The sequence below is a fragment of the Pituophis catenifer genome, unplaced genomic scaffold (genome assembly GCF_029215685.1).
Source record: "Pituophis catenifer annectens isolate HBS135680 unplaced genomic scaffold, rPitCat1.0.hap2 SCAF_1, whole genome shotgun sequence".
Classification (NCBI taxonomy): domain Eukaryota; kingdom Metazoa; phylum Chordata; class Lepidosauria; order Squamata; family Colubridae; genus Pituophis; species Pituophis catenifer.
In genome coordinates this window covers 338,168,067-338,300,185 of record NW_027256881.1, presented here as the reverse complement: position 1 = coordinate 338,300,185, position 132,119 = coordinate 338,168,067, and the positions used below count along the sequence as shown (strand labels likewise).

The window sequence follows — 132,119 nt, the reverse complement described above, 5'->3', positions numbered from 1 at the left end:
AAACCAGGAGAAAGTCTGGTCACTGAAATTCCATGGCTGCGAGTAAACAATGTTCGTGTTTAAGCACAACTCAACTCAACGCCTTAATGCTCACAGTAGCATTAAAAGAGTGTGAAAAGGGAAATTCTAAATACATATGGATTAAATCACAGCAGATGGCAGCAATTTCGTTGGTTGCAAAAAAAAAAAAACCTATCCAGGTTAAAACGTAAGCTGCACGAGGAGGAAAAAAATCCCCCAGAAAAGCAGTGGTAAACCATTTCTGTTCTGCTGCCAAAAAACTAATGCCTATTTGGGCAAGCATGAACTATACTTGATTCATTTTAATTGTATATTCAGTGGAAGCAAAGTTAATTGTTGGCTTTGCTGTGCCCGTGACTTTTTATCTCAAACCACATTTTGGATTCTGTGTCCTCATTCCTACCTGGCTTTGCATTCAGATTAAACGTGGATCATAGCCCCTGGTAGTCCTCAACCTATGACTGTATTGGAGCCCGCCCATTACGGTTGAAAGTCGTGATGACTGTTAAGTGAAGCATCCATGTAATCACCTCACTTATGACCCCTCTCCCTGATGCAGTCATTAAATGAATGTGTGGGTCATTAAGTGGAGTATGGGGTACTTCAGAGAAGCCTAGCTCTGGCTTTCCTCTACCCCAAAGACCCCCATGCTCTGCTTCCTTTGATCCTTTCCTTTGGGGTCACCGCAGGCCTTTGGGCCTACTTCTCACTCCACTGGGCCCCACACCCAATTCAATGTGTCTGCCTCAAAAATGGCAGTCGCTTTCAGGATCACATCATGGAGCCCAGCAATGGTGTGGCCTCTTCATTCTTAACCCCAACTATGGAGCTCTTTGAAAGCTAAGCAAGGAAAAAGGTGTGGGGCCCAATAGGTTGGGAAGCAGGCACAAGGCCCGTGGGGACCTGGTGTGGAGGAAAGTAGGTGGGGGGGCCGTATAGCACCCCAATGGGCACTGTTGTAAGAGGAAACAACTGCGTGAGTGCTGCAGTGGTTGTAACTTTGTGACAAGTGTTTAAGCGTCATTACTGGAAGCTTTGAAGAGACTGGATTGCCATCTGTCAGAAATGGCATAGGGCACTGATGGCTAGCCTTTTTCCCCTCGCATGCCAAAAGCGGGGGTTGCGCGGGGGGGGTTTGCACGCGCATGTACCCACACCCATTATTTCAATGTGCCACGCCCCCTGCGCATGTGACCCCCTGCGCTCCCCTCGCTTTTGGCATGTGATGGCACAGTAGGACTGAAAGGCCCGTTTTTTGCCCTCCCCGGGCTCCAGAGACTTTCTAGGAGCCTGGGGAGAGTGAAAACGGCCTTCCCCACCCCTCCGGAGGCCCTCTGAAGGCAGGAAACAGCCCATTTCCCAACTTCTGGTGGACCCAGAAGGCCTGAAAATCACCTGGCTGGCCCACGCATGCATGCTGGAGCTGCGGTAGGGCAATGCTCACGTGCCCACAGATATGGCTCTGCTTGCCATAGTTTCGCCATCACAGGCGTAGGGTCTCCTGCTCAGGCGGGGGGTTGGATTAGATGACCTGCAAGGTCCCTTCCAACTGTTATTCTGTTACAAGCCACGTTTGGGTATGTGTGCGCGCGTCCATTGTAACTTTGATGGTTGCTATCCAACTGATCGTAAATTAAGGATTATCTGTACGCATGTATGTAAATTACATATGTCTATTATATATAAATGGTACATGTAAATTATGAAAAAGTAAAAAAAAAAAGGAATGCAAACTATCAGTCTCTGGCATATGCTTTATTTCCAAGAATTCCCTAAGAATCTTCTTGAAACATGGTAGGTGGTTGCAGTCCTGTCTGGAAATGTTCCCGGCAGGGGCACTCACAAGAGGGTGACAAGGGTCAGCGTCACTAGTTTGCCTTCAAGTAAATGGATGGGATGAGAAATGCAAACCTTGGCAGCTCTTTTATGAATCGGCAAAACCATTTTGTGAGAGCAGCCACAGCATGCTCTAAACCAGGGGTCTCCAACCTTGGCAACTTGTGGACTTCAACTCCCAGAATTCTGGGAGTTGAAGTCCACAAGTTTTAAAATTCCTCTAAACCAGGGGTATCAAACTGGCAGCCCGTTGGCCAGATGTAGGCCACACCCACCCCAGCTCCACGAATGGGAAAGTTGCAAAACCTCATGTGACCGCAACGTGACACAGCAAGTTTGACACCTGTGCTCTAAACAAGACTTCTTATCCTTGACAACTTTAAGATGTGTGGACTCCCAGAATTCCATATTGAATTGAAGTCCATACATCTTAAAAGTTGTCAAGGTTGAGAAAAACTGTTCTAAACTTTCTGGATATGGTAGCTCATTCTTTTTTTTTTTTTTTAAGTAGATTCTAAGACTGGGATGTCCGGGAGAAAAGTGCCAAAAATTACAAGAAAATGTCCACAATCATGCAATTGAAACCCTGTCATATTATGGTTTGGGTAAAAAAAATAAAGGGAGTAGAAATTAGAATAACAAGAGTTGGAAAGGACCTTGGAGGTCTTCTACTCGAACCCCCTGCTTAGGCAGGAAACCCTACACCTCTTCAGACAAATGGCTATCCAACATCTTCTTAAAAACTTCCAGTGTTGGAGCATTCACAACTTCTGGAGGCAAGTTGTTCCACTGATTAATTGTTCTAACTGTCAGGAAATTTCTCCTTAGTTCTAAGTTGCTTCTCTCCTTGATTAGTTTCCACCCATTGCTTCTTGTCCTGCCCTCAGGTGCTTTGGAGAATAGCTTGATTCCCTCTTCTTTGTGGCAGCCCCTGAGATATTGGAAGACTGCTATCATGTCTCCCCTAGTCCTTCTTTTCATTAAACTAGCCATGCCCAGTTCCTGCAACCGTTCTTCATATGTTTTAGCCTCCAGTCCCCTAATCATCTTTGTTGCTCTTCTCAAATTCAATCACATAATTGTAGCCACCCGGAGTTTTGTCACACATACCTCCATCATCCTCACACGTTTTCCCATTTCTTTATCTTGGTAAGTTTAAAATGTGTGGACTTCAACTCCCAGAATTCCTCAGCCAGCATGGTTAAAATACAACCCAATCCAACCGTTTAAATGGCACCAAGGAAGAAAAAGTCACCCAGCAGTGTGAGGTACCAGGTCTGCTTGCTTGCGGTTTCTTGTTCTCTCCTATTCCAAGTTATGTCTCAATGTTGAGAGATAGACTGCCTCTGACAGGGAGGTATCACTCTGCCTGGGGAAAAAAAACCCAGTGATCGACCGGAGTCTGGAAGTTGTGAAATGAAAACCGAATATGGATTGGTGCATCCCCCATCGTGTAACTATAAATATTGCTAGATAAACAAAGAAACAAAAAAAACCCTGTTTTCAAAGACAATTCAGAAAACATCATCTTGTGAATCCAAGCCTTATTTTATATACAACTTCTCCAATACACGCAGTTAAGACAAAAACACTCCCGCCACCTTTTTCCTCTCCCAACTAGAACAAAGGGCGGGGGGGGGGGGAACGAACATGGTTTAGAAACGGGAATAGGGGTAAAAAGTGCCACAGGGCTTTGTGAGATACTCCTTTCCAACCCCAACTTGCAAGGCTGAAAATTCATCGATTCGCACATGTGCTTTCCTTCTACCATTGCTTTTGCCAGCTGAAGATCCTGAAGGGATTTCCACCCTTATTTCCTCTTCAACCAATCAGGAGTCCTGAACCAAGGGGAAAACAGTTCTGCCTTCTTCGGGCCATCACAGAGAAGGCCCTGCCTGCACAATTCCTCATCCCTCCCACCCTGGTGGGAAACTTTTCCTACTAGGCGCCACTGATACACCAGGGGTTGGAAGCAGCTATTTGTGTGTGAATGCCCTGCTGTCCAACCTGACCCGGCTAAATGACGCGTCATGGGCCTCCTCCTACTTCTAGTTTCCATCACTTGCTAATGGAAATCCAGCTTGAAATCCAACTCCAGGGACTTTTTTTTTTAAAAAAAGAAAATTTGTAAATCACTCCTCAATTAGAACTTAGTTGTCAACCCTGGGCGGGATTGAGTGGCAGTTCTTATTTTCTTCAGTTCACCCCTGAACAGGCTGGAGTTTGAATGAAGGGTTCCTTGCGGGTTTCTCCAGAATTCGGCTCTGTGCACGTGTGGTCCTGCGAGCGCTTCTATAACCGCTTGTCTTTCATGATGCCGTTCTTCAGGTGATTTCTACAGAGGAGAAACAAAGAACAGAACAGAATAGAATTAGAATTAGAATAGAATAGAATAGAATAATAGAATAGAATTAGAATTAGAATAGAATAGAATAATAGAATTAGAATTAGAATTAGAATTAGAATTAGAATAGAATAGAATAGAATAGAATAGAATAGAATAGAATAGAATAGAATAGAATAGAATAGAATAGAATAGAATAGAATTTTTTATTGGCCAAGTGTGACTGGACACACAAGGAATTTGTCTTTGGTGCATATGCTCTCAGTGTACATAAAAGAAAAGATACGTTCATCAAGAATCATAAGGTACAACACTTAATGATCGTCATAGGGTACAAATAAGCACTCAGGAAACAATATCAATATAAATTGTAAGGATACAACCAACAAAGTTACAGTCATAGTCATAAGTGGAAGGAGATGGGTGGTGGGAATGATGAGAAGATTAATAGTAGTGCAGACTTAGTGAATAGTTTGACAGTGTTGAGGGAATTATTTGTTTAGCAGAGTGATGGCGTTCAGGAAAAAACTGTCCTTGTGTCTAGTTGTCTTGGTGTGCAGTGCTCTATAGCGTCGTTTTGAGGGTAGGAGTTGGAACAGTTTAGGTCCAGCATGTGAGGGGTCTGTAAATACTTTCACAGCCCTCTTTTTGACTCATGCAGTATACAGGTCCTCCATGGACAACTAGTGGGGGGGAAAAACCCAGTGTTTACTATTCGGTCGTGCCTTCTGACCATTGGCCTCAGGTGTGGCTATGCAGATGAGTGGGCGTGGCCCTGGAATCACCATTCGAGTAGTCCTTGACTTATGACAGTTGGAACCAAGATGTCTGTTGCCAAGCAACGCAGTTGTTCGGTGAGTCATGCCTGATTTTACAACCTTTTTCGCCATGGTTGTGAAGCGGTTTTGGCTTCCCCCGCTGAGCTGGTTTTAGGAAGTCTGGGAACGTTGTAAATGGTGATCACATGACCCCGGGGTGCTATAAATAGGGGGGGCAGCGGTCGACCCCGAGGCACCTTGCTTGTGGGGTGCCACAAGGGTCGGTCCTCTCGCCCCTTCTGTTCAACATTTATGTAAAGCCGCTGGGTGAGATCATCCGTGGCTTCGGGGTGGAGTTCCATCAGTACGCTGATGACACCCAGCTGTACATCTCCACCCCAGGCCACCCCAATGATGCCCTTGAAGTGATGTCCCAGTGCCTGGAGGCCATGCGGGCCTGGATGGGGAGAAACAGGCTCCGACTCAACCCCTCCAAGACCGAGTGGCTGTGGCTTCCGGCGTCCCGATATAGCCAGCTGATGCCATCGCTGGCTATTGGGGGTGAATCACTCGCCCCCACGGAGAGGGCTCGTAACTTGGGCGTCCTCCTGGACGCACGGCTGTCTTTAGAAGATCATTTGGCGGCCGTGGCCAGGGGGGCTTTCTATCAGGTTCGCCTGATACGCCAGTTGCGCCCCTTTCTAGATCGGGACTCCTTACGCACAGTCACTCAGGCACTCGTCACTTCCCGCCTGGACTACTGCAACGCTCTCTACATGGGGCTCCCCCTGGGGTGCACCCGGAGGCTCCAGCTGGTCCAGAACGCGGCCGCGCGGGGGATTATGGGAGCGACGAGGCGCTCCCATGTGACACCTCTCCTGCGCGAGCTGCACTGGCTCCCGGTGGTCTTCCGGGTGCGCTTCAAGGTGTTGGTGACCACCTTTAAAGCGCTCCATGGCTTAGGGCCGGGGGTACTTACGAGACCGCCTTCTGCCACCAATAGCCTCCCACCGGCCAGTACGCTCACACAGAGTAGGCCTCCTCAGGGTGCCGTCCGCCAGACAATGTCGGCTGGCGACCCCCAGGGGGAGAGCCTTCTCTGTGGTGGCGCCCACCCTCTGGAACAACCTCCCCCCAGAGTTACGTACAATAACAGACCTCCGGATTTTTCGTCGGGCCCTGAAAACCCATTTATTTCAACTAGCTGGGCTGGCTTGAGTCAAACTTTTAAAGTGATTTTAAATTGGAACAGTTTTAATTATGGCCAAGATATTTAATTATTTTAATCAGTTTTTTAGATTTTGTATGTTTTGTATGTATGTCTTGTTTTTACTTTGGCTGTTCACCGCCCTGAGTCCTATATTGGAGAAGGGCGGTATAGAAATTTAAACAAATAAATAAATAAATAAATATCATAAATACATGCCAGTTGTCAACACTGATAGTTGTAAGTGGAAGGACTGGTCATAAGTCACTTTTTTTCAGTGCCATCATAATTTGAAATGGTTGTTAAATGAATGGTCATAAGTCGAGGACTATTTGTTAATGTTGGCTACTGGGATCAGGAATTCTTATTGCTAAGTGATGCAGAGGTAAAGCATAGTATCGCATGTCTGTGCTGCTTAGGGATGGCAGTTCCAGCACTTCATGTTGCTGTCCTTAAGCAAATTCCATGCTGTCATTAAGCGAGACATCATGTGGTTGCCATTAGAAGCCTCCTTACCAGCTTTCAATTTGGTTTTCCTTGTTGGAGGCTGGCAGTAAAAGTCTCAAATGGCGATCGTGACCTTGGGGATCCTATGACTTAAATATGTTTAAGGACTAGTAGTAAATACCACTCATTCGGTGCCACTGTAAATTCAAACAATCACTGAGCAAATGATGGTTAAGCAAGGGCTATTTGTAGGCACTTTATTCCCCAAACATGGTTTAAGTCCAGAACAGAAAATTAAATAAGCTTTACTAAATTTCAGTTTTAATGAGTATTTTAATGAAATGCATCTATTATTAATACACTGCATATATTTAAATATGTCCTCCTACCACCTCAGGCTCAATATTTAGAAAGGTGTTTATTTAACAGAAACATTGCAATAGAATTGTTTTAAAAAAATACATTTCAAATTGTAGTGAAACCTTGAATACATGGTGTCACAAAACACTTTCTTCAGTGTCCCTGAAGGTTGCATTTAATGAACAATTATGAATAATGGACACCGACACCCCCTTCCCCACATCTGTACAAGTAGTCCTTGACTTATATCATACGTTTAGTGACTGTTGAAAGTTACAACAGCACTGGAAAAAGTGACTTCTGATTGTTTTTCACACTCACAACTGTTGCAGCATCTCCCATGGTCACATGATCAAAATTCGGACGCTTGTGAACTGGCACGTACGATAGTTGTAGTGGTCCCAGGATCGTGTGATCACTCTTCGCGACCTTCTGACAAGTCAATGTGGAAGCCACATTCACTTAACAACTGTGTTAAGTGAATCTTAAGTGTCATTAACGTAACAACTGCAGTGATTCACTTAACAACTGTGGCAGAAAAGGTCGTAATATGGGACAAAGCTCACTTAACAACTGTCTTGTTTAGCAATAGGAACTTTGGGCTCAATTGTAGTCATGAGTTGAGGACTACCGGTATTTCATATCTGTACGTATGTATCCATAAGTATATAATTCAGTATTTTTTAAATCAAGGTATATTTTCATTTCTTACAATTGGTTGGAATGGATGGATGAACTGTAGCTGATTTGTAACACGCTTAATAATGGAGGGCTTATTACAGGGGTGAAATCCAGCAGGTTCTGACAAGTTCGGGAGAACCGGTTGCGGAAATTTTGAGCAGTTCTGAGAACTGGCAAATACCACTTCTGGCTGGCCCCAGAGTGGGGTGGGAATGGAGATTTTGCAGTATGCTTCTCCTGCATTGGGGTGGGAATGGAGATTTTGCAGTATCCTTCCCCTGCCACGCCCACCAAGCCACACCCACAGAACCGGTAGTAAAAAAATTTGGATTTCACCATTGCTTTATTAATGTAGGAACTGGGGCTAATAGGAAGGGCAACTGAACTGTTAATGGTAACACTGTGTGGTCTAGCACAGTGGTCCCCAACCCCCGGTCCGCGGACCGGTGCCGGGCCATGGAGTACCTGGCACCGGGCCGCGCAGCGGCCGGGGGACATGAACGCTGCAGCGCAAAGGCTCCTGGGCCGTGCGCAAAAGCTCCTGGGCCGTGCGCAAAAGCTCCTGGGCCGTGCGCAAAGGCTCCAGGGAAGAGAGCCCCGCGCAGGTACGCACGTGTGGCCCAAAGCCCCCACCCCTGCGCGCGGTCAGCGGGCCACGGTAAAATTATCAAAGGCTGATTGGTCCGCGGCGATAAAAAGGTTGGGGACCACTGGTCTAGCAAATAAGTGACCGGGATATGGGGCTCCTTGGATGCATAACCTCTTAAAGGCAGCAGATGGAGAGATAAGGAAAGTCCCTACTAACATGAATGGAACAGAAGGCAGTGCTCATAATTCATAAATAAGTGTCCGAGGTCCATAAGGCCAAGGAATGTGCAGTATGTTTGGATCAATCCCGAGATAGCTGTCAATGAGTATCATTCTGGCATTCAGGAAACATATAAGAGGGCGGAGTCTTTGGTCCCGAGTTACAGGATTTCTCCACCGTTTGGCATTTCTCTTACATGAGCTTAATCCTCTCCGCTGCCCAATTCTCCACTCCATTCTGCAAGTCTGTCTTTTGCTAGCTAGGTCACTCCCAGAAATTTCTGGTCATATTGTTTTTAGGCTTTCCTGCATAACCTAAAAGACCCAATGACTGGTTTTCCCCATTTACTGCAGAGTGAAATTGAAACAGCTGTGTTTTTTGTTTGTTTTTTTAACTCTGTGAGGTTGTGTACGGTACTTTTGAATTTTATTTAATTTTTTTTTAAAAAAAATATACGGTACTTTCCGAATAAGAGCTGGGGACAGCATTTTCTTCCCCCTGAAACTGCTCCATAATTTGCAGCAGCTCTAAAAGAAATTTGCAGGCTGTTTCCTACAACATGCCTCCTTGAGAAAGTGAAAGATGAAGGGTACTTGAAATGGATACTATTCTTGGTCTTCACCCCAGGAGGGTAGGGTTAAAAGAGTCAGATAAGGTTGTTAAGTCCATTGCTCTCAAGTCAGTGTTTCTCGGCCTCAGCAACTTCAAAGCTATGTGGACTTCAATTCCCAGAATTCCCCAGTCAGCCTTAAAGCTGCCGAGGTTGAGAAACACTCCTCCCAAAAAACCGGATCTAAAATATTGGGGGAGGGTAACCAGATCTGGCCAGAGCTAGATTCCATAATTAGCAATGGAAGGGATGCTTTTTATGGACTCCGTCGGTCTATCGATTCACTATTCCTCTCTATTTCTTCTTTCCGTGCAGAACGAAGCGTATTTGCAATCTCCTTTGGAGAACTTTTAGTTGTATTAGACCTGGGGTGGCACTAAGGGAATTACCGTACTTTTCAGAGTATAAGATGCACTTTTACCCCCCACCCTAAAAGGGTGGAAATGTTGGTGCGTTTTATACACCGAATACAGCCATTTTTGGCCTCCCAAAATCCTACCCTGCGCGTCCCATTTTTGCAAAAAACAGGCCCACTTTTTGCAAAAACGGGACACGCAGAGGGTTTGGGAGGCCTGCAGAGTGCTCTTGGAGGCCGGGGAGAGCAAAAACTTTTTTTTTCTCGTTTACCTCTTTGAAATCTTGGTGTGTCTTATACTCCGGTGCGTTTTATAGTCCGAAAAATATGGTATTTGGAGGAATTAGAAAAGTATTTGGTATCCTTGGACTTCCGGTTTGGCGTCCCAGCGATGCAGTCAGGGAAATAGCGGGTTCTGATGAGCCCCGCGAAAATCCTGACTGACGAGCTGCCGCCAATGGGTCTTTGGACCGAACCTGTCTTGTAGGGACAGGGGAAGGTGAGGGGCTCCTCGGACGGTCGAGAGGAACAGGCAAGTTCCTCGGAGTAGGCAGTGGGGGGAGGCAGCCATTGCGGCTGTCACTAAGCTGGGACAAACCGGGAAAGAATTGTGCAGGAGGAAAGAAGAAAGAAAGAACTATGTGCTTTGAAGCCGGGTGAGTGACACCAACCCAGGCGAGAAACAACGTTAGACGATGGACTTTTACTAGTAAGACCCCCAGCCTTAAACAGAGGCTGTAGATTTGCGGGGCTTGAAGATTTTGTAAAGTAACAATATGGGATAATGACCCATTAAGGAATTTACTTTAGTACTGACTGTTTTGGACGAATTGGCTATTAACAAATTAGAAAACTGAGTTTTCCTTCAAATTGGAACAGATTCAATCTTTGGAAAAAGAGAAAAGCGATAAATAAGGACTTAACACCTTTAAAAGTTAGATGAAGCAAGGCAAACGGATGGTTACATAATTGCTACAAAATGGAGATTGCTGTGACTAAGTGAAAATGTAAATTGCGGAGACTCGCCTTCTGCTTGAAAAAGAACTATTTTGACTGGCTATTTATCCTGGATTACTTAGAAAATAATTATGGATTTTTGGATTTTGGAGATTCCTTTTCTGCCTATGGGTGGTTTTATAAAGAAAGAAGAAATGTAATGGAACTAATAAAATCGAAACTAACTGGCGCAGGGACAAAAGAAGTGGTGCAGGAACAAAATAAGGAAACTGATGGATTCTACATGGAACAGACTTTACAATAGAATTAAAATGATATGTAGAGTTTCAAACATGGATATACTGATTTTGAAGTAGAATACTTATGGACAGATAGGGAAATGAAGAAATAAAATAGATAAACTTAAAATGTAATGTTTAAATGTTTAAATGAGTTTTAAATATAAGCAGGAGGTGTCTATGGAGAAATAAAGATGGAAAATAAAAAAAAGTAACTAAAATAGAAATTTGATGTTAAGGTGGTTAAAAATGATATTTTTACAAAAGCATAAGAGTATATATTAACATGAGACAAATTTAAGAAAATTTATTAGACTGGGAGAATAAGTGGAGAATATGTCTGATGCAATATGCTGTAATTTTAAATTGTAAAATTTATTAGACTATGGGAGAACAAGTGGAGAATATGTTTGATGTAACATGTTTTAATTTTAAACGGTAAACAAAGTTGAGAATGGTAAATATGATTAAATGTGAATGATTAATGAACTATTGGATAATAAAGTAAGAAACACAGATTTAAGTAACAAATTGCGATCGAATTTAATGTATGTTGGAAATGATCAACATTAAGAAATAGGTTGGGAAACACCCTGGAAGAGTATATTTGGAAATAATTAAATAATAGATAAATATACTGAAAAGAAAACACTCAAAACAAAATATGCTGGGTATCAGCCAAACAAGAGGTGGATGTGGAGAATATGCTGGAAATCAGCCAAAATAAAATATGCTGGAAATCAGTCAAACGATAGTTGGAGGTATGGAGGAGAATATGCTGGAAATCAGCCAAAATAAAATATGCTGGAAATCAGCCAAACAATAGTTGGAGGTAGGGAGGAAAATATGCTAGAAATCAGCCAAAATAAAATATGCTGGAAATCAGTCAAACAACAGTTGGGGTTATGGAGGTGAATACGCTGAAATTCAGCTAAAATAAAATTTGCTGGAAATCAACTAAACAATAGTTGGAGATATAGAGGAGAATATACTGGAAAATAGTTAAATTAATATGGGGTGAAAAAGAATATGTTGGAAGACAATTAAAATGAAGTGAAACGATTTTGAGATTATTCTGTGTAAAATGAAATGTGTAATAGATGATAAGCTCAAGAAAATTAAGTGTAAATTGACAAAGTTTAAGATCTAAGGATTGGATGAAATGGGTCCAGACATTAAGAAATACAGATAGAATTTTGATTTATAAATTGAAATAAAAATAGAGTTGTATATATTGGAAATTAAGATTTGTGGTGATAAATTAGTAAGGTAAATACTTAGATCAAGAGGTTATAATATTTCTTAAATTTGTGTTTCGATATTGATGTTAAAAGAAGTAATGGAGAAAATTTAGGAAAGAGTTAGAATGAACTTATATTTGGATATAAAAATGAGTGGAGTTTATTTGGGAATTAAGATTTGTGGTGATATAATAGTATGGCCTAAATTAAGATGTTAGAATTTAAGTTAAACATTTTTGTTTTGATTTGTAATTTTAAAAGATGCAATGAGGAAATTTTGAATGGAGTTTGTTAAAAAATGTAATCGATTGTACTTATTTATGACCGGATTAAGACTTCGTTCGTAAAAGATATATTTTATGTTTATGTTGGAAAAAAAATAAAAAATATTTAGAAAAGTATTTGGTATCCTTGATATTAAGGACAGGATTCAAGTTGTAACTTAAGCTGTTTTTGCATGCCACTCAGAAGCAACCAACTGGCTGTTGTTAGGAGGAAAGTGAGGGAAAGAAAGAAGAGAAATCCATGGCTTTTAGACGTCCTTACCCTTCCTTCCAAGAGTTGTGGAGATGAAGCTCCTTGTCTGTCTTCTTAGAAGCAGCATCAATATCATATTCCCGTATATCCTTCATTTCCTGCATTTGTCCTAGCAAAACCTTGGCCACAAAAACAACGATGTACTGCCAAGAGGAGAAGAGGAGAACCAATCAGCTTTGCTGGATCACAGATTTTCCCATCGGGCTTGTTGGACTCTTACCTGCTTCATCAGCCTGCTGGGTCAATTTAGCATATGGGGATATATCCACTCTCAGTCTACATTCAATGGTACAGGAAGATTTAGGATTCTCTCTTAGCCTAGCTTACTTCACAAGGCTGATGTGAGGATAATGTGTGATCTGGGCATTTAGAATCAGTCTGCTGCGGGAGAAAATTGGATCGAAGGCAAGACACACATCTCAGATTACCGTACTTTTCAGAATATAAGACGCACTTCGCCCCCACCCCTAAAAAAGTGGGTGGAAATGTCTATTCTTCTTACACAGCGGATGTTGCTGAAGCTCCGCCCACCCACCGGCCCTCACCCTTCAGCCTCTGCCTCCCAGCAATTTACCTCCTTGCAGCAAGTAGCATGGTCAGCTTCAGCACAGCCTGATTCAGCACGAGTAGCTGATTGGCAGTTGGATCGGCTTCTCAGAATACCTCCTATCAGCTGTGGGGATCAGCAATGCCAATTGCCACTATCACCTATCGCTGCTTCCGCGTGCCCCATTTTTGGCCTTCTTGCATCCCATTTTCAACCTCCACGCCAGGGGTGAAATTCAGCCGGTTCTATCTGGATCGCACGATACAGTAGGCCTCGCCCATCCGTGCGGACGTCATGAAGTCCCTTTTTTGTGACAATTTTCAGTCTCTGCGTATGCGGCACGTGCACATTTGCAAAATGGTAGGGAAGGTAAGTGAATATCACCCCTACTCCGTGTGCCCCATTTTCGACCTCTGTCCGTCCCATTTTCAGCCCGTTCCAGCTGGCGGGGATAAGCGGCGGCGATGATAGGTGACAGCGCCGATGGGAGCTGCTGCTGATGGGTGGCGCTAATCCCCACAGCCTGGAACAGTTGATATGAGGTATTCCGAGAGGCAGATCCAACTGCCAGTCAGCTGTTTGTGCTAAATCAGGCTGTGATGAAGCTGACCATGCTGACTGCTGTTTGCTGCAAGGAGGCAAATTGCTGGGAGGCAGATTTTTTCCCCTTGTTTTCCTCCCCAAAAGCTAGATGCGTCTTATATTTCGAAGAGTCTTATAGTCTGAAAAATACGGTACTTCCTGTGGGAACAGGAGTTCTATGCAAAACCATGTGAATGTAAAACAATACAGTAACAATGGCTATGGCTAGTCCTCAACTCACAACCATTCATTTAGTGACTGTTTCAAAGTTACAAAGGCACTGAAAAAAAGGGGACTTGTGACCATTTTTCACACTGATGATCGTGGCAACATCCCCACGGTCCCCCCATGAATAAACCTCGGATGCTTGGCAACTGGTTCATATTTATGATGGTTGCAGTATCCTGGAATTGTGTGATCACCTTTTGCGACCCTCTTGACGACCAAAGTCAAAGGGGAAGCCAGATGCACTTAACAACCAGGTTATTAACTTACAGTAGTGGCTAAAATTTAGTCTGCTCCATAGATTTTCAATTGGGTGAAGGTCTGGGCTACTCTCAGGCCATTCTAGCAATGGAATATGATTATCTTGAAACTCCAAAAAAAAATAAAATAAAACTGGTGTTATTAGCCGTCAAACCTCAAAAATACACTTTTCCCAAAAGGTTTCCACAATTTTGGCTACTACTGTAACAAATGCAGCAATTCACTTAACAACTGTGGAAAGGAAGGTGGTACAATGAGGCAAAAATCACTTAACTACTACTGTCTCGCTTAGCAACAAAAACGTTGGGCTCAAGGACTACCGATAAAAGGCCCACAAAGAGCACAATTATATTTACTAGGACTATTCTACACACACATATGCACAAACACAGAGTCCTCTCTCAGGACTCTGCAAACATGGCTTCTCTGTGGCATTAATCTGGAAAGAGATTCCCGCCAAAATCTAACGGGCCCCATTGCTGTCATTTAGAAGAGCCAAAGAAGCCATTGATTCTTCACCCAGGCTGTAGACCTCGAAACCTGACAGAGGGAGGGAAATGGTTGTGTTGGCCAACATTTACCTATTTCTTGTTAATTTTATATTGTCATTTCTTCGTTCATTCCTGTGAGCCACCCTGAATCATTGAGAGTTGGGTAGCATACAAGTTAATAACATCATCATCATCATCATCATTATTAATATTATTATTGGAGTTCAGCAGATGTGTAGGATCGCAGCCCCAAGATAGTGGAAAATAATTGATGTTGGAATAAGAAATTAGGAACCAAGGAAAAAAAGAGGTGGAAGGTTAATTAAATTAAAAGGTTTTAATGCAAAAATGGAATAAGTTGAAATACATTGTTAATAATTAAAAAACGTGCTGGGGACTTTGAAAAATATTGTTAATAAATGGAGAAAAAATTGTGGTTGCCCGGATACCATTGTGGAAAATATTGAATTGAAAATAAATACAACAATGGAGAGAGAATGGAAGGAGGAGTAGAGGGAAGAAGGAGAAGAGAGGAAGGAGAGAGAGGAATAGAAGAAAGGGAAAAGGAAAGGAAGAAAGAGAGGGGAAATAAGAGTAGGAGAGAAGGTTAGAAAGGGAGGAAGGAAGGAAGGAGGAGGGGGAAAGGAAGGGGAAGTAGAGAAGGAGTAGGAAAGAAGAAAGTAGAAAAGGATAGAAGAAGGGAAGGGAAAGAGAGGAGAAGAATGAAATGATAGAAAGGCAACCCCAAGCATATTCATGTTCAAATTTATTAGGATGAAGAACGAATCAATAAGAAAGTTAAAAGTCCGTCGGGACTTAAAGACTTGGCTATTCCAACAAATGGGTTGACCCTGATCCTTGGGTTTTATTATTTTGATTGTTGTTGTTTTAATCTGGGTTTTAATCACTTTACTTTTTATTATTGTATGTTTTTAACTTGTGTTCGCCGCCGAGTCCTTAGGGAGAAGGGCGGCATATAAATTTTTGGTAAATAAATAAATAAATAAATAAATATATATATATATATATATATATATATATAGGTCTTTGGTTATTCGGGTCTTCTCCCACATAAAATTGGAAGTGTCTTGGCGACGTTTCGACGAAGTCTCATTCCTGGAAGCACGAAGCCGAGAACACCAGCCTGAAGATGACGAATGAGACTTCGTCGAAACGTCGCCAAGACACTTCCAATTTTACGTGGGAGAAGACCCGAATAACCAAAGACCTACATACAGACACCCACGAAAACCTGAGAAAACAAATATATATATATATATATATATATATATAATTAACAATGGATAAGATAACTAATTGAAATAATGTTAAGAAACTAGGATTTGAGGGCGGGTGGTGATGCTGTTTATATAATGAGTATAGAAGTATTAAGATAAGATTAAAAAAGTATGGAAAAAGAATATTTGGGCAAAAATTGTAACTATGTAAAATGAAATTGGATATGATAAGTTGTATAAGATATGAAACGGCCAATTCTCTGTTCATAAAAGATGTGCGTGTGTCTGTATGTGGAAAAAAAAATCAATAAAACTTGATTCCCCAAAAAAAAAAAAAAAAATGTTTCCTTTGCTATTAACTTTCCACACAATGAATAAAGTGATTTTGTTGGGCTGAATTTTTGAATGCTTTGCAGTGACGTTTGGGATTCTACTTTGCTGACCTGGATTTATCAATGCAGATGGCTTTGCAATCTAAGTTTCTAAGTGTTACTGCATTTTCTGCTTGTAAATCACTCAGAATCTTGAGAAAGGGGCCGGGGTGAAATGCTCCCGGTTCGGACCGGATCGCCCGATCTGGTAGCGATGGAGGTGGGTGGCTCGGAGAACCGGTAGCAAAAATCCCTGCCCGCCCCCCATGCCCAGCTGAGCCGCACAATCATCAGAGGCTTTGTTTTTACTTTTAAAAGCATTTTTTCTACAACCTCTTTGGCCGAAAAAATGCTTTTAAAAGTTAAAAAAAAAAAAAAAAAGCCACGCCCACTGTCATATTACCATCCCCCCACTAAGCCACGCCCACAGAACCGGTAGTAACAAATTTTAGATTTCACCCCTGCAAAGGGGCAATATATAGAACCACGCATGTTCTTTACTTGGGGGATCAAATTAGTATATACATCATTCCCTCTTATTTTTTCCTACAACCCCTCTTAAATTGGCACGAGAGGAGAGAACAAGCTCGAATTCCCTCAGGAGCTTCCCTGGTTGAAGGGAGCTCAAACCTGAGTCTTCCCCAATCCTAATCCGGCACCTTCACCACTACAGGTAGTCCTCGATTTACGACCACAATTGAGCCATAGTGAATCATTCCAGCACTGACTTTGCTTGTCAGAAGCTCCCTAGGAAAGGTTGCAAATGACAAACTCAGCATCCCGGTTTCCAAGAACCCAAAGTCTGATGACATAACTGTTGGGATGCTGCTGCAAAAGTCATTAAGTGTGAGAACTGGTCCTAAGTCACTTTTCTTAGTGCCGTTGTGACTTTGAATTGGTCATTAAACAAACGGCGATAAGTCAAGGACTACCTGTAGTTCACACTGGTAGGTACGGAGCCGGTAAAAGCTGGACTAGCCTCTGACAGGAGCCCTTTACTTACCAGGAACCAATAGATATTCATCAGCATGAGGATAAACAGCAGCGCGTTGAAGAAGAAATAAAATGGGATTTTGGGGACAGACTGGAGGCTGGTGTGGGAGGTCGCATAAAGCACCTTCAAGGGGAACCAGTACAAACGGAACCAGAACCTGGAAAAGGACAGCAAAGCAGCAGAAGCAAATTTAGACTAGGGTGGTGTTCCACCCCAGCTCCGGATTCCTGAGGTTATTGACACACACCAATGGTCCTTATCAAATTTAGAAGAATAAAGAATAAAGCAAAGTCCGGCAAAAGTTGGCAACCAGCCCAGAAAGCAAGATATGATAAAACTTCTCCAAAAATGCTCTGATGATAATTACAAGTTGTTTCTAGCAAGAAATTTACTAACAGCGCATGACTTAAACAGGCTAAGGGAGTGGCCAATTATCCTCAAGCTTTACTCTCGAGGAGACCTCCTCCTCCTGAGTAGCCACTCCTGCCTTTTGGCAGCCCTGCGTGCTCAAGCATTGAGAAGAGGCTCCTCCACTTCGCTCTCTTCACTTGAAGGAGCCTCTGGAGGTTCTGAAGGCCCTGGCTGAGTCTCTGCCTCTGGCACCACATGTCCGATGCGAGCACCGGCTGCTGGCGCGACACCACACCAGCCTCCTCGTCGTCGGGATCAGCCACGATCCGCGCAGGCCGCTGGCGGGCCACAACAGGTGGGGACCTTTCTGCACACATGCCTGGGAGGGTCAGTTGCTAGTTAAAATCAGCAATCTTGCAGATAAAGCCTGCCAAGGTGATAGGCGTCCAAGTTCTATTCTGATTCTGATCCTTGGGTTTTTATTATTTATTATTTTATTTATTATTTTATTTTATTTATTATTTTATTTTATTTATTATTTTATTTATTATTTTATTTATTATGTTATTATTTTATTATTTTATTTATTTATTTAAATTAATTAATTAATTAATTAATTAATTAAATTTGTATACCACCCTTCTCCTGCTGGACTCAGGGCGGTGCACAGCCAAAAATAAAAAACATTCCAATACAAAATTTAAATTTTTTTAAAAGAATTACACAACTTTGGCCCAAAATTTAAAACATCCCAACTAAAACCCATAGACAATTAAAAATCTAACATCTCAAAAGGGGGGGGGGGGAGTTTATGCCAGCCATGCTTGGTGGAAAAGAAAAGTTTTTAGGTTACGGCGAAAAGCCCGGAGATCTGGTATCCTTCGTATCTCCGAGGGCAAATTGTTCCAGAGGGCAGGTCCTGCCACAGAGAAGGCCCTCCCCCTGGAGGTCGCCAGCCGACACTGCCTGGCTGACGGCACCCTGAGGAGTCTCTCTCTGTGGGAGCGTACTGGCCGGTGGGAGGCTATCGGCGGCACAAGGCGGTCCCGCAAATACACAGGTCCTATGCCATGGAGCGCTTTAAAGGTGGTAACCAACACCTTGAAGCGCACCCGGAATCTGGTTTTAGTGGGTTTTTATTATTGTATGTTTTTAATCTGTGTTCGCCGCCCTGAGTCCTTCGGGAGAAGGGCGGCATATAAATTCTGTAAAATAAATAAATAAAATATTCAGTTGAAAGGAAAAAAGTGCACCAAACCTACCTGCCCACGGTGGTTTTCCTAATTTAAGAAGAAAGCTGTAAGGTTCAGGCAGAGATTTAAACCAGAATATCCAACCAAGACTTGTGGACTTCAACTCCCAATTCTTCAATTCCCCAGCCAGCCACAAATTGAAGTCCGCAAGTCTTCAAGCTGCCACGGTTGGACAACCCTGGTTTAAAACATTTTAATTTTGGAACAGGACATGTCTTTTTCTCTGATTGCTGTTTATTGAGAAGGCTTGTAGGTTGCTCCAAGCACCCAACAAGCTGAACTTGCAGTCAGGATTTCCTGGCCTGACCTTTCTGGAAGGGCTGACATCAATCAGAAAAGCCAAATTTCCTTTATTTCCTTATTGTAATGGTAAAGATAACAGTTTCCCTTGACCAGTCGTGTCCAATTCCAGGGGGCAGTGGTCATCATTTCTTAGCCGAGGGAGCCGGCATTGTTGGAAGATGCTTCTGTGGTCATGTGGCCAGCATGACTACGCCGAAGCGCATGGAATGCTATTATATTCCCACCGAAGTGGTACCTATTTATCTACTCACATCTTCCCACCGAAGTGGTACCTATTCAGGGGTGAAATCTACTTACCTTCCCTACTGGTTCGGAAGTGCGCACATGCATGTCACATGCAATTTTGGATCCTCTGTGCATGCGCAGAAGGTCAAAAACAGGTTACAACATCCAGGTGAGTGGGCAGAGCTTCGTGCCGCCACCACTACCGGTTTGCCAAACCACGCACCACTGCCGCTACCGGTTCACCTGAACTGGTAGCATTTCACTCCTGTACCTATTTATCTACTTGCAACTTCCCACTGAAGTGGTACCTATTTATCTACTCACATCTTCCCACCGAAGTGGTACCTATTTATCTACTCACATCTTCCCACCTAAGTGGTACCTACTTATCTACTCACATTTGCATGTTTTCAAATTGTTAGATGGCAGCAGCTGGGGCAAGGAACAGGAGCTCACCCTGTTACACAGCGCTTGGGTCTCGAACCTGAGCTGTCAACTTTCCAGCCAACAAAGCCCCTGTTTTAACCGTAAAGCCATCATGCCCCCTCCTTAACTGTATACCCCAGTATATTAGGGTGAGTCCATTCTGAGCTTCCTTCTCATGCTTTCTCCGTTTACTGGGTTTAATATTGTTATTTCATTAAGCATTTTTGCATTGTCATTTTTGTGGCTTTCTGCCATAGTCTTCCCCCCCAAACATTCACAAACAGGTTTGGGCTTTGACAGAATTAAAACTCGTGACAGTTACAGCTATCAGAAGGCTTTTTCCTTAAGAGCAGTCTATCTTAAAAGGAGTAGAAGACAAAGCTACAATGTTCTACAGAAGATTCAACTGGAGCAACAGCCAAATACAGGTAGTCCTCGACTTATAACCATTCATTTAGTGACCGTTCATAGTTACCACAGCACATTCGCTCTTACAGCCATTGCAGCATCCCCATGGTCATGTGATCAAAATTCAGACACTTGGCAACTAGCATATATTTATGATGGTGGCAGTGTCCCGGGGTCATGCGATCAGCTTTTGAAACCTTTTGACAGGCAAAGTCAACGGGGAAGCCAGATTCACTTTAACAACTGCAGTGATTCACTTAACAACTGTAGCAAGAAAGGAGGTAAAACGGGATAAAACTCACTTAATAACTCTCTTGCCTAGCAATAGAAAGTTTGGGCTGAATTGTGGTCGTAAATCAAGGACTACCTGCAATAATTCATAATATTCCTCTCCGGTTTCTTTTCTAGACTGGGTCCCGTGAGATCTGAGGACCAGACTCACCAAGTAACACTGAAGGAGACGCAGCCGGCATTAGAAATGGTGTCGTTTAAACGGTGGTAAATGCCACCCCGGTACTTGAAGTAAACGTTGAGTTTGGTAAACTCCAGCTGGACGTCACTAAAGTCATGAAGGAAGAGCACAAGAATCCCTATGTTGTGGTATCTGTGAGGAAGAGAAAAGCGCCATTATTAGCCATGGGAAAAGGTCCAAACTTTTCAATTCAGCAGGCCGCAGATGCGAGAGGCCTGTCATTTTTCCTTCCTCCAATGACCCAGACAAAATTCATGTCACTGCATCTTATTGGACAGCAGGTTTTAAACAGTACAATACAGAGGCTTGCTACAGTATTGGACATGCTAGACTTGGCATCGGCGAGTTGCATAAGAATACAGGCAGTCCTCAACTTACAACGGGTCATGCATACCCCGCCCATTGAATTCAGTAGGTTTGTTTAATGACCATGGTGTTTGCTTAATGACCAACGCAACAAGAGGTCGCAAAATTGGGGGTCATGTGGTAACCTGCTTAAAGACGAGCATGACCTACAACTGTAATTCCAGGCTCAATTAATGTCATCAACTGAGGATTATCACTCCTTGTTACAAAATGAGAGAATGCCCTATAGAAATGCTGCTGCTATCACACATGGGCCATTCTCCTGGTCTCCTCTGAACTACAAATTGTCAGGATTCCATGTAACACCCCCAATGAAAAAAAGACTCCGAGGTTTGAAGTTCCCCAAAGTTCTATTTTATTAGAGATGTCATTTATTTTATTTATTTATTTTATTTTATATTGGATTTCTATACCGCCCTTCTCCCTGAGGACTCAGGGCGGTGTACAGCCAGATTAAAAAACATGCAGAACAAATATTAAAAACAATTAAAAGATATATAAATTTGGCCCAATTAAAACTCATTACCAATTAAAAACGTTTAAAACATTTAAAAAACAGTTAAAAATTTCATCTTAAGCCAGCCCGGCTTGTTTAAATAAATGGGTTTTAAGGGCGCGACGGAAGGCACTGAGGTCTTGGATTCTCCGTATCTCTGGGGGGAGCTGATTCCAGAGGGTAGGTGCCCCCACAGAGAAGGCTCTCCCCCTGGGGGCCACCAGCCTACATTGTCTGGCTGATGGCACCCCGAGGAGGCCCTCTCTGTGGGAGCGCACGGGTCGATGGGAGGTCGTTGGTAGCAGCAGGCGGTCTCGAAGATAGCTAGGCCCTATGCCATGGAGCGCTTTAAAGGTGATAACCAACACCTTGAAGCGCACCCGGAAGACAACTGGGAGCCAGTGCAGCTCGCGCAGGAGCGGTGTTACATGGGAGCGCCATGCTGCTCCCGTCACTACCCGCGCTGCTGCGTTCTGGACCAGCTGGAGCCTCCGGGTGCTCCTCAAGGGGAGCCCCATGTAGAGAGCGTTGCAATAGTCAAGGCGAGAGGTGACGAGGGCGTGAGTGACTGTGCACAGGGAATCCCGATCAAGAAAGGGCCGCAACTGGCGGATCAGGCGAACCTGACAAAAGGTCCCCCTGGTTACAGCCGTCAGGTGTTCCTCCAAGGACAGCTGCATATCCAGGAGGACTCCCAGATTGCGAGCCCTCTCTGTGGGGGCCAATGACTCGCCCCCAATAGTCAGTGATGGAGTCAACTGACTATATCGGGATGCCGGGAGCCACAGCCACTCAGTCTTGGAAGGGTTGAGCCTGAGCCTGTTCCTCCCCATCCAGATCCGTACAGCCTCCAGGCACTGGGACATCACTTCAAGGGCATCATTGGGGTGGCCTGGGGTGGAGATGTACAGCTGGGTGTCATCAGCGTACTGGTGGTATCTCACCCCAAAGCCACGGATGATCTCACCCAGCGGCTTCACATAAATGTTGAACAGGAGAGGCGAGAGGACCGATCCCTGCGGCACTCCACAAATGAGAGGCCTTGAGGTCGACCTCTGCCCCCCTGCCAACACAAACTGCGACCGGTCGGAGAGAAAGGAGGAGAACCACCGCAACACGGTGCCTCCCACCCCCAACTCTTCCAGCCGGTGCAGCATGATACCATGGTCGATGGTATCAAAAGCCGCTGAGAGGTCTAACAGGACCAGAACAGAGGAACAACCCCTGTCCCGAGCCCTCCAGAGATCATCAACCAACGCGACCAATGCCGTTTCTGTGCTGTGCCCAGACCTGAAACCCGACTGGAACGGATCTAGATAAGATGTTTCCTCCAGGAATTGCGGAAACTGTCGTGCGACCACACTCTCAACAACCTTCGCCATAAAGCGAAGGTTGGAGACAGGACGATAGTTGGCCAATATTGCCGGATCCAGGGACGGCTTCTTGAGGAGAGGCCTCACCACCGCCTCTTTCAAGGCGGTGGGGAAGTAACCCTCCCTCAACGAAGCGTTGATAACACCCTGAAGCCAGCCTCGTGTAACCTCCCGGGAAGCCAGTACCAACCAGGAGGGACACGGGTCCAGTAAACATGTGGCCGCACTAAGTCTCCCCAAAATCCTGTCCACATCATCAGGAGTCACAGCATCAAACTCATATTGGCACATCTGGGAAAACCCGAATCTGAAAGTTTCCAGGTTTTCCCCACCCAAAGGAAAGTCCAGGTCCCTTCCCCCTGCACCCACAAGTTCATCACATGGTCCAATCAAAGCACCGTCCCAAGTGGAGAGGCCTCCCAGCCACACCCCTCCAGGTGCAGGGCAAGATGTCCTTGACTCTCTGAGAAAGGAATGTTATTATGACTACATATCACCCCTGCTCCATACAATCCCCCCTCCCAGTAAATGTGGCAGGCTTGAAGACCCAAGGCAAAAGATGGCTTCCAGGCCTGACACAAACTTATTTGAATAATGGGGGGCTGGAATATCTGCCCTATACACATACAGTCATGGCCATAAATGTTGGCACCCCTGAAATTTTTCCAGAAAATGAGTATTTCTCACAGAAAAGTATTGCAGTAATACATGTTTTTTTTTTTTTTTAATTTGATTTATATGCCGCCCTTCTCCGGAGACTCAGGGCGGCTTACAGTGCGTTAAGCAATAGCCTTCATACTTTTGTATATTTATACAAAGTCAGCTTATTGCCCCCACAAACTGGGTCCTCATTTAACCTACCTTAGAAAGGATGGAAGGCTGAGTCAACCTTGAGCCTTGGAGAGATTCGAACCAGCAGTAAATTGCAGGCAGCTGTGTTAATAACAGGGTGCTTTAAACCACTGTAGTACCAAGGCTCTTGCTTTGGTGTTTTGCTATACACATGTTTATTCCCTTTGTGTGTATTGGAACAAAACCAAAGAAGGGAGGAAAAAAAGCAAATTGGACATAATGTCACACAAAACTCCAAAAATGGGCTGGACAAAATCATTGGCACCCTTTCAAAATTGTGGATAAATAAGATTGTTTCAAGTATGTGATGCTCCTTTAAACTCACCTGGGGCAAGTAATAGGTGTGGGCAATATAAAACTCACACCTGAAAGCAGATAAAAAGGAGAGAAGTTCACTTAGTCTTTGCATTGTGTGTCTGTGTGTGCCACACTAAGCATGGACAACAGAAAGAGGAGAAGAGAACTGTCTGAGGACTTGAGAACCAAAATTGTGGAAAAATATCACCAATCTCAAGGTTACAAGTCCATCTCCAGAGATCTAGATTTGCCTTTGTCCACAGTGCGCAACATTATCAAGAAGTTTGCAACCCATGGCACTGTAGCTAATCTCCCTGGGCATGGACAGAAGAGAAAAATTGATGAAAGGTGCCAGCGCGGGATAGTCCAGATGGTGGATAAGCAGCCCCAAACAAATTCCAAAGCAATTCAAACTGTCCTGCAGGCTCAGGGAACATCAGTGTCAGCATGAACTATCCATCGACATTTAAATGAAATGAAACGCTATGGCAGGAGACCCAGGAGGACCCCACTGCTGACACAGAGACATAAAAAAGCCAGACTACAGTTTGCCAACATGTACTTGAGTAAGCCAAAATCCTTCTGGGCAAACGTCTTGTGGACAGATGAGACCAAGATAGAGCTTTTTGGTAAAGCACATCATTCTACTGTTTACCGCAAATGGAATGAGGCCTACAAAGAAAAGAACACAGTACCTACAGTGAAATATGGTGGAGGTTCACTGATGTTTTGGGGTTGTTTTGCTGCCTCTGGCACTGGGTGCCTTGAATGTGTGCAAGGCATCATGAAATCTACCAATGGATTTTGGGTCGCACTGTAGAGCCCAGTGTCAGAAAGCTGGGTTTGCGTCAGAGATCTTGGGTCTTCCAGCAGGACAATGACCTCAAACATACGTCAAAAAGCACCCAGAAATGGATGGCAACAAAGCGCTGGAGAGTTCTGAAGTGGCCAGCAATGAGTCCAGATCTCAATCCCATTGAACACCTGTGGAGAGATCTTAAAATTGCTGTTGGGAAGAGGCGCCCTTCCAATAAGAGAGACCTGGAGCAGTTTGCAAAGGAAGAGTGGTCCAAAATTCCGGGTGAGAGGTGTAAGAAGCTTATTGATGGTTATCGGAAGCGGCTGATTTCAGTTATTTATTCCAAAGGGTGTGCAACCAAATATTAAGTAAAGGGTGCCAATGATTTTGTCCAGCCCATTTTTGGAGTTTTGTGTGACATTATGTCCAATTTGCTTTTTTTCCTCCCTTCTTTGGTTTTGTTCCAATACACACAAAGGGAATAAACATGTGTATAGCAAAACATGTGTTACTGCAATACTTTTCTGTGAGAAATACATCATTTTCTGGAAAAATTTCAGGGGTGCCAACATTTACGGCCATGACTGTAGTCCTCAACTTACAACCATTCATTGAGTGATCATTCAATATTACAACACTACAGGTAGTCCTCGACTTACGCCCAAAATTGAGCCCAAGCTTTCCGTTGTTAAGTGAGACATTTGTTAAGTGAGTTTTGCCCCATTTTACGACTTTCCTTGCCACAGTTGTTAAGTGAACCACTGCAGTTGTTAAGTTAGCAACCTGGTTGTTAAGTGAACCTGGCATTCCCATTGACTTTGCTTGTCAGAAGGTCGCAAAAGGGGATCGCCTGACACTTTATGATTTATGACACTGCAATCATCGTAAATATGAACCAGTTGCCAAGCATCTGAATTCTGATCACGTGAGCATGAGGATCCTGCGAAGGTCGTAACTGTGAAAAACGGTTGTAAATCACGGTTTTTTAGTGCCGTTGTAACTTTGAGCGGTCACTAAACAAACCATTGTGAGTCAAGGACTACCTGTACCGGAAAAAGAGACTTACAACCATTTTTCACATTTAAGACCATTGCAGCATCCCCAAGGTCACGTGATTAAAAAAAATCTGGACGCTTGACAACTGGTTTATATTTTGGAAAAATCTGGGGCTCAATTGTGGTTGTAAATCGAGGACTACCAGTACTGTGAACATAACTGTGACGTCATAGAAGCTCAGCCAATGAGGACAGTCAGCTGGCAGCAGAGCAGCCAACGGTGCGACCGGACGAAGCCTTGAAGAATTACCTGAAAACATAGGAGAAGACGATGAGGGTCAGCGTGACCACGTGGTGAATGAGCATGACGACCGAGTCCTTGCGCCAGACATCCATGTAAAGGGTGGCATAGATAGAATGGGCATAAAAACTGCCTTGTATTAGGTAGGTGAGTGCAATATCCAGTGGCACCTGCATTCCCTTTTCCCAATCTGGAAAGCCAGGCAGAAAAAGAAGAGGTGGTGAGCTCAACACACTTGCAGCATCCAAAATGCTCAGAATGACACGACAACAGACCAAGGAACTGAGTTGGCCCATTTGCGCATGAGCAGCGCCTTATAGGCCTGTGATAGCAAACCTATGGCATGCGTGCCACAGGTGGCACACGGAGCCATATTGGTAGGCACACAAGCGTTGCCATAGCTCAGCCCCGGCACACATGCGCGTGCCGGCCAGCTGATTTTCGGGCCTTTGGGGCCCACCAGAAATTGGGAAACAGACCATTTCTGGCCTCCTGAGGGCCTCCTGGAGGGTGGGGAAGGCCATTTTCGCCCTACCCAGACTTCTAGAAAGCCTCTGGAACCTGGGGAGGGCAAAAAACAGGCCTACCCGGCCCACCATGCCATTGCGTGCCAAAAGCGGGGGGAACGCAGGGGGGGTCACGTGCACATGTGCGGGTGTGTGTGTGGCGCATTAAATTATGGGTGTGGGCACACAGATGCGTTACCCCCCCGCGCTACCCCGCTTTTGGCACGCAACGGCAAAAAGGTTAGCCATCACTGCTATAGGCTACTGTTACACAGCGAAGTTTCCTGTCAATACATTTTTTTTATTTTTTTTTAAATTTGATTTATATGCCGCCCTTCTCCGGAGACTCAGGGCGGCTTACAATGCGTTAAGCAATAGCCTTCATACTTTTGTATATTTTTTACAAAGTCAGCTTATTGCCCCCACAAACTGGGTCCTCAATTTACCTACCTTAGAAAGGATGGAAGGCTGAGTCAACCTTGAGCCTGGCAAGATTTGAACTTATTAATTGCAGACAGCTGGAGTTAAATTGCTTTGATCAGGACCAAACGCTCGTTTGCAAAAGTAGGTATGGGTAATCCTCAACTTACGACTGATCGCTTAGTCCATTAATACCTCCCTAAGCTTATTATTACAAGCTTCTTTGCGTAATGAATTAAAATAACTATTTTAATTCATTAATTTCAGCACAGTTTTGCCGAAAATCAAAAGCCAAGTTCTGGCTTTTAGCAAAACCATATCATAAAACACAGTCACATTGCATATGGGCATAAATGTAAATGCAGCCATGTAGCATCGCTTATATCCATTTTATTAATTTGTTTATCAAACGTCTACACTAAATAAATAGAGATTTCCTGAACAAAGGACTGTCGGTTTCATTCCTTTCAGACTAACAAGCCCCTTGCAACCTGCACTACAAATCCCATCCTCCTCAACTAAGCAACCTCATCTCAGTGGAAATCTAACACTTCTGGAAGATGTGTTCACATAAAAACCCTGACTATCTGTTATTAACCCTTGCTTGTCTACTCTTAAGTAAAAGAGCAGCATTGTCAACCGGAAAAAAAATGCCTTTGTAAAAGGGATCCGTATATTTATCTAATTGTTATCTCTGCAAACCTTTAGCAGTTTACAATTAATAGGAGATTTGGTTTTTTTTTAAACCTACCCTGATTTCCCCAAAATAAGGCATCCCCTGATAATAAGCCCAATCGGGCTTTTGAGTGCATGGCAATAAGGCCAAGCGCTTATTTCAGGGTTCAAAAAAATATAAGACGGGGTCTTATTTTTGGGGAACACAGTAGGCAAAACCTCACTTTAAAAATGTTTGACTCCCAAAGACTATATTGCAAACTTCTTAATAATTTTGTTTCTGCTACAAAAACTTGCTGTAAAGCCTCCAAATTGAAAGAGCTCCTCCTGAACGAGAGGAACTGGTTTCTAAGGATGCTCTCTCCCCCACCCACCCCCAATTAAGCCCGGAAGCATATCAGATGAAACAAACAAGGTTTTGAGGCTATAGGCCAGGTCTCCTTCCAGATTCCTGGATTATATTATATATGAAGACTCCTTTCAAACTGCAGAAGCAGGATTAGGCGCTAATTTACCAAATGTAAACGACCCAACATTAAACATTCCCCAAATCAGGGGCGTCCAACCTTGGAACTTTTAAGATTTGTGGACTTCAACTCCCAGAATTCCCCAGACCAAGCTATTTGTGGACTTCAACTCCCAGAATTCCTCAGCCAGGCTATTTGTAGACTTCAATTCCCAGAATTCCCCAGCCAGGCTATTTGTGGACTTCAACTCCCAGAATTCCCCAGCCATGCTATTTGTGGACTTCAACTCCCAGAATTCCCCAGCCAGGCTATTTGTGGACTTCAACTCCCAGAATTCCCCAGCCAGGCTATTTCTGGACTTCAACTCCCAGAATTCCTCAGCCGGGCTATTTCTGGACTTCAACTCCCAGAATTCCCCAGCCAGGCTATTTGTGGACTTCAACTCCCAGAATTCCCCAGCCAGGCTATTTGTAGACTTCAATTCCCAGAATTCCCCAGCCAGGCTATTTGTGGACTTCAACTCCCAGAATTCCCCAGCCAGGCTATTTGTGGACTTCAACTCCCAGAATTCCCCAGCCAGGCTATTTCTGGACTTCAACTCCCAGAATTCCTCAGCCGGGCTATTTCTGGACTTCAACTCCCAGAATTCCCCAGCCAGGCTATTTGTGGACTTCAACTCCCAGAATTCCCCAGCCAGGCTATTTGTAGACTTCAATTCCCAGAATTCCCCAGCCAGGCTATTTGTGGACTTCAACTCCCAGAATTCCCCAGCCAGGCTATTTGTGGACTTCAACTCCCAGAATTCCCCAGCCAGGCTATTTGTGGACTTCAACTCCCAGAATTCCTCAGCCGGGCTATTTGTGGACCAACTCCCAGAATTCCTCAGCCAGGCTATTTGTGGACTTCAACTCCCAGAATTCCCCAGCCAGGCTATTTGTGGACTTCAACTCCCAGAATTCCCCAGCCAGGCTATTTGTAGACTTCAACTCTCAGAATTCTGGGAGTTGAAGTCCACAAGTCTTAAAAGTTGCCAAGGTTGGACACCGCTACTCTAAATAAAAGCTTTCTTACCCCCCCCCCCAATATGACCACAATGCTTACCATACCATAAAAGACAGAAGGTGGATCATGGAAAAAGGAGTATCCAGCAAAGAAGAGCAAGTAAGCGCTGTACAACCAGGAGATGCTGTAGAAAGAGAGTTTCCAGGCACTTTCAGGCATCTTAGCAGCATCCTTGGGAGGTAACTGACACCAATCAGCGACGGGCTGAAAGAAAGAAAAAGATCAGTGGGACCGGTTGATCTCTGATCTTCAACTCTTCATTTACAACTGGGGGGCTTCTATTGGCTCTCACTTGAGTGTTATCTGTGGATACAGGTACTCCTCGATTTGCGACCACAATTGAGCCCAAATTTCTGTTGTTAAGCAAGACAGTTGCTAAGTGAGTTTTGTCCCATTTTACTTTTGTTTAAATGAATTCTGACAGTTAAGTGAATCTGGCTTTCCCATTGGTTTTGCTTGTCAGAAGATCCCAAAAGGTGATCACATGACCTCAGGATACCGCAACCAGGGTGGATAAAAATCAATGATTTTTTTTAAAAAAAATAAAAAAAATCAGATTTTTTTGATTTAAATTGGATTTTTTTGATTTAAATTGGATTTTTTTTAATTTTTATCTTATTTATTTTAATAAAAAACTTTTGGGGTAAAAATCTATCGTAAGATAGTTTTCTATTTAAGATACATAAATAATTTAGTTTATGCAGCATGAAATGGAGCTTAGTTATGTAGCATGAGGCTGTATATTCTGCAACACTGAGACTATCGGTGAGTCAACAGTGGGTCAAAGGAGTAGCAGAGATGACAGTTGCTCTTTAAAAATTATGATTTAAATCGAGTTGATTTAAATTAAGCCTTTTTACTAGTGATTTAAATTGTGATTTAAATTGTGATTTAAATCAACTCGATTTAAATCAAATCCACCCTGACCGCAACTATCAAAAATACATGCCAGTTGTCAATCATCTGAATTTTGATCACGTGACCATGGTCATGAGTGTGAAAAATGGCCACGTGCCACTTTTTTCAGTGCCACTGTAACTTCGAACTGTCACTAAATAAATGATTGTAAGTCAAAGTCTGCCCGTATCTCATACAGTAATAATAGCAATAATAACAAAAGGAATAAATTGTCCCAATAGAAAACAATCTCTGTAGCTCAGGTTGAACTGTAGAATCCCTGACGCTCTCAGAGCTGTTTGCCTGCAGATGTTTCATTATCTAACTACACGTACTCCTCGATTTATGACCACAATTGAGCCCAAAATTAATGCAACAATGGTCTCGCCATTGTTAAGTGAGTTTGGCCTCACTTTACGATTTTTCTTACCGCCGCTGTCAATTGAATCACTGCGGTTGTTTAGTTAGCAAAACGGTCATTAAGTGAATCTGGTTTCCTCCTTGACATGGCTTGTCAGGTCACAAAAGGGGACACACACACCCCGGGACATTGCAACCCAGTGGTGAAATGTAAAATTTGTTACTATCGGTTCTGTGGGCGTGGCTTGGAGGGGTAATGTGACTGGGTGGGCGTGGCCAACTTTTTGTTTGTTTGTTTTTAAAAGCATTTTTTTTCCTACATTCTCTTCGACTGAAGAGGTTGTAGAAAAAAATGCTTTTAAAAGCCTTTGACTATCAGGCAACTCAGTGGGATCATCAGAGGCTTTTAAAAGCATTTTTTTCTACAACCTCTTCGGCAGAAGACGTAGAAAAAATTCTTTTAAAAGCATCTGACGATCCCAGCTGAGCCACGTGATCATCAGAGCCTTTTTTTTTACTTTTAAAAGCATTTTTTCCGCTGAAGAGGTTGTAGAAAAAATGCTTTTAGAAGTAAAAAAAAAAAAAGACCTCTGAAGATCGTGCGGCTCAGCTGGGCATGGGGGGGCGGGGGGGGCAGGGATTTTTGCTACCGGTTCGCCGAACCATCTGCTGCCATTGCTACCGGATCGGGTGATCCGGTCCGAACTGGGAGCATTTCATCCCTGTTGCAACCGTCATCAATATGAGCCAGTTCCCAAACAGCTGAATTTTGATCAGGATGACTGTGGACGATGCTGCGAAGGTCATAAATATGAAAAAGGATCATAAATCGCTGTTTTCAGTGAAATTGTAGCTTCAAACAGTCACTAACTGAAACTGTTGTAAGTCGGGAACTATCTGTAGGTAGCATCATCAGCAACCAACCAAGCTCAGAGAAGACCAGGGATTCTACAGAAATACTTGTGCCGAATATAAGCAATACATTTGTGCAACATTAAGCACAGATATCTTTAACAGGAAAAACGCTCCCTTATAAAACATAGCTTGAACTCAGGAGGCAGCATTGAGCCAACTTTGATTTTAAAAGACTAAATAAGAGTTGAACCCCAGTTCATTCTTGGATGGAAGACACCTGTGGCTTTAGGCTAAACTGGGAAGCAGGGTGGATTTGATTTAATCGAGTTGATTTAAATCACAATTTAAAAAGGCTTGATTTAAATCAACTCCATTTAAATCATAATTTTTAAAGAGCAACTGTCATCTCTGCTACTCCTTTGACCCACTGTTGACTCACCGATAGTCCCAGTGTTGCAGAATATACTCATATATGTAGCCTCATGCTACATAACTAAGCTCCATTTCATGCTGAATAAACTAAATTATTTATGTATCTTAAATAGAAAACTATCTTACGATAGATTTTTACCCCAAAAGCTTTTTATTAAAATAAATTTGATAAAAATCAAAAAAATCCGATTTACCCTGCTGGGAAGGGTAGAAACTTAGCACCCACCCCTCTCCTAGAAGAATGAAATATTCTAGGAAATATTAAAAAGGCAGAATATTATATTTCCCTGGATGCCCCCAGCAGATATTTGGCGCCCATTGAGCAAGATGGGCCAGCCTATCTACAAGACAATTAGACCTTCAGCTCCAGGGTGATGGGATTAAGACACGACCCTCCAGGACATATATGAGCAGAGTTTATCACATGGCACAAACACCTGGGAACATTACATCACTCTCCAAGTTTCAACCAAACCTGGGAGCTCAGACAACCTATGATCCCTGCATAGCTCCAGGGGAGTCTGACAGCAACCAAAAGAAAACATGCCCTTGCCACAGGAACAGAAAGCTCAAGGGCAAGGCCCAAGAGAAGGTATATCAGGGGTGAAATGCTCCCAGTTCGGACAGGATCACCCGATCTGGTAGCGATGTTGTTGTAAGTTGCGGACTACCTGTAATCTTATACTTACAAGAAAGATATACTAATTAGTATTCCTAGTAGTCCTTGATTTACAACCATTCACTTAGTGACTATTGGAAATTACAGCAGCACAGAAAAAAGTGACTTACAATTGGTCCTCACACTTACAACCCCTGCAGCATCCCCATAAACAGGTCTTATAAAAATTCAGGCTCTTGGGGCAACTAGCATGAATTTACGATAGTTGCAGCCTCCTGGGTTCACTGTTTGTAATCTTGACAACCGAAGTCCACTGGTGGTGGTGGCGGGATGGATTTGCTTAACCACCACATTATTCGCTTAACAGCTGCAGTGAACTCCTTAACAATCCCAGCAAAACAAGATTGTAAAATCGGGCGCGACTCACTTAACAACCATCTTGCTTAGCAGCAGAAATTCTGATTCCATTTGTGTTGTAAGTGGAGAACTACCTATATACATAAGAGCTGCAGGCATTTAGGCAAAAAAAACTCAAATGCACAAGTACAGTATAGTAGTAACTGTGAGAGGGATCTTGGAGTCCTAGTGGACAATAACTTAAATATGAGCAAGCTGTGTGCAGCAGCTGCCAAAAAAGCCAACACAGTTCTGGGCTCCATAAACAGAGGGATAGAATCAAGATCTTGTGAAATGCTAATAGCACTTTATAATGCCCAGGTAAAGCCACACGTGGAATATCTTGCATCCAGTTTTGGTCACCACGATGTAAAAAAGATGTTGAGACTCTAGAAAGAGTGCAGAGAAGAGCAACAAAGAGGATTAGGGGACTGGAGGTTAAAACATATGAAGAACGGTTGCAGGAATTGGGTATGTCTAGTTTAATGAAAAGAAGGACTAGGGGAGACATGACAGCAGTCTTCCAATATCTCAGGGGCTGCCACAAAGAAGAGGGAGTCAAGCTATTCTCCAAAGCACCTGAGGGCAGGAGAAGAAGCAATGGGTGGAAACTAATCAAGGAGAGAAGCAAACTAGAACTAAGAAGAAAATTTCCTGACAGTTAGAACAATTAATCAGTGGAACAACTTGCTTCTAGAAGTTGTGGATGCTCCAACACTGGAAGGTTTTAAGAAGAGATTGGGCAAACATTTGCCTGAAACTGTTTAGGGTTTCCGAGTAGTGGGACAGCAGGTTTCCTAAGCAGCGGGTTGGACTAGAAAAACTCCACGGTCCCTTTCAACTCTATTATTCTGAAGCTTCGTACCAAAACTCTTGCTTTTTAGAGCAATATTCTCTTTCGTTTAATGACACCCATCTCTCTCATTTATTTAGTTTTCATGTTTTATTTAATCACTGGCCTGGCTTTCTGGCAGCCACCAGGTATAGTGTTCTTGACTTCATTGCTAATGGAAGCCCAACTCCTCTGCTTTATTTGTTATGCTGAGTCCACAGAATTAAATCGGAATGCCAGCTTGGAATATTAGATAAGAGAGAATATATAAAAAAAGACATTTGCTGCAGGAAGCCCCTGGTGCCTTAAAACATCTCTGAAATTGCTGGAGTCCAGAATGCTGAAATCGGACCAAGGGATTCTAAACATGTTTTGCCATAAAGCTCAACGCTTAACTAATCACCCGAAAGTATTTTTGGAGTGGGAGGGCTGCAATTGATGATTTATTTTGCCTGTTTTTATGGTACAGGTAGTCCTCAAGTTACAACCATTCATTTAGTGACCATGCTGGCTGCCAGGAAAAAAAAAGCCTAGAAACTAGTGGATTGTGATTTCACTGAACTAGGGCTGCATAAAAATCTTGGTTTACGTAGGAAGAACCTGGCTAAAGAGAAATACATACATACATACACACACACACACATATATACGCTCCCACAGAGGGGGACTCCTCAGGGTATCGTCAGCCAGGCAATGTCGGCTGGCGACCCCCAGGGTGAGGGCCTTCTCTGTGGCAGCTCCTGCCCTCTGGAACGATTTGCCCCCGGAAATCCGAAGGATATCGGATCTCCGGGTCTTTCGCCGTGCCCTAAAATCTTTTCTTTTCCATCAAGCAGGGCTGGCGTGAACCCCCCCCCTTTAGTCTTTTTTAGTTTTTTAGCTTTCAAATTGTTAATGGGTTTTAATTTGAATTGTTTTAAATTTGGGCCAAAGTTATGTAATTCTTTTAATAATTTTAAATTTTGTATTGGTATGTGTTTTAGTTCTGGCTGTGCACCGCCCTGAGTCCACTAGAAGGGCGGTATACAAATTGAATAAAAATAAAAATAAAAAAATAAATATATATATGTATGTGTTCATACACACACACACATACATATACACATATAACGTGTATATCAGGGGTGGGTTCTAATTTTTTTTACTACCAGTTCTGTGGGTGTGGCTTATTTTGTGGGTGTGGCTTGGAGGTCATGTGACTAGGTGGGCGTGGCTAGCTGGTCAGTCATTTCTAGAAGATCCTCGCACTTACGACCAGTCCTCACACTTACGACCGGACTCATTTGTTTGCTTTTAACACTGAACAGCTGTAGGACGGCCCTTTGAAGCCCCGCTGCAAGAGTTTAAACAGTTTTTTTCCCTCTAGTCATCAGCTGGGACTCAGGAGGCAGCAATAGATTGGGGGTGGGACCAAATAAAAGGTAAGAATAACGTGGGGGGGGAGGGTGGGGGGGGAGAACCAGTTCGGTGACGTCATATCGTCACCGCTACCGGCTCGGCCGAACCAGACTGAACCGGGAGGAACCCACCACTGGTGTATATGTGTGTTATGTATGTGTATGGGTAGATATATATTTTCTTTTGACAGCAGGCAACAGAATTTCATTTTTAATGTGTGCCAGTATGCTCACAGTAAAAAATGACAATGAAGGTTATCTTATCTATCTTATCTTATCATGTGATCACCATTTGCTACCTTCTGACAAACAAAGTCAATGGGGAAGCCAGATTCACTTAACAGCTGCTACTGACTTAACAACTGCAATGATTCACTAAACAATTGTGGCATGATAGGTCACAAAATAGGGAAAAGCTCACTTAACAACTGTCTCACATAGCAATAGGTATTTTGGGCTCAATTGTGATCGTAACTTGACATAGACTACCTGTACTATGCACTATTGTAGAAGAGAGGCCATGACAAACTGCTGAAATCACACAAAACCTGGCAATCTCAAAAGATTTGGGTCAATTTTGTTTGCCTCAGGTTGTAAAAACTGCCAACCTTACTAATAAAACACATTCACTCTCATCAAAATTAGAAAAGATACCCATAGCTTTAAAGAAAGCTCTTACTTCAGGAGTTGTTTGACATGAGAAAACCTTTAAAGGAATTGTGTTAGGTTGATTATTAGTGCAATACAACTGGTGTGTTTAGGGTTAGGGTGGGATATGCATATAGGCACGCCCGTCTTGTGTGTACCTCAGTGGTGGGTTTCATTTTTTTTTTTTACTACCGGTTCTGTGGGCGTGGCTTGGTGGGCGTGGCATGGCTTGGTGGGCGTGGCAGGGGAAGGATACTGTAAAATCTCCATTCCCCCCCCCCCAATCCAGGGGAAGTATACTGCAAAATCCCCAATCAGCTGGGACTTGGGAGGCAGAGAATAGATGGGAACGGGGCCAGTCAGAATTTTTACTACCTGTTCTCCGAACTACTCAAAATTTCCACTACCGGTTCTCCAGAACTGGTCAGAACCTGCTGAAACCCACCTCTGATGTACCTCCACCCCACTTCCTTCTTTTTCTTCGCTTTATTGTCCCTTTCAATACAAATAATAAATGGGATAGATTTAAAATCCAGGAGCAATGTTGACTTAATTAATCATATACAGGTAGTCCTCCAATTACTGCCACAGTTGAGCCCAAAGTTTCTGTCCCTAAGTGAAACATTTGCTAAATGAGTTTGTCCCATTTTACGACTTTTCTTGCCGCATGTGTTCAGTGAGTAAGTACAATTGTTAAATTAGTAACACTGTTGTTAAAAGAATCTGGTTTCCCCGTTGACTTTGCTTCAGGTCGCAAAAGGGTGATCACATGATCCCAAGACACTGCAACTGCCATAAATGTGAATCAGTTGTCAAGCATCCAAATGTTGATCACGTGACCATGGGGATGCTGCAACGGCCATTAGTGTGAAAAATGGTCCTAAATCATTTTTTTCAGTGCTTGTAACTTTGTAACTTCAAACGGTCACTAAGCGAACTGTTTTAAGTCGAGGACTACCTGTCGTTCCAATCCTGTTTACAGAATCCAGGGCTTAATAGGAGCTACTGGACTCTCTTTTGTATCATATGTCACCGCTCAGCCTACTGGATGAACAATCACGTTATTTAGAATAGAACAGAATAACAGAGTTGGAAGGGACCTTGGAGGTCTTCTAGTCCAACCCGCTGCTTAGGCAGGAAACCCTATACCACTTCAGACAAATGGTTATCCAACCTCTTCTTAAAAACTTCCAGTGTTGGAGCATTCACAACTTCTGGTGGCAAGTTGTTCCACTGACTGATTGTTCTGTCAGGAAATTTCTCCTTAGTTCTAAGTTGCTTCTCTCCTTGATTAGTTTCCACCCATTGCTTCTTGTCCTATTCTCAGATGCTCTGGAGAATAGCTTGACTCCAGTGGTGAAATCCAATTTTTTCTTACTACCGGTTCTGTGGGCGTGGCTTGGTGGGCGTGATGTGGCTTGGTGGGCATGGCAGGGGAAGGATACTGCAAAATCTCCATTCCCACCCCACTCCAGGGGAAGGATACTGCAAAATCCCCATTCCCTCCCCATTCCTGGGGGAAGGATACTGCAAAATCTCCATTCCCACCCCACTCTGGGGCCAGCCAGAGGTGGTATTTGCCAGTTCTCCGAACTACTCAAAATTTCCACTACCGGTTCTCCGAACTACTCAAAATTTCCGCTACTGGTTCTCCAGAACCTGTCAGAACCTGCAGGATTTCACCCCTGCTTGACTCCCTCTTCTTGACTACCTTTTTGCCAGTCTAAGGATGATAAGCACTTGGGGGTTTATTTTGATCCCAGCTTTGCCCTCCTTCCAGCTCACGCCGATATCAAGTCCTCCCTTCTTGTAAACTCATCTCCTGAAACAAAATGAAAATGTTTACAGGACTTGTAGCCGAGAGTGAAATCCGAGGAGCAGGAAATTTAAAAAAAGCAGCTCAGTGACTTCCCAGCCTGGCTCCCTCTTGCAAGGCTATATTAAGATCCCAGCTGCTAAGCGCAAGGATGACCACAACCTGGGCTGACTTCATGGCAATTCTCGGCTGAGTTCATTCAGGTTTTGCTGGTACGTCCATAGGCTGCCATGGATCTGAACCAGAATTGCTCCCCTGTTACAAGAACGTAGCTAAACAGTGCTTAAATTGAGTGCTTTGATTAAAGAAAATAACACCATTAATGTTGTGGCTACCTGGAAACCACTTTTGGATTTTATGCTTGAGGTGGGGGGGAAAATATATGAAACTTTGATTTTGGGATTTGCTGAGGTTTGTTGTTAACAGAAATGGCTAGTATATATTATCGTATGAAAGTAGAAAGTTGAAGCTTTATATTATACTATCTTATTCTACTGCACCAAAAGCAGTCTGAAGCCAATGCTTCTCTTTCTCTCTACCCCTATTTCCTAACTTCTCTGATTGGAGGAAAAAAATGATATTTATGGTTATGGTTGACTTACAGGCTTGCTGGATGAAATGGGGAAAAATGCATGACTCGTGAGTTTTTATGTTTAGGGGAAAAAATGGAAAATGCTGGATCTCTCCCCCCCTCCACTTAAAACCATTTGGCACTGAAAAAAGTGACTTGACTGTTTTTCACATGTGACTGTTAACAATGCAAGTTTGAACACCCCTGGCTTAGAGAGTGCTTTAGAACAGGGGTCTCCGACCTTGGCAACTTTTAAGACTTGTGAAGTCCACAAGTCTTAAAAGTTGCCAAAGTTGGAGACCCCTGCTCTAAAGCACTATGGAGTGATATATAACTCTATGTGCCACTGCTATTAGTTTGTGCTGTTAGTTGTAATATTTTTTGTAAAATGTTTAATAAAATGTATTAAAATAAAGGCATCAACTTTCATGAGCTGGAGCTCACTTCATCAGTTACATAAAGAGGCTAGCTAGCTAGACAGATATAACATTTAAAATAGGATCCTCTGAACGTCTCCTTCAAAATTCCCTCCCCATCAGAGGGCAGGAATTGGGGCAGGGAGGTGAACAGGATTCAGTTACAATCTCAATGGGTGGCATTTACAATAAAGAAATATATTTGCACATTGCCCAGATGTCTGGTTCTGCCTTCAATGACACACAAAAAATACTACCTGATTTTCATGTAATCGAGAGGTTCTCTTCTATTGTTTAAAAGTTCTATCAAAAAGTTTCTCCTAAGCAACAACCCACCCTCTATTAAGATAGAGATAGATAGATAGATAGATAGATAGATAGATAGATAGATAGATAGATAGATATCAAATTACACACACACACACACACACACACACACACACTCACTACTACTGTGTTCGCCTTTACGGTAAGTAACATTATGTAAATAGTAGAAAAGAGAACAAACAGTAAGTCAAAGGACTTGACAGACAAGAAAAAAGAGAGAAAGAAATGCAGTAAAACTAGTCTATACCAAAAACATTAATTAAACCTCTCGACATCTTTCTCTTCTGCCAAATTATCATTGTTTCCATTATGTAAATTCAGACCAGGGGGGTCAATATTGACCTCCAAGGGTTGATGGGTCTATCCAAAACCATGTTTCTCAACTTTTAAGAAGGGTGGATTTCAACTCCCCCAATTCCCCAGGCTGGCTGAAGAATTATGGGAGATGAAGTCCACCAAATGTAAAGTGGCCAAGGGTGAGAAACACCGATCCATGGGTTTGATAAATAGCTGGTGGTCAATAAGAACAGACTGAACCTGGAAAAGCATGGAGACTTACAACTAAAACTTACCAATCTCCAACTCTTGATGCTATTTAGATGTATCCTTTCATTAATGATATTCACATTCAATTAAAAAGTTGTGCTAAATTTACATTTTTCATATTTTAAATATTCCTTATTTCTATGGCCATTATTATTATTTGTAGTACTAGTCACTAAAGTAGTATTAATTACATTATTTTCTTATACATAAATGTGGAAGGGTCGATCAATAATCCGAAGTTCATCTGAAGAATAAGAATAATTTTATTTCTATACCGCCCTTCTCCCAAAGGACTCAGGGCAGTATACAGCCTATTAAAAGCACAAGACAAACATCAATTAAAATAATTTAAAATTATTAAATCATTTGGCTCAATTTAAAATCCCAGAAATTTAAAACACCCAATTTAAAATGATTATGTTGATAGCCCGGCCTGGCGGAACAACAGGGTCTTGAGTGCACAGCGAAATGCCCGGAGGTCGGAGTTCTTACGCACTTCCGGGGGCAGTTCATTCCACAGGGCTGGGGCTCCCACAGAGAAGCCCCCCCCCCCGGGTGTCGCCAGCCGGCATAACTTGGCCGATGGCACCCTGAGGAGACCCTCTCTGTGGGAGCAAACTGGCCGGTGGGAGGCTATTGGTGGCAGAAGTGGGTCTCTGAAGGTGAAATCATTGAGCTGAAAAGTTGGGGGACCCTTCTACGCACCAATGCACCAACCCCAGTTTTATAGTCTGTATATTGTTTTTAAATCCCCCCCCCCTTTTCCTGAGGTACTTTTTCCAACTCATCTCAATCCCAGCTTCCCAATCCTTTGGGAAGTCCTCAATTTACAACCATTCGTTTAGTAACCGTTGAAATTACAATGGCACTGAAAAAAGTGACCGATGATCATTTTTCAAGCTTACAACCATTGCAGCATTCCCATGGTCATGTGATCAAAATTCAGAGGCTTGGCAACTGGGATATATAGTTGATGACAGTTGTACTGTCCCAGGATTCTGTAGTCACCATCGGTAACCTTCCCAGCTGGCTTTTGAAAAGCAAAGTTGATGAGGGAAGCCACATTCGCTTAAGGACCGCACGATTCTCTTAACAACTGCAGCAATCTGCTTAACAGCTGTGATAAAAATGTCGTAAAAGGAGGCACAACTTACTTAGCAACTGCCTTACTTAGCAACAGAATTTTTTTTTTTTTAATTTGATTTATATGCCACCCTTCTCCGGAGATTCAGGGCGGCTTACAACGTGCTAAGCAATAGCCTTCATCCTTTTGTATATTTATACAAAGTCAGCTTATTGCCCCCACAACTGGGTCCTCAATTTACCTACCTTAGAAAGGATGGAAGGCTGAGTCAACCTGGCGAGATTCGAATCTGCAGTAATTGCAGGCAGCTGGTCTTAATAACAGGGTGCTTTAGACCACTGTACTACCAAGGCTCCTTTTGAGGTCAATTGTGGTCATAGGACAGGGGACCTCAAACCTGGCAACTTTAAGACTTGTGGAATTCAACTCCCAGAATTCTCCAGCCAGCTAGGCTGGCTGGAGAATTCTGGGAGTTGAAGTCCACAAGTCTTAAAGCTGCCAAGTTTGAAGACCTCTGTCATAGGACAAGGGCTACTGTACATGTATGTCTTTCACCTATCTGTTCCTTATTCATTCTCTTTATGAGGTAAACCACCTCTCCACTTCCTCTTGCATCATCCACATTCATTTAAAGTCAATTTATTCTTCATCCTCCCACTTCCTGTTTAATCACAAGCTTTCCACTGAGTTTTACTTCATGCGTTCTCGCTTAATGACCAGTCACTTAGTGTCCCTTGACAGTTGCAATGCATAAAGGGACTTAATGACCAGGGGTGAGTTTTACTTACCTTTGCTACCGGTTCGCTTGTGCACATGCCACTTCTGCGCATGCGCAGAGCGTATTTTATGACGTCTGGATGGGTGGGCAGAGTCTCCCACCACTGCCGCTGATTCGCCCGAACCGGGGCGAACTGATAGCAACCCATCATTGTTAATGACCCAAATTTGAAGTTCTGACGGCTGCCAATATCCCCATTGCCTGCAGTCACATGACTGCATTTTCAGTGCTTGGCAACCAGCTTGCATTTACTGCTGTTTGCAGCATCCCAGTGTCACGTCATGGTTGATTTTTTGCATTTTTTTCCAAAAAAAACCCTGCCCATTCTGGACAATGCATTTGCTTAATGATCCTGGCATTCACTTAACACAAAGAAGGTTGTAAAAACAGGGTGAGCTGCTTAACAACAACCTACAGCCTTAATTCCAGGCTCAATTATGTTCATAAATCAGGACTGCATGTATTAAATTCCTAACATCCAATTCTCACATCTATATAATGACACGAGCAAAAATGCACTCATGACATTTGCTCTTTTAACAAAACAGTAACTTTACTCAACAGCTCATTACTTTTCTACCAATATTTGCACTTCCCCCCCCCCCCCCAAAATTTCACCGTCCTTTTCTCCAACTTGAGAAAATTTTCTACTCGGATAAGCAAATTCATCTAGTGCTGGGTGAGTTTGGCAATTTTGAGCAAGTAAATTGACACCCTGAGCTGCTGAAAAAAGAAGGGCTATAAATCTAACAGACAAACTTAATTGTTCACTGAATTTTCGGTGCCAAACTATCTTGCTTATTTTGGCAAGAAGTCTCTTCAGCTTTGTGAGGAAGGAAGGAAGGAAGGAAGGAAGGAAGGAAGGAAGGAAGGAAGGAAGGAAGGAAGGAAGGAAGGAAGGAAGGAAATCTTGTTGAATTTTTATTTTGAATTTATGTTGAATTCTATTGAAATTTTGTTTTTTTTAAAAAATTTCCTATTTGTCCCTTCAACATAGCTGATGGATCCTGAGTATAGAAGAGTTAAATTAGCATTCTTAAAATGGCAGAGAAAGGGCGTTTCCAATTCACAAGAATCTTATCACCCCTTAAATTTCTGCACTTGCTTGCAAGAAAGAAGCCATCGAAACTTGCTTCTCCCACTGCAGTCTGGGTTGCCATGGCAACAGAGGTCTTCCTGTGCTGCTGCTATGGCAACGGGTGTGGGCCGGCTTCCAAGGAGACCCACTGCTGCCATTCCAGTTTGAGAAACCCTACCCTATATTTAAAGGGAGTGAGATTTCTGAGAAAGTTGCACCACGTAGGAGTATGTGTGTACAGGGAAATAATGACATCCATTGCAGCAAGATGGCTTCCCCTCCCATGCCGAGAGGCCTTGTTTCTGCACTTCAGAGGCAAATCAAGGAAGTGTTGGATGTCACACTTAACTGCACCCAAGTCTTTTGTCTTTGCTCACTCTTTTCTCATTCTCATTTCTGTATGGCTGGTCAGAGAATGGAGAGTACCACCCTTCACCAGCAGATGGAGTGCCAGCCTTGGTCGACATTTGGATGGGATACCACCAAGAGATCAAGAGTTCTGGGCTAAGCTAGGAAATATCCTGGGAGATGGCCAAGGGGAAGCATTTCTGTATTACTGCAGAGGAAACAAAATAGGTTTCACCCAACAATTATTTATTTATTACTAATTTATTTATTACTAATTACTATTATTTATTACTAATTATTAATACTCTGCAGATTTATTACTAATTTGACATGTAAAACACGTGTGGTCTACGTCTCTCAACTTTCTTTCCTGTTTTCAGAGTCTTGCCCTTTGAACTTCCCAAAATGTCCAGCAAGCCATTTTCTGCCTCACTTGCAGTGGAAAAGAGAAGGTACAAAACTTCTCCAAGATGTTGCAAATTGTCACTTCAAGAAGGGAAGACAAATTCACATTGCCATACTTGGAGTCCAATGTTGTATCAGGTGGCAGCTCCAGGTTGATCTTGTCTGAATACATACTTCAAGCAGAGTTAGATTTGGTTAATATTTGGATGAAAGACCACCAGGAGATCCCAGGGTTGGAAATTAGTCTGGGATTTGGGAAAAATATCCTAGGTGGCACTGGCAAACCCTTTCTACTCAAGTAGTCCTTGACTTATGATCACAATTGGGGCCAGAATTTCCATTGCTAATCAAGGCGGTTGGTAAGTGAGTCATGCCGGATTTTATGACCTTTTGTGCCAACATTGTTAAGCAAAGCACTGCAGTTGCTAAGTGAATCATGCGGTTGTTAAAATGAAACTGGCTTCTCCCATTGACTTTGTCAGAAGCCAAATGGGAAGATGGCAGTTAGCGATTATGTGGCCCTGGGACACTGCAATCATCATAAATACTTACCCCGATTTTGATCTCATGACCATGGGGATGCTACAATGGTTGTGTGAGGAGCAGATGCAAGCCACTTTTTTTAGTGCTATTGTAATTTTGAGCAATTGCTAAATGAATGGTTGTAAGTCAAGGACTACCTGAGCAAACTATAGAGCCCCATTCCTGCAGTCACTAAGAACCAACCTCTAGTACAGAGGTGTCAAACTCGATTTCATTGAGGGCCGCATCAGAGTTGTGTTTCACCTCAGGAGGCCGGGCAGGGGTACTATTCAGCAGGTTCTGGAGAACCGGTAGCGGGAATTTTGAGTTGTTTGGAGAACCAGCAAATACCACTTCTGGCTGGCCCCAGAGTGGGGTGGGAATGGAGATTTTACAATATCCTTCCCCCTGGAGTGGAATGGGAATGGAAATTTTGCAGTATCCTTTCCCTGCCACGCCCACAAAACCGGTAGTAAAAAAATTTGAATTTCACCACTGGGGCCATTGGGGGGGGGGGGAGCGTGGCCAGGGTGGGCATGGCCAGCTTGACGTCACTCGTGTCGGGGGGCACCTGTGGTGGCCCGAACACTCTGCCAGCGAAAACAGAGCTCGGGAGGGAGGCACACGGCCTTCCCGAGCTCCGATTTCGCTGGCAGAGGGCTGCAGGAGGCCATCACAGCTGAAAACGGAGAAGGAGGGCCGTGCACGGCCCTCCCAAGCTTCATTTTCACTGGCAGTCTCCACTGGCCAGTCCTTCGCTGTTTCCAGGGTGGCCACGCAGGCCAGATCTAAGCACCCTGCAGGCCAAATCCAGCGCACGGGCCTTGAGTTTGATACCCCTGCTCTAGTACAAGGAGATTGCAACTTTTAGCTTGGGCAAAATATGAGCTTTAAGGACGTATCTGGGGAAAAAAAAGGCTTTTCACTGTTTATTAGTTACATCCATGAAGTTGAGTAAGTTCTTTACCCTTGATGTGGAAAATCTAAGAGTTTGGTACTGTGCGGATTGAAAACTTTTCACCCCTTCTGGTATGAGATGGCAATTTGGGAGCAATAAAGGACCACACAGCTTTGTAAAGAGAAAACTCTATGCGTCAGGATGTGGCAACCATCACTACTTTTGTTGTTATTTATGAAGTCGTGTTCAACCCATTGTGACCCCATGGACAACGTTCCTCCAGGCCTTCCTGTCCTCTACCATCCTCTGGTGTCCATTTAAGCTCACGCCGACTGCTTCAGTGACTCCATCCAGCCACCTCGTTCTCCGCCGTCCCCTTCTTCTTTTGCCCTCAATCGTTCCCAGCATTAGGCTCTTCTCCAGTGAGTCCTTCCTTCTCATTAGGTGGCCACAGTATTTGAGTTTCATCTTCAGGATCTGGCCTTCTAAAGAGCAGTCAGGGTTGATCTCCTCTAGGACTGACCAGTTTGATCGCTTTGCAGTCCAAGGGACTCTCAGGAGTCTTCTCCAGCACCACTACTTTAGGTAGCTTTAATTCAAAATTATGGAGGAGAAGCTCTACCCAGGGCTGTTAGTGACAACAGCTAAAGGGAAGCTCCATAGTCAGATGAAGTCTATGTGCTCCATGCCTGCTTGGAGATACATAGCTGGAAAAAGCTGCAGCCTTCCAATACTGCTTGTTGGAGCATTTTAGGGACCCATTATAAGAAGTGGGACCTGATCCAGCAACTCTCTCCTTAGGTTCTTGGGCTACACTGGTGGGGTGGAATCAGAGGGAAGAAAAGGTTGGATAACAAAATGTCCCCAAGAGAATGAATGAATAAATAAATAAATGAAAGAATGGTTTAACACAACACATGAAACTAACAAAGGATAATGTTTGTGGCTCAGGGTTGAAATGAGGGATGGTTGGTGATCTCTGAGCTTGCTTGCTTTCTTGCAGATATTTCGTTTTACCTAATTTGGATAATGAAATGTCTGCAAGAAATCAACCAAGCTCAGGAAGCACCAAGGACCCCCTCACATATGAAACTGTGTTCCATATAATCATGGCTTCTTTAACAAGCTACAAGCAGCTGGTAAATAGGGACTGCCTTTGCAAAACATTTTTTTTGACAAAAATGAAAAACCCTCGTTTTTCTGTGCTCAATTCTCTATTTTTTTAAAAAAAAAATTACCCTACATATTCGTTGTTAATTTAAACATTTCTCACTTTAGTGTTTTTGTCTAGTTACTTATTTATCACTTTTTAAAATTGCTCATGATGTTATATATTTTATGGTTTTGTTTATCGAATCCATGTTGGTAGCCTTTTTTCCTTTTAATGAAAATGATATAGAAATACCAAAACACATAAATTAACAAAAAACCCATTCAAGGCATAGCTGTACTCTTAGTGAGATTGATTGCACTCTCCTGCGGAGTATTTTTTTTTTTACGGTTTTAATAGCTTTTTTATTGTTTTAATGTTTTCTTAATGATTCTCGTGGTTAATTTGGGGGTAATTTTGTTGCATTGTTTTATCTTTTTAACTCTTTATGCCATTCAGAGTCACGTAGGAGCCATGGTGGTGGCAGTGGTTAGAATGCAATATTGCAGGCTAACTCTGCCCACAGCCAGGAGTTCGATCCTGACTGGTTCAAGATTGACTCAGCTTTCCATCCTTCCGAGGTCCATAAAATGAGAAGCCAGATTGTTGGATGCAATAGGCTGACATTGCAAATTGCCCAGAGAGTACTGTAAAGCATTACAGAGTGGTATATAAGTGCTATTGCTATGCTATATGTGAGATGGGAGGGCTATACAAATTTACTAAAATAATAATAATGTAATGTAATGTAATGTAATGTAATATATTATAATATAATACAACAAAACAAAACCTGTTTGCTTGAACCGGTGCGAACCAATAGCATTTCACCCCTGGATAGAATCAAGATCACATGAAGTGTTAATACCTCATTATAATGCCTTGGTAAGGCCACACTTGGAATACTGCATTCAGTTTTGGTCGCTATGATGTAAAAAAGATGTGGAGGCTCTAGAAAGAGTGCAGAGAAGAGCAACAAACATGATTAGGGGACTGGAGATTAAAACATATGAAGAACGGTTGCAGAAACTGGGTATGTCTAGTTTAATGAAAAGAAGGACTAGGGATGACATGATAACAGTATTCCAATATCTTGGGGGCTGCCACAAAGAAGAGGGAGTCAAGCTATTCTGCAAAGCACCTGAGAGCAGGACAAGAAGCAATGGAGGGAAACTAGTCAAGGAGAGAAACAACTTTGAACTATGGAGAAATTTCCTGACAGTGAGAACAATTAATCAGTGGAACAGCTTGCCTCCAGAAGTTATGAATGCTCCAAGACTGGAAGTTTTAAATAAGATGTTGGATAACCATTTGTCTGAAGTGGTGTAGGGTATCCTGCCTAAGCAGGGGGATTGGAGTAGAAGACCTCCAAGGTCCCTTCCAACTCTGTTAATCTGTTAAATGTTATGGGAGACAGACCATCCCTCAAAAAAAGGGAACACGATAATCTCAAAATGTGGACTTTTCCCTCGTTGATATCCCCATTAAGACACACAACTTATTTAACCTAGACTTTCACACGTATGGCTGATACCCAACACCCTCAACCCCTGGAGATTTAGGGCATCGACATCCGATACTCTTGGAGAGGAAAAACTCTTCCCTACAACGGACGTCTTTAAAATACACACACTGGCATGGAAACGTGCACATGTGCATCCTTTGCCCCATATTGGAATTGCCCAATTTTTACCGAATGTGTTTTCTTCAGAGGGCACATTTTATTTTCTTCCGAACGGATGCATTTGCCTTCTGCGCCAATGAATGGCACATTCGTTCAGGATGGGGTGATCATTTGCACAGATAACATAAATGTTTGCATGCAACCCCTCCTAGCAATCTGGGCCCTTAAAGCCTCCATTCTCCGCAGCAGTCATTCTCAGGGGCCAGCCGGTCAGAGGCCAACGGTAGGACAAGTGATTTCTCTTCCTACTGACTCATAAGCTTCTCTTCTTTGCAAGCTTAGTTCTTGCAAAGTCATTTCTGAAACGCAGCTTCGCTTTTCTTAATGCTACCGTTTATTTTAAGCAATGCAGGCAGAAAACAAATTGAAATGGCCACAGGAAAAGGTTAACCACGGTGTGTGCTCACACTGTTGTTGCAAACTCCCCCTTGTTACAGTGAGAGACATCAGCTCCTTTCCCTATTAGAGAGAAAAAATCATGTCTAGTTTACCAAGTGCCTAAGATCTATTAGTTACTAGAAAGGTGAGAGCAAAACGAAAACAGCAATTAGCAAATTACTGAGGATGGTCCTTCTGGGTATTTGCTCCTTGGAAAAGGTGTTCCTAGACTCCTGGCGTTTTGCTCCTATAGACTAACCCAGCTCTCCTACCACAGCTGCACTCTTTGTTTTTTCAATCCTACTAAGAGGATGGAGGGAAAACAAATGCAAGTAAGTGAAGTGTGACATCCCTCCTTGCACCTTGCTATCTGTCTCTCAGCATCCTTTATTACTTTGCACAGAAACTGGGAGGTCACCTTCACAAAACCAGCCACAAAGAGACCAAAAAAAAAAAAAAAATCAAGTCAGAAATCTGCAGTTATCAAAAAAGGGTTTTTTTGGAATAAGGAAAAAAGTACACTTGTTTTTACAATGGGATATAAATTTCTAGTCCTTAGGCACAGCTGCGCTTAAAACATGAGGTCAGAAGCGTAATATCTTTTAACACCAGTATAGATTTTTATTAAAAAATGTGTTGCTTGCCATATTTATAAGTTAAAATAAGCGAGAAGATATGGCTTCTTCTTGCTTATTGGCGTGCAATTCGGAATTACTTCCTCTTCCATACATCTATTTAAAACCATCATTTTTAAGGCCTTAGTCAGGTTTCAAATCCAGCTCCCATCATGGTTGCGATAAACATGATGGAAAAACATTGCACATAGAAAAGCATCATTAAAACTGCCCAGAATATCATCGGACTCCAGCTACCAGCCCTGGACGACATCTTCAAATCTTGCTGTTTGAGAAAGTTGCATAACATTCTCAGAGACTCATCTTGCTTACAATCTTTTTGGACTGTTGCCTTCTGGCAGAAGATACAGAACAATTAAAACTCGGACCAGACGTTTTCTGAATAGTTTTTATCCCAGTGCTATAATTGCACTCAACAATGAACTAAAGGGCTACCATCGGTGAGCTGTTGGACAGCATTACTTGGTCTGTTGTGTGGATGTTTGGGTGGTTTAGGGGTGGGGAATTGTGGTGGGTGGGAGTGTGTTTGGGGATTATTATGTGTGTTGACTTGGTCTTTGGGTGTTGTGAGTTTCGTTGTATGGGTATACTGTGTATACATGTACAATGACAACAAAGTTATTATTGCACATAGAAAATTAGTCCTGTAAACTCTCATCCCACCTGTAAGAAAACTAGAGAGGATGTGGTATAAAACCACCTCTGGATTGCACAGAGGTTTGTAATAAAGGAAGTGTTAAATGCATCAAACAAAAGTAACTTCATTTGAGAAGGCAGGCCTAGGTTGGTTTAAAAAGTCATTTTAGTAGATGTGTAAAAACACTACCAAGAGGAAGTGCAGGAAAAAAACATTAAAGTGAATTGTAAGTTGTATAAAATTGGATAAAAAAATGTCAAAGTAATTTCCAATTTCAAACCCATTATTAAGATCAAGCCAATATTCAATATTACTCAAAATTCAGAATTAACCTATATAATCTATATTATGAATCTGAATGATTAATAAGAGTGTCTATCTAGTTTAAGAATTCTATTCTTATTTAATACATCAAAGAATACCAAATTTATTTATTTAAGAGAAATCCAAATTCTGCATGCAGCAAGTCCTATAGAATATGTAGAACTGTACACCATAAATAATTCCTTAGTTGGACTAATGCAAAGTTCCAAACTTTTACTTTTCTTCAAACACCAGGAACTTCTGTGATGTCCCGCTGCCTGGAAGCGGTACGGGCTTGGATGGGAAGAAACAGACTCAGATTCAACCAATCCAAGACTGAGTGGCTGTGGATACCGGCATCTCGTGATCTAGTGGCCCCGTCACTTATGATGGGAGGGGAGGTCCTAACTCCCTTAGAAAGGGTTCGCAATCTGGGCGTCCTCCTGGACTCACGGCTATCTTTAGAAGATCATTTGACGGCCGTGACCAGGGGGGGCCTTCGCTCAGGTACGCTTGGTGCGCCAGTTGCGCCTTTTCCTAGATCGGGATGTCCTTGCCACGGTCACTCATGCCCTTGTTACGTCTCGGTTGGACTACTGTAATGCCCGCTACATGGGGCTGCCCTTGGGATGCACCCGGAGACTAGTTAGTCCAGAATGCGGCCGCGCGAGTTGTTACGGGGGCTTCTCGGTACTCCCGTGTGACACCTCTCCTGTGCGAGCTGCACCGGCTACCGGTGGTCCTTCGGGTTCGTTTCAAGGTGCTGGTGCTCACCTATAAAGCCCTACATGGCTTAGGCCCGGGGTACCTGAAGGATCATCTCCTGCCATCCTCCCATCGTCCGGTGTGCTCACACAGAGCGGGCCTCCTCAGGGTGCCATCAGCCAGACAATGTCGGCTGGCAGCCCCCAGGGGGAGAGCGTTCTCTGTAGGAGCGCCGACCCTCTGGAATGGGCTGCCCACCAGCCTCAGGACAGCCCCTGACCTCCTCTCCTTCCACTGCGAATTGAAGACGTGGCTTTTTCAGCAAATGGGCTGAATCAGTAGGGGTGATTTTAAATAATTTTAATTAATTTTAAATTGATTTTAATGTTTATGTAATTTTTTGTTCGTTCTTGTAAGCCGCCCTGAGTCCTTCAGGAGAAGGGCGGCATAGGGCCTGGTGGCTCAGCAGACTGATAGCATTGTGATTAACACCAGCTGTCTGCAATTACTGTAAGTTCGAATCTCACCAGACTCAAGGTTGACTCAGCCTTCCATCCTTTCTAAGGTAGGTAAATTGAGGACCCAGTTTGTGGGGGCAATAAGCTGACTTTGTATAAATATACAAAAGTATGAAGGCTATTGCTTAATGCATTGTAAGCCGCCCTGAGTCTCCGGAGAAGGGCGGCATATAAATCAAATTAAAAAATAAATTTAAAAATATATAAATTACATAAATAAATAAATAAACTTGGCAATCTTTTTAATAATCTTTTTGCTTCTTTAAATTAGTGAAATATAATAACAATAAAATAAGATGACAGTGACAATAGTGAGAGAAATTATACCAAGCAATTATAGTTCAAGTTTTTAAAGCTTGAGTTTTAGAATTTAAAAATTCATAGCATTAGTACTGAACTCCCTCAATCTATTAAAATAGTATTAAATCTAAATCCCATAGAAAGATACTGTTCCATCTTCTTCGTTTTTACAAAATACAGACATTTGGTTCGTTAATGTAAAGCAATTTTCTCTAACTTTCCTCCCAAAAGATTGTAAAATCAGACATGTCTCATTTGACAACCGCTTCGCTTAGCAACTGAAATTCTGCTCCCAGTTGCAGACATAAATTGAGGACTATCTGCATTTTCCCACCAATATAGCTCTAACTCCTTGAATAGATTGTGGAATAGCTAGTCCTCGATTTACAACAGTTCATTTAGTGACCCTTCAAAGTTACAGCGGCACTGGAAAAAGTGACTTGTCCATTTTTCAGTTATGACCTTTCCAGCATTCCCATAATCATGTGATCAAAATTCAGATGCTTGGCAATCGGTTCATATTTATGACCGTTGCTGTGTCCCAAGGTCATGTGACCACCTTTTGCGACCTTTTGACAGGTAGTCAATGGGGAAACCGGATTCACTTAACAAACAGGTTACTAACATATCAACGATAGTGATTGGCTTAACAATGGTGAAAAGGAAGATTGTAGCATGGGGCAAAATTCACTTAACAAATGCCTCTTAGCAACAGAAATTTTGGAACAGAAATCTATTGTGATCGTAAGTCGAGGACTACCTGTAAGCTTCCTTTCTTTCAGAAACAGGGCAGAGGTTTTGAAGAGGCTGATGAAATATCTTCTATGACATTCAAAGAAGCTTAAGCGATAATTCAGAGGCAGAAGCTTCAGTGCCAGCTCTTCTATACGATACCAAAGCCTTTATTTCAAGCATCAGTAATCTTATTATACTGAAAGTGACCTATGAGGATTTCGGCTTTCTCTCAAGGCCATATTAGCAGAGTTGTGACCCTGGAAATTTTGCAGGTCCAAATTCTCCACGAAAAGCTTTCTGTTTCAATCTACTTGGGGTGATTTTTTTGAATATATTTTATTCTTCCACTGTCTGTTAGCCAACATTTTCAACATTCTCATTTTTTAACTACATAAATAATTTCTTTAAAAGCTTCAAATCTTGTAAACTAGGCTGGGTGGAATTTTGGTGGAATCAGCCCACATTCTTGTGCATGACAATAAATTGAATAGGCTGACAGGAACGATATTTGTTTGCAAAATAAAAAAGGAAAATCTGGATTGTTCCTTTGCAAATAAATTTGTGAAACTCTGCCTTGGTGATCAAATATATCTGAATCTGAAAAGCAGGCAAGAGACGATGGATAGATGATTTCTCTTTTTTGTTGTTGTTCTGGCTTGTTTTTCCTTTTCTCTCTCCTTTTCTTTTTTTAGGTAGGTGACATGATTAGAAGTTAGGAATGAGAAAAAGAAAACGTCTTTTTAGGGTGACATGATTAAAAGTTAGAATAAGAGATAGAAATAAGAGAAGGGGGAATATTAGTGTATACACTTTTATATAATAAAATAAAAGCAATAACAAGAGAAAGGAGCCTTGGTGGCGCAGCGGACTAAAGTGCTGTTAAGTAGCACTTAGCTGCCAGCTGCCTGCAATTACTGCGAGTTCAAATCTCACCAGGCTCAAGGTTGACTCAGCCTTCCATCCTTCCGAGGTAGGTAAAATGAGGACCCGGATTGTGGGGGCAATAAGCTGACTTTGTATAAAAAAAAAGAACACCGCTTGAGGGGGGGGGGGGCAAAAGCCCTACTAAGCAGGTATATACAAAAGTATGAAGGCTATTGCTTAACGCATTGTAAGCCGCCCTGAATCTCCGGAGAAGGGCGGCATATAAATTGAACCAATAAATAAATAAATAAATAAATAAATAAATAAATAAATAAATAAATAAATAAATAAATAAATAAATAAATAATTATTATTATGGTTCATCACACAGTAAACCAGGTGTTTATAGCCTAGATTTGGCATTTTTATCCACTTATCAAGTCCAGTGGTGGGATGCAACCGGTTTAACAACCGGTTCGGTGAGTGCACGCTTTGTGTGTAGTGTTCAAAATACAGCAATTTGAAGCTCAGCTGCTTACCTTCTAAGGCAGCCCTGGTAAGTCGAACAGTGGAGGCGCGAAAATCAGCTGTGCCGCTCAGATCAGCTGAGCCAGAAAGGAAATATAGGACAGGATAGGGTGGGGGTGGGTGGGTGGGGCCAGCTGATCGACGGCACTACCGATTCGCTCGAACCGGCTGAATACCACCTCTGATCGAGTCCTTCCCAAGGACCTGAGAATAGGCAGTAGTTGTTTGATGGTGTGAAATTATTGCAGGATGGAAGCTGTTCCAAATAAAGCTGCTATTGCCAATGTTGACAGTGTTCAAGTGATGCTCTGATTGTTTTGGGAGAGGACCCAAGGCACATGTTACCATTATTATCCTTAAAATATATTAAAGCCACCCATCCTAAAAGTCTCGGAGCAGCTTACAACATCCAAACATTCAAACCAGTTAAAAGCAAGAAACAAAACAGAGCTGCTGGACTATCTTAACAAAAACACAACAGGGATACTCACAGATATACTAAATCCAGGCCTTGGAACACAATAGACATTCATAAGCATCCTGAGTCAACACTGAGTTATATGCTAACAGGGACCCCACCCCTAAAATTGTAAAGGCACAACTTTTTAATTTGTTGTTGTGTTAATTTTAATTGTCCCAAATGTGGTTTTTCAAGAAGAAACAGAGCTTTCTGGTTTTCTTTGAAGACATTTCGCTTCACGTCCAAGAAACTTCTTCAGCTCTGACTGGATGGTGGGAAATGGAAGAACCATCTAGTCCAGTGGTTCTCAACCTTCCTAATGCCGCGACCCTTTAATATAGTTCCTCATGTTGTGATGACCCCCAACCATAAAATTATTCCTAAGACCATTGAAAATATGTGTTTTCCGATGGTCTTAGGCGACCCCTGTGAAAGGGTTGTTCGACCCCCAAAGGGGTCCCGACCCACAGGTTGAGAACCACTGATCTAGTCAGAGCTGAAGAAGCTTCTTGAATGAGAAGCGAAAAGTCTTCCAAGAAAAACCAGAAAGTTCTGTTGTCTCTTGAAAAAAAGCATCTTTGGGACAACCATGACCTGGATGACTGAGAATCTTTACAGACTTTTCATGTCCTCCGATTAAATTTAAATTCAATGAAATTATTCCAAAATCATTCTACACACTTATTACTCCTTGTAGGTTTCCATTTTAAGTGGGACTCAGAGGACCAAACTCAATGTCCTGGACACAGAAACCACAGGGAGGATATCCTCAAAGGATCAAAGGGATTGAAAACAATCCCCAAAAAGAAACCAGAAAGACCTGAAACGTCAGCTTTCTGATTTTACCCATGGTGACTGGTCGCCGTGCTAAAAAAGTACTTGGAGCTCTATTGCAATGGTGGCTAGGTGACTTTTGAGGAACAGGAAGCAAACACTGTTTTTTTTAAAAATGCAGAGAAGTTCATTCTCCCTAGTCCAGTGATGGCGAGCCTTTTCAGCACCGAGTGCTGAAAAGGGAGTGCGGGCGCGCTCATCTGGCCCGCAACCAGGAAGAGGAGCTGCCCAGGGGGCATGCGCACATCGGAAAATGAACTTCCAGTTTCTGGTGCACACTTGCACACTGGCCAGCTAGTCTTCTGATTACTGGCCAGCTAGTCTTCTGGTCATGCGCGCATGACGATCAGCTGACCGACGCACATGCTCATGCAGGAAAACGGAAGACCAGTTCTTCCGGGTTCCAGGACTGCCGCACGCACGAAGGCCAACTGATCATCACATGCGCATGTGCACCAGAAACCCGGAAGAGGAACAGGCAATGCTGCGCATGCCAGGCAACACTGGTCCGTGTGCCACTTCGGGCACGTGTGCTATAGGTTCGCCATCACGGCCCTAGTCCCTTGAACCATTCAAAGACAGAGGTTGAAACCAAAACAGAGGCCAGGTGTCAACTTGCAAAGCTTTCAAGTTGCCATAAGCAGGAGGGAGGGAGAATTGATAAGAGTTGATTTCCCTAACTGAAGTTACATTCCATACATGCTTCCTAACTGCAATCAGAAGGAGGGTGTTGGATTTCACAGCCAGCCAAAGTGGTTAATTGGAGAATGTGATTTATGACATGGCCAGAGAGGAGGGGAGAGACAGGGTCATAGGGGAACGTAAATCTACGTGGGATTAGTTCTAACTGCATCCAAATATTGCCGAAATGGTGCTCCTAATAAATGACTTGTATTTCTTTTGAAGTTCGGCTCATGGCTCATGAATTAATTAGGGCATCTTTCGGAAACTTCACACCAGGAGCCCCAGCTGTCCAACCCAAGAACTTCCTTGCAGGTTCAGACTGGAGGGTTTATCCAAGAAGGTCAACATCTAATGGCAGCAATTAAGAGGCTTGTTCTTCCACCAAGGATCTCAATAAACATTCCAGGCTTGGTTGTGGGCATGTAAGAAACTCCATACTTCTATAGCCATGATGGCGAACCTATGGCATCCGTGCCAGAGGTGGCACGCAGAGCCCTCTTTGCTGGCACACATGCCGACACCCCAGGCGTTTCTTTCGTGAGCTTCTGTTTCCCTGCAAATGACAAAACAAAAGCTCACGAAAGAAAAAGATCTTACCTCTTGCCGCGCTGCTGGTTTTGGGATGTCCTGCCTCCTGCCGACCAGCTGGTCTTCTGCTGTGCATGTCCACGCATGTGTGTACCTTTTAGTTTGGACATGCACGCGCGCCCAGTTTGGGCACTCGGTGTCTAAAAGGTTCGCCATCACTGTTCTATAGTCTCTGCTCCCCACTTTCCTCTAAGTAAGACTTTCCACCTTAAGGAATTAGGCGGCATAGAAGGATGGGGGAAGTTTGACTAGATGCTTCCTCTGCATTTTCTCTTTGTCATCCTCCAGCATCTGTTGCTTCCCTCAACCTTCTTCTCCAATTCTCCACATCTACTCTTCTTCAGAGCCGCCTTTATGCTCAGCAGGGACATATCACATACTCTGTTATGTTTTGGGGAGGCCAAGAATCAGGGCCTTGTACCACCTTTTCCAATGAAGAAATTGTTATTAAAGGGAATCAGAAAAGATGAATCAACCATAGTTTATGTTTGGGGGGGGGGGGAGAGAGAAGGAGGGAGGGAGAGGAGGGGAGAGAGACTGGAAACAATGGGACCACCATTACCACCAATGTACAGTATACTCTTGGGATTTCTTAGTGGTCTCCTGTCCTATCAAATCCAATCCTTTAAAAGATTAATCTTTTAAATTCAACCAAGGTCAACTAGGTGCCTCTGCCTGCTGGGATCGCTGCTTTTAATTACTAGTTTAATTAGTCCATTTCTAGTCCGTGGGGACTAGAAATGGGATTGCAGGCTGAAGGTCTAGCACCAGGTTAGAAAGCAAGAGATCATAAGTTCAAGTCCGGCCTTGGCCATAGAAGCCAGCTGGGTGTCCTTGAGCCAGTCCCTCTCTCTCTCAGCCCAACTCACTTCACAGGGTTGTTGTTGGGAAAACAGGAGGAGAAAAGTGCGTTGGATATGTTTGTCGCCTTGAGTTATTTGTAAAAAATAATAAAGGCAGGGAATAAGTGTATGTATCTATATCCATTTACTGTATTTCCTCCTAGAGAATCAAGCATGAAACCATGGCTTCATGATCCAAGTACATCTGAACTAGGATACAGGTTGTCCTTGTTTAGTGACCACAACTGGGACCCTCAACTTGGTTGTTAAACAAAGCAGTCTGAAAGTGAAGCCACAACTGTTTACAATCTTACTTCAGCTTTTCTTTGCTTTACAGACCTGAGAAGGTTGTGAACGCAAGGATGGTTGCAAAGTTATCTTTTTTATCACTATCGAACAGTCACTAAGTGAGGACTATCAAGGTCGTCTGATCCAGCACATCTCATCCAGGAAGTAGATCTTCTGCAATGAAGGATCAGATCACCTTACCAAAAATGTCTCCTGGTTTCTAGTTTAGTACCTTAAAATACTGCTGATCTTGTTAAAAATCGTTAACAGGCCTGAGCAAAACTCTGATTTCTGTCAGTCACCATTTTCAAGTTCCAATTCTGCACACTAAGAGTTTCATAAGGCATTTTAAATTAGTATTGCTATTTCCTGACTGACTGACTTTTTAAAAAAGTATATTGAGGGAAATCTGGATTAAAATTGATCAAGGAAAATATTTTGACTATACTAGTGGTTTCCTCATGCTAGATGGGGGATTCTGGGAGTTGAAGTCAGCACATCTTAAAAGTTGCCAAGGTTGAAAACACTGCTCTAAGTTATCCCTCCCGACAAATTAAACCCCAACTCGTTTGAATTTATTGAGGCTGGGAGAAAAATGACTTATTTGAATCCTGATTGCTAAACGGACCAAATGGGTCAAGCTATTTTTCCAAGGCCAGACAAGGAATAATGGATGGAAACTGATCAAGGAGAGATTCAACCTAGAAATAAGGAGACATTTTCTGACAGGGAGAACAATCAACCATTGGAACAGAAGTTGCCTTCGGAAGTTGTGGGAGCTTCATCACTGGAGGCTTTCAAGGGGAGACTGGACTACCATCTGTCAGAGTCTCTTGCTTGGGGGTTGGACTAGATGACCTACAAGGTCCCTAACAACTCTGTTAATGTTAAAATCTGGACCTAAGCCAAGTGTTGTTGTTTTTTTAGTGAAGGGTTTACAGCATGTACCAGCATCCAAGCCTCTTCTAGAAGACCAGGGCAAAACAAATAAATAAATAAAATAAAAAGGCCTCCCATTCTTTCTCTGCCCTCTCTCATTTCCCCAACACAACGCGGTTACCAGCTGGGCCTATTCCATATGCGCAAAAGGCTTACACGCACTTATGTGTCAGGTCGCTTAACGTTCATTTATTCCTTCCCAGGCTGTGCAAAATAGGGTTTGTTTGTTTTTTTCGGCCCACCGCCTCCCCTTTCCCGCATTTCGGGTAAAAAAATAACAAAAAAATCCAATACAATCCAATGGCCCATTTCTTCCTCGCCAAAGCCTAAGTCGTCGGGTGGCTCCCGTTGCGCGGCCCCGCACGTACTCCGCAGTTTTCGGCTTCTCTCCCTCCCTCCCCCCCGCAACCGCCCCATCTTGAAATGCAATGACACGGCCAATTTTGATCCCCCCCCCCTCTCCCTCCCTCCCTCATTTTGCCCCGTCTTCACAGGCATGCATTGCACGCCCGGCAAAGGCCGATTCCCTCTCCTCCGAGCAAAAACAAACGCAAGGGACCAGCAATATATCCTTCCTACTACCCGGTCCCTGTTGTGCGTACAACACACACACACAAACACCACATACGCAAACCTCCCCCCCCATTTTTTTTCTTGGCTCCCAGTGGATAAGCCAAAAGAAGAGCTCCCTTAACACGGTGCAGTGACGGACTTCATCCTCCCACCCACCCAGCCCCCCCCCCCCCCAAATGGGAAAACAGCCTTTTCTTCCCCTCAAAATAATTTCTTCCCCTCAAAGCAAAGTCAATAAATAATTCCCCGGGCAATTGCAAGCATGGGTCATCTTGGTTCCCTCCCTTGCAGTGTCCTTCCCCTCCCCACCCACCCCCCACAACGAGGCAATGCAATGCAATGCGGCGGGCTTTTCGGATAGCCCCCCCCCACCCCCAATAAGAAAATCGCCCCCCCCCTCCTGCCTGCCTTCCTCGATCTGGATTCCACTGACCCGAAAGAGGTAGCGGGAGGCTGCGCTGCGCGCTAGAGTCCAACCGACGGCGCAAAGGAGAAAAAGCAGCGCCTCCGTCCAAGTCAGCCGGGCATTCTCGGCCCACGTCCGGCGGGACAGTTCCCAGCCGCAATCTGTGCAGCTCCGCAGCGCCCCGACTAGGCTCCGGTAACTACGCCGCACCAACTGTTCGTAGCTCGGCATAGGCTCGGGCGCCTGCATCCTTCGCTCCTCCGGCCGCTCTCGCGGCTTGGTCGCGCAAGCACGAGTGGCAAGTGCAAAAGCCGCCTCCTGCCGCAGCCGCCCATCAGCGCGCGCGCGTCGGTCCCGCACCAGCTGTTTGCAGCTGGAAAGAGCGGTGGCGGGGCCCGCTCTGCGCACGCGCGCCGGCACGCGCGCAAGACCTGCCTCTGAAAGAGCGAAAAAGCGAGAAGCCCCGCTTGGCCGCCCGCGGGTGCCGACCTTCGGCGGCCGCCAGAGGGCGCTCGGTAACCCCCCCCCTGCGTTGGAAAGAAGACCACGCTTGTCCAAAGAGCCCGGCGGGGCTGACTCGCGAGTAAAGGCGCGGTGGATCGCAGCCCCCCCTTGCAGTGGATCTCGGTTCCTTCGAAAGATCCTCCAGGATTTAAGGCGGCTTGTTTGCCATCGTGCACGCACGCGGATGCAATGCATGCGTCGGACTGCTTGTTTAAGGGAAGCTGCCAGTTCAACTCCAACGCAAGAGGAAAATCCGCGATTAAATCGGATTTAGATGATCTGCTCTGCCTGGATCTCCCAAGATTTCCCAGCGGCTACACTGGGGATCCACTCCGCTGTAGGGTAAGCGGCGTTGGAAGATGCTATGCGGTCCCGAAATCCTCCCGAGAGATGCGAAACCTGCGGAGGGGTTCAGGTACGACGAGCCAACCTGCCGACCTGAGACTTGGATTGTAGAGCTACGTGGGAACTGGGATGGGGAGGAGAAGGCTTCGGGGTTTGCTAACTGCCCTCTTGAGCTTAGAGACTAAGCTTCGGGCAAAATGCATCCCTTCGCCCTGCAAAGCTTGAACGGGAATTCAGTGGTCGGTGAACCTGGAAGCGTCCGACCCCATTTGGGGATGGCTGCAAATGTCCATTTGCTTTTATGTCCCTCTCTCCCGTTTCCGAATTCAGAAAATTTTACTTCTCGATATAAACACGGGCATAGGTCGAACGGTTGTAAAAAAATAAAAATGTGTTGTAAAAATGGGGCTTGGAATTCTCTATTTTGTATACTTGTTGGGGAAGGGAAGGAGATGTGCGGTAGAAATGCAAGATCTGTTAATTTATGTGGGAGATATATTTTATTTATTTTTACTTATTTTTATATGCCGCCCTTCTCTGGAGACTCAGGGCGGCTTACAATGCTTAAGCAATAGCCTTCATACTTTTGTATATTTTATACAAAGTCAGCTTATTGCCCCCACAAACCAGGTCCTCATTTTACCCACCTTAGAAAGGATGGAAGGCTGAGTTGACCTTGAGCCTGGTGAGAATTGAACTCGCAGTAATTGCAGGCAAATGGATGTTAAATGCTGCCTATATATATATTAATTAAAGGTAAAGGTTCCCCTTGCACATATGTGCTAGTCGTTCCTGACTCTAGGGGGCGGTGCTCATCTCCGTTTCAAAGCCGAAGAGCCAGCGCTGTCCGAAGATGTCTCCGTGGTCACGTGGCATGACTCAACGCCAAAGGCGCACGGAACACTGTTACCTTCCCACCAAAGGTGGTCCCTATTTTTCTTCTTGCATTTTTTACGTGCTTTCGAACTGCTAGGTTGGCAGAAGCTGGGACAAGTAAAGGGAGCTCATCCTGTTACGCAGCACTAGGGATTCGAACCACTGAACTGCCGACCTTTCGATCGACAAGCTCAGCGTCTTAGCCACTGAGCCATATCCCACATAAATTAAAGTACCTGGCAGTAGGCATTTCTACACAGAACCAAACTCCACTGAGCACAATTCCATGATATTTCAGGAAAATTGTCAAGGCGGGATGCTTCTAATGCTATGCATTTGTAAAATTTATAAAATGTTTTTACATTTTAGCCATTCTGTCAGTGTACTCTAGGGCAGGGGTGTCAAACTCAAGGCCCGTGGGCCGGAATGGGCCTACAGGGTACTTAGATCTGGCCGGTGGGGCCACCCTGGAAACAGTGAAGGACTGGCTCACAGTGCTTCTCCCAGCAAAAATCGGTTCCCAAGCTCAGTTTTCGGTTGCCACAGCCTCCTCCAACCCGCAACCCTCTACCAATGTGCGGCCCTCCTGAGCTCCGTTTTCACTGGCAGAAGGTTGCAGGAGGGAACTTGGGAACCCGTTTTCGCAGGCAGAGCGCTCCAGCTACCATAGGCACCCCCAACATGAGTGATGTCGAGCCGGTCACACCTATCCTGGCCATGCCCCCAAGCCCCTCCCAGGTCAAACACAACCCCGATGCCGCCCTCAATGAAATCAAGTTTGACACCCCTGCTCTAGGGGGGAAAAGACAGAGCTAGTCCTCAATTTAGGACCACAATTGAGCCCAAAATTTATGTTGCTGAGAAATTTGTTAAGTGAGTTTGCCCCATTTTAGGACTTTTATTGCCACAGTTGTTAAATGAATTACCACAGTTGTTAAGTTAGTAACATGGTTGTTAAGCGAATCTGGCTTCCCCATTGACTTTGCTTGTTGTGACACAGCCAACCGTCATAAATATGAACCAGTTGTTAAGCATATAAATGTAAATCACATGACCATGGGGATGCTGCGATGGTCTTAAGTGTGAAAAATGGTCATAGGTCATTTTTTTCAGTGCCGTTGTAACTTTGAATGGTCACTAAGCAAACTGTTGTAAGTTGAGGACTACCTGTATGTGACACAACACAGTGAGATTGGTCTGTAATTTTCAACTAGGCTGGGGTCTCCCTTAGGTTAGGCAAGGAGCTGGTTCTGAAAGATAACTCATAGATTGTGCTATGGCATTGGAAAGCTTTTTAAAGAAGTAGGCACATAATCCATCAGGGTCAATAGATAGAGATGGTTTTAGGTTGTGTAGTGCCTTCTCAACGTTATCTTCTGTAAAATCAATATGTAGTAGATCGTTGCAATTAGTTGTACGATTAGGAAATGTGGGGCATGTGCCATTACTGTTAACAAAGACTGAACTGAAGAAAGTGTTGAAGAGGTTGGCCTTAACAGCTTCATCATTACAGTCTTTCCCATTAGGCTCTTTTAGGGGTGGGATGGTTTTCGAGTCTTTTAAGTTTGGTGTTTACAAAATTATAGAAGGTGCAGGTGGATTTCGTGTGTAAGAGTTGTTCCTTGTTTGCAGTGGTATTTGGTGCATTCTGCCTTCATCTGGCAGCATAAGGTTTTGTACCGGCTTTTAAAGTTAGCTACGTAGCCAGTTTTGTTTTTTTGCCAGAGATAATTTTTTTTGATTGAATTACGGGGAATTTGTTTTTTCTGCTTTTGGGGGTTACTAGTGGTACGTATTGTTTAATGACTTGACTTTGAGTAAAAAAGTGTTATAGTGGTCTTCAGCAGTATTACAGCCAGTGAACAGAATGTGCCAATTGAGAGTAGTTGGCTTTTTTGAAGTTATAATTTGGGGTCCCATAATTATGATCATCTTTGTAAGGACGTAAATTGAGACAAAAGCCAATCATGCTGTGGTCACTGTTAGAAAAGGGTTCTTTTATTTGTAGACCATAAATTGAAATTTTAAATTTTAAAATTCAATTTAAAAAGATCACATGTCACTTTTCAGTGCCGTTGTAACTTCAAACGGTCATTAAATGAACTGTTGTAAGTTGAGGACTACCTGTACTCTTACGTCCTTACAATATATGGTAAATTAGATGAATAAGTCCTCTCTTTTTTGTGTGTTTTAATTTCCGGATATTTCAAAACAGCATGAGGTGGGCTGTTCTAGTGGTGGATTGCCCCTGGTTCGCACCGGTTCTATAGAACCGGTAGTAAAACCGGCGGGAGGCTCCGCCCACTGACCCCGACGTCATCAAAATGCTTCTGCGCGTGCACAGAAGAGCGCGCGCGCGCGGCCCCATTACAAACCGGTAGTAAAGGTAAGTAGAACCCACCCCTGGGCTGTTCATAATATGGAGACTTGGAGGGCTTTACTGTGTTATTCTATTCATCAATATCAGCACTATTCATCGATTTCCAACCCACCTGGAAGTATTTAAATTGCTTAAGAAATCCACAAAAAAGACAGGAAGGTAGAGCAGTGGGGGGTTTTTGTCCTTTTTTTTCCAACTTTTGTACAGTAAACTCTTGATTTAATGACCTTCCATGTGGTAGATGTTGGAGGCAGCCAAAAAAAAAAAAAAACTTTGCCATTTTATACATCCCATTCTCATTTAGGTCTAATGCAGTATTTTTTCCAGTTTTAAGATATGTGGACTTCAACACCCAGAATTCACTTGCCAGCCATGCTGGATGGGGAATTCTGGGAGTTGAAGTCCACACATCTTAAAAGTGGCCACGTTTGAAGAACACTGATCTAATGGAATCTTCAAAATCAATCCTTTTATGTTATTTGCAAATCGATTTATTTGAATGAACCGTAAAAAACCCAAGTTTATTCCGCATCTGAATTCACCTTCCCTTTTCAAGCTTTTAAGTCTCTAGCTAGGAAATGACCTTCAAAGATTCTCCATTCAGGCTGAAAAAAAAAACACCCATTTAACTTCCAGCAAGCCGAAGAGTTGAAGCTGCTGACTTGTTGCTGTGGGGCATGAAATCATCTTGTTCATCCAGAGGAAAACTTGCCAACGCTTTTGGGTTATTTCTTGCGGCTCCGGGAAACTCCTCCTTCCCGAACAAGGCGGAATTCTGGCCTCCTGCACCGTCACCCCAGCAGGAAGAGAAGACAGGCTGCGTCCCTATTGTTTCCTTGGTTTTAAAACTTCATTCATTCCTCGGCAGGCCGTCAACCAAGAGCCAGAGGCCTGGCAGACAAAGGGGACATTCATTCCTCACCCTCGGACCGACCAGCCAATTCTAGCCCAGAACAGCATGGCTCTCCCTCCCTCCCACCCAAAAACCTACCCAGGGAACATGACAATGGGGCCATTCAGAAATGCTGCAAGTGAGTCAGGTACAAAAGGCACGGGGGACGTTTTAAATCTCCCCCTCCCTTCGTGTTCCCCTCCTCCTGTTTCCCCCCCAGTCCTGCTTAGAGGCCAAGGGGAAGAGAGAGGCAGGCTACTACGTTCCCACGCCATCTTTTGTCCGTCCGTCCACTCCTTTTTAACTAAATGCCAACGAAGGAGAAGAGAGCCATGATGCAACAGAAGGACGATGTTGGTTTGGCTTGGCTTGGGAATCTGGGACGGTTTGGGTGGGGGGGGGAGGGGTGGCTGGCTTGCTACCCTGTTTCTCGATTTGCATTTTGCTTTGCAGAATGAAGGGACGTGGTGGCCCAGTGGCTAAGACGCTGAGCTTGTCGATCGAAAGGTCGGCAGTTCAGCGGTTCGAATCCCTAGTGCCGCGTAATGGGGTGAGCTCCCGTTCCTTGTCCCAGCTTCTGCCAACCTAGCAGTTCGAAAGCACTTAAAAAATGCAAGTAGAAAAAAATAGGGACCACCTTTGGTGGGAAGGTAACAGCGTTCTGTGCACCTTTGGCGTTTAGTCATGCCGGCCACATGACCACAGCAGGGGTGGGTTCTAATTTTTTTTACTACTGGTTGGGCATGGCTTAATTTGTGGGCGTGGCTTGATGGTCATGTGACAATTATTTAGGATTTAGCAGAGGTACTGGTCTACCAGGCTGTACCGATCGACCCATTTATTTTTGCAGGCACTGATCTACTCATGTATTTTTGCAGGCACCGGTCTACTCATTTGTTTCCTTTTAACATTGATCAGCTGTAGGGCGGTCCTTTGAAGCCCCCCTGCAAGAGTTTAAACAGTTTTCCCTCTAACCATCAGCTGGGATTCAGGAGGCAGCAATAGATTGGGGGTGGGGCCAAATAAAAGGTAAGAATAACGTGGGGGGGGGGGGCGGCAGAACCGGTTTGGTGACGTCATATCGTCACCGCTACTGGCTCGGTGGAACCGGGAGGAACCCACCACTGGACCACGGAGATGTCTTCGGGCAGCGCTGGCTCTTTGGCTTTGAAACCGAGATGAGCACCGCCCCCTAGAGCCGGGAACGACTAGCACATATGTGCAAGGGGAACCTTTACCTTTACCTTTGCAGAATGAGGTGGCGGCTTTGCAGGCAAGGTAGGCTGGGTAGAGAGAAAGCCTCTGCTCAGCCTGTCTGTCTCCTTGAGGCTTTCTGGCTTAACGGGGCATTTTGTGTGGTGTTCTGCACCACCAACCCATTTTCAAGCTTAGCTCGGGGAGGGAAGGAATGCATGGATACAGGTACTTCATTTAGTGACTGTTTGAGGTTAGAACAGCACTGGAAAGAAAGGGATTTATAACCATTTTTCACAGGACCGTTGCAGCATCCCTACAGACACGTGAGTAAAATTCAGATGCTTGGCAACAGACTCACATTTATGATGGCTGCACCATCCTGGGGTCATGAAGACCCGGATTGTGGGGGCAATAAGCTGACTTTGTATAAAAAAGAACACCGCTTGGGGGGGGGGGCGAAAGCCCTACTAAGCAGGTATATACAAAAGTATGAAGGCTATTGCTTAACGCATTGTAAGCCGCCCTGAGTCTCCGGAGAAGGGCGGCATATAAATCGAATCAACAAATAAATAAATAAATAAATGTGATCCCCTTTTGCGGCCTTCTGACAAAAGCAAAGTCAACGGGGAAGTCAGATTCACTTAACCATGTTAGTAATTAGTGAATAACTGAAGTGGTTAAGACACCAGGCTAGAAACCAGGAGACTGAGTTCTAGTCCCGCCTTAGACCTAAAAGCTGTCCGGGTGACATTGGGCTAATTACCAGGAGACAGTGAGTTCTAGTCCTACTATGGGCATGAAAACTGGCTGGATGATTTTGGGCCAGTCACTCTCTGCCCAACCCACCTCTCAGGGTTGTTGTGAGAAAAATAGGAGGAGGAAGAAGCAGTGTGTGTGTGTGTTTGCTGCCTTGAGTTATTTATAAATATAATAAAGGTGCGATATAAATAAATAAATAAATCTGCAAAACTCACACTTTTTTCACCATAAAGAAACCCGCTGATAAACTCTGTGCTTCGATTACAAATGAAAGGGGGGAAAAAAAACTTAAAATACCCAGGGAGAATCAAACGTGTCTAAAAATGGCCCCACACTCAACTCGCAGCTTTGTGAAAAGAATGCAAAAGAAACGGCTGTGGGGACCACCTGGAAGAGAAAAAGGCTCATCAATAATTTGACAGAAAAAGTAGGCCATATTTTCAAGTTGGAAACTGTCTCACAAGCAAACCTAATGGAGGATTTATTGGGAATGTTGAAAGGTTTGGCATTTCCAAGTCTCTATTCCACCTGGTCTTTGCTTAAAACAGGAACCCAAAGATACTGGAGAAACTGCATCGGAAAACCTGGATTGCTTTGCTGCCTGCGGCCAACTCAGGGAAATGTCCAGTTTCTACTAGGGCAGAGAAAGTGATTCCTGCGAGATCCAACTTCTAAAGATGCTGCAGATTTGAGGTATCAAGCACAGGGAGTGTACTGTAATGCCAGGCGGTCAAAGTCGTTTTCCTTTATAGCCCAAAACACAAAGAAAGAAAATAAATTTACATTCTAAGGGGAGAATCAAATCCACAATGCAACAGCTAAAAAGGCCAGCACAGGCAGTCCTTGACTTACAACAGTTCATTTAGTGACCATGCAAAGTTACAATGGCACTGAAAAAAGTGACTTACGACGATTATTTCACACTTATATGACTGTTGCAGCATGTAAATGTGATTTACATTTGGATGCGTGACAACGGGTTCATATTTATGAAGGTGGCAGTGTCCTGGGGTCATGCGATCAACTTTTGCCACCTGGCAAGCAATGCCAACGGGGAAGCCAGATTCACTTAACCACCGTGTTACTAACTTAACTGCAGTGATTCGCTTAACAAATGTGGCAAGGAAAGTCGTAAAATGGGACAAAACTCATGTAACCAATTTCTCACTTAGCAGCATAAATTCTGGGCTCAATTGTGATCGTAAATTGAGGACTACCTGTAAAACCTTGAACTGCATTAATACAAGTTGTGTGTCCTGGTCAAAGGACACTAACAGTCCCGCTTGTCTACGCTGCCTATTTCAGAGTTGGGAGTGTCGTGTCCATTTCTGGGCATGACGTCTTCAAAGGAACATAGAAAAGTTGGAACTTTGGGAGAAGAAGCACTTAAGGGAGCCTGATAGTTTGCAAAACAGAAGATGTCTGATAGCAATCTATCAATACAGGTAATCCTCGATTTATGACCATTATTTCCGTTGCTAAGTAGTGTGGTTGTTAAGTGAGTCCCACCCCATTTTACGACCTTTTTCGCCATGATGGTTAAGCAGTCATCTCCATTTGCAAGCTTCTGACAAACGAAGTCAATGGGGGAAGCATGATTCATTTAACAACTACAGGGATATTAAAATAAGCTGCGACTCATTTAACAATTGCCTTGCTTAGCAATGGACATTCTGGTCCCAGTTGTGGTTATAACTCGAGAACTGCCTGTATTGCTTCTCTGCTGCCTGAGCAACCCCGAGAACTGGACTCCTGCAAGAATGCATTCAATGAAAATAGAACCATTATTGCATTTATTCCCAATGAGTGGCACCTAGAGGTGAAATGCTCGCCTCCCACTCAGAAGGTCGAGAGTTTGATCTTAGGCAGCTGGCAGCTATTTCTTTATCTATGCAAAGAGAAAATATCTGCTGTGAACTTCAAGTAGGTGTCAGGAAGGGCCTTTGGCCAGTAAATATTCAGCTCCATTCAGTTATCCTGACTCCACCCCGAAACAAAGGGATTAAAGCAGGGGTGTCAAACTGGTGGCCCACAGGCCAAATATGTCACGAGCAGGCCACGCCCACCCCAGCTCTGCAAAGGGGAAAAAATGCTGCAATATGTCACATGATGGCAACGTGATGCCGTGAGTTTGACACCTGTGGATTAAAGGGTCGTAAAAAAAAATCATTCCCGTATTTGAATCCAGGGGTGGGCTCTTGGGGGTTCAGGCAGTACTCTAGTCAAAGATCGCTGGGGTTCAGCGAACCCCCAAATGTCACCCCTGGCTGGCCACGCCCACCCCTCCCCTCCCAGGAGTCTGCACATGGCCCTTTCATCATTCCAGGTAAGTGCAGGGGCTGCGCAAAGGGTCTGGGAGGGCAAAAAACAGGCCTACCAGAGGTTCCAGAAGTCTGGAAATGGGCCTGTTTCCAGCCTCCGGAGCCGGGGGGAAGCTGTTTTCACCCTCCCAGAAGCTTAAGGAAAGCCTCTGGAGCCTGGGGAGGCCGAAAAACACCCCCCCCCACTGTGATGCAGGTGTCGACTAAGCCACGCCCACCATGGCCATGCCCATCAAGCAACGGGGCAGTGAACCTATTGCTAAAGGACCTGAAGCCCAGGCCCGCTTGAATCTGATGAAAACACTTATTTTATGGCACAATATGGTGGGCTTAACCAACAATCCGCAATGTTTGACAAACAACAAAAATGCATTTTTTTAAAAATAATCCTCCCTCCTTTTCCCTTCCCTCTACTCTCTCAGAAGCCAAAGCCAAAGAGAAGAGATGCTTTACCTTGGCTTGATATTCCTTTACGAACGGATGGCTTTTATGGGCATCCTTGAGCTGCGACAGGTAACGGTTGGTCACCTAAAAAAGAGGAAAGAGGGGACAGAACCCAAGCGATGAATAACAAAAACAATGGGAAAGAAAATCTCCTGCGGGAAAGGAGAAGAGCAAATTCCGCTCCCAAAGGACAAGGCCGCTGGAATGGGAAAAGCTAGCCAGCCATTCTCCTGTGTCAGCGGGAGGCTGATTGAGAACTGGGCGACCTCTCACCTTTCCCACGCAGAGGAGGGACTCCCAATGGAGGTGGCCACGAGAGGAAGAAGGTCAGGAGAGCTGCCCCGAAATGCACAATGGATTGGGAAGAAGAAGGCTTTAGGAGCGGAGATTGGCTCCCTGGCTGAGGAAGCTGGAAAGGACCATCGATGGAAAAGCAAAGAAAAACTTTCCTAGTCATTTCCTTTGCAACAGCTGGCTGCATGCGTGTGGCCAGGGGTCAGAGGGGTCAAGGGAGGAAGAGATGGCCAGGGCTCCATCAAGGGGGAGAAAGGGTCAGTTCCCACTCTCCCCACCCTGCTAAAAATGGCAGTGGGGAGAGGAGCCAAGCTCATCAAGGACAGACCTGCAATTAATTATCCCTAATGAGTTACTTCTTCTGTCTTGAGAATTCTAGACCTGGAAAGAGTCATTTAAGGCCTTAATTTCATTGCTGAGTGTAGGAATCCACTGAAGCAACCCGGATAAGTGGCTCTTCAAACAGAACAATGCCTTTCAACCTTGTCAACTTTAAGAGGAGCAGACTTCAACTGCCAGGATCCCCCAGCCAGCCGGCCTTGCTGACTGGGGGATCCTGGGAGTTGAAGTCCGCTCCTCTTAAAGTTGACAAGGTTGAAAGACACTGGCTTAAAGTCATCTAGCCAATAGGATTGAAAAAATACCTGGACGCAGAGAGAGATATTGGCTTGATCTGTGCGCCCATCGAGTGCCTTGAATAGGTGGGTTAACAAGAATGTAAATCCACCTTTGAATAAGGAGGCTGAATTTTATTATTTGGCTCTACCTGGGGACTGTGGTGTTCTGGATGCAGGAACGTCCAAGATCCTTGAAATTCCTCACCCAATTTGCATATTTGGGAAGAGGTTTTAAAAGGGAAAATGGTAATTAACCTCTTTTGGGGTTTAAATACTTGTCCTGTCCCTTGACTTTTCCACTCATGGAAAAATAATCTGATTTGTTGGATTTTTTTTAAGGGTGCGATTTTGCCCTGCTCTTCAGTCCCTGAAAAAGGTGAAAATATGTTGGATTCACCCATTTGGGGTGGGAGAGAATTGGGGGGGGCATAGCCAAAGAGGCTTATAGTTATCCTGATGAGGTAGAAATAAATCACTGATTAAACAGGGAGATTTAGAATCCTGGCTTACATTATATCACATTACATTTCTCTCCTCTTATCTAAGTAGTGATTAAGGCTGCATGTAACATTTGGGGGAAGAAGATACCGTGTTTCCCTAAAAATAAGACCTCCCCAGATAATAAGCCCAATCGGGTTTTTGAGCGCATGTGCTAAAATAAGCCCCCCCAAAAATAAGGCCTCCCTGAAATTATTTAAACACATGGGCAGCCAGTCCTCACCATTTCCTCTAGTTAGGGTTAGGGAGACAGAGCTGGAAATCAGGTAAGACGGCAAGAGGAGCTACATCTTGCTCCACGCGCCCAAAAATAACAAGACCTGCCTGAAAATAAGGCCAGGCGTTTATTTCGGGGTTTAAAAAAATATAAGACAGGGTCTTATTTTCAGGGAAACACGGTAGATCCATCCGACAGGAACAATGATTAAAAACTAACAAGATTGCATCTGCAAATTCTGCATGGTTAAAATTTCTCATCTAGAGTTGGGAGGGTTTTTTTTTTTAAATGCATTTCAATTCTCTTTGGCTTTTTTCTTGCAGAACTCAAGTTTCGTTTTCAATCACAAATACTATATTTTCAGTATAAAAGAGAGAACTGTGAACTGTGAATAGAGAGTATCTTTGCTCTGTCCAAGGAGATGGGTACATTTTGAATCTGGAAACTTTCCTGAAATGGTTGGTCAGAGATGAAGGATTATTTAAGCTCCTTGAACTCTAATACTAGCCAAAAAGAGATGGCTGTAGGTACAAGTACAGGTAGTCCTCCAGTTACGACCATAATTGAGCCCAAAATGTATGTTGGCAGGTAAAACATTTGTTAAGTGAGTTTTGCCCCATTTACGATTTTTCTTGCCATAGTTAAGTGAATCATTGAGTTTGTTAAGTTAGTAACCTGGTTGTTAAGTAAATCTGGCTTCCCCATTGACTTTGCCTGTCAGAAGGTCACAAAAGGGGATCACATGACCCTGAGACACAGCGACCGTCATAAATATGAACCAGTTACCAAGCATCTGAATTTTGATCACGTGACTTATGGGGATACTACAATGGTTGTAAGTGTGAAAAATGGTCATAAGTCATTTTTTTCAGTGCCGTTGTAACTTTGAATAGTCACTAAATGAACTGTTGTAAGTCGAGGACTACCTGTAGTCCCTGGCAACTGTAGTCATGACAGTCATAAAGCAGGTCATTATGTGACTGACCTCATCGTATGACCGTTTTTGTGACTGGGAGCCCATTGTTCACTATGAGGTTTTGCCAGAAACCAAGAGTAAATGCTATTTCATTTATTTTATTTTATTTTATTTATTTATTTATTTATTTATTAGATTTATATTGCCGCCTATTCGCCCATGGCGACTCAAGGCGGCTTACAGGATATAAGAATTTTCTGGTCAAAATGTCATAAATTGCAGGTTGTGAGTGCGGGACACTGCAAACGTGGCCATGTTGCCACAGGAGGGGTTGGTGGTTGTCGGAACTTGGGAACCAGATCGTAAATATCTTTTTTGGGGGGCCCACTGTAACTTTGATCGGTTGTTAAGCAATCGGTTGTAAGTCAAGGACTACCTCTATGGTCAAAAGAGTTGAAATGCTTCCCCCACCCCCAAATGCAAACAAGCAGCTCCTACCTCTGGAGTTTTCCCCAGGTGTTGTGAGAGGACTACGAAGTTGATCAGAGTCTCAGGATGGCTGCTGTCCTGAAAGGGGAGAGAAGCACAAAAACCAGCATTGAATAAAATCACACTATGCTGTTGTCAAATTGTGACAAGGGGAATTATTGAGTCTGTCATCTACAACCCAACAAGACAGACACAGACTTCAGAGGATAATTAGAACTGCAGAAAAAAACCATTGCTACCAACCTGCCTTCCATTGAGGACCTGTATACTGCACAAGTCAAAAAGAGGGCTGTGAAAATATTCTCACATCCTGGACATAAACTGTTTCAACTCCTACACTCAAAACAACGCTATAGGGCACTGCACACCAGAACAATTAGACACAAGGACAGTTTTTTCCCAAACCCCATCACTCTGCTAAACAAATAATTCCCTCAACACTGTCAAACTATTCACTAAGTCTGCATGACTATTAATCTTCTCATCGTTCCCACCACCCATCTCCTTCCACTTATGACTGCATGACTGTAACTTGTTCCTGTGGCCTTATGATTTCTATTGATTGATTCCTAATATGATTCGATTGCTTATTTGTACCCTATGACTATCATTAAGCGTTGTACCTTATGATTCTTGACAAATGTATCTTGTCTTTTATGTACACTGAGAGCATATGTACCAAAGACAAATTCCTTACGTGTCCAATCACACTTGGCCAATAAAGAGATCTATCTATCTATCTATCTATCTATCTATCTATCTATCTATCTATCATCTGTCTATCTATCTATCTATCTATCTATCTATCTATCTATCTATCTATCTATCTATCTATCTATCTATCTATCTATCTTGTCTTCCAGACAAAAGTTCCTTCATCAAGGTAGCTGAGGACAAGCAATTATTTCATTTTTCAGACAAGCAAAAACCCAAACTGGATTAGCCACTGAGCCACCTGGGCTAGGATTTATTCCAATGGAGAACAGATCACGCCTATACCAGATCACTTGCAGTGACCCAAAGGTTCCAAATCTGAAACTTCCAGAATCCTATAATTGAAGGGGATTATTTCCGCCATGAAAGTCCTGCTCAGGGCAGAAATCCAAGTATAAGTATCCTCCACCAGGAAGCTGTCTAAGATAGCTGTTCAAGGCTCATTTCCACTACTAAACTCCACTGATCCTTAAGAATTTTTCCCCCCTACTGCTCAATTGGAATCTGCTTTCTTTTGATTTAAATCCAGTGTTTCCCAACCTCGGCAACTTTAAATTGGGCGGTCTTCAATTCCCAGAATTCCTCATGGGCTGGGAATTAAAATGGCTGAGTTTGAGAAATCCTGATTTTGGATCTTTTGAGTAATATCTTTCGACACCTGAAAAATGCTATCAATCACATGTATCTGACTTTGTGCCCTGTATGTTGCTTATACTTTCTTTGCAGGCTAACTGCATTCCTACTGCCCAAAGTTTGATCCTGCCTGAGGGTTGACTCAGCCTTCCATCCTTCTGAGGTCAGTAAAATGAGGACCCAGACTGTTGGGGGCAAGAGGCTGACTCCTCTGTAAAACCGCTTAGAGAGGGCTGGAAACCACTATGAAGCGGTATATAAGGCTTAATTGCTATTGCTGTTTTTGCACCCAATCAATAAAATAATACAATAAGGAAAAACTAAGCATATCCATTTTCCTCCAGCGCCCTTTGTAAAATGATTTTTTCAATCTTCTGAAGTACCTCATTGCCCTTTTCAACACATATTCTGAGATTCTTGAAGTTTTGTAAAAAAAAAATAATAATGGTGCTCAGAACAGAATACAGTTACTCCAAATGGGATCTGATCAAGATTGAATGAAAAGTGATTTTGGAAGTATATTTTGACTGATAAAACTTAAAATTGTGTTCGCCTCTTTTGCAGCCACGTGATACGTTGACCAACGATCCATTTTTGACTGATTGTAGTCCTTTTCACTTCTCCTACTGTCCAGTCAGGTATCTCCTGTCCTATAAACTGGGTATTTGATGCTAGCAATTGAACTACAGTGTTTCTGCAGGCTGATCAAATCTCTCCCCTCCGACCAGGGGTGGGTTCTATTTACCTTTACTACCGGTTCGCAATGGGGCCACCCGTGCTCGCTTCACTCACACGCTCTTCTGCGCATGCGCAGAAGCATTTTGATGATGTCGGGGTCGGTGGGTGGAGCCTCCCGCTGGTTTTACTACCGGTTCTATAGAACCAGTGTGAACTGGGGGCAACCCACCACTGCCTCTGACCCTACCCATCATGGAAGGAATCAGGATAACAAACTGATTAGGTCACCAATTTGCAAGGAATAGGGAGAACTGGGGACCAGGAACAGGATTCAGGTCTTTCCCATATGGGAATCTGCACGTATATGTGATATATATCATGACTTCGATGCATTAACAACGTAGTTTGCATCAGACTTAATGCAACTACACAATGGCATAATTCACACTATGGTAACACGGTGCTTCAGTTGGAACTTTGATGTCACTGCAGTTTGCAAAAGTCTCTTGACTCCCTAGATTGTGGTTTTGGAGAAGACTAATTGACAGCCCTTGAACTGCAAGGAAATCCAATCAGTCAATCCTAAAGGAAATCAACCCTGGATGTTCTTTGGAAGGACAGATACTGAAGCTGAAGCTCAGATGCTTTGGCCACCAAATGAGAAGAGAAGGACTCATTGGAAAAGACCCTGATCTTGGGAAAGACTGAAGGCAAAAGGAGAAGGGGGACAGGAGAAGATGAGATGGTGAGATAGTGTCATCAACTCAAAGAACATGAATTTGGGAAACTCCAGGAAACAGTGGAGGATGGGTTCCAGGTGTAACACTGTGCTATGGTCCATGGGATCACGAAGAGTTGGACACGGCGTAGCAACTGAAAACAAGATTTCCACCTCCTGATTTCAGCCAGATTTCAGGGGAAGAGCTCACCTTGTCAAGAGCCTCCTGCAGCACCCCTTCGGCATCTTCCCACTTGCTCTGTGCCATGTAGCAGGCAGCTTGGCCATTCAGGAGCAGCAGTGTGGGTGACCACTTCTCCGACATCTCCTGGAAGATGTAATAAGCGTCCTGCAATTTTTCACCACCCTGCAGAGCAAAACATTGGGAAATCCTTAGGAGGAGGAACACTATTTTAAACAGTTTGCAGGCACATTCATGATGAGCAGTTAGTGCCTTAGAAATGCCCGTAAGTTCAATGGTGAGGATTTAAACCATTTCAGGATTATCACCTAATGTAAAAATACTTCCGTTGACAGAGCTACCATCAGCTGGAGTAGAAATGATGATGGTCTAGACCAGGGGTTGGCAAACTTAAACACTCAAAGAGCCACTTGGACCCGTTTCCCATAGAAAAAAAAACACACCGGAGCCACAAAACCTGGGTGGGCGTGGGCAACTCAATGTCACTCACTCACCCAGTCACATGACCCCTCCTAGCCACGCCTACCCAGCCACAAAACCATTCTGTCTCTCTCTCCCTCTTCCTATCTCCCCCTCTCCCCCCGTCTCTCTCCCTCTGTATCTCTCCCTCTCTTCCCCTCTCTCCCCCCTCTCTATGTATCACTCTGTATGTCTCTCTCTCTCCCCCCATCTCTCTCTTTCTATGTCTCTCCCCCTCCCTTCGGGTGACCGTCTTCCTCCTCCCCCTCCTCTCGCCATCGCCTTGCTGTTTCATCCCCCACCCTCAGCAGCTCTTCGGCTGAGTGTGGAGGGTGCGAACTCCAGCCTGAAGCGGCAGGAAGCAAAAGCTGCCTTACGTGCAAATGTGGCGCGAAGGTAGGTACAAGGCAGCTTCTCTCCTGCACTTTCCTCCTCCTCCCACTCTCGTGATGCCCTGGCCGGCTGTGGCTGAGCCGGGAGCATGCGCAAACATGGGGAAACCCTCCTTAAGCAAGCCGCTGCTCACCCTGCGCGCACCTTTCCTGGGCTTCGGCACTCGGTTGAGGAGGGTCTCCCTGCATGTGCGCACGCTCCCGGGTCAGCCACAGATGGCCAGGGCATCACGAGTGTGGAAGAGCCACACTCAAGGGGCCAAAGAGTCGCATGTGGCTCGCGAGCCGTGGTTTGCCGACCACTGATCTAGAGTAGGGGTTCCCAATCTTGGCAAGTTTAAGACTATGGACTTCAACTGCCAGAATGCCCCAGCCGGCTGGAGCATTCTGGGAGTTGAAGTCCATACGTCTTAAACTTGCCAAGATTGAAAAACACTGCTGTCACTCACCATGTACTGTATTTTTCAGAGTATAAGACACACCTTTTTTCCCCAAAAAAGAAGGTGAAAATCTGGGTTCGACTTATACTCCGAATGTAGCCCCACCCAGCTTCTCAAAGGGAGGTTTCAGAGACTGAAAAAAGCATCAGAAACAGAGCTTGAGGCTTTTTTTCTGAACCTGTTTTGGAGGCTTTCATATGCAGAAAACAAAGTTTTTTCTGAAACGGAGTTTCAAAAGTTTGAGAGGCAGAAAAAAAAGCAAAAAAAAAAAGCAAGGCACAGAGCTCACAACCAAGGAACCTGTTGCTAAAATTCACCTCTGGGAACAGTTGATTGGGGGCCGATCCACCTGCCAATTAGCTTTTTTCTTATTTTCCTCCCCAAAAACTAAGGTGCGTCTTATACTCTGAAAAATACAGTAACTCATCAACTCATTTTTGGCAGAGCTGTTCTCCCCTCCCCCGTTGAAACAAATTCCAAGAAATAGCTATTTGTACCCAGCATAACAATAGTAAGATGGCTGTCTTCGACCCATTGGATACCGGTTCGGAGGCGGAATTGGAATCAGGACCATCCCGACAGGATTGACACATCTCCCCTGGAATGTCTGGAGAGTCCAGGGGCTGAGGACGATGCTGTCCCAGGCCCCGCCAGCATTGGAGAAGATAGTTGACCAGACGGGGAGCTGCCTACCTTCACAAACGCAAGGATGTGTGTGTCTTTGTTGGGAACAATTATTTTGCTTTGGCACACTCTTTCCCAGCCTTTGTAAACTCTGCTTCGAATTGTGTTTCTGCCCTGCGAACTCTGACCTTGCTTGTGAACTGCGGATCTTGACCTGTGGACCTTGAACCTTGTTTATGACTTATGGGCTTTGCATCTTGTTTTTGAACTACAGACTTCCCCCTTGCCTTGTGAAATCAGCCCCGGTGACTATTGGCTTTAGTTTGTGAGACTGTGTTGCACTGACTGTGGGCGGCTGCCTTCAGGAAGGTTTGGGGATGGAGCTTTACCAGCTGTTGTAGGGCCGTTTTTCATGGGATAGCAGAGCAATGAAGGACTTTATTGAAGCCCACATCTGCCTAAACAACCTGTATTGTAACACTGGCAGTCCCATCATCCTGATAACTCAGGAATGCATATCCTAAGATTCTTGGCTAGCATGGCCCATCCATGGAAATCCTAGTAGCTGCTATTCCACCATTTAAATTTCCCAGGTGGCTGAAAACTGGATTACCTTCCTGCTTGGGTCTCACCAGGATTCAATGAGTTGCTTTGGAAAGGTTCACCGCTGCTACATCGAATCTTCCTGGGGTGGAAGGTAGTCTGCGTTCCCAGGTGGGAAGGATTGCTTTTCAGAAGGCAAGAGGCCGCAGAGCTTGGAAAGTTTGGCTGATAGGAAGAAAGTGAAAATGGCTCCTCCCTTGCTTTCTCTACAGTATATCTATAGTTATATCTGCTATATAGCAGATATAGCTATAAAGCAAATATCTGCTTTAATCCGGCAAGACTCTGTCTACAGGTGAAGAATAATAAAGGCAGCTGTCGCTCTTGGTTCTTGGGGGCCGACATTTCCCTTAGTGCCCAACTGCCGCGGATGGCACCTACCATCGCAAGATTCACCCATGCAGTTGCCAGCTGCGTCAGCGTTGAGTCCTCATCTTGCTCCTGCATCTTCTTAAGCTCTTTTCTGAAGAGAAGGAAGAAAGAAGAGGGAGCACTTGAGTGAAAAACCTCCTGCTGGCCTATCTGCAAGATTTGGGGTGTCACATGGCAAATGACTGATGGATTCAGCCGGTTCAGGCGAAACAGTAGTTAAATCGCTGGGTGGCCCCGCCCAGTCCCTTCCCTTTCCTTCATCCCCATGCGCTCCATTTTGGCTCCCAGGTAAGTGCAGGGAGGTCTCCTAGGCCCAAAATGGGTCATGGTGGGGTGTGGCGCCCCTCCACAGCCCATTTTCACTCCCAGGAGGCTGCAGGGACCCCTCTTAGGCCCAAAACAGGGTGTGGGGGGTGCATCCCCCCGCGGCCCATTTTTGCTCCCAGGGGGGTGCAGAAAGCAAGTGCTACCTGTCACATCCCCTGGCCACGCCCACCATGGCCACGCCCACCCAGCCGGTCATTAGGGCAGAGAACTGGTTGTTAAATTATTTGAATCCTACCACTGGCAGAGGTCCTATTTTATGCTGATTCATTGCCCGCAACCTCCTCATTTAAAACGGACAATAAAAGGAATTGAACGGGACTGTTTGGAAGTTGAGTCATAGCAATTTGAATTCCTGTCTCTTTGATTTGAAAGATTTCCGTGCTTATCCAAGGAGCTTCTTCAGTCTGATTAAACAGGGAACTTTTACTTGCAAAGTTAGGCCTCTCCTTACTGACTCCAGGCTGTCTCCTAAACTAGCATTCCATGACACATGGGCTTGTTTCTAGCGTGCCACAAGATTTTTCTCTTGGGTTAGTTTTTCTCAAATAATTTTTGTATTATGTATATTCTGAATAACCCATATAGTCAGTATAGTACTGATACTAAAAAAAAAAGTGTAATTTCCTCTGAAACCAAATCTTAACACTTTTAAAAATATGTATACTGTCTATAATTTTCTGGTATGCCACAGAATGACTGTGTTGATCCAAAAGGTTGAGAATTTCCTAACGATTTAGGAGATAACCCACCCCTTCTAATAAAATATTTCAATTCATTTCAATAATTTTTTTTAAAAAAGGCAGGAGGGATGATGCTGACAGGCTGGGAAACTTACCGGGCCAAATCCAGACGATCCAGTTTTAGTAGGATCTGGATGGTCATGGCCATGCTGGAAAGAAAGAGAGCATTTTAGGGTCTTAGAGGAGGCAGATCACAGGGGATTTACATGCGTTCTGAGTCTGTTCGTTCAATTCCTATGGCTCAATCAATGACTCTGGTATACAATATAGGAGCCTTGGTAGTACAGTGGTCTAAAGCACCCTGTTATTAAGACCAGCTGCCTGCAATTACTGCAGGTTCGAATCTCGCCAGGCTCAAGGTTGACTCAGCCTTCCATCCTTTCTAAGGTAGGTAAAATGAGGACCCAGATTATGGGGGTAATAAGATGACTTTGTATAAATATACAAAAGTATGAAGGCTATTGCTTAACGCATTGTAAGCCGCCCTGAGTCTCCGGAGAAGGGCGGCATATAAATCAAATTAAAAAAAAAAACAATTAAGGGGTCTTTCTGCACTAGGGGCTTATGCTCAAGGAGCAGGTGGGAACCATGGCTAGCCAGAAGCCTTTGCACAAATACACCCTAATAATATAATATAATATAATATAATATAATATAATATAATATAATATAATATAATATAATATAATATAATATAATATAATAAATATAATATAATATAATATAATATAATATAATATAATATAATATAATATAATATAATATAATATAATATAATATAATATAATAAATATAATATAATATAATATAATATAATATAATATAATATAATATAATATAATATATACAATCTATCTAATCTATTTATTATGCTGCCCATCTCCCCTAAAGATGACTATGGGTGGCCTAAAAATCCAATAAGTAAAACCTGTGCACCAACTGAGCTCCTTCTATGAATGGGAGATCAATTCTCACACCTCAGTAGTTTATTTCTCTGCCCTTTGACTTTTCGTATTACAAACAGTCCTTGACTTGTTTGTCCTGCAATCAGGACTTGGAACTTCTGTTGCCAAGTGATGTGATCATTAGCTGAATCATCACATCATTAAACGAATCACACAATTGTTAAAAAGGGGAATCGCACTGTCGCAAAACGAACCTGGCTTCCCCCGTTGACTTTGTCAGAAGACAGCTGGGAAGGTCACAAATCAGGAGACTATAATTTGCTGTAAAAGGATGACAGATGCCATGTGCCCTAATTTAATTGTGTGACCATGAGGAACTCCTATGGTTATAAACCAGTGGTGAAATCGTCTGCGGATTGCCACTGGTTCACTGCCCTCGCATGCGTGGTGCGTGCCAAATGTGAGCTGCGCACACGTATGTGCAGTGCACACCAAAAGCACTCTTCACGCGGAAAAAGAAGGCTTAACAAGGTAAGTAGAACAGCGAGGGGGGAACAACTGTGCCGCACGATTTATCTTCGCTAGGAAGGAATTCCTGCTTTCTAGCAAATATAAACCGCAGGCAGGGTGGATTTGATTTAAATCGAGTCGATTTAAATCATGATTTAAATCACTAGTAAAAAGACTTGATTTAAATCAACTCGATTTAAATCATAATTTTTAAAGAGCAACTGTCATCTCTGCTACTCCTTTGACCCACTGTTGACTCACCGATAGTCCCAGTGTTGCAGAATATACAGCCTCATGCTACATAACTAAGCTCCATTTCATGCTGAATAAACTAAATTATTTATGTATCTTAAATAGAAAACTATCTTACGATAGATTTTTACCCCCAAAGTTTTTTATTAAAATAAATTCAATAAAAATCAAAAAAATCTGATTTAAATAAAAAAATCCGATTTAAAACAAAAAAATCCAATTTTTTTGATTTTTTTAAAAAAAATCATTGATTTTTATCCATCCTGACAGCACGGCACAGCTGATCGTCGGAAATACCAAACTGCTGGCTTTTTTTAAACTACCTATTTGCCCAAACCGGTAGTTTTTATCACTACTGGTTCACCCGAACAGGTGCGGAACCAGTAGCATTTCACCCTGTTATAAAAGTCGTAAATTTCTTTTTTTTTAGCACCATCATAACTTTGAACTATTGCTAAACGAATTGTCATAAGTTGAGGACTACTTGGTGATTCACAAACTAAATTAAGAGGGAAAAAAGAATCTTCCTCTAAGGGAAACATATCATTATTTGAGTACATGAGATAGAAAGTGTTTCTTACTAATAGGATGAGAACAATCGGGTGTATAGATTGTGATTCAATCGATGGGATGAGTTATAAGTTCTTCTTTACAGAGATAACAATTGTTCTAAAGAAACTGGTGGGAAGCGACGATGGGATCCAGGCTCGCACATGGCGGAGCTGAGAAAACGAGGGTGGGCCCAAACCCGCTTACCATTCCAAGCTTTCCCCCTGGTGAAGGGTCCGCAGCGCCGCATCAGGATTCTGGTCATGGAAGTAGACCGAAGCCGCCATCAGCAGGAAAGTGGTGTTAGTGACCTCCATGCTCTTGCTCATCTTCTTATCTAATTCCGCCACAATTGCATCCCTGTAAAAAGAGAGGGGAGGGTCAAATAAATGTCAATGTCCATCCCCCCCACCCAAAATGGGAGTAGCCACCAAATTCACTACCAGCAGCTTTTCAGAGGCCCAAACCTCCTCCTGCAAAATTTGGCAGAAGGAACATTAAAAACATGGAACATTCTTGACATGTTATTCTAAGCTTGCTCAGAAAATAGAATAGAAATAGAATGTCTTATTTTCGGGGAAACAAGGCATTTGCCTGTTATTAGAATAGAATAGAATAGAATAGAATAGAATAGAATAGAATAGAATAGAATAGAATAGAATAGAATAGAATAGAATAGAATAGAATAGAATAGAATAGAATAGAATAGAATAGAATAGGAATATTTATTTATTGGTCCGATTTATATGCCAACCTTCTCCGGAGACTCAGGGCAGCTTACAATGCTTTTAAGCCTTCATACTTTTGTATATACCTACTTAGTAGGGCTTTCGCCCCCACCCCCAAGGGGTGTTCTTTTTTATACAAAGTCAGCTTATTGCCCCCACAAACTGGGTCCTCATTTTACCTACCTCGGAAGGATGGAAGGCTGAGTCAACCTTGAGCCTGGTGAGATTTGAACTTGCAGTAATTGCAGGCAGCTGGTGTTACTTAACAGCACTTTAGTCTGCTGCACCACCAAGGCTCTTAGAATAGAATAGAATAGAATAGAATAGAATAGAATAGAATAGAATAGAATAGAATAGAATAGAATAGAATAGAATAGAATAGAATAGAATAGAATAACAGAGTTGGAAGGGACCTTGGAGGTCTTCTAGTCCAACCCCCTGCTCAGGCAGGAAACTCCATACCTATACCATTTCAGACAAATGGTCTGAAAAACTCTTCTTAAAAACTTCCATTGTTGGAGCATTCACAACTTCTGGGGGCAAGCTGTTCCACTGATTAATTGTTCTCACTGTCAGGAAATTTCTCCTTAGAACTAGAAGTTGCTTCTCTCTTTGATTAGTTTCCACCCATTGCTTCTTGTCCTACCCTCAGGTGCTTTGGAGAATAGCTTGAAAGTACAGGTAGTCCTCGACTTATGACCACAACAGAGCCCAGAATTTATGTTCCTAAGTGAGACATCTATTAAGTAAGTTTTGCCCTATTTTATGACTTTTCTTGCCACATTTGTTAAATGAATCACTGCAGTAGTTTAGTAACACGGTTGTTAAGTGAATCTGGCTTCCCCATTGACTTTGCTTGGCAGAAGGTCACAAAAGGGGATCACAGCCAGGGCCCTGGGACATTGCAAGGGTCATACATACGATCCAATTGCCAAGCATCCGGATTTTGATCATGTGAGCATGAGGATGCTGCAGTGGTCGTAAGTGTGAAAAACTGTCATAAGTCACTTTTTTCAGTGCTGTTGGAACTTTGGTCACTAAACGAACTGCTGTAAGTCGAGGACTACTTGCATTTACCATACGGCTTAAAGTTTTCTTCAGCTGCGTTCCCAGAAAAGCTTGCTAATTTCTACTACCTTTCTACTAGTTTACTACAAGTTCATTTTTGTAGAATAGGTAGATCTAGTCTCCAAAAAGGAACTTGTGACTTGGTTTTGATGACTAGACAGGATAAATTTTAAAATGAAGAAAAATATATAATTTAGAGAGAAAAAATCAAAGTATATTTATAAATGTTGTGAACAATGTCAGAAGCCGCTTCTTTATACGCTTTTCTTTCCATTCTATTTTTCTTTTTTCTTCTCTTGCCCTGTTTGCTTTTTCTTCAATTTCTTTCTTTTTTCTTGTTTACTGTCTATTGGTTTGGTTTAGCTTTTGCAATCTTGTTTTAATGTTTTAACAAAGATTATACTTCACAAAAGAATCAGCCCAGGTTTAGCCAGCCAAAAGATGCTTTTGATATAAAATTTCCTGCAGCTTTGTGAAGACGACACGAGAATTATCCTCGCAGGACATTATTTATTTATTTATTTATTTATTTATTTATTTATTTATTTATTTATTTATTTATTTATTTAATCATATTTGTATACCGCCCTACTCCCGAAGGACTTAGGGCGGTGAAGAGCCAAAATAAAATACAAAGACATACAAAAGTTAAAAAACTATTAAAAACAGATTAAATAATTTAGGCTCAAAAAACAAATAAAAACATCCAATTTATCTAAAAAACATTTAAAACCCAATTTAAAAGGGAGAGTTAGGCCAGACCAGCCTGTTGGAATAAAAACGTTTTTAGGGCGCAGCGGAAGATGCGTAAGTCTTGGATCCTCCGTATCTCCGGGGGGAGCTCGTTCCAGATGGCAGGTGCCCCCACAGAGAAGGCTCTCCCCCTGGGGGCCGCCAGTCGACATTGTTTGGCCGACGGCACCCTGAGGAGCCCTATAACACTCAAGTCCCAGATTTACCTCTGGCTCTCTTTGGAGAGGTATTCAGCAAACATCCGGACCGCCTGGAGTTCTGGACAAGCCCTGGGCTTGATTTCATCCAGCACCACACCATATTTGCGCTGTGCAAAGGAGGAAGAAAAAGAGATTCTTGTTTCTACCATGAACAAAACTGAATGTTGCAGCAAGATAAGGAGTATCATTTTCATCTTGTCCGTCTGTCAGACTTCGATGCTATCTCAAAATAAATGAATTTCCAAACTGCCAATCTTTAAGGAAATCTTTTCTTTAATTGAGCACAGCAACCGGATCATGACTCAATGCGGACAAGACTGACCTTTTGCCCCCCAATCCCTCCCTTTCTGATCCCCAAATCTCTGCTTCTCATTGGCTATCTTCCAAGTCATTCTCCAGACTTCTTGTCTTGTCATTTCCCAGGAATGTCCCCCCCTCATTTCCACGACAACCCGACTTCAAAGGGATTTAGCAGGCAAAAGTTCAGAGCTTATCTCTCTCCTCTGCTCTCTATGCCAGCGTTGAGGTGCTGACAGGATAACATTTCATAGCTCAGGGTTGAAATGAGGGATACTTGGTGCTCTCTGAGCTCGGTTGTTTTTTCCCCCAGACGTTTCATTATCCAAACTACATTATCACCGAGGTAGGCCCTCAAGTCTTATCTAAGTTTTAAAGTTGCCTTTGCAATGAGCAAACACCCAAAATGAAAATTTACAATTCAGTTGCACATGTTCTTGCTTCGAAGTTTCCTACTAACAAACAATGGACACTAAACCTTTGGTTCGTCAGTATGTCATGTGAATTCGGACCAGATTATCGATTTTTGAAGAAAGAAGCTTAGAAGAGAACCAAACACACCGTGGCTTGTTCCTCTGACTATTCAGGGAGGAACAATACAGCACATCTAAGAGAAAGGTGCAGGTATTTGGATTCAAAGCAGAACAGGGCCCTCCGAAGGGTGTTGCCAGTTCTAAGTACCTTCTTAAGGAAGTTGCATCTTTCAGAAGTTTGCAGAACAGCCTTGGGGTCCCAGGAACTAATGACATGACATGAGTTAAAGAGTATTAAGGCATAACCATGTTATCCCACTCTTTTTGTACCTCCTTCACGCGTGTATCCCTGAAACTACCCAACTACCACATGAGCCTAAAAAAAGCCTTTTTTAAAAAGAAGGAATCAACAATTGTAACAGCTACAGCCATGTAAACCCCACCCCAACCCCAGAATATCTTCTGGTCCATATTCAAATACTGTAACTATAAATCTCTAGGTCTAGGGCCATGATGGCGAACCTAGGGCATGCATGCCAGAGGTGGCACGCAGCGCCGATGGCACGTGAGCCGTCGCCCCAGTTCAAACTCTGCTGCGCATGCCCACACGCCTCCCACCAGCCAGTTAGTCTTCAGGTCTCTGCCGCGCCTGCGAGGGGGGTGGGGTGTGTGCGGGGGGCCGCACACACAAGCAGGGGGCATGTGTGCATGCGCCAGGGTGGGGCACATGCAGGGGGCCGTGCACGCATTGCATTTTGGGGGTTCGGACGCGTGCTTTGCGCACTCGGTCCGGAAAAGGTTAGTCATCCCTGGTCTAGGGGCATCTGCCAGGTATGGTGAAAAATTCAAGATGGGAGCCATGAAGCAGGGGTGGGCTGCTGGGGGTTCGCAGGTGTTCGGGAGAACCGCTTTAAGATTCTGTGCAGTTCGGAGAACCCCCAAATCCCACTCCTGGCTGGCCCTGCCCCCTCCCCGCCCCTCCCAGGAGTCCCCACGCGGCCCGTTTTGGATGCAGGTAGGCGCAGGGCGTGAGCAGAGACTCAGGGAAGGCAAAAAATGGGCCTACCGGAAGTTTGGGAAGGCCTCCGGAGCCTGGAGCCGTTTTCGCCCTTCTGGAAGCTTGAGGAAAACCTCTGGAGCCTGGGGAGGGCAAAAACGGCCCCCTGCTGTGGTGCAGGAGGCCGACTAGGCCACGTCCACCATTGCCATGCCCACCCAGCAACCAAGCAAGGAACCCCTTGCTAAAATTTTTGAAGCCCACTCCTGCCATGAAGGGTCAATAGAAACTTGGCCTCAACATCTTGACTTTATTAACCATACCCTGTGGACATCCATCCTAGCATCCAGTTGAAACGGATCTGTAAAACAGATTGGAGAAGTTTCCTGAGGCCAATGGAAACTGCAGTCAAATAGGTAGAGAATAACAGATTCTCCAGTTTGGGGGGAAGTGCTTAGAATCTGGATTAATAGTTAGTAATCAAAGGAGGCTGCTGTCATCAAAATATAGGATTTAAGGTACTGTTGCTATTAATCACAATTCTCTCGAGGTAGGTTTTTTTTTTTTTAATTAGATTTATATGCCGCCCTTCTCCGGAGACTCAGGGTGGCTTACAATGTGCTAAGAAATAGCCTTCATTCTTTTGTATATTTATACAAAGTCAGCTTATTGCCCCCACAACTGGGTCCTCAATTTACCTACCTTAGAAAAGATGGAAGGCTGAGTCAACCTTGAGCCTGGCGAGATTCGAACCTGCAGTAATTGCAGGCAGCTTGTCTTAATAACAGGGTGCTTTAGACCACTGTACTACCAAGGCTAATTTCTGTTTGAAACTGAATGGAAAAACAATCCACATAAAAACACAAAACTGCACATTTCAGCTCCAGGCACATGTATAGAAGACTACGGTAGGTAAACTTGGCAGCTGCCATTTTTTGCACTTTCTCAAATCATTTGATGAGCTCGGCCTACCTGCGCGATGTACGCACGATACAGGAAGATGTCCCTCTCTATTTCTTTTTCTGGATTGGACGGCTAAAAACAGAAAAGAAAATTCTTTCCATAACTATACACACATATGCACAATAAAGCACAACCCCACCCCACTCCCTCAAAGTCACAGAACACCTCAGGACCAGCATCTTTATTGCTTTATCACCTTAAATAGAAAAAGTCTACTTTTTGGGTGCAGTGATTTCCAGATACCTTCTTTCAATTTCACAGCAGCCACAGCCACCATGGAGAGTAACAATGACTGCTGGGATTAGTAGTTATAACATTAAAAAAGCCATTGTTTGCCCATTCTGGACTCAATGAAGATACACATTTTTTGTTCCTGTAACCACACAACCCCATTTCAGAGTATCATAAGCCTGGGGTGAGAACCCTGTTCCTTAGCCATTTGATAGGCACTTTAAATATTAATAAACACGAAAGCAGAAAAAGCCAGTCCTCAGGCCTGCTCAAAGAGGCACAAGAAACAAGGGAGATAAAAATGAATAAACAGGAATATAATTTATATGGTTTAAATCAGATTTTAGAGCCACTCCAAACTGCTTTGTAAAAAAAAAAATGTAGTTCTATACAGCTTTATAAATGTAACAATTACTTTGTTTGCTTTTCTAACACGTAAGAGGCAAGTTAACAAACAGGGTAACTGAGAATCGAATCGAATCGAATCACAGAGTTGGAAGAGACCTTGGAAGTCTTCTAGTCCAGGGGTCAGCAACCTGCGGCTCTGGAGCTGCATGTGGCTCTTTCACCCCTCTGCTGCAGCTCCGTCACTCAAAATATGTCTCACAACCGCCAACGTGTGACACCCTCCAGCACACAATTTATTGAGCTTTTCAACCCCCGGTAGGCCAACCATGAATAAATCCAAGAAAAGAAAAATTTCAGAAGAAAAGAGAATGTTTAAATCAACTACTTATGCTAGTATTGTGGCCGCTCAAGAAATAGTCAGGCACGGGAAGGGTTTTGTGGCTCCCGGTGTTTTCTTTTCTGTGGGAAACGGGTCCAAATGGGTCTTTGGATGTTTAAGGTTGCAGAGCCCTGTTCTAGTCCAACCCACTGCTCAGGCAGGAAACCCCATACCTATACCATTTCAGACAAATGGTTATCCAATATCTTCTTAAAAACTTCCAGTGTTGGAGCTTTCACAACTTCTGGAAGAAAGTTGTTCCACTGATTAATTGTTCTCACTGTCAGGAAATTTCTCCTCAGTTCTAAGTTGCTTCTCTCCTTTATTAGTTTCCACCCATTGCTTCTTGTCCTGCCCTCAGGTACCCTCATGTCTTTAAAGATGTGAAAACATAGGTCAATGACTTTTAATATAATTTAAAAGTTGTGGATGGATGTTCTCTTACCAAACAGTAAAAATATTCTGTGATTGATGTGTGCTTTCAATGCCAGACGCACAGATCTTTATGAAGCATGATCTCCCCAAAGCATCCTTCTGATCCTCCAATGACTGCACCCATCACTGCTGTGATTGAGTCAATCCACCTTATTTCTCTTTCCTTCTATTTTTCCCAGCTCAGTCTTTGCATAAAGTGTTCCACAATATGGTACTTTGAGCCTGGTCATTTGCACCCCTCCTCCCCCAAATGAGAACCTTGAATGGATTTGTTCTATGATCTGTTTGCTTATACTTTCCTTGGTATTTTCAAGGGTGCTCTCCAGCCCCAAAGTTTAAACATGTCCATAGTGTTTCTATCCTGCTCCTTCAAAGTCCTACTTTCACTTCCGTATGTTGTCCCAGGCAAAACTATAACCTGCACAATTTATAGGTACAGGTAGTCCTCAACTTACAACGGTTGATTTAGTGACCATTCAAAGTTACAGCAGCACTGACAAATGTGACTTATGACCGTTTTTCACACGTACAACCGTTGCAGCATCCCCATGCTCACATGATCAAAATTCAGACGCCTGGCAAGTGGTTCATATTTATGACGGTTGCATTGTCCCAGGATCATGTGACCGGCTTTTGTGACCTTCTGACGAGCAAAATCAATGGAGAATCCAGATTTATGTTAACAACCGTGTCACTAACTTGAGAAATGCAATGATTTCCCAATAGTCAGGTGATCAAAATTCAGATGCTTGACAACCGGCCTGTATTTATGACAGAGGTCATGTGATCTCATTTTGCGACCTTCCGACAAGCAAAGTCAATGGGGAAGCCAGATTCACTTAACAACTGTTACTAACTTAACAACGGCGGCGACAATTCACTTAACAAACGTGGCAAGAAAGGTTGTAAAATGAGGCAAAATTCATCTAACCACTGTCTTGCTTAGCAACAGAAATGTTGGCCCCAGTTGTGGTCGTAAGTCGAGGACTACCTGCCCATTTCCCCGAGTCCTCCATGACTGACTCCGTCAAGTCCTTATTCTGAATTATTATTTCTTGATCGCCATCTACTATTGCTATTTATTCTTTTTCTCTCTTTCAAATGGCCACATTTTTTTTCCAAAAAAGTTTTTATTTTTATTTCTCATAAACATATTTACATGAACAGTCATTTATCCACCATTTTTCATTCATCTTATCTTTTAACTTTCAATTTAAATTTTTACTTATTCGGGGCTGCTCTTTTACCATTTACCCTTCTTTATTTTGCTACAACCTTTCTTCTTCTCCTCCCCTTCTCTTCCTTCCTCTCTCTCCTCTTACTTTCTTCGTTCTTCCTCTTCTTCTCTTTCCCATTCCCATTCCCTTCCTGTTAAGTTGGGCGCATGAGGAGGCAGAAACAAGGACTTCAGTGACAACAGCTCTTTAATTCAGTGTGACTCCAGCAAAAAATACAGTAAAACAGCTCCCCTTATATACTTCTCCAGCCACGGAGTTAGCCAATCACCAATGGGCTATTCTTTTAAACTTCCCGCCAAAACCATATACATTACTCTCCTCCCTTCCCAGAGAACACTTAGGCTCGATATTTACATTTTTACATACAAAATCAGCAGTTGACTAGGGTGTTCCCTACGCCTAGTTGACATGTGCAGTTCAGTCTGAGGCGTGGCGTTGAGCTGGTCAGAGGGACCTTTTGTCTCTCCCAGCTCCGCCAATGGAACCTCCTGGATCACTTCGGGGGCGTTGATTTCTTCAGCTGGGGCTAGCGTCGCGCTGGGGTGGCGCTGGACACCAAAGTCCTCAAATAAGTCTCACAACCTTCTCGGGCGTGAGCTAGTTGTCGTGGGAAAGGTTTGGTAGTTAGGGATTGGAGTTTCTGATTGTGGTTCTGGCTCTGTGACTACTTTTTCGGATTTGATCTACATGCCTTCTCCAGATTCTCCCATCTCCCATGTCCACTGTGTGTGACTTGGGACCGGTTATGTCAGAAATAGTCCCGGCTAACCATAGGGGCCCATTGGCATAATTTCTGGCAAACACGGGTGTCCCTATCTGGAATTCCCTCAGCTTCCCATCGGCTCCCTTGAAACCATCCGGGGAATAATTGGGGTGTAGCCGGTGCAGCATGCACCTAAGTTTTCTGTCCATCAGGAGTTCGGCCGAACTGTGCCCGCCCAGTGGCAGTGCATGGTGTGGCATGTTGGGCAGCCAGAAACTTGTCTACTCTGGCCTGCCAGTCCCCAGCGTCTAGCCGTGAGAGTGCCTCCTTGGCTGTTCTCACGAACCTTTTAGCCAGGCCGTTACTGGCCGAATGAAAAGATGCAGAAAGTGCATGCCTGATTCCCAACTCCCCCATGGTTCCCCTCGAATTAGGTAGCAGTAAACTGGGGACCGTTGTCTGATACGAGGGTATCGGGTAGCCCATGGATAGCGAAGTGTTTCCGAAGCACCTTGATTACTGCTTTGGATGTCGTGGATTGCGTTAAGTTGATTTTGAGCCATTTGGAATAGGCATCGACAATGACCAAAAATGTTTGGCCGCGAAAGGCCAAAATCTATGTGGAATCTAGACCAGGGCCCTTGGGGTGGTTCCCATTCCCTCACTGGCGCTGTGGGGGGGATCTGGCCTGGACTCTTGGCAGGGTTGACACTTCCCCACCCACTTGGTAATGTTGTTGTCCATTTGTGGCCACCAAATGTAGCTTCTGGCTAGCCCTTTCATCCTAACAATTCCGGGGTGCCCGTCATGTAAGGTACGCAAAACCTTTTTCCTTAAGCATAAGGGTACAATGACATGATCACCCCACAATAGGCACCTTCTATTTCCACCACGCTGTGTACCTTCTTTTCTACGGCGGTACTTGCTTGACCTACTCTGGTGCTGCAGGTCTCGTGACTTTTGAGGTCAATCAATCAATCTTTATTTATTGATTAGCCCTTGGGCCATATCAAAGTGCAGCGCTCCAGAAACAATCATTACAAAAGTTTGGTAGAAACAATTTAAAATGAAATTGGAATAGGAATAAAACACGATTTAAAATGAAATTAGAGTAAAATACGATCTAGAATGAAATCAGAATAGAATACAATAATTTGAGATGCAAATTAAATGATTAAAATTATATTACAATGTCACCCCTGCATCTACCCAATCAGTCTTAAAACTATTAGAATTACATTATTAAATCAAGTGATTTTTCCTGCAGTCTATCACATTCTGCTGCACCAACTTTGTCCTTTTTTCCATCAATTTTACAGCAAATTTGGCAATCCATTTCACCAGCTGCAAGTTAGAACCTAACAACAATGTTGCAACAAGCGCTCTTTAGACTCAGGGGTGCTGATGTAAAAGATCCTGCCCAGCTGATGTTCCCTCAAATCTGAGTACAGGGGGCAGTCAAAAATTACATGGGACATTGTTTCAACTTCCCCCTTCCCACATAAACAGACTCTTTCACTTACAGGGATACCCTTATACCTACTCCAAAGCATGTTTGTTTGAAGTTGGTCTAATCTCAATTTGGTAAAATATCTCCTTATGATGGGAAACAAAGGCAGAGTTAAATATTTTTCTATTTTAAAGATTTGTTTATTGGCCGATAACCGGGGCAAACTTTTACTGCTGTCACCTGTGCAATATCCGATTGTGCACTTATGTCCTTAAACCTCTGTGCAATCCAATTTCGGATCTGCCTATGATCGTACTGCTGCCAATTTAAAGGAATACCAGAGCTAGATACCTGCTTCAGAACTCTTGATAACCAATTATTTTTATAACTTGAGATAATCTGATCTATTAGCACTAGCTTTGGTAACCTCCCTTCCTCCATCTCGATTATTCTTAACCAATAATAAATGGTCTTCAGCATGGCCCTAGTGCCATGCTGAAGACCATTCAATTTTCGCCTGAAAGACCTTTAGCACTGGAGTTAATGACTTTTGAGATTCGCGCCCTTTTTTGGATCGCCATGTTTGTTGGCTCTTTTGTGCCCCGCTGGCTTGGATTGGCTAGGACCACTCTTCGGTTTATGGCTGGATGGTAGACTTGCCCTGCACACCCTTGCCAAATGCCCTTTTTTATCGCAATGTCTGCAGATGGAGTCTCTGAACTTGCAGGTCTGCCGTTGGTGTGACCCTCCGCAGCTCGCACAGTCTTCTCGACGCTCTCTCCGCTCATGTCTGTGCCTTTCTGTTTGGAAGACGTTTTCGTCCAACTCTTCTTCGCTGTCGGTCTGGGTTACTTCACTGTGCACTGGGGCTGACTTGTGCATTGTCTGCGATGGTGCTAGTCGTTGCAGGGTCTCCACAGCCTTGGTGGAGGATTCGTGTGCTCTTGCTTCGTCAAGAGCGATGGGTAGAGTCAGATTTGACCTGGCCAGAAGTCTTCTCTGTAGGCGAATATCTCCAACGCCGCAGATTAGTTGCTCTAGGAGCACTTCATCGAGGTCTTGGTACTCGCAGTGCTTGGCGGCCTTGCGCAGGGCGGCCATGTAAGTGCTGATCGGCTCTCCCTCTCGTTGCAGCCGTTGCCGGAACTCATACCTCTGGACGAATTTGGAGGTTACCGGGGCGTAGTGTGCCTTTAGTGAGGCTTGTAAAGCCTGCCATGGTACCGACTGAACCGGGGTCGGCTCAAATAGTGACTCAGCCATGTCGAAGACTTCGGGGCCGCAGTGGCTCAGGAAGAGAGCTCTTTTTCTGTTGTCGGAGAGGTTCTGTAGGTCGTTAGCCTCCAGGAAGCATTCGAACCGAGCCATGTACGACCCCCACTTCTCTCTGGCTGGGTCGAAAGGCGTTGGCGGTGTAAAAGTAGACATCCTGGTCATCTCGCTTGGCACTGAGCTCATCTGCCTGGTTGGATTCGTTGTTGTCAGCTCTTCGGCTTGCTTCTTGTTTACCTCAATCCCATCCTTCGTCGCCAATGTTAAGTTGAGCGCATGAGGAGGCAGAAACAAGGTCTTCAGTGACAACAGCTCTTTAATACACAGTGTGACTCCAGCAAAAAATACAGTAAAACAGCTCCCCTTATATACTTCTCCAGCCACGGAGTTAGCCAATCACCAATGGGCTATTGTTCTTTTAAACTTCCCGCCAAAACCATATACATTACACTTCCCCCACTCCTCTCTTCTTCCCCCCTTCTAACCTTCTCTCCTACCCCTCTTTCCCCTCCCTTTTCTTCCTCTCCTTTTCCCTTTCTTCTCTCTCTCCCTCTCCCTTCCTCTCTCTCTCTCTACTCCTTCCCCTATCGCTATTTATTCTATTTGGTCTTAATTTTTTTTTTTTTGCCAAATCATTTTTTATTTTTTTATTTTAAAAAAAAAGAAAGATAAAACATACAAATATCATTCAATCAAGTACAGACAGTACATTGGTCGGTTTGCATCCTTAGTGCCCTCTCCTCTCTTCACAATATCACTACATATCCAAAGTTTATTCTTATGTAAAATTTATCAGTTGCATCATCATTTAAAGTATTTCAGCATTTTTTTTTTAATTTGATTTATATGCCGCCCTTCTCCGGAGACTCAGGGCGGCTTACAATGCAATAGCCTTCATACTTTTGTATATTTATACAAAGTCAGCTTATTGCCCCCACAAACTGGGTCCTCAATTTACCTACATTTACCTATATTTACTTATATATCACCATTTTTTATTATCTACCCAATGGTAAAATAAATCCCATATCAAATAATATTATTTTTCTTCCTGCTCTCTTATTTCTAATGTCAGTTTACTCATTTCGGCACAGTCCAACATTTTCCTAATGATTTCTTCATCTGTAGGTATCATTTCTACTTTCCAAGTAGATTTTAGGGATTTTACCAGAAATATATAACAAAAAACTGCAGTATTTAATTGTGAATCTTCTAACAGCAGCAAGAATTGTATCTGCTAAAAATATTTGGTCTTAATTTTATTGCCCCCCCCCCTCGCGCTGAACCTTGAGGGCTTTTCACTGAACTACAAGTGACATCAACTGGTTGAGGATGATGGGACCTGCAGTCTTAACACCGTTAGGGTGCGGGAACTCGGAAAACGACTCTGGCAGGCGGCGGTTCAACCGGTCGTGCCTTCCTTGCTTCATTTTTTTCCCCTCAGAATTTAACCCCGAGCTCCTCACCTTGACTCGCTGCGCCTCGTTGATGGCCGCCTGAAAGGCCCCGATGTAGAAGTTGTTCCTCAGGTCGAAAAGCTCGTCAGCCTCTCCGGAACCCGCGGGAGCCGCCATTGCGAACGCTTCTTTTTCAAACCCGACACGTCTTCGCCTTCCTCGCCCTTCCGCGCAAAGCACTGTGGGAAACACCCGATTGGCTGGCACTCTTTTGCCCTGCCTGGCAACCAGGCCGAAGGAGAGCGAGGCGGACCAATCGGAAACAGAAGAAAAGATGATTGGCGGAAAGTTTCCTGGGAATTGGAGTCAGGAGGCAAGGAGGCCTAACCGCCACCCGGCGCATAGAGATAGAAATTTAACAGTGGTACTCCAACCGGGTTACGGCAATAACAAGAAGAAAGCCTGTTGAATCCAGCGGGATTTGTTTCCCTGACAGCCTTTTTAAATAAAAATAATAATTATCATTCTCCTTCGTGGAGGCAATGAAGAAGGAAGGTATTTTCGGTTTTTTTTTTCTGTCGGCTTCTGAATGGACATTTTCTCATGGTCAAGAGTATCCAAGAGTTTACTAAATTTTACAATATTCCTCCTTTATCGTAGCCTCGAGACTTTTTACAAGTTTTGCACCGGGTTGATAAATCTCCACCAGGTTTCTGTGGGAACTTCGAGGTTAGCTCTACTGAGGGTAGATCTACATTCTACGTAGATCTACCTTCCCTCAAATCTACGAGAAGGCTCTTTTCTCGGGGCAGAGAATTGCCTGGGAGTTGTAGTCCAACCGTCATGGCTTCTGAGCGATGCGCCGACGCTGGACAATGACGTCACATTTTTTCCTTTGGAAGGCGCGTGGTGACGTCATCAGACGCGTCTCCGTCGCGGGGCATCTTGGGATTTGCTGTCTCCCTCGCGTTCCTTCTATCCCGTCGGCGTGAAGCTGCCCCGATCCTCGCCCGGACGATGGCCGGTTTCCGCGCTTTAGGATTGGACTCCTGGCTGGCGTCTCAGGCGGAGCAGCTGGGCTTGTCGAGGCCTACCCCGGTGCAGGAAGCCTGCATCCCTCCCGCCCTGCAAGGTAAGACCCAGAGGAAGAGTTAGAACTTCAAATAACTTTATTACCATTTTTTTTAATAAGATTTTTTTTTTTACCAACATATCAAATTAACGCGTGAACAGTCTGGCGCCCGGGTATCAAACATTCTAATACAAATAAAACTAGTAAAATTAATAATAATTATTAGATTCAATTAACTTTTAATTGAATCAATTATTAGATTCCATCAATTGAAGAATGACAGATTGCAATTTATAATTGTGTATCATCATTAGAAATATATTTATATATAATATATAAATACATTTATATTATAATACGTTGCAATCTGTCATTCTTCAATTGATGGAATCTAATAATTGATTCAATTATATATAAAAATATATATAATATATATAATTATATATAAAATTCAATTATAAGATTCAGTTATATATAAAATATATTTCTAATAATGATACACAATTATAAATTGCAATTTGTCATTCTTCAATTGATGGAATCTAATAATTGATTCAATTATGTATAAATATATATATTATATATAATATATATAATTATATATAAAATTCAATTATAAGATTCAATTATATATAAAAATATATTTCTAATAATGATACACAGTTATAAGTTGCAATCTGTCATTCTTCAATTGATAGAATCTAATAATTGATTCAATTATATATAAAAATATATATTATATATAATATATATAATTATATATAAAATTCAATTATAAGATTCAATTATATATAAAAATATATTTCTAATAATGATACACAATTATAATAAGTTGCAATCTGTCATTCTTCAATTCTTTCATGTTTTCTCTTATTGTTAATTTTGTTTTATTATATAAAAGTGTACACACTAACATTCCCCTTTCTCTTATTTCTATCGCTTATTCTAATTTTTAATCGTATCGCCTTTTACTAAAAAAACATTTTCTTTCTATCCTACCTAACTTCTAGTCATGTCACCTACCTAAAAAAAAAAAGAAAATGAAAAAAAAGATTGCCATTTTGAATGAACACTAACTGGCATACATTAAAACGAAATTTCGTTGCATACAGCTCTCAAAGGGTCTCCACCTCTAATATACACTACATAACCATGACTAAATAAATAAATAAATGCAAAATTATGCATGTACCCACATATATTATTATATGACAGAGAGAAACAACACAGTCTAGTTTGGATGTGTACGTGTACATGGTGAGAAAAATGAACCTTGCTAGTTTACCAAACAGATGGCATAGGGAACAAAGCTGTTACAGGCTCTGGTAGTCCTGCTAAAAATACTTCGAAATCTCCTCCTGGAGGGGAGCAACAGAAACAGAGACCGTGAAGTGAGCGTGTGGGGTCTCTGACAATGCTTTGAGCTCTAAGCACATAGCACTTATAAGCAGTATCCTGAATGACAGGAAGTGAGCTTCCTATAATCTTCTCCGCTGTCCTCACCACTCTCTGTATGGACTTTCTATCTGAGCCCACTGCTGCCACCAAACCAAACCGTGATGCAGTTTGTTAAAAACGCTCTTCATCGTCCTGTGGTAAAAAGTGGCCAGGACATAAGGAGAAAGATATCCTCTCCTCATCCGAAGCAGAAAATGTAGGCACTGGTTTGCAGGCTTCACTAAGGATGATGGGTGGAGACACTAGTTCAGATTGTTAATTGTTAATTATCAGATAAATTATCTGCACCCCAAGATACTTAATACTGTTGACCATCTACATCTGTGATACTGCATCCTTGATACTGAGTGGAATATGACCATGCCAGCTCTTTCTAAAATCTACAATGATTTACAATGGTCTCCTTTGTTTTATTAATATTTTTATTGCACAAGTCCACCAGAACCTTCACCTCTTCCCTATAAGCACCTTCACTGTCGTCCTCACAATGTGATTCGTAGCGGATTTGGCACAGGAGTCGTGCCCCATCTGAAGGAATTGGAAGGCTCGCTGAACCCTTTAACGGTTTTTGAACTCCTCCCATAGCAGTCCCACCCCCAACATGCCAAACATGAACAATGACAGGTAGTCCTCAACTTACGACAGTCTGTTTAGTGAACGAAGTTACAATGGCACTGAAAAAAAGTGACCGATGACCATTTTTCACCCATATGACCATTGCAGCATCATGGCCAGGTGATCAAAATTTGGCCGCATGGCCAGGTGCCTCTGACCACACACAAAGTGCCCCACACACCTTTTGCCTTTGTATTGAGCCGGCTTCCTACATCTTGCTCCCATAGGTCGCGACTGCATGGGCTGCGCCAAAACAGGAAGTGGCAAGACAGCTGCCTTTGTGCTCCCCATCTTGCAGAAACTTTCTGAAGATCCTTTTGGCATCTTCTCCCTGGTGTTGACACCAACAAGGTAGGGGCAGGTATAGCTTGGGAAAGGACATTTACCTCGAAGAGATGGGTAGGTGAATTCTTGGCTAGGTCTGTGCTTAAATGAGTTGCACAAAATAAAGATTACTGTATATACTCGAGTATAAGCCGAGTTTTTCAGCACATTTTTTATGCTGAAAAAGCCCCCCTCGGCTTATACTCGAGTGAGGGTCCCACTTAGCTGTTCTCCGGTGCAGTGTGGGTGTTCTCCGGTCTCTCCTGCTCATCTGCGGGCACCTGCAGCCTCTGGGTGATCCAATAACTGCTGATATCACCGCTCTTCTTCTCCCGCTCTTCCCCAGGGCTGTGACCAATGACATAGCCTTTACAGTCTTACCCGTGTTTGGTCATGCCCAGTGGTGGGATTCAGCCAGTTCGCACCACTTCGGGAGAACCGGTTGTTAACTTTCTGAGCAGTTTGGCAAACTGGTTGTTGGAAGAAATCATTAGGGCAGAGAACCAGTTGTTAAATTACTTGAATCCCACTACTGGTCACGCCCGCTTGCTCCGCCCAAGCATTGCTGAATACAAGTACTGGTCTTCGATATACAGTACGTTTATTTAGGATTTTAACTCTTGTATTTTAGCTTGGTTGCTGATTGAGCTGTTTTTGAAATTTACCAGTAGCTGCTGCATTTCCCACCCTAGGTGTCAACTTGCAAAGCTTTCAAGTTGCCATGAGCAGGAGGGAGGGAGAACTGATAGAACTGATTGATTTCCCTAACTGAAGTGCATTCCATACATTCTTCCTGACCGCAGTCAGAAGGAGGGTGTTGGATTTCACAGCCAGCCAAAGTGGTTAATTGGAGAATGTGATTTACGACATGGCCAGAGAGGAGGAGAGAGACAGGGTCATAGGGGAACGTAAATCTACGTGGGATTAGTTCTAACTGCATCCAAATATTGCCGAAATGGTGCTCCTAATAAATGACTGTTGTTTTTTTTTAATTTGATTTATATGCCGCCCTTCTCCGGAGACTCAGGGCAGCTTACAATGCGCTAAGCAATAGCCTTCATTCTTTTGTATATTTATACAAAGTCAGCTTATTGCCCCCACAAACTGGGTCCTCAATTTACCTACCTTAGAAAGGATGGAAGGCTGAGTCAACCTTGAGCCTTGGCGAGATTTGAACCTGCAGTAATTGCAGGCAGCTGGTCTTAATAACCAGCTTAATAACAGGGTGCCTTAGACCACTGTACTACCAAGGCTCTTCTTTCTTTTGAAGTTCGGCTCATGGCTCATGAATTAATTAGGGCATCTTTCGGAAACTTCACACTAAGCTTATACTCGAGTCAATAAGTTTTCCCAGTTTTTTGTGGTAAAATTAGGTGCCTCGGCTTATATTCGGGTCGGCTTATAGTCGAGTACATACGGGTAATTGGGTATGTCTACGCTAGTGAAAAGAAGAACTAGCAGTGACATGATAGGGTTCCAGTATTTGAGAGGCTGCAGCAAAGAAGAGGGGTTCAATCTATTCTCCAAAGCTCCTGAAGGCAGGACAAGAAGCAATGGGTGGAAACTAATCAAGGAGAGAAGCAACCTAGAACTAAGGAGAAATTTTCTCACACTCAGAACAATGAATCAGTGCTCCAACACTGGAGGTTTTTAAGAAGAGATTGGAGAATCATTTGTCTGAAATGGTGTAGGGTCTCCTGCTTGAGCAGGGGGTTGGACTAGAAGACCTCCAAGGTCCCTTCCAACTCTTATCCTTAAAGATTTGTGGAAGCAGAGAAGTAAGGTGTTAAGGATATTGGTGTTGTGTTACCAACCAGCAGAGTAAATGCACAAGGAAACGTTGCTGAGAGCAATGAATAAGAGATATGCAAACTGGTTTATCAAAAGCTTACTTTATAGTAGAAAACCAGTCTCATAGTCTTTAAACAAATTCCAAGTCTTTGCCAGTTAAATCAGTCCAGTAGTTACAGAATCTTCTTACCCAACAAACAGTAGTTGGTTAGAATAACAAACTCACTCTGGTTCACAAACCACGATGGTTGCAGATCCATCAAACCGATGATTACAGATAACAACTCCTCTCAGTGGTAGCTTATCATAGCAGCTCCATCATCAACAGCAGCATATCATAGCAGCAACTGAACACGTTGCAGTACCTTGCTTAAATACTCTCACAACCAGTCATTATCTAATTACAGCATGACTCAGCATTAAAGTCACATAATACATTTACAGATTAAAGTTACAGTACACATATATTGCCTGGACAACTGTTAGGCTCAAACCATATCCTAACATAAAGCCAAAAGGCTCACTTAATGGCCCTGAAAAGCCTAGTTGCCCAGAAGAGAGTTATACTAAGAAGGACAAAGCCCGCTTGTGAGCAATTTTGAAGTGACGATTAAGATATCACTGGAAATACGATTTACTTGGAAATGTATTGTTACTCAGGGACTCTTAAGATTTATTTTCGTTATTATTTACTACTCGTATTTCTATGCCGCCCACTCTCTGAGGACTCTGGGCGGCTTACAACAAAGACAGTACACTAAATAGCATATTGCCCCCAACAATCTGGGTCCTCATTTTACCCACCTCGGAAGGATGGAAGGCTGAATCAACCTTGAGCCAGTGAGATTTGATCCGCTGATCTGCTGAACTAGCAGTCAGCTGAAGTAGCTGCAGTACAGCACTCTAACCACTGCGCCACCTCGGCTCTTACTTAAGATGATAGTGAAACAGGCTGGAAGCACTGATGCCTCCTCATGCTGGATTCTCTCTTACCTGCAACAGAATCAAGAAGGAAGTCAAAGGGGAGAAGTCTGCTCTGCCTCTGCAAATACCGTATTTTTCGGAGTATAAGATGCACTTTTCCCCCCTCCTAAAAGAGGCTGAAAATTTGGGTGCGTCTTATACTTTGAAATGTAACCCCGCGCGGTGCCCAAAATGGCTACCCAGAACAGCTGCTGCCTTTTCTTACCCCTTCTGCGCTTTGCCGCGGAAGCAGTATGCTCCATCGCATAATTGGACCCTGCAACATTATTCTGGGACACATATTTGTCTTCATTCAGATGGAATATGAATTTAATATTAGTAATTAAATAAATGTTTTTTTTAAAAAAATCTTTTTCCTTCCCTTCTCTGCCAGAGAGCTGGCCTATCAGATTGCTGAGCAGTTCCGTGTCCTTGGGAAGCCTCTGGGTTTAAAGGACTGCATCATAGTCGGGGGAATGGGTACGTAAACTTATTTGGAATCTGGAAATTCACCCTCTCCCTTTAAAACAAGCTATCTTAAGCCCTGCGAAGCTGCAGAAAATACGCTGGGATGAGACTCATAGGTTTTTGGATGCTATCTCTTACAAGAGGTGCTAAGATTTTCTCTCTTGATGGACTTTCAGATATGGTCTCTCAAGCCCTGGAACTGTCTCGGAAGCCCCATGTTGTCATCGCTACCCCCGGGCGCCTGGCTGATCACCTACGGAGTTCCAATACCTTCAGTCTTCGAAACATCAAGTTCTTGGTAAGGCATTTTGTCAGGGTAATGATTTAAGAGCTGACCAGCTGCTACAATGATGTAAGGCTAGGAATGAGTCAGCAAGGTTTTTGGGCTGATATCACTTTAAGAGCCTGTAATAAGAAGAGGCCCTTTTGGGGTGGATTTCTCAGTGTATGCTTCCGTGCTGTAATTGCAGGTTGCTGTTTGTTTCAGGTCTGACTAAAGTATGTGTATGTATATATTTTTTGTAGATAAAACCACTATTTACCGTATTTTTCAGAGTATAAGACGCACCTTAGTTTTTGGGGAGGAAAATAAGAAAAAAGCTGATTGGCAGGTGGATCAGCCTCCTGGAATACCCCCAATCAGCTGTTTCCAGAGGTGGATTTTAGTGACAGGTTCTTTGGTTGTGAGCTCTGTGCCTTTCTTTTTTTTTTTGCTTTTTTTTCTGCCTCTGAAACTCCATTTCAGAAAAAAACTTTTCCTGCCTCTGAAAGCCTCCGAAACAGAGCTTCAGAAAAAAAGCCTCTGAAGCTTGGATTTGGGGCTTCTTTTCTGAAGCTTCGTTTCTGATGCTTTTTTCAGCCTCTGAAACCTCGGTTTGAAAAGCCAGGCGGGGCTACATTCGGAGTATAAGACGCACTCAGATTTTCACCCTCTTTTTTGGGGGGGAAAAGGTGCATCTTATACTTCGAAAAATATGGTAAATACAAACCTCTGTTTACTGTATTTGCTGCGGGGTTGTCTCACAAAGTCACACTGTGTGCACTCTGACACATTTGCACAGAGTGGGGTTTCTCAATCTTGGCATCTTTAAGATGTGTGGACTTCAAATCCCAGAATTCTGGCTGGGGAATTCTGGGAGTTGAAGTCCACACATCTTAAAGGGGCCCAGGTTGAGAAACACTGGTATAGAGCCTTAACTTAGAATTAGGATCCTGGGTAGCAAAGGGCTGGAGGAAAAAAAAATCTCTTTGCACCACTGTTAGGCAAATTGGAACGTTTCAGTCATAAGTATAGTACTCCTTAAGTTATGACTGTAATGGAAGCTGCCCATTATTGGTTGTAGATCGTAACAGTTGTAAAACATGTCCAACCTGATTTTATTACCTTTTTGTGGCAGTTACGAAGCAAAACATGGCAGATGTTAAAAAAAAAAATGCCATGATGGTTAAGCCAATTAAAGTCTTGCTATGGGTTTGATTATGCCAAAAACAAAGTAAATGCCATTTGGCACAATTGTTGTAAACTGCAGTCATGTGACTGCGGGGTGCAAATAGCCATAAATGCAGCATGTGGCCAAGTACCTTCGAGTCCGGTCATGTGACCACAGAGGGAGGGGGCTGTTGGAACTTCAGGCCCAATTTGTAACTTACCCCTTTTTCAGGTAAGTCAGAAGTTCAAACGGTTGCCAAGCAACCAGTCATAAATCAAGGCCGACCTGTACTTTCTGTTTGAATCCTAAAGACCTAGTAACTTCTCTCCTCTGATCAAACTTTCTGGCACTAAATTCTGCAATGACCAACATATTTTTCTGATGGATTGTTTATTCCCTCCACTTCCTTTTCTCCAAGCTTGTCTCCACGTAGTAGGATTTGTTTCAAAACCGTGTAATCCGTAAGAGGACTATTAAGTCAATTTTTTTAAAAAATGGACTTAAACACATTAGGCTTCAGTCAAATTCTTCGGAGAGGGGCGGCATATAAATTGAATAAATAAAATAAAATAAAATAAAATAAAATAAAATAAAATAATAAAATAAAATAAAATAAAATAAAATAAAATAAAATAAAATAAAATAAAATAAAATAATAAAATAAAATAAAATAAAATAAAATAATAAAATAATAAAATAAAATAAAATAATAAAATAAAATAAAATAAAATAAAATAAAATAAAATAAAATAAAATAAAATAAATAAATAAAATTGATTAAGGTGGGTTTTGTTTTGTTTTTTAGACCACCAAAAAGCTGAGTAAACATATACAGGTATTCCTCGATTAGGACCAGTCATTTAGCAACCCTTCGAAATTACGACAGATCCCCAAAGAGCTCCTTTTGGCTTGGATTCCAAGTTCCGATGGCCGCCTCATCCATTCCCCCCGTGGTCATGTGATCACATTTTGGGTACTCGGCAACTGGCTTGCATTTACAGCCATTTCCAGCATCCCGTGGTCATGTGACCACGATTTATGTTGGATTTTGCCGGAAACTGGCATTTACTTTCTGTTTACTGCAAAAAAACCCAAAACACCCATTGCAGACAATGGATTCTCTTAACTATCGCCACAAAAAAATATCATAAAATTGGGTTGGTGGTGTGGTGTATCACCCGCTTAACAACCAGCGTGAATTACAACTGTAATTCCAGGCTCAATTACAATTGTAAGCCCGTGACTGCCTGTCAGCTGACATGAAATAGCCAGTGTGCTGGCTGCGGGATTCTGGGAATTGAAGTCTATGTACCCTGTTTCCTGAAAATAAGACATCCCCTGATAATAAGCCCAATCGGCTTATTTTAGCATGCGCTAAAATAAGCCCCCCCCTGAAAATAAGCCCGCCCCAAAAATATTTAAATGCACGCTCAGCCGATCCCCGCCATTTCCTCTGGTTTCCTCCACCTGCCCCAAAATAATAAGACCTCCCCGAAAATAAGGCCAAGCGCTTATTTCGGGGTTCAAAGAAATATAAGACAGGGTCTTATTTTTGGGGAAACACGGTAGATATTTCCCCAGTGATGGTCCAGCCCAGGCTGCCTTTCAGGGTTGACTTTACCCTTTAGTCTGGTCCTTACTGATAGTTCAGCTGTAGCCACTTCCTGTCTCCTTTTTGGTTTCATTTTAGGTCCTAGACGAAGCCGACCGGTTACTAGAACAAGGCTGCACCGACTTTACCAAAGATTTGGAAGTCATCTTGGCTGCAGTTCCAGCCAACAGGCAGACGATGCTCTTCAGTGCCACCCTGACAGATACCCTGAATGAGCTCAAGAAGATCGCCATGAACAAACCGTTCTTCTGGGAATCGATATCTGAGTGAGTTTGGCTTTTGGGGGCGGGGGGGGGGATGTCTTCGAATGGGGAAAGAATTTGGAGCTCAGCGGGAGGGGAAGGAGGATAGGAGAGGCTTACAGAACTGTGTGCTGTAGAGAGAAGAGTTTTTTTCTCCCTCTGTCAAAGTGAAAGCCCAGTGAAATTAATAGTTAGTAGTTCATTTCTTTTACTACAGGTAGTCCTTGACCTATAACCGTTTGTTTAGCGACTGTTCAAAGTTACAACAATACTGAACAAAGCGACTTACGACTGTTTTTCACCCTTACGACCATTGCAGCACCCCCATGGACACGTGATCAAAACACTTGGTGTGTATTTATGACGATTTCCGTGTCCCGGGGGGGGGGGTGTCACATGATCACCTTTTGTGCCCCTCTGAGAAGCAAAGTCAATGCAGACCAGTAGTGAAATGTAAAATTTGTTACTACCGGTCCTGATGATCCCAGCTGAGCCGCGCAATCATCAGAGGCTTTTTTTTTTTTACTTTTAAAAGCATTTTTTCAGCCAAAGAGGTTGTAAAAGATGCTTTTAAAAATTAAAAAAAGGCCTCTGATGATTGCGCGGCTCAGCTGGGCAACGGGAGGGGGGCAGGGAGTTTTGCTACCAGTTCTCCGAACCTCCTGCCTCCATCACTACCGGATCGGGTGATCCAGTCCGAACCGGGAGCATTTCACCCCGATGCAGACGCTAGATTCACTTAACCACTGTGTCCAAAAAAGGTCACAGAATAGGGCAAAACTCACTTAACCGTCCTGCTTAGCAGTGGAAATTTGGATTGTGGCCATAAATTGAGGACTACCTGTAGAAGAAAAAGTCTACTTCCTGAATTGCCCATCTAGCCTTTACTGATCACAAGTGTCAGGATTGAAATTAAACTCCTTCCTGGCATTTCCAGGAGAGGCCTTGAACCCAAACTCTCCTTCCATCAGTGCCCATTAGAAACCACAGCACCCCTGTCAAAACAATGAATGAAAATGGCTTGTTTCACATAGTCCCCAAGGAGGGGTCCTCCTAACTCCTTTAAGGGAGATCAAACGAATACCTGGTCTTTGGTCCTGCTCCTGTCTCTTCCACATCTGCAGAATTCGTCTAAATATCCTTTTCCTTCTATCTTGCAGTGTCAGACACAGAGAAAGGAGACTTTAGTGTAATTGGTTAGTGAGATGCCTAAATTGGGTGGGTGGATGGTGTTGTGGCCTGTTGGACGCCGGCCCCTCCACCACCTGAATCAGAGGAGGAGGAGGTGTGGGAGTCAGGGTCAGCATCAAGGTAACCTGAGCTCCAAGGTGGAACTGGCAGAGAAAGATAGAGAGAGGTGGAGCTTGGGCCATCCGTCAGCCCTCAGATGGAGAGTCAACAGCCCCCAGGTCTGGAGGTGGCTGATGAGGAAGAGGAGGAACAGTCCCTGATGCGCGGATGCACAGAAAGCAGAGGAGAGCAGAGGAGCAGAGCAGTGGAAATCTATGGGCCGATCCTTGGGACAGAAGAGCCACCGCTGCTAACGAAGCCCCACCCTAGCTCAGGGGATAAAAGGCAGGGGGCGGAGAGGAATAGATGGGGCAGACAACTATTCATCTCCCTGCCGGACAGACTTGTTAGCCTGCGTTGAAAGAGAAATTTTTTGCCAGGGCTGCCGGCACTCCCAAAGATGAGTTCACTTCAGAGGATTTGTCGTGTTTGGAGAGCTGGGTCAGAACAGATGGATGGACGGAAAGATGGGATGGAGAGATAGATTATTAGATTTTTGTTTTGCCTTTACTGCTTTATATAAATTATTCAAGGCAGTGAACATCCCTAATGCTCTTTCCTCCTATTTTTCCCACCACAACAATCCTGTGAGGTGGGTTGGGCTGAGAGAGACTGGCTGGCTCAAAATTTGATGCCTAAAGAATGGATTAGAACTCACCGTCTCCTGGTTTCTCGGCCACTACGTCAACCTGGTGTAGATAGATTCCACAAAGTGACCATAAACACAGTGATTGTCCAACTGCTCCAGTTGTGGGTTCCTCCTGGTTCGGCCCGGTTCGGCCAAGCCAGTAGCGGTGACGATATGATGTCATCAAACCGGTCCTTTGTTCGGGAGCTGCCCGCCCCTGCGTTATTCTTACCTTTTATTTGGCCCTGCCCCCAATCTATTCGCTGCCTCCCAAGCCCCAGATGATTGGCTAGAAGAGAAAAAACTGTTTAAACTCTTGCCGTGGGGCTTCAAAGGGCCGCCCTACAGCTGATCAGCAGTAAAAGGCAGTGTGGTGGTAGACCGGTGCCTCCAAAAACAAATGGGTAGACCGGGATGCTTGAAAAACAAATAGGTAGACCGGTACAGCTCTGCAAGCAGTTAAAAGCCTGGTAGACCAGTACCTCTGCTAAATCCTAAAGAGTTATCAAACCACGCCCACAAAATAAGCCGCGCCCACAGAACCAGTAGTAAAAAAATTTAGAACCCACCTCTGAACTGCTCCCTGTGGGATCGCTCTCAACTCAAAGTCCGATACACGTAGGGTAAATAAAACTGCCTTCTGCTTCCTTCCCTGAATTGAATGTAATGGGAGTGAAGGGAGGATGCATTCAGTTGCTAAAAAGCTATTTATAAATGGTTTCATATAAGCCTATTTAAACATTCAAGCTACAATTTCCGTCTTAATCTTCCTCAACCAATTGATCCTGTATGTTTAATTAAGTTTCTTCTGTATCCCTCCACTCCTGCTTAATGAATGCTTTGGAACGAATTCTGGCGTAATGACTTGAATCTCTTGACTTCCTAATGAAGGCTCTATTTCTGATGGACTTTGACCAGGCTTAAGTAACTGTTTATAACTTGATTGTAGGCTGGTGGTTTCAAAATCCCTGTCCCTAACAGCTGGCCAATCTCACCGTCCTTAAGAGATCTTGGGTCAGTCTTGCGGAGAAAGCTAGTTTATGGTAAACAAGCCGGATTGCTGGTGCCAACCACAGGTGGTCCTTGACTTACGACTATAATTGAGCCCCAAATTTCTGTTGCTTAAGTGAGACAGATCTCGAGTTTTACCCCATGTTTACAACCTTTGTTGCCACAGTTTTTGAGTGAATCACTGCAGTTGTTAATAAACTCAGTGGTTAAGTGAATCTGGTTTCCTCATGGACTTTGCTTGTCGGAAGGTCGCAAAAGGGGATCACGTAATTCGCAGGACACTACAACCATCATAAATACGAACCAGTTGCCAAGCACCTGAATTTTGATCACGTGACCACGGAGTTGGTGCAACGGTTGTCAGTGTGAAAAACAGTGATAAGTGACTTTTTTTCAGTGATTTTGTAACTTCGAGCAGTGGCTAAACGAATGGTTGTAAGTCGAGGACTACCTGTACACATTAATGCCACTTTTCTTCTGCCAGTGGAAATAACAGACCCAGAACCTTCAGTATTCAGTCTAAACCAGGATTCCATGATATGTCAGTCCTACAAAAATCCAAAGCGGAGGAGGCTTCATTTTTGCTCCTACTTTGCGTATGTTGTGGCCCGTAAGCGGCCTGTGCAGCTAGTAGCTGATTCCGACAGTGAGGAGGCTGGTGTGGTGCTGCGCCAGCAGCCTGTGCAGCTGGCACTCAAGTCGGACAATGAGGAGGCTGGAGAAGATGTGGTGCCAGAGGCAGGGATTCAGCCAGGGCCTTCAGAACCTCCAGAAGCGAAGTGAAGAGGACGAAGAGGAGGAGCCTCTTCTCGATCCACGAGTGCGCAGAGCTGCCAAAAGGCAGGAGTGGCTCCTCAGGAGGAGGTCTCCTCGAGAGTAAAGCTTGTGGCTAATTGGCCACTCCCTTAGTCTATTTAAGGAGGACCGCCGACTGAAGCAATTTGCAGGGAACAACTTAGTTCACATATCTTTGTGTCTTGTCTTGCTGATCTTATCAGCTTCCTGCAAATTGCTTCTGGACATTCTGCCAACCATAGTAAGCTTTCAGTTATTATTCTTTGAATTCTTGGTGGCTGTTAATGCAATTAATTAACAGCCGTTATTGTAAAAGACTGATTTATTTAGTAAACTAAGGTTTGAACGGACTTTGTGTGTGCTGCGTTCTTTGGGGTCCGTAGCTGGGGCAGAACAGCGTAAGAATGACAACGCAGAAATCTTGGATCGGTTTTAATGCTGAACAAACCAACACTTGAGTTTATTTCCTGCATCACTACAACAGGTCAAAGAAATAAAGGCACAGTGTTTTAGGTAGAAGCCAAATAGGATCCATTTTGCAATAAACAATAAACTAGAATTTCCGCAGCCGCGCAGACTGCTGTATGCGAGCAGAGCAATGACGCAGAGTCTTCTTTATCATTGATTCATTTTGTTTATTTTACAGTATTTATAACCCATCCCAGTCCCAAAGGACTTTGGGCAGTGGACATTATCCACAGAAGTACCTTCCCCTAATGAGTAAACAAGGTCAAAACCAATTAATCAGGCAAAGCAATCTTAACCGCAAAGAAAACCTGAATTAAGCAACCAAAACCAGATTGAAATAATTCGATTGTCAGCACTCCAAACTACATTCGTTCCAGTGCTGACATAAGAAGGAGAAGCGAAGGCGTCTGGAAAGGGACGTTTGACTTTTCACCTACTTATTTTCTCTGGAGATAACATCCCCTAGGAGATGGGGTGGGAGGGGGGAAATTCCTTTGAGCTGGAGTAGATTGGGGTAGAATGACTTGGAAGATGGCCAATGAGTGTAGGGGAGTGGGGAACGGAAGGGGAGGGTTTGGGGGCTGGACGTCAGTGTTGGCTTCATTTGGAGTCGGGTTAGAATGTCGTGCTTAATAAATAGGAGTTTTTCTTCAAAGACTTTGTTTGAAATGCAGTTTATTTGAGGCGACCTCGAAACTTGACATCGATTGTAACTTATTTCTGGAACTGCAGCAAAATGGGGGCTGCATGTATTTCTGGAGGGGGGGAGGTGAATATTGCAAAGGGTAGGGGCTGTTACAGGAAAGGTTAAGCAGATGTATAAACAACAACTGCACCCTGCAGTAAGGCTGATCTTGTAGAGGAGGGCCTCAGTGGGAAGGAGTATTGTTGGACTGACCTTTACTGGGAAGTGTTGTGACCCAGGCTCACTTAGTCATTACAAGACACAATTAGTCCCAAACAAAACTGTTTTATTATAACAGCTGAGAATTACTTCATTCCCATCTTAGTCCAAATTAATTGCAGAACAAATCTTTCAGAATAAATCCTCCGGGCTTATCACAAACCTTTATCTTCTTTGGCACTCTGCCAAAGGCCTTTCTTGGCAAAGCCCCGCGAAGTTCAAAAACAACTGGAAACAGATTTAGCAGATTTCCCTGCCGTTGTAACTTCGAACAATCATGAAACAATTTTAAGTCGAAGATCACCTCTAGCTGCCCATCTCAATCAATACGTGACTGGGCGGCATGCATCATAAAACGTAAAAACAATTAAAACAGTACAAAATAAAGTTACGTGAAACCAAATAAAACTCTTTGTCAGCACTTCAAGTTGCATTTACTCTAGTGCTGACATAAGAAGAAGTGGAGGCGTCTGGAAAGGGACGTTTGACTTTTCACCTACTTATTTTCCCTGGAGATAATATTCCCTAGGAGATGGGATGGGAGGGGGGAAATTCCTTTGAGCTGGAGCGGTAGATTAGGGGTAGAATGACTTGGAAGATGGCCAATGAGTGCAGGGGAGTGGGGAACGGAAAGGGAGGGTTTTGGGTCTGGAAGTCAGTGTTGGCTTCGATGAGTCGGAGGTAGAATGTCGTGCTTAATAAATGGGAATTTTTCTTCAAAGACTTTGTTTGAAATGCAATTTATTTGAGACGACCTCGAAACCTGACACTCTTATTGTGGATGCTAATACAGCCAGGAAACAAGGCCCTTAACATCTCAATATTACTTTATTGTGAAGATGGATTGACAGAATCTTGCAAATTTGAAAGTACATTCGCCACGCCCCCCACCCTGTCTTCTTTACCATCCCAAGAAACTAGGGAGGGCTGAATCTGTTGCCCTGGCCATTAGGCGGCTGTGGGTTACGCTGTCTCTTATCTAACCATTCCTTAGGCAGCATCTCTGCCCACTGTCCCAAGTTCATTCTACATACTATTACAGCAGAGGAGTAGAGAGATAAACTTAAGGGAATGCAAGAATGACTAAATAAATATTAGTTCAGCCCTGGGAAGAAGAAAGGGTGAGAAAGAAACTCAAGATTGCCCTGCCTTTTTCTCTTCAGTATAAGACAATGTTTTTCAAACTTTTCAACTTTTAAAATGTGTGGATTGGGAATTCTTCAACTTCCCAAAAGTCCCCAGCCAGCTTTCTTTAAGATTGTGTAGACCAGGGGTCTCCAACCTTGGCAACTTTACGACTTGTGGACTTCAACTCCCAGAGTTCTGGGAGTTGAAGTCCACAAGTCGTAAAGTTGCCAAGGTTGGAGACCCCTGGTATAGACTGTCTAACCATAAAGTTGTCATGATTTGAGAAATATAGTACTGGTATAACAGGAGGCAGAGGGAAGCTCTATCCGTCTTTCAGGGTTCTTGTCTACAACAATCAAGTTGTAGTCATTCTTCCGGTCTCTATTTCTTGACTTGTCCTACCTTGAAGGCCTTCTGATTGTACCTTAACTCCACTAAGATCTCTTCTTCCTTCTCTCCATCCCCCAAATCCCACCAGGGTACGGACAGTGGAACAGCTCGATCAGCGTTATCTTCTGGTGCCTGAGAAGGTCAAAGACGCTTACTTGGTCCACCTCGTGCAAACATTCCAAGATGAACATGAGGACTGGTCCATCATCATCTTCACCAACACTTGCAAGTGAGTTTGTCCAGAGCATCTTTGCCTCCCATCATTTCATTTCTGCTTTCTCTCCTTTCTCGTCTGTCCCTTCTTTTGGCCAAGAGCTGATATTTCAGTCTTAATGTAAAGATACAATAGCAATGTGCCAGTCAGGCCAAAACTTGCCCATCAATTCAAATTAAAGTTTTTGAGGTTGAAAATCTGTTTTCTTCCCTACTTTAAATCAGATTGAGGAGAAGGCAGTTGGGGTGGACTTAGTTTATGCAGTGTAAGAGGTTGTAGTCAGGAGAAAGTGCAGTTTTCTCTTTTCTTACCTTTAGTACTTTAAATATCTCAGGGGCTGCCACAAAGAAGAGGGAGTCAAGCTATTCCCCAAAGCACCTGAGGGCAGGACAAGAAGCAATGGGTGGAAACTCATCAAGGAGAGAAGCAACCTAGAACTAAGGAGAAATTTCCTAATAGAACAGTTAATCATTGGAACAACTTGCCTTCAGAAGTTATGAATGCTCCAACATTGGAAGTTTTTAAGAAGATGTTGGATAACCATTTGTCTGAAGTGGTGTAGGGTTTCCTGCCTAAGCAGGGGGTTGGACTAGAAGACCTCCAAGGTCCCTTCCAACTCAACTCTTCCCTTCCCTTCCCTTCCCTTCCCTTCCCTTCCCTTCCCTTCCCTTCCCTTCCCTTCCCTTCCATTCCATTCCATTCCATTCCATTCCATTCTATTCTATTCTATTCTATTCTATTCTATCCCATATGCCCTGAGTAGGATGGGACTTCTCCTAGACATATCTTTTCCTTCAGCACTTTCTGGAATGATTAGGTAATCAGATTTTGCTATAGAAAGTACTGAAAAAAAAGTGAGCCTTTCTGTGTCTAATGTGATAAGAGTGGACTATAAGAACTCAACTGAGATGGATGGATGAATGATGTTCCCTCCAGTTTTTATAGTTCCTAGTGACCACATTGATAATAGTTTTCTCCCGGATGATTATCAGATAGACCTAATCTCTTCTATCTGGTAATCCAATTGCTACCGTATAACTAAGTCCATCTCCCTTGCTCTGCTGGTTGTCTTTTTCTCTTTCCATCCAACTTTCCCAGCCTTAGAATTTTCTCCAGAGCGCTGAGTTGTTGCTTAATGTAGCCTGAAGTAGGAAAATTGGAGCCTGAACTATATGTGTTCAAGTGAGAATTTCCGTTTGATACGGGCCCAAAAGCTCCCCGCCTCATTTGCAACGATTTCATTGTGAGCTAGTCTTTCTCCTTAAGTCTAGAATAGAGGAAAGGTGAATCTTTGTTCCCATCTCAGAGTGCAAGGTCAGTCTTTCAAGGAATGTTAGCAAAGAGATCCTTATCTATCAAGTTTAATCATTGGTGGCATCAGAGAATTGCATTGACCAAGCAGTCAAACTTGCCTTGTGACATAATCAGGAGCTGGCGCATCCTTTTGATTGACAGATGGGCAGGGCACGGATGTTTCTGAGCAGATGCAGAGTTGTAGCTCCTGCACTAGCTACTAGAGTAGCAAAAGACTGATTTTATTATTTTATTATTTATTAAATTTACATGCCACCCATCTTGCTTGACCTTTTTAGGACCTGTCAAATTCTCAACATGATGCTCAGGAAGTTCAATTTCCCATCCGTGGCTCTCCACTCAATGATGAAACAGGTAAGTCAATGATGGCCTCCAACGGCTGCCCAGAGGATGGAAGATCGGCGCTCAAGGCCAATTCCTCAAGCCGTCTTCTGCCGTACCTGACTCCCTGCCACGTAGGTTGGGTGCAGCATCTTTTCCACGGATGCCAGCTCCAAACCTCCATGGGGCATAAGAAGGCCCATGGACCTTCCTCTCTTTTTCCATCCATCCCAAGGAACCTTCTGAGCTGCGTCTCCAATTGTGCTTCTGCACAGAGAGAAGGAGTGTCCCATCGCTCAGTGAATAAAGCAACTTCACCTGTAGGGAATTCCAGGTTGAGTTCCCAGTATCCCAAGTAAAGCAGATCCTGTTCTGCCGTAGGCTCCCTTAAAAAGCAGGAAGCAGGAATTGGTCCCGACAAAACCTCTTTTAGTTACACGACTGTGAACTACGTTCATTCACAGCAGGGGTGAAATGCTCCCAGTTCGGACCGGATTGCCCGATCCATTAGCGATGGTGGCGGGTGGTTCGGAGAACCGTTAGCAAAAATCCCTGCGGCCCCCCCCCCCACCCCCCATGCCCAGCTGAGCCACGCTATCATCAGAGGCTGTTTTTTTAACTTTTAAAAGCATTTTTTCTACAACCTCTTCGGCTGAAAAAATGCTTTTAAAAGTAAAAAAAAAAGCCTCTGATGATCGCGCGGCTCAGCTGGGATCGTCAGAGGCTTTTCAAAGCATTTTTTCTACAACCTCTTCGGCCAAAGAGGTTATAGGAAAAAAAATGCCTTTAAAAGCCTCTGGCGATCCCAGCTGAGTTGCCTGATCGTCAGAGGCTTCTAAAAGCATTTTTTTCTGCAACCTCTTAAGGTTGCAGAAAAAATGCTTTTAAAAGTAAAAAAAAAAAAAAAAGTTGGCCACGCCCACCCAATCACATCACCCTCCCCCACCAAGCCATGCCCACAGAACCAGTAGTAACACATTTTAGATTTCACCCCGGATTCACAGTCAGCGAGGTTTGTCCAAACAGTTTTCCAAAGGCATATTTATCAACACACCTTATCTTGTTTGGCAAACTGCCACGTAACTTGTTTCCAAACGCAGTGCAAGGCAAAACTTGGCGCAGTGTCTTAGAGTCACGAACAGAACTTCCCACTCTTGAAACTACCAAATGAAGGAATTGTTTCCTGCAAAAGCCCCCTCCCCCTTTGCTCCTCTTTTGTTTCCTATGGGAGGGGACAATCGCCTCCAAGATGTGGCTTTACTCCCAAGTCGACCCTGCTTTCTGAGTTGTTCTTGTCTTCTGGCAGCTCTGTGCATGCACACAATGGGAATGGGCTCCAGCTATTCCTCTGCCTCACTGCTGTCTATCTCCCTCTCTGACTCTGATGTCCGAGCTTTCCCCAGGCCCCAGGACTGGCCCATATTCCTCCCCAACCTCCTCACTGTCTGACTCTGCTGCCAGCTCTGCTCTCTGCCGGCAGGCCACAACAATAGGGAATATCACATCGCTCAGTGAATAAAGCAATGTCACATGTAGGGAGTTCCAGGTTGAGTTCCCAAGCCTGCAAAATCCTCTCTTCTTATCCGAACCCCCAGCAAGTGGCGATTGTTAGAGAAAGCAAGCTTGATTAAAAAAAATGCAATTTCCTGCTCTGATGATGGTTTTTTTCCTTCTCTCTTTTTTTGGGTGCTCAGAAACAACGTTTTGCAGCGCTGGCAAAATTCAAATCGAGTGTCTTTAAGATCTTAATAGCTACCGATGTAGCTGCCAGGTGAGTGAAGCCAGTCTGGAGGTAAAATAGGTGCAGAAGAAGGGGACCTGTCCCAGATTAGGTAGATTGCCAAGCTTAACCATCTTCTCTTGTGTTCCATTTCTTTTGGATTTAGGGGGCTCGACATTCCCACCGTCCAAGTCGTCATCAATCACAACACGCCTGGACTTCCCAAAATCTATATCCACAGGGTGGGCCGAACAGCCCGAGCTGGTAAGGAGGAATTCTCTTCGTTGCTTCGAATCCATTGTCCTTTCAGACTGATTCATTCTCTTTGGAAGCAACAGGAATTCTTAAGGGGTTTGTGCACTTTGCGACTTCAGAGCCCACTTTGATTGACGTTTGAACTGGCCTTTAGAAAGAGGCTTCCCTCTGGGATTCCCCACCTTCTAGGACACTGGAGCATCCTTGCCCAGGGAAAAATGCTGTTTATTCCAGCGGTCTCCAGCCCTGGCAACATTAAGCGTTGGCGGACTTCAACTCCCAGAATTCCCCAGCCAGCAAAGCTCCCTGGGGATTTCTGGGAGTTGAAGTCCGCCAGGCTTAAAGTTGCCAAGGTTGGAGACCACTGCTCCAAACAGACAAGCAGATACAGATTAACAGAGTTGGAAGGGACCTTGTAGGTCATCTAGTCCAACCCCCAAAGCTGCAAAAAAAAAAAACCTGCACAAGGGCCAAGCCCTCCAAGGAGATGCCCCCTTGGTGGACCCATCAGCCCTGGCTGACTTTGCTACGCCAAAGCCCCCAAAAGGCGAGGCTGGAGAGCGCTCGAGTTGGTAGGCGCGCCTGCCCAGGGCGCAGAGCAAAGCTGGCTGGAGAATTCTGGGAATTGAAGTCCACCAGGCTTAAAGTTGCCAAGGGTTGAGACCCCTGGTTTATTCTGTAGGTTCTGCTGGAATTTTCTTCTCATTGGAATTTTTCAATGTGCCAACATGCTTTTTTTCTTTGCACGCATCACTTCAAGATTATTTATCGGTAGTCCTCAATTTACGACCATATTTGAACCTAGAATGATCATTGCACGTCGAGGTTGTTAAGCGGATCACCACCTGATTGTGCCCATAACCTTTTTGCATCAGTTGTTAAGCAAACACCGTGGTTGTTACTAAACCAATCTATTTTCACCAATGAGTATTTTTTTGCAGGCAACAAAAATGAAGGGAAAAAAAGTCAAAAATCACAGTCGTGTGATTGTAGGATGCTGCAAAATAGCCATAAATGTGAGCCGGTTGCCAAGCACCCAAATGCAGTCACGTGACCAGGGGGCACGGTGGTTGCGGCTGTCATAACTTTGAAAAAGGGTAGTTTCTGGCTTTGCTGGCTGAGGAATTCTGGGATTTGAAGTCCACAAGTCTTAAAGTTGCCGAGGTTGGAGACCACTGTACTACAGTAGTCCCCAACTTACAACAGTTTGTTTAGTGACAGGGGAAAAAAAGATTTATGACCATTTTTCACACTTATGACCATTGCAGCATCCCAATAAGTCACCTGATCAAAATTTCAGACGCTTGACAAAACTGGCTCATATTTATGGTGGTTGCGACGCCCCACCTTTTGCGACCTTCTGACAAGCCAAGTCAACGGCAAAGCCGGATTCACTTAACAACCATATTACCAGCAACTGCAATGATTTACTTAACGACTGTGGCAAGAAAGGTGGTAAAATGGGGCAAAACTCAACTGCCTCGCTTGGCATCAGAAATGTTGGGCTCGATTGTGGTCATAAGTTGAGGACTAGTTGTCCTGTCTAGAACCGGCTTTCTTAAGGGAAAAGGGGGAAGAGCCATCTGTGCCCACCGCTTAGGTCTCTCTCATGGCCACCCTTTACAGGTCGGCACGGAATTGCCATCACGCTGGTGACCCAATACGACATCCATCTCGTCCATGCGATTGAAGAACAGATCAGTAAGTTGCAAAACGTCGGAAACTTTTGTGGGGGGTGGGGAGCCTGGAAAAATATGTTAAGATACTAGTTTTGCCTGCTCCCGTAGTTGGCAGCATAGCTGGCTGTGGAATTCTGGGAGTTGAAGTCCACAGGTCTTTAAAATTGCTGAGGTTGGACACCCCCCCCCCCGGGTTCTCTCCTCCATCCAGCCAAAGATTTGTATGCAACAACAACAGCTACAAAAAAGTATGAAGCTGGAGGTTTAGAGGAAGATGTTTATTCTTATCATTGGGTTAAAACAATATTTTTTATTTTATTCTTGTTTTTGATTGCCTTCTATTATAATATTTACATATAGCTTTTATATGTTTTACCTCTGCTTGTACACTGCCCAGAGTCACTCTACGACAGAGGTGGGCAATTTCTAATATAAATACAAATCAATACGTAAAGCCCAAATGCAACAAGTTATGGTCAGCTCATGGGTAAACCCGACTGTTGTTTACAAATCATGGTTTATCACGATTGTGTGGATCTGTGCACAGCTAAATAAGCCAGTGGTGAAATCTAAAATTTGTTACTACCGGTTCTGTGGGCGTGGCTTGGTGGGGGGCGGTAATGTGACTGGGTGGGCGAAGAGGTTGTTAAAAAATGCTTTCAAAAGGCTCTGACGATCCCAGCTGAGTTGCCTGATCAGCAGAGGTTTTTTTTCTTTTAAAAGCCTCTGTCGATCAGGCAACTCAGCTTGGATCGTCAGAGGCATTTAAAAGAAAAAAAGCCTCAGCCGATCAGGCAACTCAGCTGGGATCGTCAGAGGCTTTTTTTTTACTTTTAAAAGCATTTTTTCGACGGAAGAGGTTGTAGAAAAAATGCTTTTAAAAATTAAAAAAAAAAGCCTCTGATGATTGCACGGCTCAGCTGGGCATGGGGGGGGGCAGGAATTTTTGCTACCGGTTCTCCGAACCACACACCTCCATTGCTACAGGATCAGGCGATCCGGTCCGAACCGGGAGCATTTCACCCCTGAAATAAGCCCTGCCTTAGCCCAGTATCTCTGCTCTCTACCTGTTCATGTTTTTGGTTGTCACTGTTGTGACTGAGGCCCACGTAGTGATTACCAAACACAATTCAGTCCTGAACAGACTTATTTTATTTTATTAAAACAGCTGAGAATTAATTCGTTCTCAGCTTAGTCCAAAACAGATTCTTCATAACCAGTCCTACGGCCTTACCACCAACCTTTGATATCTTTGGCAACCTGCCAAAGGTTTTTCTTGGCAAAACCCCCCACAAAATTCAAGAGACGCTGACAAGAAGCACGGGAATCAACATTGCTTCATTCATTCATTTATTCATTCATTGTAAAGTGAATCACTGCAGCTATCACAATTGTTAAGTGAATCTGGCTTCCCCGTCGACTTTGCTTGTCAGACCGTCGCAAAAGGGGATCACATGACACCACCCCCCCCGGGACACTGCGTCCGTCATAAATATGAGTCGGTTGCCAAGCGTCTGAATTTTGATCACGTGACCACGGGGATGCTGCAACGGTCATAAGTGTGAAAAACGGTCGTTTTTCAGTGCCATTATAACTTTGAACGGTCATTAAACGAAGTGTTGTAAGTCGAGGACTGCCTGCCTAGCATGAAATGGCAGAGATGCTCACGTACAAGTGATGAAAAGACTATGCTTTGTGTTTTGTTTTTTTAACCATATCGACGTCTGGCTTACCCCCCCTCTTTAGAAATGAAGCTTCAGGAGTTTTCGGTGGAGGAGCAAACTGTGCTGAAAATTCTCACCCAAGTGAACGTGGTCCGGCGGGAATGTGAGATCGTAAGTGGAGGGAGGGATTTGGTTCCCAGGGCCCCAAATGATTTCCCTGGACAAGTGAAGGATTTGGAGACTGATAGGCTCAGTTCCAGTCCACTTCCTTTTCCCGGTCCTCTATCAAAACATATCAATCAAGTAATCCCACAATGTTGCGTGTTCCTTTTTTTAAAAAAAAAAAAAACTCAGAGACTGGAGGCAACTGATTTTGATGAGAAGAAGGAAATAAACAAGCGGAAGCAGATGATCCTGGAAGGAAAGGTAAGGTGTGTCAGGGCGTTGATTAATCCCATGTTTGGCTCTGGGAAAAATCACCCTGGTTTAGAGGATGGATCGAGGCTTATTCTTTGTTGCAATATTCTGAAAAAGAAACGCGAAGAAAAGTTTCTAATAAAACTCATTTATTTGTTATAAAGAAAATAAAACACCGCACTAACTAAGAAAAGTAATTGCTACATTTTTGAAATAATTCTTGCCGGCTATTTCTCAGCCGGACCTTGCTGGCAAGAGAACAAAGGAAAGAGTGTGTGAAGCAAGTGAAGGAATGCAGACATGCGTAGTAACTTTTGATAACAATTCTTGGCAAGGTACGGAAAGCCTGATAGTCCAGAAATGATGAGTTCAGCTGGCAAATAAAATAACGCAGTGACATTCCCCTTCTTTTGCCAGTTGAGCGAATATCAGTACATCATCAAATAAGGCACATCTTACGCAGATACTCGTGTTGAGTAGCAAATAAAATAACGCAGTGACAAAGTGGAACAATTCTCTTGCTGCCAGGACAGGCAGCGGCTAAGCGGGAATCACCCCAGGCCTGACCCTCCCATCAGTGGAGGCTTGCAGATCAGGAGCAACCAATAGAAACAGGGGTCTCCAACCTGGGCAACTTTACGACTTGCGGACTTCAACTCCCAGAATTCCTCAGCCAGCGCATGCGCTGGCTGAGGAATTCTGGGAGTTGAAGTCCGCAAGTCGTAAAGTTGCCCAGGTTGGAGACCCCTACAATAGAACACACTACCAAGAACTTATTAACAGGGCAGGCCACTGATACATAAACAGAGGCCAACCGCTCCCTCCCTTCTAGCACCGATGATGTTACCTAGGTGGGTAATGAAACGTCTGCAGGAAAAACACCAAGCTCAGAGAGCACCAAAGACCTTACGCTTTTCCTTTTTTTTTTATTGTGGTTTTGTTTTTGTTTTTTTCATCCTTGGTTTGCTTTGACCCCCCCAAAAAAAACACAATTACTATAAAGCAAGCAGGCAAGCTTGCAGGTCCCTATGGTTTGCTGTGAGTTTCCATCTCTGGTTTCTCCAGATCCCGCAATGACTGCATGGCTGGGTTTGCTCAGTGTGCTAAACCATGGCTTCAGAATAAGAACAGTGGTTTGCCATGACGCAGGCTGAGAGACCATTGTTTGCCAAGCATCACATGTGGGTTTACACCAGAGGTGAATTTCACTTACTGTATTTTTCGGAGTATAAGAGGCACCTTTTTTCCCCCTAAAAGGGGGGGTGAAAATTTTAGGTGCGTCTTATACACCGAATGTAGCCCCGCCTACCAACCGGCCCCCACCCTTTGGCCTCTGCCTCCCAGCAGTTACCTCCTTGCAGCAAGCAGCAAGAAGAAACGGCTCCTTTCAGCTTCAGCACAGCCTAATTAGCAGAAGTTGATTGGATCGGCCTCCCGACTCTCAGCTGATTTGCTCTCAGCTGTTTTGTGCAGGGCCTCTGCTGCTTGCTGCAAGGAGGTAAATTGCTGGGAGCAGATTTTTTTTTCCCTTGTGCTAAACAAGCTATGCTGAAAACGAAAATGAAAGTAAAGCAGGATGTTTGCTGTTTGCTGCAATGAGCAAAATTGCTCAGAGGCAGAGGCAGATTTCTTTTTCTTGTTTTCCTCACCAAAAAAGGTAAGTGTGTCTTATACTCTGGTGCATCTTATACTCCGAAAAATACGGTAACTCTGAAGTCAGTTTTAACACAGTAGCGGCTGCGAAATCCACCTTTCCATGAAGTTCCATGATGTTTGGGGAGCAGACAGTTTTGGGGAGAAGAAATGGTAAATGCTTACAGTAAACAGCTGGGATTGGAGGGCTTGAGAAGGGGGAGCAGTTTTTTGGGGGGGCTCTTGCCTATGAGGTCTCCTTCTGGGCATCTTGGAATCTCTTCTTTCCCTGATCCCCACAGGACCCTGATCTGGAGATGCAACGGAAGGCCGAGCTGGCCAAGATTAAGAAGCAGAAGCTCAAGTTCCAGAGCCAAGTCCAACAGACCCTGCAGGAGAGACAGCAGAAGCAGCTTCAGCACAAGCTGAAAAAACGGGCACGACGGCAGCAGAAGCAGAAGCAGGCGAAGTGAGGGCAGGTCATCCTCCCGCCTTGGTGGCAAAGGACCCTCGTGGGGAACGATCCGCCACTGAGCTGCCTCCGCCCCAAATTCGCCTTGCGCCAAAGGGAGGACGCTTCTTGTAACGTTTGGCCTTTCAATGAACGTAATCGAATATCAGGAGAAAAAGGCTTGGGAAAAGAATATTAGCAAAGGCAGGTTGGAGAAGTTGCTTGGCTGTCTGGAGACCAAGGAGTCTCTCCTTGAGGCCGTCTCCTTTTTTCCAAAAACCCAAGACTTTCATTTGGGCTGGGCCCTTGGAGACCAAGGAGCATACTTGGATGTAGGGACGTGGTGGCTTGGTAGCTAAGACGCTGAGCTTGTCGATCGAAAGGTCGGCAGTTCAGCAGTTCAAATCCCTAGTGCCACGGAACGGGGTGAGCTCCCATTACTTGTCCCAGCGTCTGCCAACCTAGCAGTTCGAAAGCAAGTAGAAAAATAGGGACCATCTTTGGTGGGAAGGTAACCGCATTCCGTGCGCCTATGGCGTTGAGTCATGCTGGCCACATGACCACGGAGACGTCTTCGGACAGCGCTGGCTCTTTGGCTTTGAAACAGAGATGAGCACCGCCCCTAGAGTCGGGAACGACTAGCACATATGTGCGAGGGGAACCTTTACCTTTACCTTGGAGACAGCCCCCTACCCACCTTTCCAAATGAGGGCTGCATCATAAGATCTTGTCTCGCAGCCAACAGTTTTTCAAGTCTCACCAGGCAGTCATGCCGCAGAGCAAAGTTTGGTGATTTGTGGTGATTTGTGGGTGGAGCCTTTTGATGGAAGCAGGCTCTGGGTTTGGGGGTGGGGGTTGTCACCAGAATCTCATGGCCATGCCAGGCACATGCTGGCAAGTAAACCGTGTACTTTCAATAAACCGCTCTCTATGATGAAGGGGAAAAACAGAAGCTTTTACGTGTCTTACTGTATATAAACCTAGCTACAGTCCTTGGGTTTGACTGTTAACGTTCTTTCAAAATGATTTAGACAATTTCCAAATAACATCCTTCAATAGGAGCCTATGCACAAAGGGCATTTCCTATTCTTCTCTCTACCTGAGTTTTTAGTCCCTCGCTCCCTTTTCTATAGGCCTTTGAATGGATGCAAAAAAATAAGGGGTAAATTTATAGTTTGTCAAATGTCATAAAAGTGATTTATCTCTGCACTTTTCATGGGGGAGGACTCTTGATTTTATTTATTTATTATGTTCGCTATCCAAAGGAACTCTAGGCGGCTTACGATGCCATCAAAACAAAAATATAAAAACTATTATAATTTTAAAAGTACAAGAATTACATACAGATTGGTAGCCAAGCATCTTGATATTTCCCTCCTGCACCCATACGCTATGCTTATGCGGGACGTTTTCACATTTGCGGTATTTTGGATTCCAAATGCCCCTTTTTGGTCATTTTGGAATGATTTCAAGCGCAAAACAAGCTTTTAAAGTCATTCCAATAACCTGTTTCAACGTCAGTATAGTAGGGCAGAGGTAGGCAACAATGGCAACTGTAGAAAGGAGGAGGAGGGAAAAAACCTTCCAGGAGAAACCTCCGCAGATGGATTTGGCCCTTCTTTTATGAAAAGCCCAATTTTTTTTAATTTTTTTTTATTTGATTTATATGCCGCCCTTCTCCGGAGACTCAGGGCGGCTTACAGTGCGTTAAGCAATATTATTTTCCCTTTCCCTATATGCCAAGGTGCCACATCCTCATCTTGTCCTTAGATTTCATTGCTGGGGGAGATTAAAGAGAATGGCCCTTTTCCATTCCTCCGTTTCCAATTCCTCCTCGGTGTCTTTTTCAAAAGAGGCTGCGTTCTTCCTTGAGTGCGTGCAGAAGGGAGGGGAGAGGTGGGGAAAAATGCTTTCAGGGAGCTGGCCTGATGGAGGCTCTTGCTTTCCGTGTTTCATTTCACCATCGGCTTTTGATCTGCCAGCCTCCTCTGTGTCCTCCTATTGATCTCCTGTGTGTTTTTCCCCCGACTATAGCAAATACGACAGGTCACGTGATGTGCGCGCACACACCGCCTGCTATGGATGTGGGCTGAGTTTCAGTCATTACCGTTCCTCGGTGCCCAGACTCAACCTTCGTTGGCATGCCAGCTGCTTTCTGATCTCTCTTTCTTCGGGGTTTCTTGCAGGGGTTTCCTTGGATGGGTTGCCATGGACACCGTTCCCAGGGCAAGAGCATCTCTTTGGTGCACGCGCAGCTTTGCAAAGGCCGGTCCTCCATTCCCGACGTGATCTTTCACATCCATCCAGGAGCATCTAGCGCACTGTAAGCGTAGTGGTTTCCCCAGCATCAGCAGCGAAAGCCAATAACGCCCCTTTCCACCCGCAGAGAAATCATTAAGCCATTTCAGGGACTTGGAGGAATTTCCCCCCCCCCTCCAAACTCCCCCCTCCTCCTCGCCCGACTTTCAAAACAGCGGAGAATAGAATCTCAGTTTCTTTCAATCAGAAAGAAATAATTACTAGTTTGTCGATTACGCCGGGGGGGGGGAAATGCATTTTTTCCCCCAACACCTTAGTTTCGTTCTCATTTTTTTGGCTTTTGTGGGAGGCTTCACGGCAGGCTAAATTGCAGCAAGCTTTTCTTTTCTTCTGACTTTTTTAATTGTTTCCCGCAAGACAGCTGGATTGTCGCTCTTTAACAAGGCAGCGTGGGTTCTCAAATTCTGGGGAAGCTGGGGCGGTGGGGGGAAAGCCAGGAGTCTTGGAAAGCTATTTGCAACATATTATTTGATTAAAAAGCGTAAAGCCTTTTGTAAGCTGCAGCTCATTTCCTCGGATGCATAGAGTGGAGCAAGACCGATGAAAGGTTTATTTTGGCCAAAATTGGCTGCATCCGCCATCAATCTAATTCAGTGTTTCTCAACTTTGGCAACTTGAAAGTGTCTTGGACTTCAATTCCCAGAATTCCCCAGCCAGCTTTGCTGGCTGGGGAATTCTGGGAGTTGAAGTCCAAACGCCTTCAAGTTACCAAGGTTGAGAAACACTGAGCTAGTCAATCTATATCATGTAGGTGATAAAACGAGCCATAGCTAATCCTTTTTAATAAAAATGTGTTAGCCAGAAAAGATGCTGCTGCACCACACACACGATTTTTGGCCAGCCCAGCTCTCCCAATAAAAATAGCCAATCTGTTCAAGAATTTCCCGTGGACTAGCTGGGGCATTCTGGGAATTGAAGTCCACCCATCTTAAAAGTTATTAAGGATGAGAAACATCAGCTCAGTTCCCCATCTGGACAGCTGGCCACTCTTGTGATAGGAGTCCTTTTGCTTTCCTTGCCTACAAAGAGCAGTGTTGTGGCTCAGATACCTGAGCCTGTGTCATCTGCAGAAGAGGACTCCGAGAGTGAAGGAGAGGAGTTGGCAAGGCCTCCCTCTCCAGGACCCTCCTCTCTGGCAATGCCTTCGGTGTCCGCCGAAGGTCAAGAGATAGGCCCGGGGCCAAGCACGTCCACGCAGCCACAGGTGGACAGTAATGAGGGAGATGAGTCTTGGCTGGATCCTTGGCAGCGTCGCAGAGATAAGCGCGCGCAACAGAAGAAGAGGCGTGCCAGAGATTAAGTCACTGGACCACACCCCACAGGGTATAAAAGGGGGTGAGGTGGCCATTCAGACTCTGTGACGGACAAAACTATTATTGAGTCACATTGCATCTTTGGAAACAACATTATCTGCCTTGGATTTAATTACGGACTGGACTTGACAATTCTTGAACTGTGTGTATTTTGTTTATGAGTAAAGTCTTGGCAAGCAGCTACTGGGTTGCTGCCAATCCTCTTATCGAAAGAATTTGGTTGTCTGCAAGTTTATTTAACCCCCGGCTGTCTGTTTGTGTGCGTGTGTGAGATGGGGATAGAACAAGCAGCAAGAAGGAAGGATCTTGATCAAAGCTGAAGCAGGATGGGGGTAGGTGGGATCTGGATGGTGAAATCCTAGCTAGATGGGAAGCAAGACCCAGTGGTTGGGTTCCTAACATGCTAAAGGAAATCAGGAAAACCAGTTTGAGTAGTTTGCAATTCTAAGTGTCGTGGGAATGTAGAAATAGAGTTGATGGGACGGTTCCTGCAGAATCTAAACTCGGTTTTTCTGTCCTTGTCGGCCTCTTGCCTGAGCTAGAGGAGGCCCAAAAGACTGTCCTTCTCAGTGTTAGCAGGAACAGAAATATCAGATTCCTTTATCTTCCATAGTCAGCACTGATGACGTTACTTGGTTTGGTAATGAGACGGCTGCAAGAAAACAACCAAACTCAGAGAGCACCAAGGATCCCACATCAGATTCCTATATCCTCCACAGTCCCTGGCAGTGTTTTCTTTTGCTCCCAGGGTTTTGGGAAATCCACAAACTGCGTAATCCAAGTTCCACGAACAAGAGGATTCTAGAGTGGCCAGTTGGCCTGGAAAAGGCTTCCAGAGCACGCCAGCCTTGCAAAAACACCGCTTCTGAACCTCCTTCGGGCCATCACGGTATTAAACCGCAGCTCTCCAGAAGAAAAGCTGCTCCTTCGCTCTCGTGCTGTTCAATAATTAAAAGTAGAGCTGAATAAGTCAAAAGATCTCCACAAATAGCATCAGCTGGCTGAGACCCCATCCTTACTGCAGAGGTCTCCCGCTCTCCCACTCGTTTTGGACCAGCTGCCAAGCCAGATTCTGGCACCACGAACTGCTATAAAACCGGGCAGAACATGTAATTGCTTTTAAATCAAGTTGCAATTTCACGCTCCAGGTTTTCCATTTTATATTCCTACCCTTGGCAGCGGCTTTCATAGGAAATTTCGCCTCTCCAAAGATTTCTGGGAAAATGGCGGGAAGAGAGGGAGACGCGCAGTCAAGCTGCCCTTGTGATGGCTGCTTGTTGCAGTTTGGAGGACTTTTCAATCTGTTTTGGGCTGGAGAAGTGAAGTAGAATAGAATAACAGTTGGAAGGGACCTTGGAGGTCTTCTAGTCCAACCCCCTGCTTAGGCAGGAAGCCGTATACCATTTCAGACAAATGGTTATCCAATCTCTTCTTAAAAACCTCCAGTATTGGAGCATTCACAACTTCTGGAGGCAGGCAGTTCCACTGATTAATTGTTCTCACTGTCAGGAAATTTTCTCCTTAGTTCTAGGTTGCTTCTCTCCTTGATTAGTTTCCACCCATTGCTTCTTGTCCTGCCCTCAGGTGCTTTGGAGAATAGCTTGACTCCCTCTTCTTTGTGGGAGTCCCTGAAATATTGGAAGTGTTGTGGTCCGCCAGCAGCCTGCGGAGCTGGCAGCGGAGTCGGACATTGAGGAGGCTGGGGAGGAACATGGCCCAGTCCTGGAGTCAGGGGAAGGCCCGGACGAGAGCTCTGCTTCAGAGGCAGAGATGGGGCCAGGGCCATTTGGGAGTGACACACGGACTCTGGAGCCCCCAGAGTCGGACAGCAGAGAGGCAGAGGAACAGGAGGAGCCTGTTCTTAGTGCACACATGCGCAGAGCTGCCAGAAGGCAAGTGCAGCTAAAGCAAAAGGGACGACTTGGGAGTAAGGCCAGGAGATGATTGGCCCCTCCCATTAGGCTTAAAAGAGAAACAAAGGACTTGGGCCTTCTGGAGGAAAGCAACATTGCTAACTCTGTTTCCAGTCAGCATCTCTTGTTGGTTTCTGAACTTCGTGGGGCTTTGCCAAGTAAGGCCTTTGGCAGGGTGTCAAAGAAAATAAAGGTTGGTGATTATCCCGAAGGACTTCTTCCAAAGGACTTGTTTTGCAACTAATTGGGACTCAGCTGGGAATGAACGTAATTCTCAGCTGTTACAATAAAATAGGTTTTTTTGGGACTAATTGTGTATTGTAATGACTCAGTAAGCCTAGGTCACAACAGAAACACTGCTATCATGTCAAATGGAGCAGATCAGAACAGAACATGCTAGAGGATTGCCACGCTTGACATTTTGTGGGCTGGGTTGGCTCTTCTGCTATGCTGACTCTACCAGGTGGCTGGATTCAACCGTGATGGAAGAGGGTCCCTTCCTTTACTCCCCTATTTTCTGGGACTTTTGCTGCTGGATACCTTTGTTCTTGCCCTGTTCCTAACTACACCATTGGCTGGTCTTGCTGCTGAATGCCGGGGTTCAGGGGGCAATGGCCAGATGGGTTGGGGTTACAGTTGCGTGACAGATTACTATGGACTCCCTTTCCCCCAGAGGCCCCTTTGCATGCCCTCTGGTAGCCCCAAGAAGGAAGAAAACAATACGGGTCTATCTGTTGGTTAAGTTTTCAGCTGCTGGGTGACCTCATCCATCCCCATGGAGTAAATATCACCAGTACACAGTATCTCTGCTCCTGCTGAATTAATGACTGGGAAACCTTGACCTCCGATCGTTCAGCTTGGAGGCTAAAGACGCAGCATGGCCTTCTCCAATTCGAAGAGACACCTGTTCGGCAGGCTGAGGCAAAGAGGCAGTCCCGGAACCCGCGAAATCTGGAGGCTGGGCAGGGGACAGAATGTATCTGCCCTCAGTGTGGAAGGGATTGCCACTCTCGAATTGGCCTTTTCAGTCACACTAGATGCTTCTTTTAGGACCTCTTTCCAGAGCACGATACCATAGTCTTTTGAGACTGAAGGTTGTCAATGCAAAGCTGAATTAAGCAGTGCCATGGACCTCTTGTCCCACTGCCTGGAGGCTGTGAGGATCTGGAGGAGAACCAAGAAACTTTAGCTAAACACTGACAAAGATCGAGTGGTTTCGGATTTGGGGGGGGGGGCTGCCAGGTCCTATGCCATCCTTGTTGCTGGATGGGGTTGCACTGCTCCCAAACAGACTCAGTGCACAACCCAGGGGTCCTCTTGAAACTTACAACTCCTGCTCAAAGAGCAGGTGGAAGTTGTAACTAGGAAGTCCTTTGCACGGCTTCATGTTGTACACCAGTTGTGCCTGTTCTCAAATTGGAGGACTCGACTCATAATCCCTCATGTCCTAGCCATCTCCTGATTAGACTACTGTAATGCACTCTCCCTGGGACTGCCCTCGAAGAGTATCTGGAAGCGTCTATTGGTGAAGAATGCAATACCACAGACAGTTATGTGCGCTCCCAGAACAGCATGTTACACCTCTGCGAGCTGCATCGATTGCCAGTTCCCTTCCGGGTTATTATTTTTTTATTATTATTATTATTTTTATTAATCATATTTCTATGCTGCCCATTCTCCGAAGACTCTGGGCGGCTTACACCAAAGACAGTATACTAAATAGCATATTGCCCCTAACAATCTGGGTCCTCATTTTAACCACCTCGGAAGGATGGAAGGCTGAGTCAACCTTGAGCCGGTGAGATTTGATCCGCTGATCTGCTGAACTAGCAGTCAGCTGAAGTAGCTGCAGTACTGCACCCTAACCACTGCGCCACCTCAGGTTCAATTCAAGGTGTTGGTTTTGACTTTTAAAGCCCTTCAGGACATGGGATTGGGTAATCTGGGGACCGCCTCTTCCCAATTACATCGATCCATCCCATAGATCTGGCAGAGAAGGCATGCTGCGGGTATCGTCAGCCAAGGGTTTACATTTGGTGGGCCCATGAGGTGGGCTTTCCCTGTTGTGGCCCCTGCCTTAGGGCACTTTCCCTCTCCCAAAGTAAGTTAGCTACATCCTTGTTACTATTCAGGAAGACCCCCAAAACTTGGCTATGGCATCAGGCCTGAGTGGTCCAGGGGACCGGTGAAATTCTAAGCGGGCTCCATCCCTTTTGTCTGATATTAGCCCTGGTGGCCTAGTGGTTAGAATGCAGTATTGCAGGCTGACTCTGCTCACTGCCAGGAGTTCGATTCTAACTGGCTCAAGGTTGACTCTGCCTTCCAAGATCGGTAAAATCAGGACCCAAACTGGTTACGTTGATATTGGAAACCACCCAGAGTGTGCAGGAAAGCACTATGGACCGGTATATAAGTCTACGTGCTATTGTTATTACTGTATTTAATTTCTTGGGGCCTTGTGCTTTTTATATTTCAACAAGAGTGACTTAATAGTTTTCATTATGACTGTTTTTTTTATATATTTATTGTTTTTAATTCATTGTTCTATGCCACCCAATGCCACTGAGATGGGCAAACTTATGATTTGACAGAGAGATAGAGACAGGAGGTGGGCGAGAGAGAGGATAGGTAGGTAGCATAAAAAGATGAGATAGAGACAGATGATAGATAGACAGATGAAAGAGAGAAAGATATGCTGGCAGACATGTATGCCAGGTGCAAAAAAACCCATTGGTATCCCAGGTGTGTTCTGTGGCCACCACTAGATGGCAGCACAGGTGGCCCTTATGTCAGAATCCTCCTTTTGAGAAACTCCTGCACTGTGGGGACCCTGGAAGAGGCGTGAAGGAGTGGGCTGATCTTTGATGTTAGAAACCTCAGCTGTTCTCCAGATGAGTCCTCTCTCTATTCTTGAGTAACATTAGATTCCATGTCTGTGTCTTCCAGCAAACAACTGCTGCTTGCTTTGCGTTTTACATTTAGATCTGTGTAAGTTGGAACAGCATTGCTAAAAAAGCATTAAGAATTGTTAACCTAATCTTGCGTAGCTTCTCCTCCGGTAATATTGAACTGGGGCATACAAAACTTTTGCCAGAACAATTCTTGAATACAGCTCATCTGTCTGGAACCCGCACTGCATATCGGACATTAATACAACCGAATGAGTCCAGAGATATTTCACAAGAAGAGTCCTCCACTATTCTGCTCACAACAAAATTTCTTTATGCCACCAGACTCAAAATTTTGGGCTTAGACAACTTAGAACTTCGCCGTCTTCAGTCTGACCCAAGCATAGTACATAAAATCTTCTGCTACAATGTCCTACCAGCCAATGACTACTTCAGCTTTAACCACAACAATACAAGAGCACACAATAGATACAAACTCATGGTAAACCGATCCAAACGAGACTGCAGAAAATACGACTTCAGTAACAGAGTGCTCAATGCCCGGAATGCACTTCCTGACTCTGTGGTTTCATCCCCAACCCCAAATCCCCAAAACTTTAACCTTAGACTGTCTACTGTAGACCTCACCCCATTCCTAAGAGGTCTGTAAGGGGCGTGCATAAGCGCACCAGCGTGCCTACCGTCCTTGTCCTAATATTTTCTTTTATTCGTATCCTTTTCATGTATTTATAATTATGTTTACACTTGTATCATAATATTCATGCTTGACAAATCAATAAATACAAATACATAAGTTCATCCTGGAGCAGTATTTCTCAACCTCAGCAACTTTAAGATGGGTGGACTTCAACTCCCAGAATTCCCCAGCTTTGCAGAATTCCACCCATCTTAAAGTTGCTGAGGTTGCAGGCTTGGCTGCCATTTGTCTGTGCCATGTCTCTTCGCACAGCTGGTTGAATCTGGATAAGACAGATGCTGCTTTTTCCCAACTACAGCACATCAGTCCCATAACGCCACTCATTCCGTCTCCCTGACAAGCTGGAAACCTGGTGCTCAAGGGCAGAGAAGACGACGCTTGGTGTGAAGACGATCTTTAGTTCCTTCTAGGAAAGCCAGCAACAGATGCTGGAGGAAAGTGCTTTTTTTTCTGCCTGTGAGTTTGGGGAGTTTTGATTTGGCCGGAGGGAATTCCTTCAGACAGCATGAAATAATTTCCAGAGTACAAGCAATTGACAATTGTCACAAATCAGGAACCTCTCAAATAGAGCGACGTTTGGTGGGGATTGAGCTGAAAAACATGATTGTGTCATAGTATCAGAAGTTGAAAGTTGCCTGGTTTAAATCTCTCCTCCTTCCCATATTTATTAGGCACTTTGTTATCGGCATAGCCTACGAATACTCCATTTTTTACTCTGTTCGCTTGAACTGAGATTGCTTTCAAATTGTGATGGAGAAGACTCTTGGACTGCAAGGAGATGAAATCAGTTGATCCTAAAGGAAATCAACCCTGACCATCCTTTGGAAGGACAGATGCTGAAGCTGAAGCTCAGATACTTTGGCCATCCAATGAGAAGAGAGAAAGACCAATGAGAAGAGAGAAAGACCAATGAGAAGAGAGAAAGAGCCCTGGTGGCGCAGCAGACTAAAGCACTGTTATTAACATCAGCTGCCTGCAATTACTGCAAGTTCAAATCTCATCAGGCTCAAGGTTGACTCAGCCTTCCATCCTTTCTAAGGTAGGTAAAATGAGGACCCAGTTTGTGGGGGAAATAAGCTGACTTTGTATAAATATAGAAAAGTATGAAGGCTATTGCTTAACGCATTGTAAGCCACCCTGAGTCTCCAGAGAAGGGTGGCGTATAAATCAAATCAAAAAAACAAACGAAAAAAAATATTTGAGCGGCTGCCACAAAGAGGAGGGTGTCAAGCCATTTTCCAAAGCACCCAAAGGCCAGACAAGGAATAATGGATGAAAACTAATCAAGGAGAGATTCAACCTAGAAATAAGGAGACATTTTTGGACAGAGAGAGCAATCAACCCATGGAACAGATGTTGCCTTCGGAAGTTGTGGGAACTTCATCACTGGAGGCTTTCAAGAAAAGACTGGACTGCCATCTGTCAGAAATGGTGTAGGGTCTCCTGCTTGGGCAGAGGGTTGGACTAGATGACCTACAAGGTCCCTTCCAACTCTGTTCTATTCTATTCTATTCTATTCTATTCTATTCTATTCTATTCTATTCTATTCTATTTTCTATTATTTTATTATTCTATTCTATTATTCTGTTCTGTTCTGTTCTGTTCTGTTCTGTTCTGTTCTGTTCTGTTCTATTCATGGTTGAAGGTCTTGCTGTGTCTCTAAAATACCCAACCCCCTAAGATGAGGATGCTGTAAATACTAAAAGAGCATCTACACAATTGGAGAAATGGAATTGGCTTTGCCAGCTTTAGTAGTTGATCATCCTTCGTCCCCACCTGTGATAGCTGGACAGCTTTTATAGTTATCACCAGTACATTTCCTTGATGTCCCGTTCAACAATGCTTTCATTTTAGCCAAATTCAGAGTCGTTTCTTTTATCAGGTATTTTATTTATTGATTGATTTGATTTGATTTGATTTATATGCCGCCCTACCTCCACAGGACTCAGGGCGGCTCACAACAATAAAATAACCGAATAAAAGGGTGTTAAAATACATGTTAACCCCCCCCCCAGTCCAGGCTGAACAACCATGTCTTTAAGTCGCGGCGGAAGGTGCAGAGGTCAGGGGCCAACCGGAGCCCCAGAGGAAGTTGGTTCCAGAGGGTGGGAGCACCCACAGAGAAAGCTCTGCCCCTGGGGGTCGCCAGTCAACACTGTCTAGCCGACGGCACCCTGAGTAGGCCCTCCCTGTGAGAACGCACCGGGCGATGGGGAGCTGTTGCTGGTTGCAGATGGTCCGACAAATATCCTGGACCTAAGCCATGTAAGGACATGTATATTGTAAAGATAACTGTTTCTTAGGCTAGAATCTGACAGCCAGTGGGATTTCCCAGGATGTATTTTTCAATGAGGTCACAGTCTTACAGAAAGCACCCCTGGAGGAGCTAGGGCAGAATTTCCAACCAGAGCTAGGTGAAATTGGAGCGAAGCCTTGGAAGATGGGGAGGTGGCAGTGTTGTTGGCTGTTGATAATCTGGAAAGACCTTTCCCATCTTTGCACGCACTCTCTCCATAACAGTTATTCAATATTGTGAAACTCTCCACAGATTCTAAGGTCTGTCTGTCCAAGAAGAAATCCTGCCTGCTAGGGATACACGATGTGTAAAAATAGTAAGGTCCCTCAGGCTAGGAAAGGGACACCTGCCCTTGCGGAGGAGAACAGCCTTTCCTCTCTCCATCAAGAGCTCATGGAAGGTCAACCAGGTCCTCTGGTGCAACCTTGAGTGATCAGGTTTCAGTGGGAAGTTCTTGGCTTATGTATCCACATTTGCCCTGGGAAGGCTTGCGCTGAGTTAGCAGGAGGCATGCCAAGCACGTGGGTTCCTTGTCCGTGGATAGTTGTGAATGACCTTCCTTGAAGAGATACCAGTAGTCCTCGACTTACAACCACAATCGAGCCCTAAGTTTCTGTTACTAAGCAAGGCGGTTGTTAAGTGAGCTTTGTCCCATTTCACCATCTTTCTTGCCACGGTTGTTAAGTTATTAACGCAGTTGCTAAGTGAATCTGGCTTCCCCATTGACTTAAGGTCGCAAAGGGGATCACATGAGCCTGGGAAAATGCTACCGTTATAAAATATGAATCAATTGACACCTGTCTAAATTTTGATCACGTGACCACAGGGATGCTAGCAACAGTCGTAAGTGTGAAAAATGTAAGTCCTTTTTTTTCCAGTGATGTTGTAACTTCGAATGGTCACTAAACAAATGGTTGTAAGTCGAGGACTACTGTACCTGATGTTGCTTTTGCCTTTTTCCAGCAGGAATTCCCTTTGGGTCAAAGCTCTTTGCCTCAGTAGGAAAGAGAGAGAATGCAGTTCTGCAGGCTGCTACTGCTGCCTGCCGTAATTTGACAGTTCAAATCTCACCAGGCTCAAGGTTGGCTCAGCCTTCCATCCTTCCGAGGTGGGTAAAATGAGGACCCAGATTGTTGGGGGCAACA

At 44.0% G+C, this 132,119-nt stretch overlaps 3 protein-coding genes across 4 annotated transcripts; 1 reads left to right on the top strand and 2 right to left on the bottom strand.

Annotated features, from left to right (window-relative positions):
* Positions 1-3,425: 3,425 nt before the first annotated feature.
* Positions 3,426-58,785, bottom strand: CERS1 (ceramide synthase 1). 2 transcript variants are annotated; one of them, XM_070931834.1, is made up of 7 exons: positions 58,500-58,785; positions 29,241-29,400; positions 26,076-26,256; positions 20,558-20,719; positions 17,159-17,306; positions 12,450-12,583; positions 4,069-4,192 (listed from the first exon to the last, which is right to left on the bottom strand). In XM_070931834.1, exons 1-7 carry the CDS (start codon positions 58,719-58,721, stop codon positions 4,150-4,152), a joined length of 1,050 nt encoding a protein of 349 aa, XP_070787935.1. In that variant the 5' UTR covers positions 58,722-58,785; the 3' UTR covers positions 4,069-4,149. The 2 variants fall into 2 exon arrangements, with proteins under 2 accessions (XP_070787934.1, XP_070787935.1); XM_070931833.1 differs by lacking the exon at positions 12,450-12,583 and having other exon boundaries at positions 3,426-4,192.
* Positions 58,786-65,882: 7,097 nt separating this feature from the next.
* Positions 65,883-93,495, bottom strand: COPE (COPI coat complex subunit epsilon). Its single transcript, XM_070931832.1, has 10 exons — positions 93,341-93,495; positions 85,828-85,890; positions 83,095-83,195; positions 80,547-80,699; positions 78,219-78,272; positions 77,066-77,147; positions 74,176-74,331; positions 71,231-71,299; positions 68,200-68,274; positions 65,883-66,169 (listed from the first exon to the last, which is right to left on the bottom strand). Exons 1-10 carry the CDS (start codon positions 93,446-93,448, stop codon positions 66,122-66,124), a joined length of 909 nt encoding a protein of 302 aa, XP_070787933.1. The 5' UTR covers positions 93,449-93,495; the 3' UTR covers positions 65,883-66,121.
* A 779-nt stretch (positions 93,496-94,274) lies between these two features.
* DDX49 (DEAD-box helicase 49) lies at positions 94,275-120,795 on the top strand. Its single transcript, XM_070931831.1, has 13 exons — positions 94,275-94,403; positions 96,644-96,767; positions 99,889-99,974; positions 100,139-100,260; positions 103,083-103,270; positions 109,949-110,089; positions 111,667-111,742; positions 113,404-113,480; positions 113,596-113,693; positions 115,311-115,385; positions 117,110-117,198; positions 117,382-117,453; positions 119,379-120,795. The coding sequence occupies exons 1-13, from the start codon at positions 94,289-94,291 to the stop codon at positions 119,547-119,549; spliced, it is 1,434 nt and encodes a 477-aa protein (XP_070787932.1). The 5' UTR covers positions 94,275-94,288; the 3' UTR covers positions 119,550-120,795.
* Positions 120,796-132,119: the final 11,324 nt, after the last annotated feature.

Excerpts from the sequence above, each read along its gene's own strand:
- CERS1 (XM_070931833.1), bottom strand. The coding sequence starts at position 58,721 with ATGCAGGCGCCCGAGCCTATGCCGAGCTACGAACAGTTGGTGCGGCGT. Across the intron at positions 17,307-20,557 it reads GTCTCCTTCAGTGTTACTTG|GTTCTGGTTCCGTTTGTACT; the intron begins GTGAGTCTGGTC and ends GTCCTTTTCCAG. Across the intron at positions 4,193-17,158 it reads TGAATATCTATTGGTTCCTG|AAATCACCTGAAGAACGGCA; the intron begins GTAAGTAAAGGG and ends TCTCCTCTGTAG.
- COPE (XM_070931832.1), bottom strand. The coding sequence starts at position 93,448 with ATGGCGGCTCCCGCGGGTTCCGGAGAGGCTGACGAGCTTTTCGACCTG. Across the intron at positions 85,891-93,340 it reads ACGAGGCGCAGCGAGTCAAG|CCGTCCAATCCAGAAAAAGA; the intron begins GTGAGGAGCTCG and ends TTCTGTTTTTAG. Across the intron at positions 74,332-77,065 it reads CATGGGTGAATCTTGCGATG|GGTGGTGAAAAATTGCAGGA; the intron begins GTAGGTGCCATC and ends TTTGCTCTGCAG.
- DDX49 (XM_070931831.1), top strand. The coding sequence starts at position 94,289 with ATGGCCGGTTTCCGCGCTTTAGGATTGGACTCCTGGCTGGCGTCTCAG. Across the intron at positions 96,768-99,888 it reads CTGGTGTTGACACCAACAAG|AGAGCTGGCCTATCAGATTG; the intron begins GTAGGGGCAGGT and ends CTTCTCTGCCAG. Across the intron at positions 100,261-103,082 it reads TTCGAAACATCAAGTTCTTG|GTCCTAGACGAAGCCGACCG; the intron begins GTAAGGCATTTT and ends GTTTCATTTTAG.